The 136,809-nt window shown below is 43.8% G+C and overlaps 6 protein-coding genes and 3 pseudogenes across 10 annotated transcripts; 4 read left to right on the forward strand and 5 right to left on the reverse strand.

Moving 5' to 3' along the window:
• Positions 1-5,584: 5,584 nt before the first annotated feature.
• ATP5PB (ATP synthase peripheral stalk-membrane subunit b) lies at positions 5,585-18,994 on the reverse strand. Of its 2 annotated transcripts, XM_081025025.1 has the most exons (8): positions 18,751-18,891; positions 18,459-18,495; positions 17,509-17,697; positions 14,412-14,557; positions 12,188-12,351; positions 11,595-11,720; positions 7,012-7,191; positions 5,585-5,993 (listed from the first exon to the last, which is right to left on the reverse strand). In XM_081025025.1, the coding sequence occupies exons 1-8, from the start codon at positions 18,788-18,790 to the stop codon at positions 5,916-5,918; spliced, it is 960 nt and encodes a 319-aa protein (XP_080881151.1). In that variant the 5' UTR covers positions 18,791-18,891; the 3' UTR covers positions 5,585-5,915. The 2 variants fall into 2 exon arrangements, with proteins under 2 accessions (XP_080881151.1, XP_080881152.1); XM_081025026.1 differs by lacking the exon at positions 17,509-17,697 and having other exon boundaries at positions 18,751-18,994.
• Positions 18,984-27,285, forward strand: WDR77 (WD repeat domain 77). The gene is made up of 10 exons (XM_081025024.1): positions 18,984-19,268; positions 19,489-19,674; positions 20,690-20,831; positions 21,101-21,150; positions 23,355-23,425; positions 23,565-23,619; positions 24,093-24,164; positions 24,862-24,970; positions 25,500-25,568; positions 26,160-27,285. Exons 1-10 carry the CDS (start codon positions 19,154-19,156, stop codon positions 26,317-26,319), a joined length of 1,029 nt encoding a protein of 342 aa, XP_080881150.1. The 5' UTR covers positions 18,984-19,153; the 3' UTR covers positions 26,320-27,285.
• A 778-nt stretch (positions 27,286-28,063) lies between these two features.
• On the forward strand, positions 28,064-43,827 carry OVGP1 (oviductal glycoprotein 1; the record flags this gene model as incomplete). Its single annotated transcript, XM_081025264.1, is given in 18 exon segments — positions 28,064-28,118; positions 34,150-34,196; positions 34,200-34,219; positions 34,221-34,371; positions 35,902-36,050; positions 37,198-37,217; positions 37,220-37,342; positions 37,498-37,526; positions 37,859-37,983; positions 39,190-39,298; positions 39,397-39,417; positions 39,421-39,582; positions 41,602-41,718; positions 42,012-42,066; positions 42,069-42,137; positions 43,110-43,390; positions 43,710-43,798; positions 43,800-43,827. Coding segments are annotated over 18 exon segments (1,650 nt in total).
• Positions 43,828-47,974: 4,147 nt separating this feature from the next.
• Positions 47,975-56,000, forward strand: LOC308487445 (pepsin B; the record flags this gene model as incomplete). Its single annotated transcript, XM_081025684.1, has 9 exons — positions 47,975-48,030; positions 48,519-48,675; positions 49,846-49,963; positions 50,475-50,593; positions 51,504-51,703; positions 53,192-53,314; positions 54,508-54,655; positions 55,529-55,627; positions 55,848-56,000. The coding sequence occupies 9 exons, from the start codon at positions 47,975-47,977 to the stop codon at positions 55,998-56,000; spliced, it is 1,173 nt and encodes a 390-aa protein (XP_080881810.1).
• A 1,589-nt stretch (positions 56,001-57,589) lies between these two features.
• On the forward strand, positions 57,590-64,616 carry LOC308487258 (acidic mammalian chitinase-like; annotated as a pseudogene). Its single transcript has 5 exons — positions 57,590-57,620; positions 59,234-59,286; positions 63,358-63,483; positions 64,132-64,245; positions 64,405-64,616. The product of its transcript is annotated as an acidic mammalian chitinase-like (transcript).
• Positions 63,723-71,059, reverse strand: CIMAP3 (ciliary microtubule associated protein 3). Its single transcript, XM_081080347.1, has 6 exons — positions 70,995-71,059; positions 70,602-70,744; positions 69,878-69,979; positions 69,009-69,139; positions 66,353-66,470; positions 63,723-65,315 (listed from the first exon to the last, which is right to left on the reverse strand). Exons 1-6 carry the CDS (start codon positions 71,011-71,013, stop codon positions 65,247-65,249), a joined length of 582 nt encoding a protein of 193 aa, XP_080936473.1. The 5' UTR covers positions 71,014-71,059; the 3' UTR covers positions 63,723-65,246.
• A 6,657-nt stretch (positions 71,060-77,716) lies between these two features.
• On the reverse strand, positions 77,717-80,841 carry LOC308487259 (acidic mammalian chitinase-like; annotated as a pseudogene). The gene is made up of 6 exons: positions 80,720-80,841; positions 80,434-80,557; positions 79,958-80,143; positions 79,012-79,131; positions 78,755-78,895; positions 77,717-78,023 (listed from the first exon to the last, which is right to left on the reverse strand). The product of its transcript is annotated as an acidic mammalian chitinase-like (transcript).
• A 14,516-nt stretch (positions 80,842-95,357) lies between these two features.
• On the reverse strand, positions 95,358-98,917 carry CHIA (chitinase acidic; the record flags this gene model as incomplete). The annotated part of the gene is made up of 8 exons (XM_081025271.1): positions 98,861-98,917; positions 98,598-98,763; positions 98,257-98,381; positions 97,970-98,093; positions 97,129-97,314; positions 96,497-96,616; positions 96,238-96,379; positions 95,358-95,599 (listed from the first exon to the last, which is right to left on the reverse strand). The coding sequence occupies exons 2-8, from the start codon at positions 98,751-98,753 to the stop codon at positions 95,358-95,360; spliced, it is 1,095 nt and encodes a 364-aa protein (XP_080881397.1). The 5' UTR covers positions 98,754-98,763; positions 98,861-98,917.
• An 8,925-nt stretch (positions 98,918-107,842) lies between these two features.
• On the reverse strand, positions 107,843-118,903 carry LOC308487260 (acidic mammalian chitinase-like; annotated as a pseudogene). The gene is made up of 11 exons: positions 118,879-118,903; positions 117,251-117,274; positions 116,954-117,152; positions 115,092-115,148; positions 114,449-114,593; positions 113,454-113,578; positions 112,855-112,978; positions 111,620-111,804; positions 110,702-110,818; positions 109,671-109,812; positions 107,843-108,067 (listed from the first exon to the last, which is right to left on the reverse strand). The product of its transcript is annotated as an acidic mammalian chitinase-like (transcript).
• Positions 118,904-136,809: the final 17,906 nt, after the last annotated feature.

The following is a 136,809-nucleotide window of genomic DNA, read 5'->3' on the forward strand; positions in this document are numbered from 1 at the left end:
TTCTGAAGATGCGTGTGATGGCCTTTTCCTTCTTTCAAACTGGTCAAAGAGGCTGTTACCACACAAAGAAATGGTAAATGGCAGCAATTACATGAACTATGAAGGAGCAGGAACCCTCCCCGCTCCCCCGCCTATGACACAGGGAACCAAGAAAGGCTTCCTGGTGGAAAACAAGCCAAAAGTTGATGTGTGAGTTGGACCAGTAGACCTAGAACACAGGGGTGGGTGGGGTGGGGAAACAATCAGAGGTAACAGGACCTTAAAATTCAAAAGACTGTGCCAGAAAGGAAGGTAGGAAGTGCAAACAAACAAACTAACAAAAAGCGTAGTGTGGCAATAGCTGAAAGAGCAAGGAAGTGGGTGAGAGTGACGCTGGCATGTTGGGGAGCTATGGATGGAGCATGGTGGGGATGAAACTGAAGAAGCAGGAAGGGGCTAGTTCCCCCTGAGCTTTTGTCTTTATTATAAGTGGGTTTATCTATATAAAGGTATTGAAACAAGGTGACATGATCAGACTTGCATTCTGGAAGAATCACTAAAACTGGGGGGAGAGAGGACACATTGGAAGGCAGGGGAACAGACAGGAAAAGGCTGATTGAGAGCCTGTTGCAGTGACCCAGGAGAGGGATTAAACAGTAACGTGGACCAGCCTGCAAAAGCATTTGAGACATTCAGGAGAGTGGTAGCAAAAACAAGGGAGGATAAAAAGTCAAAGACTGTGATCAAAGACATCACCAAAGGGCAGAAGGCAGAAGAGGAGCCAGAGAAGGAAACAGCAGTAGCTCAAGATTTAGAGTGAGGATTGACAGGATTGATGAGTTATTCAGACACTTACTGAGCACCTACTATGTCCCAAACACACTGCTACGCTCTGCGGTACAGAAGTGTAATGAAATGTTATAGATGGTACACTGGGCATCTGCACAGGAAGGAGTGGGACCCAAAACGGAAAGGGCTCAGGTTACACAATAAGAACGGAGAGTGAGTGTCATGAAAAGCATCATGGAGGAGATGATGATTGAGTGGTCTTGAAAGATGAGTCACATTTTCTAGGCAGATAGAGGAAGGAGGGGTATTCTAGGCAGAGGGACTGCATGAGCAAAGGCATGCTTTGTCATGTTCAGGAAAATGCTAACATTTCAGCATTGCTGGTACTCTGGGGCATGAGGGTGGGGTGGGGATGGGGAATGGAAGAGGAAAAAAAAAAGCTGGAGAGAAAGGCAAGGCCAGATGATGGTGGACCCTGAACAAACTCCACCTCAGGGGCAGTGGAGAGACTGCTAAAGAGGAGTAACCCATCACATTTGGGGTTGGGCAACAGTGTAGGAAGAACTGGGGAGGGGCCAGCAAGCGGGTGGGGGGTCCTTTAGTGTTGCCGAGTTCCAGACAAGAAACAGGCAATGATCTGAGGCAATGGCCATGGGGAAGGAGAGGAGGGCAGATGGGTGATGGATCCCAACTTCCTCTATTTGTTGGACAGATTCGTTTCCTTTCAGCCGACAGCCCCAGCTTCTTACTGGCTGTCCGCTGGAGCCTATCTATCCGCAGGCCATAAAAGTCACCTTCATTTTTGTCCTTCTCTTTACAGCCATACTTCTGAACAAAATGCTCCCAGTAAGAGAAGCAACAGCCCTGCTGTTGTTGAGTCAACGGGCACATCTTGTCCTTAATCTTTACTTGACCTCTTAGCATCAGTTTCCAACTCAGACTTTCCTCCTTTGTCTGCCTGGTCTCTACCTAATCTGAGACAGCCTTCTCTTCTCACTCTATACTATTTCCCTAGGAAAGGAAAGCTGTTCACTGTTTTACTATCTCTATACTACTGACGCCTTAATTTATGTTTCTAGCCATAACTTTTATCAGAACTTAAGCTCATTTCCTACATGTCACCACACGGCCATCTAATTCACTCATTTTCACATACTCAATATTCAATACGTACTCATATTCAAAAATAAAACAATACAGTACCTTCTCTCTTGAAACTTGCTTCTTTTCATCTATTCTCTCAATTAACAGTACCACCACAGCCAGAAACCTAGCAGACAATTTACACACTTCTCAACCTCGTACTCCACTCTCTTCCTGTCTAATAAGCAAGCCCTGACAATTCAGACTCTAAAATCTACGTCAAATCTGCTTCTCTTTCTCATTATCACCATTCTCTCAAGCCCCCACCAGCTCCCACCTAGACTAATCTGATTGCTTCCTAACTGCTTTTGCCACCCATTCTTACTGTCTTCCAAGGATCAGAGTTGTAAAAAATAAAACACACACTCACAACAAAACATAGACAAATATGCAACAGAGATGTATGTGGCTTGCAGAGTCTAAACTATTACTATCTGGCCCTTTAGAGAAACAGTTTGGGGACTACTACTTTAATACATTACCCATACCTTCCTCCACTTAAACTCTTTTTACTGGCTTCCCATTCTTTTAAAGAACATAAAATTCTCTAATATGGCCAGAAAGGTCATAAACCTGCATGCTCTGGGCAATCTACTTCTCCAGCATTATCCTCTGCCATCTCCCTTCCTTTTCTATGCTACAGTGGTGTTTTTCAAGGTGCCATGCGCTTTTTCATCTCAGGGTCTTTGTACAAGCTGTTCCCTGTTTTACCGTCTCCCCACACTTCTGATATCAATTTAAATATAATTTGTTCCAGAAGGCCTTTCATGATCTCCTAAATTCACTTATTATACCGGGGATGCCAAAAAAACATACACATTTTAAGAGATGTTATCTATGTATTACTTTTTGAAGTTGAATTCAATTACGGTAGCAATGTGTAGTCTGACGTTCGCTCAAAAGATGGTGTTCATTAAATGAATGCTAGTGTCATTGTATTACAATTTTAATAGTTTTTTCCTTTCTTAAAATATACATTTTTTTGGCACCCTCAGTATGTGCCCCTATCGTTCTAGTCTTAACATTAGGAACAAACATTGTTCAATGTCTAGATTGCTAGGCTGTGAGTTCTCTGGACAGATACTGTATTGTGTTACTAACCCTAGGTTTGAGCAATGACTGACACATAGTGTGCTTTTTATGATTGTTGAATGAGCTTCCTGTTTCCCCACTGAAAAATTTTGTTCTTTCGAAGTCCATCTTTACCTTTCTAGTTTCAATGGGAGAAGTGTCCCTTTAGGTGGAGGCTAATTCTTCCATTTGTCACCTGAATATCTTTCTCCAGCTCAAGGATTTTACTACGTCTATCTTCTTTCACTGTTATCTTTTTGTTAGCTTCGTTTTATTGGCTTTTACTTCACTGCTATTATTTGTTCAAGCCTCTCATCTTAAAACAAACTTCCCTTGAGTCAACCTTTGGCTCCCCCCAGTTTACTATCGAGTATCTACTGGGGTGAGGAGTGTTCTGGAAATTAGTCTGCATACTCCCTTTCAGTCCTTGAACACTACTCAAATCTATCTTCTGTTCCTGCCATTCAACCAAAATTACGCGAGAAAGGGCCACCAAATCCCTCCAAGCTACAAGAATGAACTCTCATGGGTACTTTCAGTCCTCTTTATCTCCCTAAAACCAGCTCTTCCGACAGGAAACGCCACTCTCTTGATTTCATGACACTTCTCTCTCCAGGTTTTCCTCCTCCGACTGGCCAGTCCCGCTTTTGTAAAATCCTTTCTGTCATTCCTCCAACACCGATGTCCTTTCATGGCTCTATACTTAGCTCTCCTTTTTCCAGAAACACAGTTCCTCCAATATTCTAAATCATGGTGAATGGCACCTCCCTTTTTTCTCTCAAGCAAGAAACCTGTGACTCAACTTAATGCATCCCTTGTTCCATATTCTCCGCACCCGTCCTACTATTGCCTTTAGTATTTCTCATTCCTTCTTTTCCATCCACACCGCCAAGGCCTTGAGGCCTTCAATGCCCTTTAGCCAACATCCTCTCTCCAAACCACCCTCTATTGTTGCTAGTGATTTTTCTGAAACAAGCCTCGCATCATTCCTCTGCTTAAGGCCTTTTTCATTGGCGTCCTTGTCCTCAGAACAAAATCTAACGTCTAAGCATAGCATTTAGGGACCCTAACATTATGTAACTCCTTGTGATTTCTTTCACTCTTAATTAACTTCTTGAGAGTATAAAAACGTGACTTTCCTACATTGGCTTCTCTACAATCAGAAACGCTGCTCCTCCTGCTGGCCTCTAAACCCCGCCACTCTTTGGATTAACTGCCTTTCAAATACCAGCTCAGCCGACTTCTTTTCTGACCTGTGGCCTTTCTGCTCTCTCCATATTTTACTGGATGCTTTCACTGACTTCTTGGGAGTAGGATTAAGTTACTCGTTCAGCTTAACATTTGATAGGATAACTGTGGTTTGTAATATTGTCAACTTGGTTAGGTTGAACTACACTTTCCAGAATTCTCTTCCCTGATGTTCTAGTCAGAGTGAGCCACAAGAGATTCTTGAGGGCCGATGTGAAGCAGCAACTATTTTGTGCATGTTGTTGGGATGTTGGCTCCCGGGCTGTGGCTGGGCCTGCAACTTCCCAGCCTTTCTCTGGATAGGCCTTCAGCTTCTCTGAATCTTTGGTGTAGGTGTGTGTGATAAAGGGCCTGGAGTTTTGCAGGACAATCAAGGTCAGAGGTAATAAAAACTGACATGGATTTGTTTGTGCTTGTGATTTCCTCATTCCTACCCTCTCGCACTTTACACCCATTTTCCCTTAACTGCCTGTTCTGTGGACTTCCCACTCTTGTATCAGAAACAAAGATAACAGCCTTAGACTGCTTCATCAGCTCCCACAATAGCATGAAGTCTAATCCCTTATATATAAACATGTATCTATTAATAGCAGTTGTTCCTGACTGAATGCTGCTAGTTATTCGTCCTATTGTCAAAGCTCACCTTTGTCATCCGAAGTCTGTATTGTATCATACATGCTTACGGCCTTTCCAGCAGATTTTTAACTCTTTGAGGTAGGGACTTTTATCTCCATATGATCAGCGCAGGATGGTGCTTAGTATGAACTAGGTGTTTACAACTGTTAAATGAATAATGTGGGGACACCCGTTGTCCCTATCAAAATCTCTGTTAAGTAACAAGAAGATGCCAATCTGATGTCTATAGATGAATACATAGCCATCAATAAATATTTACCCAAATGATTGTTACCTTAAGTTAAAATCCTAGGAAATCAATGAAAATAGCAATTACCCATGATACATACTTTCAAATATTTCCTACCATGTAAGTCGTCCACTTGTATACAGGTAAATAAATCCTTAAAGTATGGCAGAATTAAATGTAGACAAACCTATGGGCGGGCAGAATTTTCCCATTTATCTGCTCGTTTCTTAAGACTGATTTTACGGTACGTTGAGTCCATATTTTCTATAGACATACTACTAAAATGATGATCAAGTCAATGATAATTTGATATACAATAATATTTCCTTATTTTAATACTAAAAAGCTTTAAATTTCCCATAATCAGTTAGCCAGAAATAGCTTACCACTAATAGTCTCATAAACAAGGTTATCAGTTCAATGACATCTTTAATTTTTACCCACATGACAAAGGTTGAAATATTTGAGAAAACTATGCAATTTGAAAAATCTTGTTTCAATGGTCAGTTTATTGCAAGATGGTAAAATTACAAATTTAAACCATAACTTGGTAGTCTTTAGTCAGGTACCAATTTATTAAGAGCAAACTGTTTATTCAAAAGTGATTATGGAACATCTCAAAATACAGAGCAAGAAGGACAAGAAATATCTCACTGGCCAATAGATTGTTTTAATTCTTTCAGTATGTGAAACTCAAGCATTTCATTTTTAAGTAGGATAAAGTGTAACTTCAGTAGGCCGCAACACAGAAAGACTTTGTCACATGGTTTCCATTTAGTCAGTCAACTGTTTCTAGCTGTCTCAATCGGCATAGCTGCATTCACAGAACTGGCTGTGCTTGGACCTTCTTTGCAAGCAGCTTTAGATCTGCAATGCACTTGGCAATTGTCTCCTTTTCCTGGGATAAGGAAAGGGAAATCTGGTTAGATCTTTCCAAATCACAGACGGGTATAAACACCATAATTCTAAAGGATCCATCCTACAAGACCTTGAAGTTCCTACACAACCTCAAGATGAGTTACTAGCTTAATATGATAGTAATTATTTAACTATTTAACAAGGGGAGATGCAATTTATTTTAAGCAAATCCAGGGAATTAGTTAAAATCCCCTGGCTCATAGCTTTTCTGAGTGAAACCTACAGAGTTCAAAGCCAGATACTCCTGTAACCATGTACCATCAATGTTAGCTTGTACAGCTAACAGCTGCTTGAAAAATACCAACCTAACAAACATCATAATACAGAAACGTTAAGAATGAAAAGAATTTTTAAACTTTTTTGTATTTTCCAAGTTTCTTAAATAAGCATATTTTTATGTAAAAGATAGTTTATTAAAAATAATTTATTAAGTTTATAATTTATTTATAAACTTATTAAGTAAAATAATTTATTAATTTATCCGGATAAGAAAAAAAATGACATAAATAAATAGAAAACATTAATCTTTTAAAAAGGAAATAAAGTTTAGGTAAATAATAGAAAACATTTCTTTTCTGTTCAAGACCAATAAATCAGGCAGCTGGGAAAAAGAAATGGAATGAAAATCACAGAATTAGGAATGGAACGGGCTCAAATATAGCCTTGTCCAGTCTCTATGTTTTACAGAGAAATTAAGTATGTTGGTTAACGTTTCTCCCAAATGATGGAACTGAAACACAAGTCTGCCACAACCAGTGTTTTGAACAATCTTTCCACTCTTTTAACCTATGAGGTCAGAGACCCTTAACCAAACTTTGAGGAGGAAGGCCACCATGGCAGTAATGCAACCTTTTCTAGGTTATCTAGAAAAATGAACCAGGGCCACCCCACTGCCTCTAGCTAAGGAATCGTTGCCTATTCATATTCTAACTGAGCCATCCATCAGCAGATGCTTGCCAGACACCCAGCCAGCTCCAGAAGCTTTCAACATCCCGTACCTGCTGTGCAGAGATGCTCTGTACCACGTGCTTCTCCACCCAGTTTATCATGTGCTCTTGTTCCTTTCGACGCATCATATTCTGCACAGCGATCTGATAGTCCAGGCGATTCTTTACCTCCCTGTATACTCTATGCAGCCGTTCCCGGTAAGTAACCTCCAAGGCCATAGCAATGTTATTCTGAAGCACAATTAAGAATGATGAAAAGTATTTGCATAGTTGAAGGATCACTTCCACTCTGAGGATTCTACCAGTTAGAATACCCCACCTTTCTTGCATTTTATGCAAAATTCTTTTTAAATATATACAGCAGCAAGTCTCCTCCGGCCCCACCCCCCATAGGCCACCAACTTCCTGTTTCTTGTATTCCCTCCCAGAAATATTTGATAAACAAAATATAGGTATATTGCACACATACATCACTAATTATGCCATGTAGACCCACCTCAATTTTAAGTTACATTGGATTCTACAATATTGGTGTCCCATAATCCATAATTTATTTAACTAAGCTCTATTAATAAATTAGGTTGCTTCCAATTATTTCAGCTATAAATAATACTGTATATATTGTATGTCTTTGCACTTACATGTGAATATTTGCTGGGTCAAATAATAGCTAACATCTGCTGAGTACCTACTGTGTTCTAAATACTATGTGTCCATTCAATTAGGTCTCGTATCACACCATGGGATAGTTACTATTATTACATCCGTTTTACAGTGAAGAAACTGAGGCAGAAGCTAAGGAACTTGTCCAAGGTTAAAGAGCTAATCTTGTGAAGCCAAGCTCTGAATACAAGAACTTCAGGTTACAAATCCCATGTTCTTAAAGATCCATTTTAAATTATGATTAACGTTTCCAAAATCCTCAGAAAAGCTGTACATTTCATTCTCCTACCAGCAACACAAATGTGATACTTTGAACACTGATCTTTTGTTTACAAAACTTTTTAATTCCCACTATTCTGATAAGCAGGAAAAAAAATCACTTTGTCATTTTCTATGGAGAAAATTTACATATTTAGAAGCCACTTACATTTACTTATGTCTTTATGAATTGTCCATATCCTATGCCTAGTTTTCTATTGGAATGTTGAGCTCTCTTAAGATAACTAACCTTTGTTGTCACATAGAATGCATGTATTCCTCCCAGCTTGTCATTTAACTTTGTTTCTGATATTTTTACATGTAAAATTTTTAAATTTTTATGAGATAAATCCAACAACTTTTCCTCCTGTAGTTTCCACATTTTTATTATTGAGATGTATAATTAACATACATTGTATTAATTGCAGGTATAAAACACAATGATTTGATATTTGTATATACTGTGAAATAATTACCACAATGAGTCTAGTTAACATCTGTCACCTATACAAGTTTCTGGATGTTGTTGTCTTTATTAGAAAGGTCTTGTCAACTCCAAAGGTATTGTATTTCTTTTCACGTTCTTTTTTTCTATTTTTTATGGTTTCAGTTCTTACTTAAGATCTTTAATTAATTTGAAATTTATTTTAGTATGAGGTAGAAGGTAGGAAACAAACGTTATACTATCTACAAAAGTACGTTTGTCTTTCCTCTGCTAAGATGAAAATGCCATCTGTCTCAATTGCCTTCCACGTTTAGGTCTCTCTTTAGACCTCTGCAGCTGTTGTGTCAATCTGACTTTCTATTCACACACTGTACCACACTACTTAAAGTTCCTTACAGTTTTATGGGTTTTAGTATTTGATAGGACTGTTCCTCATGACTTCATTTTTTCAGAATACTCCTGGATATTCTTTTTTACTTTTTCTATTAATAAGCAGTTTGGCCAATAATCACCACCCCCATCTCTTAGTATTTTCTTCCCAGGAATGTTGTTACATTTAGAGATTAAAGGAGGGAGAATCGGTATCTTTATAATGTGTAGTCTTCCATTCTATGAACAGCGTTCTTAGAACCTTATACCTCACAAATATTTTACAAAGTAAAAAAATTATACATTTCTAGTTAAGTTTATTTCTAGGCATCTTTTCCTAAAAGGTGCATCTTCTTCCAGTACATTTTCTAACTATTTGTAACAGAAAGCTACTGATTTTGATTTTGTTTATTTGATATTAATTTTATACCTAAACACCTTGCTGAATTTGCTTATTGTTTTAAGTTATGTTGACTCTCTTAGGTTTTCTAGGTATATAACCAGGTAATCTATAAAAGTAAGAGTAAGTTTGTCCTTTCTAAATTTTAATACCTCTTATTTCTTCCTCTTCTCTAATAACATCAGCTACTACATCCAGTTCACCATCATCTTAATGGTGACAGGGACATTGTCATCTTCTAATTCTGCAATGAGATTCCTTACAGGTCTGTTAATACAAAGGCTTGAGATATTAATCTCAAGTAGGCCCTTAATACTTCTAAGTACATTTCTTTAGTTCACTCACTCCTGCTCTTCATTTTCCTCCAATCTCTAATATATCCTTGACTATTTTCACTCAGCAAATGACCTTCCTCCCTTTCACTGAGAAAAGGAAGCAATAAAAGAATTTCTGCAAACTTCCACCAGCACACAAATCAATCTGCCTGAACCGTTGGCCTTCCTTTCTGTATCTACGGCTGAACTGTCTACGCTTTTGACGGCAACTCCTGCCCTTTTGAGTTCTATTCTAAGCCCTCTGGCCTATGAAGGACGTCACGCCAGCACATTTCTTGCATTCATTGCTCTCTCTACTAACTTCTATCAGATGCTAACATACTCTTCATTTTTTAAAAAAAACTCTCTCAATTCCTACATCCTCCCATCCTAGCTACTAATTTCTTTGCCCACCATTACAATAAAACTCCTAGACAATTTTGACAGTTGTCTGTACTGACTCCAATGTTTCTTTCCATTTTTTTCTTCAACCTACTCCAATTACTTCACGAAAACAGCCCTCACGAAGGTCACCAAGAACCTCCATGTTGCTAAATCCAATGGCAAATTCTTAGGCCCTTTACTCCTTGAACGTGAATAGGGCAACTACAAATCGAAATAGTCCTTGTTTTCACCTGTTTTTGACCTCATGTTCCAGACCTGCGGCTTTAAGTGCCACCTGTCAGCTCAGGACTCCCAAATCTCCTTACTGGAATTCTCCCCCATCAATTCCAGACGCATATATTCAATGGTCTGCCCAACTAATCTACCTCGCTAACTCACAGGCGTTTCAAACCAATGCACACAAGACCAAAGGCTATTTGCAACAAGGCAATCAGAGTGACCTTTCAAAAGGGAGGTGAGATCCTATCACTCCTCTAAAGGCTTCAATGACTCTCATTCAGAATACAAGTCCAAGTTTTTGCAGAAGCCTGTAAAACTTCACATGATCTAGCCCCTGGCCGTTCTCTGCCTTGCTTGCTTTTATTCTTCACCTCACCCATTCCACTTGGACTAAACTGGCCTCCTTATTTTTCCTTCACTATACCAAGCAAGCTTCCAGGTTTAGGGCCCTTGCAATTGTTCTTCCTTCTGCCTAGAATACTATTTCCCCAGAAATCCACACAGTTTACCCCATTACTTCTTCAGGTCTCTGTTCAAATATCACTTTAGCGGCCTTTCTAGACTGTTCAATAAAAACAGTAACTCCCTCCTAAAATCTCTTTTCCTTTCACACCAGTTTATGTTACATAGAGCACTTATTATCACGTCTGCTCAATTTTTTTTTTCTGTCCATCTCGCAAACCTTGGCTAGCGGACTCCATGAAGATGGACTTTGTTTTGTTCTCTCTGTATTCCCAGTAACTGCCTTGACCGGTGTCCACACAGGAAGAATTTAATAAATATCTATTAAATACATGTTTCATAAATAAATAAAAACTTAAACAACTATCATTTGATTCTTTTGAAAGAGCTACATCTTCAAAAGCCAGATTTTGTTTGTGTGTACGCATTATATATGAGGCAGAAAGCACTCTCTGGTTGTAACCTAAATATGCATGGAAACAAGTTTCAAAATTTTCTGAGGTTTTCAAACATTCATGGGCTTAAGAATCTTTAGAGATCTTGTTTTTAAAATACAGATTCTTGGGTAGCTCCCAGCAGAGGTTCTGACTGATTCCACAGTCTTGCAATGGGGCCTAAAACCTATACCAGATGACCATGCGCATGTGGTCCCGAGACCACACTACGAAATACTGGCTCAGAGCCTTACTACTTCAGATACCGACTTGACCTTAGCATCTCAGTTTTCACTTAGAGGTGCTTCTATAACATGAAATTGCAATACAGGACATCTCATTTTAAATACCAGGCATAACATACTGAGCTCCAAGTGAATAACAACAAAATACTCGAACATATTCCTAAAGATGTTTGTGTGGATCCAAAATGTGCTCTTTTATTCTTTCTAATTTTAGAGTACTAATTCTAATTATTTATCCACTTGATAGATAGGTCTTAAATGTCTAAGTAGCTGTAACTGCCAACCACCACTCAAATCTTCTCGTCTAAATAAAATATGCTCAACCTATTCAACTATTCCTTATATAAGAAATTCTAAATTTTTGTTTTAAATGCACACAAGTGAGTAACTTCATTCTCTTTAGAAAGTTCTGACACCTACCCTCTGGACATCAAAAAGGTAATGGCGCTTTTGAACCAGTGCCTGCTGTGACTTCTCCAGATTAATTGCATCCTGGATGTATTTCATGGAAGCTTGCTTCGCCTCTTCTAGTTGGGCAATTTTTTGCTGCAATTATGATATTTATAACAAAGGTCAGTGAAAGCACCAAGGGTAATAAAAGCAAATTCATTTGATTCTTCCTCAAAGTTATATCCCTCATTTACAAAAACGACCACATACACACAAATAGGGAGACACGAAGAATTGTCAATAACAACTACGTAATATATTGTTGAATGAACGAAACTATAGAAAAGCTGGAGAAAGTTTGGTAAATTTTAAAAAATTGATCTCAACTTGTGATTTCAAATTAGTAGCGAACAATAACACCTATATAATGCATTTCTAATTAGTTTCTAATTATATATATACTAATACTATATATATAAATCATATATACTAATAGTATATATATAAATCATATATATTAAATATACATGTGAATATATCTACATTCATACCAAAAACATCACTTGATGGGCTTGATGCTGCGGCTACAGTCTAAAATGAGAAATAAAATTTATGGCTCTTACCTCAGTGAGTTTATCAGCAAATTCCCCAATAGAGGCACCATATTTTTTAACTACATAGACAAGCAACCCTATTGTTGATACGGCAGAGATGGTCTCTGGTGTAACCACATATATTTCTTTGGATAGAAAATATAGGATAAGCCCAGTTCCGAGCACATAGGGTCCTAAAAGAAGAAAAAGTTACTTTATGGTGGATATGATAGATCTAAAAAGGAAAGATAGAAAGATACTTCTACATTTGATTAGCTGATGGCAAAGTTAAGTAATGATTTAAAATAATTAGATTCAAAGACAGAAGCAGTATGGTAGAATTGCAAGAACAAGAATCTGGACTCAAGGAATTTGACTCTGCAACTTACAAGAAACTGATCAATATAAATAATCTCTGAGCGTAGTTTTCTTGTCTGTAAAATGGGACCAGTACCTTTTTCACAGGGTTGATGAAATAGAGAAATAATTAGAAATAGAGAAATAATAGAGAAATAGAGAAATAAACTTTCAGAAGTAATTTGTGCAGCAAAATATACAATTTATTGAATGTGAACATTGGACAGGATAACATTTATCTACTCTTGCCTATTTTTATTGAACAGGAACCTGACACTGATCATAAGCCAAAAAACCCCAACAAACAAAAAACTATAATATGTGTGTGTGTGTCTGTGTGTGTATGGAAGAATTAAATATCAGGACTCTCAATCCCTGTAGCATCTAATTCTAATGCTTCAAATATGGCTATCTTTTTTTTTAACCAGCACGAGCTCTGAAATGACACTAACCACAATGTACATTTCTTTAGGATTTTCCTCTGTGTCTCACAAGATGCTAAGCAGGGACAAAACAGGACTTTAGGGCAGCATTTTACAGTATTTCTGAGCAACATTAGTACCAAATGATGCTAGGATGTATTACGAGAGTAAAAGGATTATACAGCTGACTATTGAACAATGCAGTAGGAGAGTGGGAATGTTAGGGGTAACAACTCCCCTCCACATAGTCAAAAATCACATACAACTTTTAAATCCCCCTAAACTTCACCAACAGCCTACTGTTGACGGAAGTCTTACTGATAACATAAACAGCTGATGAACACATATTTTGTATGTTATATATTATACTATATTCTTACAATAAAGTGAGAAAAGAATATCATAAGGAAAATACATTTATAGTATCTATTGAAAAAAATCCGCATATAAGTGGACCCACACAGTCCACAGTCCAAACACATTTTTCAAGGGTGAACTGTAGTCTCAAATATATTTTACCCAGTTTCCCATACAAAGTTGCAACAGTTTTTTTTATTTGCCTTCAATATATAAATTTTAAATGTGAATTTGCAAAAAGGCCTATCATATATAACATTTTAATCATCTACGAAGATCTGGAGACACTAATGGTTATTGCAATTTCAGTTAGGGAAATGCTATTTTAGGCGACTCCCTGGAGGGTTAAAAAAACAATCTTTGGTTTCCAATGTTCCACAGTCATAGCAATATTTGGGTATAGCAAGAAAGGCAGTATGTATAATAGAAAGAACATTGAACTTAATTGGAGAACCTGATTCAAGTATAATTCAGTCACTAAAGAGAGAATGAATCTTGGCAAATCTTGGTTTTCTAGTTTTTCTGGGCAATAAAAATGTCTTCATAGGACTGTTAAGGATTAAACAACATTAAATGCAAGCATACTGCAGTATAAAAATGCAAGGTTTCAGAACAGTTTATGACCTTTTCAAAGGGGAAAAACATAAATATGACAATTTCTGTTTTCATGCTTATATATACAACTTAATAATCTCTATTGCTTTACCTGGCTCTATTTTCATCCACAGCTCTTTCCCTTACCTGACTGTATATAATGAAGTTACTCATTTCTTTATTGTCTATCCTACAAAAGAACGTATGTTCCATGATGGCAGGCACCTTAGTTAACCACTGTATGCCTAGAACAGTGCCTGGCACAGAGTAAGCATTCAGTAAATTTGATATATTAACAAATGGAGACAACGCTATAAAATCAAGTTAAAATCTCTAACAAATTTACTCCAAAGCCAAGTTAGAGTAACAAAATTGTTATATTTAATCACTTCCACAATTCATTTTTAAAAATAGCTGACTTGATTTTTGTGGTGAATGTGGAAGAGGTAAGAGGCCACTAAAATCCTAGGGTAACATAAACTATACCACCCAAACATATGATCAAACGCTGGGCAAATGCTCACCTGTTACACCGGTTTTAGGATAAAGGAACTGAAAGAATTCCTCAGGGATCAGCCCATGACGAACTTTCCCCCCATATTCAGGAAGCGGTGGTACAGGGGCCTGACTTGGCTGCCCAGTGTGAAAGATCCTTGTTGCCTGCAATACCCTACAGGTAGCAATGACACAAGTTCAAAGCCTATTCTTTAAAGAGAACACAATGTACGAACAATTAGTAGAAACAATGAATAGGGATGAGGATTGAGGCAGTTTCTCACAGTCATAATAGAAAGAGAACAGACCAGGAACAGGACGGTTAGGGACCAATAATTAGCTGTGTGACAAGGACAATGACTTACTTAAACCCACGTGTCACCTTCTACTCAATACTAGAATCCCTTCTAAGTCTCATCAGTCATCTATCTAGCACCTTCTATGTTTATTAGCACTGAAATACATAAGTACGTAGACTCTGCAGCCAGACTACTTGGGTTCAAATCCTAAACCTGCCACTTGACTTTGAGCAAGTGACAAGCTTTTGTAATTTCCAATTTCTCTAAATAAAGTGGGAAGACAGGATATGACCATATAGGATTGTTGTGAGAATTAACTGAGTTATTAACACATGGAAAGTTTAGAATGGTGTTTGGCATATGGTAAAGTTCTATGGAAGTGGCTAGCTAATACATGTCCACTGGGTGGTGAGCTCCTTGATGGCAGGAAATGTGACCTTTGTGAATATTCTCTGTGACGGGGTTCTAACTAACCACTATGTGAAACGTTTTTTCAGTGTGGGATAGCTCTATGTTCATCTTTGAATTGAATTGCTACGTATGTCCTTGAAACCTCCATCCATTGATTCTAGTTTTACTTTTCTCGGTAAGAAAGACAACATTCACGTGTCTGGGTGACACATCTGTGTCCCCTCACAAGCCTGACTGTCCACAAGGAGCTCTCTGGTTGTGTTTATAAAACCGAGGTATACAAAACGTAGCACAATATTCTAAATACAGCCTGACCAAATCATTCATTCTACAAATACATGTTTTGAACTTGAACTATTGTACTATTACCATGGATTTGCAAATTATTCTTGTATTAAAGTAGCCTAAGGTTGCATTTTAGCAGTTATAGCATACTGGTGTCTCATTAAGCTTTTGATGAAATAAAATCCTCGAGGTCTTTTTCATACCTGCTGTCAAGCTTAGTCTCCTTCAAATACTCAGTATGTTTTTGTCCCCTACCTCTCCACTCTCTCTACCTCTACTCTTGCAATGTAAGAATTTATATTATTTCATTGATTTTGGTTCATTGCTTGTCTTTTAAATGTAACTTCTACCCCACCAACTTTGAAATCTGAGATTCATGCTCGAGATTCTTTCATTGAAATCAGGGTTTCTCAAACTCAGCATTACTGACATTTTAGGCCACTGACAATTCTTCGTTGTGGAAAACTATTCTGTGCACTGTGAAGTGATTACCAGAATCCCTGTGGCTTTTATATCTTAGGGGCATCAACCGTAGGTAGCAGGTAGCATCCCTTCTTATCCGGTGGTGACAACCAAAATAATCTCCAGACATTGCCAAATGTCCCATGGAGGGAAAAAAAAAAAATCACCCCAGGTTGAGAACAACTGATTTTAATCATAGCGCCAGAGAACTTGCTTTAGGCTGACACAAACCCTCTCCCCAACTTGTTGTTTTAGAGTTCAAGCTGTCATCTTCTCTGGCCTAGACTCATTAACAATCAAAACCCTCAAATACCCCTTAAATCAGCCCCCTCCCACTGCTGACAATGCTTTTAAAATGCAAATCTGACTTTAAAACCCTTCAACAGGCTCTCTCCTGCCTACAGAAAACAGACTACTTAATATAGCTTACATTTTAGCACCTGTCAAGTTTTAAATGCTCACCTTAACTTATTCTCCTGCCTTCCAGCCACATGGAACTACTCAGAGCTCTCAAAAACAAACAAGAAAAAACTAAAAAGATGCTTCCTGCTGCTCCTTCTGCCTGGTATGCCTGGAAAGTGATAACTGCCAAATCCAACCAGCCTTCAGAACATCTCAAGTAAATCCTTTATGAAGGCCTTCCAATCTTGGGCTAACATTCATTCACTCCACAAAACATTTTACTGACATTCTACTTCTGTCAGGCCCTGTGAGCACAGCAAGGAGTAGACAAAGCCTCAGCTTTCAGCAACACTCTAATGCGGGTGTGGGAAGTGTGAGTGTACAGGTCCATACACAATTTCAGGCAGCTGTAAGTTCTAGGAAGAAAAATGGAGCAAGGTAAGGGGGCAGGCAGCAACAGAGTAGAAGAAAGGCATTGTTGGTAGGAGGCCAGAAAACATTTGAGCCAATGACCTGAGGAAAAGAAAGAAGCGCAAGTACAAAATCGTGAGGCAAAAATAAGCTTGGACATTTTCAGAGGAACAACAAGAAGGTCAGTATGGCTGCAGAATAAGCTAAAAAGACAATGGAAAGAGATAAAAAAAGAGGTAGGATGGGATCAATTCATTTGGGGCCTTCTGGGTCATGTTAAGTTGGGATTTTATTTCAAGTGGGATGGGGAGCTCTGGAAGGTTTCTGGGGGTTGGGGTGAGGACGGACGGACATACTCCCTATGGCTAGTGTGAGAATGGGCTGTAATGGGACAGCCTAGGCCAAAGTTGGTGGCGGTTTATATACTCCAGTAGTTGTGGTCAGAGTCCGGATATAACCTGGTGGAAGAGCCCTTCTGATGTATTAGATACGGAACGTGAAAGAAAGAGAAACCGAGATGTTCCCTGTATCTTAGGTATGTATTTTATTTCTTGTATTATGATTATCTACTTGTCTGTATGGAATCTTTTTTCTCTAATAGTCAACTATAGCCTCCCTTGACTGCCTATACAAAAAATTACAGATAGATGAAAGCCACCTTTTCAAGCCATAGAACAGGTACCAAATTTTGTAAGATTCAGGACTAGTTTGGAACTAAAGAGAAATTCCAAAGAAAAATGATGTTCCGTGAAATATTATCAATACCAGCTGCTAATATTTACTAAGCACACATCATCTACCAGACACTGTTTTTCCAGTTTCACAGGAATCAAGTCTCTTCATTTTCATAACCCACAATGTGCTATTCTCTCCACTGGTAGGTGAGGAAACGGAGGTCACACAGCTGGTGCGCGGTGGGGCCAGGTGTATCTCTTTCTTCTCGCTTTGGAGTCCTCCCTCCAAACCACCCCTCTGCAGCTGCCTCCTCCCTGGCTTGTGTGCGCTCCACGAGGGCAGGCACTCCGTCTGACTCATCTTCCTCTCTCTGCTTACGTGGGAGGCAAACAAAGAGTTGCTGAAATCGATGCATTTCTCTGACTCTTACGATTCGGTGGTAAAAGTCAGGGTCTGGGAGACAGACCGAAAACAGCATGCTTCATCGTTTCATTTAACGAAACTCGTTAACTCGTACGCAGGATAGAAAACAGGAAGCGACAAAGGAACAAACAAAGTAAACGAACTCGCGGACAAACAACAGTAACAGTGGTTCCCGGCGGAGAAGCGGGGGGAGGGGGAAGAGGGTCCAACACATGGCGCTGGAAGGAGACTCGTCCCTGGGTGGTCAACACAGAGTGCAATACGCAGAGGCCGTCCTACAGAACTGTACGGCGGGAACTTCATGTTACGCACCAATGTCACCCCCGTAAAGCCAATCAAAAACGAAACAAAACACCGGCTCTTGGGTGTGCGCGCTAGGAGCTGGGATTCGGGCCGGGGCAGCTCCGCACCTCCGGCGAAGGTCACACGCCAGGGGGGCGGGGCTTCCAGGACCGCAACTCCAACCCCCACTGTAGCGGGGACACGTCACTCACTCGCTTCACCTTTGCCATCGGGTTACCCGACGGCGTTCCGGGCAGTCACAAAAAGCACCCGTGTTTGAACGAGGCTTCGCCCGTCCCCAAATTACCTAAATTACCAACATCACCCAAAGGAAGGTACTGTCTGGCCTAAAGCTAAGGGCGGGTCGCCGAGAAGCGAAACGCGGCACGGGAAGCACGGAGGGCAGCACCGCACCCGCTCACTCACCCGGCACCGACGAGGGCCGCGTTCCTCACACAGGGCGCTGCGAACACAAGGCACAGGTCAGCACGGTCCAGGTGAACTCGGCTCTGCCCCTTCCCCGACCACTCGGGCCATGCACCCGTCTCCGGTCCCCCGAGACCCCGGGGTCACCTTCGGAGCGGCGCTAATCGCTCCTCCCCCCAGGCCCGAGCTTCGCCGCGCCTTCCTCCACCCCCTTTCCTTCCACTCCTACCACGTCACCCTAGACACGCTCCTTTACAGTCCGATAGCCCCGACCGGGGTTTACACCTCTCACCCGCTGTGGCGACGGTGGAAAGCACCACCCGGGACAACATGGTCAGCGAGGGCCGACGCTCGGCTGTCTCTGCGTCCGGGTGACCTGGACAGGGAGTCTATTAGGGGCAGGAGCAAGATGGCCGCTCGCAAGTCTCGCGAGAAGAGAACGTGAGCCCTCGGTCCCTGCAACCCCGGCTCGAGTTCTTATTCTCGCGAGAAGAGGTACAGACGCCGGCGAACTTGTTGCCCCAGGGAACGCGGACTGGGAGCGTAGAAGCAACTCTCGCGAGATGGAGAGCGCCTGCAGCCGGCCGCTCTAGAGGGGCGGAGGCCCAGGGGAGTACCACGTGGGGGCTGCCGGAGCCGAATCTCCGACGGGCGTCCAGTTTGGCTCTATCGAGGTTGGGGCTGGAGCTGTGGAGATGCGGAAGGAAACCCCGCCTTCCCTCGTGCCCCCGGCGGCCCGCGAGTGGAACCTTCCCCCCAATGCGCCCGCCTGTATGGAGCGGCAGTTGGAGGCTGCGCGATACCGGTCGGGTGAGCCGAGATCCCGGGCCTGGGCTCCCTCGTCCCGGCTCGCGGGGTGGACCCTTCGCGAGCGCGATCCTTCCCGCCCACCCGCGCCCGCGTGCCGTGCTGACCCTGGCCTCGCGGGGCCGAGCTCAGACCCAGCCCCGGCCTGCGCGGCTCTGAGTGCGGTCGCCATGGAGACGAGCGCTCACACCCCGCGCGCGCTGACGGCCTGTACCTCCCGTAGATGGGGCGCTCCTGCTGGGGGCCTCCAGCCTGAGCGGCCGCTGCTGGGCCGGCTCCCTCTGGCTGTTCAGAGACCCTTGTGCCGCCCCCAACGAAGGCTTCTGCTCGGCTGGAGTCCAGACGGAGGCCGGAGTGGCCGCCCTCACCTGGGTGGGGGACCGAGGTATCCTAGTGGCTTCTGATTCAGGTGAGTCCCTTTCTCCTCCGCCCCACGGGGGGCACGGAGGCCATGGGGTACCGGTGGGGCCGGGTTTAATCTTTAAAGCCCCACAGGCGGTGCTCGCGGGCGCTGGAGGTTGTTGGTCCCCAAGGAGAGCTGGGTAGGGGGTAAACACCTCTTCTGAGATTCTGAATCTCTAATAAAATCCACAACAAAAGGAAGACATGGGTTGGAACCACTTTCCTTCTGTGGAACCTCCGCCATGTGCCCCAGTCCAGACCAAGGATGAGCTTGGTCTTCACGTGGTGCTGAAGCCAAGCTGTGCTTGTCTCTTTCCATTTCTTCCCATTTTCTTCTTTTTAAATGATTTCGTTCTGCTGTCTTTGTTTTAAATGTCAGGCTCAGCAATGGGGCCTGAAAAAAAGAAAAAAATCAGAATTTGGGTGTGGGCAGGCATTGCATGGAACCATAAACGTGGATACTAAAAACTGAGCTTCTCTGACAGTTGAGCTTGAACACTACACATCAAGGCAACTTTTGAGGGGTTTTCTGTACTTAGCCAGTCACTGTGCAAGACAGTGAATTAGTCAACATTTTTTTTTAAGACTCTGTAAGACATTTATTCAACTTGTTCAACAAATATTTATTATAATTGGGAAGACACAGCCTTCCACACTGGACTATGTGATGCACAGACAATTGTGGAGATTTCATCAATTTCTCCTGGGAACTTATTTTCCAATGTTTTCTTACTGGACGCAGGGTAATGGGTTTGACCAGCCGTTCCATCGGTCCCTGTCTTTTTTCCAGAAGCCTTCCCCACCTAATTGTCTGGACTGTTATTAGGAAAACAGTAATGCCAGCATAATGCCGAATGGCTTGGAAGATAGCTAAACCCACTAATGATACGGACTCTGGTTTTAGAGGAATAACTTAAACGTTGTTAGTTTAGTGACGATGGACTCCTCAGATCCTAGAAGTGAGTTCCTGTCTCGGTTTAATCCAAGCTTGTTTCCCTCACCCTCCATCCCACCCCTAACAGGTGCGGTTGAATTGTGGGAGCTGGATGAGAATGAGACACTCATCGTCAGCAAGTTCTGCAAGTATGAGCACGATGACATAGTGTCTACAGTCAGTGCCCTGAGCTCTGGCACACAAGCTGTCAGCGGTAGCAAAGACTTCTGGTGGGTTCTTGTTCTCATCGCTGCTGTCTCCAGGTCCTCCGTGGGTGTCTTCACTATCCTGTAGCCTCATCAAGTAACGTTTTGGGCTCATTAAACTAATTATGACATGTCTATAAGAGTTCCTTGGAGATATTGCAATCCATTGTCAATAGATGGTAACAGAAGCCCAGTAGGCAAAGGCACAGGACATGTCAGTGAAAGGAAGTTCTTGTATTTTTCTGTAGATAGTGTGGGTCAAAATTAAGTATCTGTTTTCTTTTGCTTCTTAGCATCAAGGTTTGGGACCTCGCTGAGCAGATGGTACTGAATTCATACCGGGGTGAGTGGCCTTTTTTTCCTTTTTAGTCCTGGCCTCAACTGTTTTGATTTTAGTCTCCCCTTCGGGCTCTTTGAACTTGGCTTTGATGTTCGGGGCAGCAGGTCCTGGCTCTCCTGCCTGATAGTTTTCTTCCCAAACTGTAGGCAGGCCCCAATGTCCAACCCTTACCCTTTTCTTAATTTCCCTACTTCTGTGGATGTCCTCACTACCTACTTGGTCACGCGAGGCTCAGACTCTCGGTCCTCTTCCACTCCTCCTGTCTCCCCCGATCAGTTGGTCACCTAGTTCTTTTGAATCTTTTTCCATTTGGTCAATGACCTTCCTTTCCATTTCTTATGCTCCCATTTACTTTTAGGTTTCACCTCACACAGAAGGTGGCACTCATCTCATCTCTCCACTTGTAATTTTTGGTCTTTCGTTGGTTTCCTGTGGCTTGCAGATTAAAACCCCATTTTCTTCTCTGCCTCCCTCCCCACAAGCAAACTGCACTCGCTAAACCAAATCACAGTAGATCCATGGCATTCTCCAAGTACAAACCCTGAGGCTTGTGAATCTTGAACTTTTGAATATTCGCTTCCATAAAAGTTCCATTTTTCTGGTGAGAACTATGCCTTTCTATTAGTGTTCCTTTTTCTGCTTATTTTCATTAACAGTGCTAGCAGCTGACCTTTTTTTGGGGGGAGCCATTTTTCGTGAAGACACCTTATCTTCATGAAGATACGGTCTAGAACATTAATGGGTGTGTGGCTAAGGTTCATTCAATGACCAAGTGCCTTCCTCTGCCAATATTAACTTCAAAGTGCATGATTCACATACATCCAATAAAAAAATCACAAACTCATACGTATCCTGGACCGTCAGGGTCAGTTGCAAATAGTTAAACAATAATGTTAAAATGCCAAGTCTACTCTACTTGCCATTTGATTCTTAAACATATGATGTGATTTCCTGGTCAGTGCTAACTCTTTGTCAGCGCTTCCCCCATTTAAGCTTTTCAATTAGTTCTTCGTGTTAATGTCTTATTCCCCCTACTGAATACCAAATCCCTTGAAAGTTGAGGAACCATGTATTCTTCAGGTCTTTTGTGTCCCCCCGCTCCCCAGGGCTTTTTTCAAGTGAGCAATGAATTCGTGTTGACTTTCCATGGATTCTAGGGCTAGGGAAGAACTGTGGAAGGTATTTGATCCCATCCTTCTGTCTCAGGGCACAGCTTCATCCAGCTGACCTCAGAAAGTCTGGTTCTGTGACTTTAGAGAAGGTGGTTTCCACAGCATATAATTAACATGTAGCAATGATCTTCACAATTTTTTAGCATGTAGACCTAAAAGAATTTTGAAATACTGCACCCTCTCCCACCTTTTTAAATTAGCTTCTATTTAAGTTTAAGTAGTTCCAAAGAAGATAATTTCTGGCCATATCACTTACTATATATTTATTTCAAGCATATGTTTGTCAGAATTTGGGATTTGCAGATTAAACCCATTTACATGTAATTTATGCAAAATGTCCACCAAATAAACCTAAGTGGCAAAACCCTTTCTACATGAAGCCAATTGGTCAAGTTAAACTTAACTTTGTGTCAGAAAAGGTTTTACTTCATTTTTAAATTCAAGTAAGCTTGTTAGATGTGTCCTTATGACAATCGTCATAGTTTTCAAAACTCTCATTATTAGACAGAAACAGAGATAAGCCGTAGAATCACACTTGTGTTTGTGGTGTGGAGGAAACAAAGCCAGCCCCCTTCACTGAATTCTACCCAGATGCTCTTTCTTTTGCCCTTTGGCTCTTACGGAGAAGCCCCTTTTGTTTTATACCTTCGGTTTTTATACTCCTGAGCACTGTGCCACGGTAAGATTTGGGATGGGGGAGAGAGATGTGTTCCTTCCAGGCAGTGGGAGAAGTGACTGTGAAAGCAGAAGTAGGAAAAGAGCACTGACAGATTATAGGCAGCCTCTTAGTTCAATTTTAGGAAAGAGAACATTCCAGAATTCCCTTAAAACTGTCAGTGTCCCAAACTCCCTTGAAAGTTTTTGTATGCTACCTGAGGCTCTAGGATGTCTCAACTATAAATTCCTTCACTGTTCTTACTCAGCCCCTAATTTCTCTTTCATCGTCTTTACTAATTAATTTTTCCCAAACTTTTTCGGTTTTCTCACTCCATCAACATTTCCTCTTAGGTTTTCTCTACTTTCTCTCCTTTACAGCTCACTCTGGGCAGGTCACCTGTGTTGCTGCCTCTCCCCATCAGGACTCTGTGTTTCTTTCCTGCAGTGAGGTGAGATTCAGTCTCTTCTTCCCTTCCCATTCCTTAACCACACTCAAACCCTCTCGGCCAGAGTCTAGTGTGAAGACCTCCTGGCCGGCAGCTGCTTCTTTGGATGCTGAAGCCTTGTTTTCTGTTTCTCTGCTTCTAGGACAGCAGAATTTTACTCTGGGACACCCGCTGCCCCAAGCCAGCATCACAGATGGGTGAGTCTGAGAGCCAGTGGCGGGCGAGCGGTACTAGGAACCTTCCTGAAATACGCTTTCCTTTGCCAGAGTCAGAGGCAGCATTGCCAGGTCCCCACTCACTGTGACATAAGTCATCCAATTACTTGCTTTCCCACCGAGGCTCTGCTCACCCCATTTTGTGCAGCGGGTACCAAGAGGAAGGATTGGGTTGTAAATCACCCTGGGTGGGTGATTTACTTTACATTTCCTGGATGGGTGAACAGAGGGACCCGAGTTGTTATCTTCACTCTTGTGCTTGAAACTTGCCTGTGACTTGTGTCCAGAAAGGGCAGGAGGCTGATGGCTACGCGTGGGTTCTGAGGGTCAAGGATGAGGCCATGATGCCTCAGCGGGGTGTGGGAAACTGAACCGAAGTGTTCCTGGGCTTTAGAGTGACTTCGTCTGAGCGGTTTCTTCCCGGAGCTGGGCTCCGACCCTCCTCTCCTTTGCAGGCTGCAGTGCCTCTGGCTACCTTCCTACCTCCCTGGCTTGGCACCCTCGGCAGAGTGAAGTCTTCGTCTTTGGTGAGGCGGCACATCCAACTGTATTGACTCGGGAAGGGGAGGGTGACGGCCGGGGCACTGACGTCGCGTGCACAGGCCCTCGGCTTCGCCTCGTTAGCACACCTGGGCACTAGGAGACGTATGCCGCTGGAGGGCTGGGGAGGTGGCGTGATCCCAAAGTGGTTCTAGTTTAACTTTGGAGAACATGATGTTTTTTTCCCCAGTAGATTGGAGTCCTGGCTCTTGTTTTCTGGGTGTGGCTACGTCCCTGGGCCACAAAGCCAGTGGATTCCTATGCAGCAGGTCCTCCAATAATGTCGTTTCATCCAGCGTTGTTTTTTGATAACGTTGATGAGATGCCATAGGAACTTAGGTCTTGCTTATATCGGCCTGTGGTAAAACTGGTTTTGTTATGTGTCATTTTGCTTAAAGTCGCGGAACCTAACGACGACGTTAAGTGAGGACTTGCTGCGTAGGGACATCTGTTCTCCTGGGGATAGTTATGGCTGTGCGTGTGGTGACATAGTTTGTGTTTAAATGAATAACCGCCTCATCCATTCATTTAATTTTCACAACCACCCAATTGCTCATTGTTCCGACTTGACAACAGAAGACACTGGTGCTCAGAGTGGTTAACTTGTCTTCGATTGCGGAACCTGCCTTCGAATCCAGGTCTGGTTGACTCTTAACCACTGTGTGTGCTCCCTCTTTTCTGCAGGAGATGAGAATGGGACGGTCTCCCTTGTGGACACCAAGAGTGCACGCTGTGCCCTCCGCTCGGCTGTGCACTCCCAGTGCGTCACTGGGCTGGTGTTCTCCCCACACAGGTACTGTTCTTTGTCACCAGGGCCTGGTAGGCATGAATGGGCACAGTGAGGGGAGAGGCTTACGTTGGCAACGCATTAGGCAATCAGGTGGTTCCTTAAAGCAGATACTGCTCGAGCTGAGGTTTCAGAACGTCAAAGATCTCTTCAGACTAGTCCTTTTTTGGGTTGTACAGTCTCTGTCCGCAAATGGCTGACACTCTGCCCAACACCCCAAATGTTTAATCCTGTGGGCTTCTAGGACTGTGTGGTTGGAAAAGTCTGTGTTTCTGGGTTGTTGCTAAAGCTCCCATAAGGGACCAGGTGGGATGGTTAGTTGCCAGGGTGATTGTCAGCCTTCGCTTTTCCTTGACCCTCATCTTTCCTTGGAACTTGTAATGTGGACTTGAGTGGTAGCCAGATCTTAACCCAACGTGGGGATCAGGGTACCTGCTGGGGGTCACTTTAGAGTGGGGGCTGGTGGCCAGCCCAGTCAGTGTTTGTCTTGGGACCTATGGTTTTACCTTTCACAGCCCTGTCCTTCCTCTCCTAGTGTCCCCCTCCTGGCCTCGGTCAGTGAAGACTGCTCACTTGCTGTGCTGGACTCTGGCCTTGCTGAGGTGTAAGTGTGAAGTGGAACCCTGGTGCTCAGGAATTGGGGAGGGGAGCAGTGGGTGGCTGGGTCCTTTCGCTCTTCAGGAAAGTGCATTGTCTCTTTCAAGGGGACTGGCTGACTGCTGACCATCTCCCTGTTCCTGGGGCTGACTCACAGCCACCTCTGTGCCTGGTTAGAGGAGAGCGTGGTGGGAGGTGGAATTGCTAAGTCTGGCATCACGACCGTCTCCCAGGAAGTCACAGTCTACACTTTTCGCATAAAGAGCCACATACATGAAATACAACCTGTTACAGGGTAAAAGGCACCAGACAGAAAGCCTGAATTGTGCCTCCTTCTTTACCATGATTTGCTGTCTCATCATCCCCTACCCTTGTTCTGGCCTCCATTTCTTCATCTTTGAAAGTGGAGCAGTGGATTGTACAATCAACGAAATCCCTGTGGATAGCTACACTGCTGTCCTGGTGACAGGGCCGTGCCTTTGGTTAAGTGTGTGCGACACCCCCTCAAAATGTGCCTTACAAGTGTTGGGTTCTCTTTCTTTCCCAAGTCCCTTTTTCCTCTTGTCTCTCACATGCTCAAACCTGTTCTTTCTTACAGGTTTAGAAGCCGAGCTCATAGAGACTTTGTGAGAGACGCTACGTGGTCCCCGCTCAGCGACTCCCTCCTGACCACCGTGGGCTGGGATCATCAGGTCATCCACCACGTGTTGCCCACAGAGCCTCTGCTGGCCCCTCGGCCTAACAGTGTTGCTGAGTAGATTGGATTTAAGACAGAAAGCAAATCCCCCATGAGCAGACACTCCTTTCACCCCTACCCTGTCAGTCTGTGGGACAACACAGAGCCTTTTGCAGTATGTCGATGGCACCATATCTGCAATTACTGGGCATGTCTCCGCTTGGGGGTGGCAGGATTCTGGGACCCTGTTGTCATAGGGAAGAAAAACTTTTTTGAAAATGGATATGTATGTATATCTGAGTGTCTGTGTGTAGAAACATAGTTTTAGGTGGTGGGGGGTGGAATAAAAAATCCATTCTCACATCGTTCCCAAGGCCTACCCAGCCCCCCAAAAAGAGTTCACAACAGGGTTTTATGCTTCCCATGTAGCTGTGCACGAGGAATTGGCTGTGTCTGGATGAGGTATGGGACATGGGTGTTCCTGGATTCTCGGACGCAGCTCATATACTCCTCATACAGATAGGAGCAACTTAATATTTTTATAGAGCTTTGTTTACCTTTATCATGGGCATTGCTTCCATCCTCAGAAATCCAGCCCAGCTCTCCTTGAGGAAGAGCCAGGACACTCACCACAGTTTTGTACATCTTGCCATTAAACTAAGTCAAATCCATTTTCTGGCTGAAAACCAGGGTGGCTGGTGCCTGTGTGATGCTCCCCTCCCCTCCGCCCACCCACGTGGAGTTGTGTATATGACAGAGGAGTGTTCTTCTGTCATAGATGCCATAGAAAAAAGTTTGGGGATGGTGGAGAGCTTAGAGGCATTTCAGTTACATCAAATACTGACACTGGCAGGGAAATGTCTTCCACTTTTTCTACCTGAAAACAGCCTGGGGCCTGATTTCCTACCTCTGGGCCCCTTTCTGTGGATATAGGACGTCTGAATGCTGTTTTTTGTGGGCTCTGAAGATTTTAAATTGCAGCATCAGAGAGAATCGGAAATACTGGCTGGTGAAATAAAAAGTTGAGGCTTTGTTGGTCTGTCTTTGGAAGTGTGTGTGTTATGTGCAGTTAGACACATTTCACTTAGGTGGGTCATCAGGGGTCAGTCTTACAGCCTATTATTACTATCATCATCATCATCATCATCATTACTACTTCCCCAGCTCCCCAGAGTGGCTAGTTGGAAGCAAAGCTAAACATTTGGTTACTCGGGTTGGTGGACTAGAATCTGTCAGTTAGAAACCATGGATCGATTATTATGTACTTTTGTGCTTTATATGTTTAAAATCACATGAAACTGGGGCAGTTTGAAGGAATATGGACAAAAGATTTGTGAGCAAAGCTTCCGTGCCTCACCCTTGCCAGGCGTGAGCTCTGTTCTCACCATTACCCTTGAGTAAAACACATGGGAATCTGTGGCCCCGTGATCTACCTGGATTGGGGTGAGGTAGGAATACAGCCTTCGCTGTTGTTTACTGTAACTTCTTGGGAGGTAATGGAGTGGGTCGGTAGAAACACGTAAGTTCTCAGAGGTAAAAGCTTCCAATCTGTGATCACCTGGAGACTAAGGCAGGGAGTGAGGTGGGAGCTGAATCTGCACAGCCCCACTCACGGACTTACGAGTGATGGAGAGAAACCTCAGTGGAAGAGAGAAGAACCCAAGGAAATGTATCTGTGTGTAATGGCATCTGAGAAGGAAAACAGTTTTTGAAGAACTGCATTATCTTACTGTTAAGAAATGTTAGTTTGGATTCAGATCTCTGTGGATGAGAAATTCACATCTATTAATGATTGTCACCAAGACATTTGCAAAGTCACCGTAGGAATGACCATCACAATTTTGGTTGAATGTGAGCAACGAAGATGGCACAACATAGAAGGTGACCTCAAAACAATCAGAAAGGTATCACGCCGAGTTCCTAGGTCCTTGACTTGGGAATAGTTTCAGTAGTGTGAACACGGACTTGCAGATAACAGGTGGGAAGGAACTCATTTTGTGTGTTTAAAATGATACAAGCAGGTATTTTGCATTTAGTTCCGCTGGTTCAAGTGTCAGAACGCCGGAGTAAGTCCATTTCACTATCTTCATTCTTGCTATGCAGTCCACTGACCTTATCCCACTGCCGATCTCCGGTCCCCAAGGCATAGGAGGCTCACCCCCAGGTAGTACTTGGGCCCACAGCAAACATGGGAGGCCTGGAGTACAGACTCAGGTGGCACCAGACACTGGGCTGATGCCCGAGGTACCTCTCCTGCACCACATGAGACTAGGGAGGCCGTTTCATAAAACATCTGTCCAGGCATTACTTGGTTCACAATCATTACAGCAGCAAAGTCGCCCAATGTCTGAGTGCACTGGGCTTCCAGCCATGTTTCCTCTGAGCAGCGTGTGAGGAAGGGCAGGCAATATTGGGGGAAGTGGGAGGGTCCCTGTAGTTTAGTTTTGAATCTTTAAGCTTCAGAGGGCTCCAAAATGTTCTTGCCACGTCTAGACCTCAAAGTAAAAGGCTCTGATCCTTAAAAGATTCTTGTTGCATTTGGACAGCATAAGTATTCTTTGTCTTTCAGCAGTTGTCTGACATAATCACTTTGTATCTACAAATTAAAATCATAGACAAAAGATTTGTTCCAAAGTATACTTACATAAGCATTTCTTTCAGTAAGACACGCTAAGTGCTTTGATGTATTCTGGGGATGCTTTAGGGCATCTAAGGAGAGCCAACATACCTGGAAGATGCTGAGGGAATTCATAACCAATCACCATTTGTAGCGAGTTTCTTACAGCCAGCCTGGGGCGCACTGAACGCACTGTTCTAATCACTTGTGCAGGAACTGAGTTTGTTTTGGAAAGGGGTAAGCGAGCTCCAGTCTCAATTTTTAGCTAATTAAAATTTCTCAAGAACATCAGCAGTCTGTCTCACAAACGTGGTTTGGGAAAAGTAAAGTGAGCAGACTTGTCTTGGACCCCAAACACATTTTCTTGAGTTCTCCATCAAAAATGGGCAATTCTGGAGTTTTTCATCTTCGTTATTCATTTTACTGTCGCAGGACTAGTACAATCCAGAGGCCGAGGGAGATGTGAGATCAGGAGAGGAGGGGGTTAACGCTTAAGTTATAGAGAGCATGACCCATGATCCTGCAATCTTCATTTTATGATTTAATGTAGCCCTCAACTTATTCGGGAAACTCCTTGTCTCATAAATGACAGTCTGCAGCTTTGATGTGGACTAGAGCATTAAAATAAAGAGTTTAATCTCCAAACAATATCCTTTAACTTTCTGGTGGGAGCCCAGCCAGTGTCATGGGTTGGAAGTTCCTTCAGTGAATATAGACGTATTTCACCTGTCCCTCCCATGTTCTGGTCAAGTATTTCACTTTGGGAGGCACCGTGCTACAAGCATTAGGAACTTCTGTTTCCAACTGAACTTTTCCACTTCAGTGTGTAACCCTTACTGGAGTCTCAAGTGGAAAGTGATGGAGCTTGTTTGGACGTAGTACTTACCTCGACTACTTTATTAAAATATTGTTTTTTCGAATTGCCTCAATTTTTAAACTTAATGTCTATGAAATAAAGGGTTTTGGGGATAATATATATTTTCTGATACACATTAAAATAATCACATATATTAAACTTGAAAAATCCTCGTGCACAACTAAAAACCATGTTTTATATCAAATATTGAAGAATACTGCTCTAGTGTATTTCCTTCATTTTAAAGATCTAAGACTTTTAAGTTTACAATAATCTGTAGTCAACACTCTTTGGGTTCTTATATCATCCAACCAATTGATTTTGTTCAAGTCAATTCATCTACATGCCTATCAGGAAAGATTTGGTCACATGCTTTGTTAAAACCAAAATACTTCAGGTCTGTGTTCAGGCCGTCCTCTAGCTGAGTGCTGTAAAATACGGAACGGGTTGCTCTGCTGTAGGGATTTCTTCAGTGAGCCAACTAGAAGACATTTGTAAATGTCTTTTCTCGTTTCGTGAGAACAGGCTAAGCACTAGGGAGGAGTATTTTTAAGTATCTGGGTGGGTGTGTAAAACTAAAAAGCATACGTATGTTTTGACAGCAGGAACTCAAGGAGAAGGATTGACAACAAACAGCAACGGGGCATGCTGGATGAGGGGCATAACCCTCATTCGGCCTCTTACTAATCATCTGCTACACACAGAGAGTCACAGTGGCCAACTCTTTGGCACGGTCATCCCTGAATGCAATAGAAGTCATTCCCAGACATTCATTGTTATATCTGGACATTCTTCTCAGCATTATCAGTCACATTTGCAGGTACAGAGAAGTTCTGTCTGAGGTCTAGCCTTGCCTACTGCAATAGAATAGGAGCCCGGTGCACATGTGCAGCTTCAAATGGATACGCAAATTTGGCTCTGTGATGGCTACAGCGTTAATAGCCAGTGCCCCTGGCAGGAGGCTTGGGAACAAGGCCAAACTTACTGGGAAATCTCAATGCTGTGGAATCTAGGGGGCAGGGGTAGGGTGAGAGGCAGCCATTCCTCGTCAAGGAAGCCTGAACAGGCAGCCAGTGAGGCCCCAGCAGCCTAGCAGGACTGAGCCAGGCCCCAGGCCCTAGGAAGCAGCTGTGGTGCCTACAGTACACAGAGCAGGGAGAGGAATCAAAGCAGCAACAAGAATTAGGGCACCTGGGCTGGGAGGAAATGGGAAACAAGTAAGAACATGGGCACTGGACTCGGAAACCACACGGCAGGGGGTAGGGGACCTAACCCACGCGCAAGTGGTTGCCAAGCCTGGTCCAGGGTTGCTCTCAGGAGGCTTAATTACGTCCCGATTCAGGTTAATACTAGCTCAACGAGTGGAGGGCGGCATTGAACATACAGGTGGGACTCAAGTGGCCCCAGTGATGGCACAGAGCAGGAACTGGATCTCAAGTCTGTTGGGCAACAAAACTCATGTTTTCCCCACTGCACCCACCCACGAGAGACAAGAGACAGACACACACTTCTCCAAGAGAGAGAAACACACACTAGCTCTTAGGGATATGATCAGTGTGTTCACTTGACTAGAAGCCCCTTGAGAGCAGAAACCGTCTTGATCACCACTGTATCTAAGGCCCAGCAGGGCCTGACACGTGCTCAAGGAATATTTTTTGAATACATACAGGAAGGCGGAGAGGAATGAGCAAATGGAAACACTGTCTCTGTTAAGTAGCTTTCCATCAGGTTTTCCCAGAGTTGCGGTGAAATATGTTCACCCTAAACCCTCGATACCATTTATTGTTTTTATTCCATGATACCCAAGGACTCTGCTGATGAGAAAAGTTGATTTTCCTGGTTTCTTCATACCAGAAGTGAAGCAAATTCAACCACTAATCATTGTTACTTCCCTGTGTCGTGTATTCTATTGACACCTGGTTAGCCCCTCTGCAGCACATGGATTAGGTGAGCAGTGTCTGTCTCTGGAAGGATGGGCATATTGAATACACTGAGAATCCTATTTCTGGTCCTCCATGATTGAGATGCAGACACTAAAATATGGGACCTGCCCAAGGTCTGAGATCTTCCGTAGCAGAAAAAGGAAACTGACAGATCATAAAAGCATCTGGCTGCACACTTATTTTGTTTATCCTTCATATTGTTATTGTATTTTTAAAATTTGGCTCTTGCGTATCCAGAATTGTATTCATTATATTCTTCTTATTTCAGTAGTTATTTGCCTTAGTAACTTTGTATTAAGTATTTCAGCAGTTGTCTGACTCAATAACTTTGTATCTACAAATTAAAATAATAGACAAAAGATGTGTTCCAAAGTACACTTGCGTAAGTGTTTCTTTTAGTAAGACATGCACTAAATGTTTCCATGTATTCTGGGGAGGCTTAGGGCATCTAAGGAAAACCACTGTTCTTACCATTGATTCATATACTGGCTCAAACACTGTTGACTTCACACAAAAATTCAGATGTTTGTCTTCTCTTGAGAAATCAAACAATTTTTCAGCATTGGGTCTATTTCACTGCACACCGACCTTTAGTGGCTACTCAGAGTGATGTTGCGTTTATACCAATCTCTGCTGTCTCCCGACCAGAGGCTTCGTGTTGGTTGACGTGTATCATTGGGCTCGAACTGTTATTCTTCAAATAAAGTGGAGAGTGAGCTATTTCACTGTGTGCACTTCACCCATTTACATTACCTGCCTGGCGAGTGTCAGCATTTGAGTTTGAGAACCCTGCGCTGCTGGGCAGCTCTTTTGGCGTCCCTCATTACAGCCACCGTTCACGGAGCCCTTATTATCTGCAAAGCGCCGACCTAACCTTTTGCCATACATTATCTTCTTTCATTCCGACAAAACCCTATGAAGTAAGTACGGGCTATTGTTTCCATTTCACAAGTGTGGAGGCTGGAGCTCCAAGAGCTAAGTAACTTGCCCATGAAATTGGTGACACCGAGATTCAAATTTTGGCCTGCCTGAGTCCAAAGCTGGGGCTTTTAAACTTTATGTTACAGTGCTTCCCTAACCAATATAACAATAGAATTACTGCTCCCACACAGTGTTTCTACCTCATACTCAGTCCACGTGGGCTGAATACCAGAAAGAGGCACTGAGCACGGCCCTGCCTTCACCACGGCCAGTGACAGTTACCCACTCCATGCCAGTGTCAGTGTCAGATGGAGCTGTGGCCTTGTTGGCTCTCAGAGTTACGGCTCTGCTGGAGAGGGAAGACAAGAGGTGCTGGGGTCACTGTCTTCCCTCGGCAGCCTATTAATCACTGTCCCTGCTTCTGTGTGTGTGTGTGTGTGTAGCTGGGCTGCCCTGGGGCTGTCCCGCGCTGTACCCGGGAAGCTCAGATAAAGCACCTCAAGCTTTAGCCTCACAGTTCTCAGGCCACGGAGACGGGGAGCTGTTGCTGTGGGTTGGTGAGTGTGGCAGGACCCAGCCCTCACAATGTCACTCAGTACAGGAGGCATCAGGTGTCCTAAAATTGTCATTTCTCAGGTGTCCGAGAAGCAGCCTGGGCCTCAGGTGGCCTGCATTAGGTAGAGGTGAAATGGGACATAGAGAAGGGACAGAGGGACCCAGGGAGGAGTGATCAGAGCAGTGGTTCTCAAACCTGGCTGCACATTAAACATTTTTATGCTGGACCCATGAAACCAGCATCTCGCGGGGAGGAGCCACGACATCCCAACTTTTAAATTCGCAGCCAGGGTTGAGAGCCACTGTCCTTGAGCTTTTGCTGGGACTTCTAGACGTTGTCCCTGAGCACAGCATGCGTGTGCACACACAAAGTGTGTATTAGAGTGAAAAGGAGCTCCCCTGGCTCAGCTTAGAGAAGAAGAGGAAACAGGTGAATGGTGTGTGTGTCTCCGTGAGCGCATCTCCGTCTGGCTATGGTGCCCAGTTGGTGGCTGCCCTCAGGACTGGAGGCTGTGCTGGGCGCGTCTCTCCGGGATGTGTGTGAAGCTGTGTGTGATTCCTACCTTTGTTTCCCGCAGGGCTGGTTCTCGTGCTGAGACACCGCAATGGTAAGGAAGCTGTGTCTTCCTCTCCAGACCCAGGGAGGCCCTCAGGCTGAGCAGTGTCCTGTGTTGAGTGTCCCCTGCACCTGCACCCCGCCCTGTGTCAAGGATCACTGATCCAATACAGTTCAGCAGAGGATTGTGTCACCTGCTGTTTTGTCACTCTTTGTGTGCTGGGATCCAGACTTGAGGATTTATTCTGACCAGGATTTCATAAGGCATTCTTTTCCTCTGGGACCTCAACAGTGAGCGAGGACCAGACTTCAGTGTAGCTTTGGGGTGTGTGTCTGTGTCTGTGTGTTGGGAGGGGGTGTCACAGTGGCCTTGCCCCTTGGGCTGTGTCCACACTGCTCTGTGGAGACTGAGCTCCAGCCCCTTCCTCGGTCTCTGCCAACTAATGTGTGCTCTCTCTTGCCAGGTGCTGCCCACAAACTGGTGTGTAATTTCACCAGCTGGGCACACAGTTGACCGAACCCTGCTTTGATCTTGCACCGACCTGGACCCATTTCTTTGCACCCACCTGATATTTGCCTTGGCCTCAATGAACAACAGTCAGATTGTCACTAAGCATCCCCAGGATGAGAAAATTCTCTACCCAGAGTTCAACAAGCTCCAAGAGAGCTGTGTTCATGTTGGACATGTGGGTCTTACTTTCAGATTTTACAGAGAATTAAGCCTTTTCTCCTGTTACTTGTCCACTTTCCTCCAATTGTTCTGGTCCTAGCCTCCTCTCAGGCAGGGCCACGGGAACTCCCTGATGGTGAATACCCCTGAGTTCATTCTTGCCCCCTTAGCTGTGGTGGTTGTTGCCTCTGCCTGACCACGTCCAACTCACCCTCCAAGCTCAGTGGGGAGGATTTCATACATTAATTCTTTCCAAGTGCTTCAGAGAGGGTCTGCACATCACAAATGCTTCACAAGTGCTGGTGTTTTTATTGTCATTTGTCACCTGCAACCCCAAGCTGTGAACCCCCCGAGGGAAGGGGCAGTATCTTTGTATACCAGTGGTTCGGTTAGTGCCTGGCACAGAGCTGGCGCTCAGGAAGTGCTTGTTCGAGCAATCCTTTCTCCAGAGCTCCTGGGTTCTCTCTCTGACCAAGGGGAGGTCTGTCACTGCGGGAATGATTATAGAGGGTCAGGGCAGAAATTGCATGTTACTAGATTATGGGCTCCCTGAGAGCAGGAGTAGCTTTCTGTCTTGCTCTCTGTTGTACCTCGAGCACCTAAAGCAGTCAATGGCACGTAGTAATTGGCTCAATAAGGATTTGTTGACTAAGAAAATGCACGAGAAGAAACATTTCAGACTGTTTTTCTTTTCCTTTTCATGGGAACATCATGGGATGGGGGAGACTTTGGCTTCCTGGGTGGTGATGCCTGTGGGGCGACTATTCTCCCCTTTTTCCTATCTTCCCCTTACGGGTGCTGTGCTCTTCTCTCTCCTTCCCTCCACTTGCCTTTCACTTCCCCTGCTGCCCACCCCGCTACTTCCCATTGTTCCCCAAATGAAGTAAGCAAAAACAATGGTGACAAGCTGCCCATTTGAGTGAGGACCCAGCTTACCGGCTCTCACTATCTTTCTCTCCCACGTCATAGGAACAGGGAACTGAAAGCAGTCCATCAGGGGGATGGAACTTTGGCACCTGGAGGGGAGACTTTGCTGTCACCTTCTTCTCTCAGGCGTGGGGGGGTGATGGCAGTTGAGAGGGGGGAGCACGCAGAATGAAAGTGAGGACAGAGTGGGGAAGCCAGCTGGGCTATGGGGAGAAAATCTCCTGCAGGCATTTCCTTGAATCCTGACCTGGTCCTGGATTTAAGGGGCCCCCTGACCTCTCCTCCATGGAAGTTCCAGCAGGTGGTAAGAAAGGGGATCGGGGGAAATGAGGGACAAAATGGGATGTTCACAGCTGTCCCCTCAACCCTTCCTAAGAAGTAGGGATTTGTCTCAGAGAAGGGTGGAGTCTTGCTTAGGACAAGAATAAACCCCACACCTCACAGGACCTAGGTTTCCTCGCTTGATAAAAGGAGCCAGTGATATTAACCTCAGGAAGGAAAGGAAGTAAAGTAAATAAAATGCTAAGACTAACGCCTTGGCACATGACACCTATTCCATCGTGGAGATGAGAACCGGCCTTCGTGGTCTCTGAGGAAGCATTTCGCCAATGTCTTGAAGGAGGCCAGGGGTAGAGGCCACACCTGCCTGGTTGCCTTGGGGAATGAGCTCCTAGAGAGCGCCACTTGGCGGCCTGCAGTGTGTGAGGACGAGCCCTACAGGACCTCCCGAACATCGGAGGGAAGCCTTGGGGTGCTGGGTGAGAACTGGCTCGTGTCCCCTCCACCCCCACCCCCACCCCCCTCCCGGGCCTCGCCTCTCCCCGTGAGCACTTTTTGAACACTCGCTGTGTGCCAGACCCTGGGCCAGTGCCTTTACACACATTTTGTCATGACTACTTAGAAGTGGCTTTTCAGAGTGGTTGCTTGCTGTCGTGCGGGGTGTCCGGTGGGGCGGCCTGCGGGGTCTCTGCTCCCGCTCCCCACATAAGAGCGCAGGACATGGTGAGGCCAAAAAGGAACACCCACGGAGCCATAGGTAGGGGAGTCATACCACTATGGTCTCACTGGAGGCTGGGTTTACACGACGTGCGACCTGCTGTCCGCTTTGCTGCCAACCGACCAACTCTCCTCGACTCTCCTTACTCTCCTTCAGTCTCCTCCTTCACTCTCCTCAGCTCCCCTCCGTAGCCGCGGCAGTTATATCAGTGGCCAATGGCTTAATGGCTACAGCTGATGGCCAACCAGCCACAGCTGAGGGCCATCCACTATCTGAGCCAGCACCTCTCCACATGAGGCCGAGAGCCTGGAAACTGCTTTCTGGGACTCTGCCCCCACACTTGCCTTCCACATTTGTAGAAAGAGAAAGCAAGAGTGAGAAGTATTAAGGAACGAGCTGTGTGTCATGCACGTGTCCCTCCAAGATCTCCCAGCTAGGAGGTGGCAGACAGATCGTGGAATTGAGGCCGGCCTAACTCTGACCTGGCTAAGTTTCCAATCGCTACACCCAGGACTAGCCCAGAATTGTTTAAAGTCCAACTCCAATAGGTTAGAAGTTTTCCAATAGTGTCTTCATGATGAAAGAGAAAACAGAAAAAAATCAAATAACCAATGAACAAAAGAGCAAAGAGACTGAACCCCTGTCAGAGCTTGAGCATCTTGTGCTAAGTTTTGCAGCCAAGGCCCAGATTAGCTCACAGAGCTTTGTGGGACGATGACCTTTGGCTGGGGTCCCCTCCCCTAATTTGGTCAGGGAAAGAATGTCAGTGCTGAGATGCGGTAGGGCCTGAGTAGTTCCCCACGAGGAAATTGCAGACAGACAATGTGCCTGGCCAGGGGGCACCCTGTTTTTGGTGGCAGAGCTGGTCTGAGCGTTCTGCAGACAGTGCCCCTTGCCTCACCCCTGCTCTCCCCACAGGTTCACCGCTACGCTGTCCACACACCCAACCGAGAGACGTTTATCAATTCGGTTACATCCCTCCTGAGGACACACAATTTCAATGTTCCGGACCTCTGCTTCTTGTACCCTGGACTAAGAGGCAGCCCCATGCATGACCGCTGGAGTTTTCTTAATTGATGTACAGCCAGTCTGGCAGCTCCAGAATCCAGAAATGATTCTGCTTTTGTCATATCTGGACTCGTGGCATGATAGGAGCGTGAGGCCAGGGGCAAGGGCAGGGCAGCTGTAACAGATGTGCTTTTACTGCCAACCCCCTAGAGGTGCCGGGCCAAAGGGCTGCTGAGCAGGTGGCCTGTGGTGGCTCCTCTTCTCTGTCGTATCCAGGTCTTGCTCCAGCCCTCCCACCTAAGCGATGCCTCCTCTGCGCAGCTGCCTGGACTCCCTCAGGCAGGCAGCCTGAATCCTGTACTGCGAGCCTGCCGGCCACGCTTCTATTAAAACACTTACCACATTGGCTCCTCTGCCATTCTCACGAGCCTGGGAGCAGGGCCTGTGCCTGACTCCCCTTTATGTGTCTAGAGCCTGGATCAAGGGGCTCCATAAGTAAAGGTTTCCTGGATGATGCTCTTTCCCTGATTCTGTTTTGTGGTTCTCTGTGTCTGCTTCTTTTACTTTCCAGGAGCGCCTGTTTACCTTCCAGAAGAAGGCCCTGCTCACCACAAGGCCAAGACTGCTGCTCCCCGCTACCGTCTCATGGAACCCTCACATCATCCAAACAGCTTATGACGTGCCCCGTCTAGGAAGGTAAGTGGGTGCTGCGTTGGAGGGGCAGGACACTGAAGGGAAGGAGGCATCTCAAGCTCAGAACCCCAGAACTGCCCAAGCGCTCTCCTTGAGCTTTCTGTGCACCGGCCCAGTGTAGGTGCGATCTGGGGCTGAGCTGAGAGAGGAGATGTAGTACCAGCCCCCACAACATCATCTTGGGTCGAGTCTTCTCCCTTGCCCACTGCTGGCTCTCACAGGAGAGCCCCGCGGGCCTGGCCTGTGCCATCCCAGAGCCCAGCTGTGGACATTCACTGTGTGGCAGAAGGCTGGCATCAGAGAGGCAGCTGAATTACCAACCACTGTCACAAAACCCAAAATAGGAAGGCCCAGTCAGGCACAGTTTTCAGAGCACATGTCTTCATGCAAAAATTATAAAGCCAGACAAAGAATAGTTCTCTAGAACTCTTTCTGGACAGGCTGCCTCAGAACTCATTTGCTCAAACCTCAACCATCAAGTATTTGCAGATGGGGAAACTGAGGCAGATGCAGAACAAAAGAGAGGATTGAGTGTTTCTGTGTGCGGCTACACCTGGGAGAGTGGTTTCTATGTGGGCAGGAAGGCGAAAGACACAGGGGGACATAGTTTGTTAATGTTGGTATTACAGCCAGGCGGCGTTGGGGGCGGGTCCCACTTCACCCAGCCTGGTGACCTTAGGCAGATTAGTTAACCCGTTGGAGTTTCGATTTCTTCAGCTTTAAGATGGAGACAGTTATGGTACTTAGATCGAAATTAAATCAGACAATCCGTGGAAACCCTTGTACCTGTGACCTGGTAATTGCTCAGTTATACGACGTCGCCAGCTCTCTGGATGAGATGGGTTTCAATGGTTCCTTGAATGGTAGAAAGAGAGAAGCTCTTTTACTGCCTCGGGACAGTGTGATCAGTACTGCTTTACTCAGGACGGGTTTTGCAGACCTCTGTTAGCACTTGTGTCCGCCCGGGTGTGTTGGTTTTCGTGTCTGACGCCTGCCTATTTCCATGGACACTCTCAGGATGGCATAGGTCCAGAGGCACAGGGGTCCCTAAGCAGCAGTCTGTTCCAGTGGCAGTATCTCAAGTGGAAGGCACAGCTTGGGCAGGTTCCACAAGCAGAAGTGTTTGGGAAGCTTGGGTGGCCACTGCACAGCTAGTTAGCTAGTGAGCACTGTGAGATCTGACTTATCTCCTTCTCCTGCCCTTTACAGACTCCTAGATTTCATCATTGTCTTGTCTCACGAATTACATGGAAGCTGGGAAAAGTTCATGGGACATAACAGCCCCCTGTGCTCTCTGCATGGAGACGCCAAATCTTCGGTAAGAGAAGGAAAGATCTCAGGCGGCCTAGACATCTGCCCCTGAGGCCGGGCCATTGGCTCTTGGTAAAAAGCAGGGATTTGTGTTCTTACCTGCAGGCATATGCCATGAATTACGGGTGAAAGCTGGGGGCACCCTCAGTGAAGTTACTCTTGGGGTTCCCCACCTATGGACGTACGTTTCACCTCCACAAAGCATCCAAGAATGGGTTGCAGGCTGAAGCTGTGGGACCTGCGTCTCCAGGGAGGTACACCAAGCAAGCTGGCCTCTTGGCTTATTGTGATGTGACAGAAATAGGGAACTCTTCCTATTAGTTAGGATTCCCCCACCTGCAGCCACGGCCAGAGCAAGGACAGGGGCAAAAGCAAGACTGAGGGCTAGAGATAGGACAGAGGTAGTTTACTGGGGCAAGGGAAATCCACTATGTGGGATATTTTCTTTTTCTTCAGGGGAAATTATCTGAGTCCTTTGTAAGGGATGAGGGTCTGGGTAGAGTTTGATTAAAGGGGGGACAAATATTTCACCCCTTAAAAGAATCTTAGATGTCATACAAATCAATCCTGACTTACTATGTGGCCCAAATAAAAATAATTAATATTTGCAATATATTTGCAATATATATAAACATTTGCAGAAATAAAAGAATAGTATAGCCTCCCCTCTCCTTCCCCCATTACCACATACCCCTCAATCATTAACCAATCCTGGCCAATCTTGTTTCATCTCTCTCTCTCTCTCTGACTTCCTCCCTCCCCACTACATACCTGATTATTTGGAAGCAATTCCAAAACATCCTCTGCTTCAGATTGTTTCTCCTCTACCCCAATTCCACTTCCTTACTCTCCATCTCAACAAAGCTTTCTACTGAGTGGAGGAATGAGACACGGACCCCAGGGAACATAAAACATAAGAGAAGACAATAAGAGGCACAGAGTGTGTGGCTGGTAGATTTTAAGCAGAGCTTTGAAGCACAGATAGAATGCTGATGGGCAGGAATGACAAGATAAGAAGGACTTCCCAGGAAGAGGACAGCAGGTACAAAGACACAAGGTGTACAGGGGTGCCTGATGGAGAGCTATGTTTGCCTTAGGTGGTCATGGAGGTGTTGGTATCTCTCCGACCTTGCTCTGTGCTGACCTGGTGGAGATGTTTTCTTGCTAATCCAGAGAGTGGAAGCATAGCTGAAATAATATTCTTGAAGAACATTATGGGTCAAAGAGGTTTTGATAGAACTTTTAAAGAACCAAATCAAACAAAATCCCAAAAAGACTTAGACACTAACTTCTGCAGCCCATCTTGAACACTCTACTTCTTTGTAGCACATGGTTCCAGGACAATGCTGGGTGCCCAGTTGATACTCAGATGCTTGATTGATTGTAAGAATATAGTTTTCTTTGAGACCGTCACATTTATGAGAGGTTGAAAAGCTAGTTTGGTAACTACCTAGATGGGGTAGTTTATGCTGATTTCTAATGAACGGAGGAGAGACTTGTTCATGAAAACTCTGGAAAAGATATAGTCTTGGTCAAGGGTCACGTATGCCACTGTTAGTAGTTTGCCATTAGCATTATTTATCAAACTCAGTTTTGGTTTCTCAAGGAAGTCACTTACTCCTTAGTCTTCTGTCTGTTTTCCATCATGGACATTAGAGGAAGGAATGTATAATAATGGGAATTTATTCAGAATAGAGAGGAGGCCATGAGTGTCTTCCCCACTCCTCCTTCGGTCTCTCTTCTTCTCACCCTCTTAAGAGGGTGTGGGGACAGAGCCAGGAGTGCAGTTTCCAGGCTCTTGGTCTCAAGTGGAAGGGTGCTGGCTCAGGTAGTAAATGGCCATCAACTGTGATTGGATGGCCATCAGCTGTGGCTAGTTGGCCGTCAGCTGTAACCAGTGAGCCATTGGCCACTAATACAACTGCTGTGGCTACGCTAGAAGAAAATGGGGGGCTAGCAAGAAGATGGTGGCTGAGCTAGCAAGAATGGATTGCAGTTAGCAAGTGAGGTTGGTTGGCAGAGAGAAGTGGACGGCAGGTTGCTGATCGTGTGGTTCCTGCTTCCTGTGTCTCCAACCCAGCTGCCAGTGAGACTATAGTGGTGTGACTCCCCTGTCTATGGCTCTGTGGGTGTCACTTTTTGGCCTCACCATGTCCTGCATTCTTATGTGTGAGCGGGACCAGAGACCCTGCATGCCGCCCCGCATGATGGAGGGATTCTTGGATTCTTTATTCCTGGACAAGGAACAGTGTATCTGCTGGTACTTCTTTCCATGGTTTTCACAGAAGTCACCTGTGATCCTCTTGGCAGATACGCTCCTTTCTCCAGAGAGTGAAGAAGTGCTGGATTGATTATCATTATGTACCATATGCCCACAACGGGGAGAAGTGGGTTGGCTATGATGATATTATCAGCTTCAGACACAAGGTGAGAACTTGGTTCTTTCTTGCTCCAGCATACAATTTCCCTCTGGCTACCGTGCGGCCCTTGTCTGTAGTGTGTGTGTGTGTGTACTGGGTGGAGGATGAAAAGGTGAGAACGATTACATTAGGTAAGTTTCAGGTACACCTGAACTAACTGGGGTTTCCTTATCCCATCTATTCCAAATCTCATTTTGAAGAGAAGAAATCTCAGTTTTTCAAGATCTCATAGCTAATAAGTCGTAGAGGCTAAATTCAAATACAGGCTATCCTCCTAACCATCCTGCATTGTTCATAAAGAGAGAGCATTTGCAGGCAGGGAGGGCCGTGGTGTGGACATTGGACCTGGATGACGTCAGGGCACTTTCTATGTCCCCGGCCCTTCCCCCCTTGTCCACGTGTTGAATAATCTCCGGGTGCAGGCTGGTAAGTAGCTGGAAACTGGGGTTGGAAATTGCATAAGCAGGCACTGGGTGGGTCCCTTGTGTTAGATCCAAAGGCTGTGATTATTCTCAGGCCAATCTGTTTTCCAACCTTGGTTTGGGTGTGTGCTCCCTTTGACGTCTCTGAGCTTTGTTTTCCGTATCTGTAAAACGGGAATAATCCTTATAGGCATGACATTATTGTAAGAACTAAATGAGATGTGGAATGAAAACTGTGCTGGCTCATAGCTAACAGTCAATATATATTAGTTTATTTCTCTGTTTGTTTGTTTTTTTCTCCTGCTTTCATGGGACAAGGGCCAGAAAAGGAAATGAGGTTTCTTTTGATAGCTCTTTGATAGTAGAGCCTGCCCTGGCAGATGGAAAACGGAACCTGGCATGCTAGAGCTGAAAGATCCTTGGAGATGGTATACAGCCCTCATTGTATGGATAAGGAGACTGCGACTCAGAAAGGTAACCCAGCCAGTCAGGTGCGGCGGGGACTCCACTCCACATCTTTACGACATGTGGTCTACGGCAGCTTCCCTGCCCTCAGTGCTGTTCCTGGAGCCTCCTACTTTGGGGGACACAGAAGGTTTCTTCCTGAGAATTCAACAAATAAAGAATTAGGACTTGGGGGCAAGATCCTGCTGAAGGTGCCGTCAAAGAAGTCAACATGAGGACTTAAGCATCGAGAAGAGACAGGTTCCTTCATGGGGTCGTTCATCAGAAATGTATCAAATCCACCGAGCCCCCATGGATACCTGGGATCATGGTCATGGGATGAAGTGGGGGAGCAGGGCTTCTGTGTGGTGACATCTGCTCTATGTCCTCAAGTGGGTGCGTTATGAAGTCCTCCAATCTTGGCTTCCGGGAGCAAGTACTTCAGTCCCGGAGAGGTTCTAGTCCTGCCAGTCATTCATGGGATGGGAAGGAAGAGGTAGGAATCTCATTCCTTTCTGATGATTTTCTCTAGAATCCAGCTCAACTCCACAATGTTGGCTCTCATCTGCTATGAATTTTTCAAGAACTAGCCCTGAACGGCTGACCGGTGACCAAGGCATTGACCATGGATTCGAGAATTTGTTCCCAGAAAGAGAGGCTGTGGCCACTGAGACCCATAGGAAGAATGAAAATAAGACCACAATTCCCAGAGGTGGGATTGGGAGCCCTGCAAGGGAAACTGTGTCTTTTGGAAAGCACACTGTAGTCCTAGAAGGAAACACTGAGACCCCTGGAGAGAAGACCATGACCCCTGTGGGTCATCAGTCTGTGACCCCTGGAGAGATGACTACGACCTCTGCGCCTCTTCAGACTGAGACCTCTGGAGGGAAGACCATGGTCCCTAGAAGGAAGGCTACAACCTCTGAAAAGATGACTTATCTCCTCTGGAAAGATGACAGTCACCCTTGATGGGAAGACTAAGACTCTAAGAGGAGAGCATCTGACTTCCCTGACACTACTTCCCTCCTCCCCCTCCCCCAATAGGTCACTTTGGTCTTTAGATGGAAGCTGAACAGGATTCTACCCTCTGGCCCTGTCGTCTAGCTCCCAGGACACATTCCTCTTTTGACAGACACCCTTTTGTTTCACTGATGGAAACCATTGTTCTGTCAACTTGATGACCCTTCCAACAAGCCCCCTCTCTCTAAAGAAAGAAAACCCAGGAATTTGCTGTGGATCAAGAAGCCTAAGCTCTGTTGGTGGCAAAAGCTGGGGAAAGCTCTTGTCTTTTCTTCCGGGTCAGCTGACAGTAGCTGCTTATACCCAGCGATTCAGAAACCATTTGGGGCAAAGCAGGCCTCTAAGCCACAGTGAGTCCATCTCTTTTCTGTTGACTAAATTAGAAACACAAGAACCCATTCAAGTTCTCTGAAGTGATTTTCTTGAAGTGACCTGTACAATCCAGTATGTATCAGCTTCTCATTTTCAAGGTCACTTTCCCCTACTGCTATTTTTGGACAGGGAGTTGTGTCTAGCCCACACTGATGTTTTCTAGTGTGGATTATGTGCTTCCTTCTCTGCCACGAAACTGCTCACTTTGCTGTTGGTCAGAGCCAGAGTCTCTTCTAGAGAAGTTTTCCTCAATCCTCAAGGGAGACTGGAGGAAGGAAGAGGAAGTTGAATCTTCCAATTATATTCCCTGCTTGGTAAAAATCTTAGTTGTTTCTGAAAAAACACCCCCACCCATTCTCACCATAAGAAGTGGTCGAGCAGAAGGCAAAACAGTATTTTCGTGTGTTACCTGCACACTTCTCCTGGATCTTCTCTGGAAACATCAATTCCCGCTTACTACACATTGCACTCGACCTGTGGAGTGTTTCCTGGGCATGACTGACGCTCATAAGTTCGTATGGACACAGGACCAATTTCTTGCCCTCCCTTCTAGGAGACAGGGATGCCCAGAGTGGGTGTCATACCCATCACTGATGTTACCTTTTCTTTTAGAAGTGCAGCCTCCAAGTCTTTAAGATCAGGGTCCGAAATTATCATGCCTGTGGGTCCAGGCACCTGTCAAAAATGATTTAAGCAGGTGAAGATGTTTCTACACATGTGTGGGTACACGGCCACAGGCCCATGTTGTCACAGCATAAATCACAAATCAGTTAAATTGCGTAACAAACCAACCCCGACGCATAGTGGCTTACAAAACAGGGTAGACAGGGAAAGGCTGAAAGGAACCCTGTGGTGTTGAGCTCGGACGCATCAGTAGAAAATCATGGTTTTAAAAGTATATACAGATAGATCAATATAAAAATTAACAGAAATACAGTATGTGTATACATAAATATATTTCCTAGCTTTGACCACTGAGAGGGCTTGAAAGCAATGACGTTTCAGAAGCAATAAGTACATTTAATGCCCGGATCTTTCTTTCTTTTTTTTTGGTTAAGGCCGACAGATGTAATTTAACATTATTAATTTTTTTTTGGTTTCAATTACAGTTGACATAAAATATTTAATGCCCAGATCTTGATTTCTAAATTTTGTTCTCCAAGAAAAGGAACTGGGGATCTTTGAAGAAATGGCTGATTCTTGTGCTGGAACGGGGAAAGTACAAGAAAAGACTAGAATAGCTGATGTTTCCAGAAAGTACGGAAATACTCAAAAGTGATGGGTCCATGTCCGAGGGAAACAAAAGCCACCTTGGAGGAGTTCCCAGTGGCCAAAATTGGGACAATTTGAGCAACAAAATAATGATAATAATGGGTTTATAACCAGTAGAACAAAGTAAATAGCATGAGTCCATATGCTATTAATGCATCATTGAATAAACAGATGGGGAGGAAGAGGCAGCTTTTCCTCACAGTGGGATGTCAGTTAATAAATGAAGAAGAAAGTGTCTAGAGTGGTAAGGGATTGACAAGAGGCCCGAGGCCAGAGGCACAGATGAGGGACAGGAGAAATCTTAGGAATTGCAGGTGAGGTGATTGACATGGGGGGAAACGGGCAGGGCGCAGGCTCAAACAGGCACGACTAATGAACAGGCACAAGGTGCCTACACGTCGGGAAGTGAGCCGGGGAGCAGATGCTATGTGCTTTTGTCACTTTCTAAAATGAATTTTGAAGCGTCCCATGAAAGAGTCCTTTCAATGTTCCGAACTGTTTTTGTAAGTTAGGAATATTGCCACCAGGGGGCAGCAGCACACAGGGTTGCATTTTTCATGTGACCAGGAAGAGAACTAAGAGTATGAGAAGCAATTAGAATATTTTCCAACAAAACATGAAATCTAATGTAAATCTCTTGGTCATTATTGTTAAAGTTGATACTTTCATGCACATTGAAGTAAAGAGAGTTTGCACACAGCAGGCTTAGAGGGGAGGCTCTGGTTAGATAGAGGTTGAGTGCAGAGAAACCAGACTTGAGGTCCCAGCTCTGCCTTTTATTAAGGGGCGTTAGATTAGCAACGATTACACGAAATTTGTGCCTGGTTCAAAGTCGGTGTTCAGTAAGTGAGAGCTATCACTATAAACATATCCTCTACCGTTCTTAAGTTTTTCTTTAAGAATTCATTTCTATGAAGAAACATTACATCATACACATGAAATTGGAAACTTCTTTGGCTTCATGCGCAGCTCAATGGCTTCAAGGGTGGATTCACGGCAAAGTTCAAGTAAGTTCTCTCGTGCCAGCTACAACTTTCCTTAGGGAATCATTTTGGTAACTGGCCTTTTTCATGAATGCTTCTAAAAATGCTACAATCTAGAAAACTAGTATTAATGATATATAGAAGGTAGTCAGTGTGTCATTTGCTGGATTTAAAAAACTTTACTGGCTCCTTACTGCTTACAGAATAAAGCCAATGCTGCTTTGCGTGATATCTAAGGTCTATCTTACAATCTGTTTATGCCCATGTAGATTCTGAGTACTGTATGCCAGTAGTTCAATCCACGGTGTGTTGTAATTAGTTAGGAGGCATGCCATTAGTAATTTGGTAGAATCATAGTTCAAATACTGCAGGTACTAAATACGTTCTGCTTTAACTTTTTTGCTGTGTTAATTGCTTTCAAGTTTCCCCCCCAAAATGTGTCATATATCCACAAAAAACAAAAAGTTGATTTTTTGACTCTTTTATGCATTTAATAACAATTTGAGCTGCTTTGTATATAAATGACATTATTTTTACGTATAAAAATTTCCTTTTGTTATTCATTCTTGAAAAACACAAACATCTAGAAAAATGTACATCTGCTTTCCTAAACTTCCTTTCTGGAAGTTTCCATCCACAGTTGGCAGATGGAAATATTCATTGGGATATATCCGACCATCACAGCAAAAGGGTTAATACAGTATTGTAGACCCAAGAGCATTCCTAGTTTAGTATTACAGTCCTTCCCATTTCATATGGTTTCTTGAGTAGAAAATAATTGTCAAAGCTGCAATTAGCATGATGAGACTTGTGCAGATCGAGTGCAGGTGCTTTGGATGTGTCTTGGCTGACAAGGAACCATGTCGAGAACTACTCTTCTGGTCTTGTTAGTCACAATGTTCTCTGAACGCATCACACAATTTCACTCCTTTGTGCCACTGATCAAGCTTTTCTTCTCTGTGATGGCTTTTCCACTTCCCTTCTTTCCTCATCTCACATCCTGCAAGATCCTCACTCAAATGTTACCTCTTCTGTGGAGCCTTTTCCATCCCAACAGAAGCTATCACTCCCTGCTTCATGAATACTGTTATTATCCCTCTCATTCATTCAACACACATTTAAATGCCTACAGTGATCACATCGCCTGGTAGTTTGATTATGTGTCAGTCATTCCAGCGGGAATGCAGACATTTGCATCTAAGGACCATTTCTTAACAACCCTTGCACTCCCAGAGCTGAGTACAGAGGTGTGCACAGAGTAGATACTCAAGGTAAGACTGATCAGAGGACGAGGGAAGAAAAGGAGAAGCAGTAGAGATAGACTGTAAGTCTCAAAAAAGCACATGCCCTTTGGAGCTAAAGAACAAATTGCTCCATTGTTCTAGTAGAAGTTGCCAGCACCCATTTTTCAGTAGACACAGGCACCAGAATCTTTTGTCCCCAGTATACTTTACATTTGTTATCACACGCTAATCTTCAGATTCCATCAGCAAAGCCATTAATTGCTTTTTTAAATTGACCACAGAGTAGATATTAAAGTCCTTGATGCTTGCCAAAGGGAAAAACAAACAGAATCCATGAATGTGTAGGGGCACAAGCTTTTACAAAGGTAGAAAAGCCCACGTGCCTAGAGAGGTGAAGGGCAGGGAGATCAGGGTATAAGAGAGGGACCCAGCCACCCTCTGCGTGTCCCAACACTTGGGTCTGCCACTGTGTCCTGAGTGTTGGTGAGCCGTTGGAAACCAGCACCATGAAGATCCTGGTCTTGGTCTTCGTTTGTCTACACCTCTCAGAGGCTGTGGAAAGGTGTGTACTGGGATTCAGCTTCACGGTGAATTCCAGCCCTAAGGCAGCACGACAAGCTTGGAGAGGCAGGCAGATTATCTCTTGGTATCATGAACTGAACATCCACTGGGGAACAAGACTTGAAATGGATGGTCTGTGTGCATCCGTGTGTGTGTACAAGGGTGAGTTGGGTGTTTTGTCGGCTAAGAAGGAAGGATGCACAATCCCTGCCTCAAGCTCACAGGAGGGACGGGGAAGAAACAGACATGTATTCTCTGGAAACAACATATAAGGACAAGAACCCAATTATGTGGTATACTGTGTTTCCATGCTGGAACTCCTAGGATGACGGCAGAGGTCAGAACTTGCTAAAATCTGGAGGATTTCCTGTAAGAGGCTCTTCTTTAGAGTACCGAAGAGGATTGAGAACTCCAGGTGACCTCATTGGAGAACTTGCTTTAATGCGGCTAAGTGAAACTCATTCTGTTCGTTTCCCCGATTTTCTGCAGACTCGTTCTGAGAAAAGGCAAGTCTATCCGCCAGGCGATGGAGGAGCAGGGCATACTGGAGGCATTCCTGAGGAACTACCCAAAGGGTGATCCAGCTGCCAAGTATCATTTCAACAATGATGCCGTGGCTTATGAACCCATCACCAACTACTTGGATGTGAGTGAAACACGGGTGGGGCTGGGTCCATAACCCTGGGCTAATAACCATTTTTAAATACTCATTTGTACCCCTCATTCACTCTGATTTTGGACGAGTGACTGAACCTAAGTCTCACCTTCCTATGGAAAATATCCGAATAAATTATGAGTTACTACCATCTAATAGGATAGTCATTCCCTTTCCTTCTTCCTTTCTTCTCATTGCTGGCCCATTTGTCTAAAACCCCATTTATATGGCTAAGAGACTCATAGTGGGAATGGTCAAGTCAATTGAGAGATCCAAAAGAAGCCCTAGCAACGAGCTCCAGGGGAAGAAAGGAAAATACACGTAAGGCCACTAGGCAAAATTTCTAATGGCTCCGGACACTATATACCTCCCCTTTTTGGAAAGATATGCAGGTGCCCAGCGTAACGATTTGAATGTTCTTGAGGCTACAATGTCTGCTCAGGGCATGTCAACATACTGGTGTCCTGTGGACTGTCATTAGTGAGATGCTACATAAAGTGTCAGAGCTGGAAGCCACTTTAGGGATCTCCTATTTCAACTCTCACATTTTATTAAATGGAGGAACTAGAGGCAGGAAAGTGACATGACTGGCCCAAGTTCCCTTAGAACTTAAACTATCCCTTAGTGAAATTTTCTTCTTGCTTTTCATGCTGCCTCTCATCCTAGACTTCCTAGACCCCTTTCCAGTATGTGGCCAGGAGGGAGGAGAATGGTGGTGGAAGTATCTAACACTGGAAGAGAAGGGAGAAGTGTGTGTGGGGGGGGAGGAGGGGGTTAGAGAGAGAGAAAGAGAGAGAGAGAGAGAGCGAGAGAGAGAGAGAGATGTGGGAGGGTGGATGGATACTTGGAGAAGAGAAAAAAGTCATTGCTTCTCCAACCTTGGGGTGTCCCCTCATAGCATGATACTGCATCTATAGAGGTATCACCTTATTGCAAAGTAGAAAACATATTTGCAAGATTAAGTCTCGGCTGGCCAAAGGCTAACAATTAGGGAGAAAACAAAAAGTAAAATATTGAGAGAAGCTAGCTCCACGTGGGGTAGAAAGATTGTGGGAGAAGCCTCTTATTCTCCTAAAGAAATGATTCTGGCAAAATGTGTCTCCAGTGGGTCAACTTCTTTCCCAAGGCTCCTTAATGAGGGTGCCAAACCTTTCTTTGCAGGCTTTCTATTTTGGGGAGATCAGCATTGGGACTCCACCCCAAAATTTCCTGGTCCTCTTTGACACCGGCTCCTCCAACCTGTGGGTACCCTCCACCTACTGCCAGAGCCAGGCCTGTGGTGAGTATAGCACTATCTCCACCCACCCCCTGGATGGGAGCAGAAGGAGGGGCAGAGTCAGCATGGAGCACAGGCTTATAATGCTAACTCCAGAGTTCTTGGTACATATTCATGTCTCATCCTCCTTAGGTTAGGAATATCTGGAAATCTTGCCCTCACTCTGCATTTCAGAAGTGCTGACAGTTCTGGAAAGAGACAGAAGAAATAGACTAAGACTTCCATTTCTTTCTGCATTGTCCCTTTACCTCAGCTCTCTCTTATGGGCAAGAATTCCTGGCACTTTTGAGGTGATCCCATTTCAGGGAATGGTGGATTCAAAGGAATTCAGGGAATGTTTATTATTCAAGGGGACACACTTTTGGGGGGCTAACACAATTTGTCTATATTACAAAGGATCTGAGACTGAGTCTTGTCTCAGACTTGGTCTGCTGATCCCAGGTCATTGAGGGTACGTGGCCTCCAAGTATTTGGGGAAGCAGTGAATGACGCTAATATTCCATTCTTTCCACAGCCAATCACAACAGGTTCAACCCCAGCCTGTCCTCCACCTTCAGAAACAATGGGCAAACCTACACACTGTCCTACGGGAGTGGCAGCCTGAGTGTGGTGTTGGGATACGACACCGTGACTGTGAGTAATGCTGTAGCTTCTGAGGGTCTGCGATTGGGCTCCCATGTTCTACAACAGTGGTGTCCAAACTTTTTTCAACATTTTTCACCAAGGGCCATATGTGGTAAAATACACAAACAGCCGGGCCACTCACTCAAGGTGAAGTACGTATTGCCTCACCTGGTTTATTTAAGTAAACTAAATATATTTTTGGAATTTGCTGCGGGCCAATTAACAATGGATCATGGGCCGCAGTTGGCCGCCGGGCCGCAGTTTGGACACCCCTGTTCTAGAGCCTTAAGCTGTGAGAGAAATCATGATTACTAATTAGGTACAACCTTCCCGGGAGCTGAGAGCTGGAAAGGACGTCAAAGGCCATCCAATTCAACCTTCCTCCCAAAACAGGAAGTTCTTCCACAGCAGTCCTGACTGAAGAAAGCTCTTCATGTTGTCTTCAAGTTATTGTGTTTTCTTGTGACTTTGCTCCCTGGTTTTACCGCTGCCCTCTGGAACCACATAGATTAAATCTGCTTCCTCTTCCACACAATTTCACTTTGGATAATTGAAGACCTGGCCTTTCACTATTTTCTTATTTCTTTACATCTACAGTCCAGTTTCTCTATTATTCTTGCACATGGATTGTTCAGTATAAAACCAATCACTGTCCTTTCACTGTCCACAGAAGTGGAGACCACAACTCCAAAGAACAGTCACCTCTGCTTCCCCAACACTCACACTCTTTTTCCCCAAAAAACACACATGATTGAGTGACACTGTTGCCCTTTCCACACCCACACCCATGATTGAACTCAGCATAAAAGAAGCCCACTTTCTTTCCCCAGGAAAGTTCTAGATTCCAGATTCTGGGCACCGAAGTCTGGGAAGGATTTGTCCACATGAATTGTTAAGTTCTTCTGTCTGCTCGTCCCAGGTCCAGAACATTGTCGTCAATAACCAGGAGTTTGGCCTGAGTGAGAATGAGCCCAACAACCCCTTCTACTATTCAGACTTTGATGGAATCCTGGGAATGGCCTACCCCAACATGGCGGTGGGGAACGCACCGACAGTCATGCAGGGAATGCTGCAGCAGGGCCAGCTCACCGAACCCATCTTCAGCTTCTACTTCTCTCGGTAAAAAGCCGTGTCCTGGGAAGAACTCAGCCAACGAGGCTCTGTGGGGGCACTTTCAACTATTCAATATCAGGCAGGGCCCAGCTTGCAAACCCTTCCAACACAATGACTATCACTTGCTATATACAACCCGTATATTTCTGAACATTTGTAATCATGTTATTTGGGGAAGTTTTTAAAAAAATTTTATTGGGGAATATTGGGGAACAGTGTGTTTCTCTAGGGCCCATCAGCTCCAAGTTGTTCTCCAATCTAGTTGTGGAGGGCGCAGCTCAGCTCCAAGTCCAGTCACTGTTTTCAAACTTTAGTTGCAGGGGGCGCAACCCACCATCCCATGTGGGAATTGAACTGGCAACCTTGTTGTTGAGAGCTCGTGCTCTAACCAACTGAGCCATCCGGACGCCCCTCTGGAAGCTCAGCGGCAGCTCGTTGTCTTCAATCTAGTTGTGGAGGGTGCAGCTCATTGGCCCATGTGGGAATCAAACCCTGTTGTGCAGAGCTCGCGTTCTAACCAACTGAGCCATCCAGCCGCACCAAGAATTTTGAATTATGGCCATAAGTAATATCATAACTTTCTTTAAAAAAAAGCAATAACCTCTCAATATTTGTTTAGTAAATCTGGAGATTATCGTGTTAGATTTGTACCACTGTAGAGCTATAGAACAAACCACATGACCATTTACTGGTGAAGAGAACAACAATGAAATGATAATTATAATAATACCTTTGGCTTTATAAAATGTTCTTGTAGCAAATACTTCAAATGACATTTCAAAAACCCTGTTATTAGCCTCATTTTGCCAGTGAGGAAATGGAAGCTCAAATAGGTTGTGAATATTGAACAATGTCACCCACGGGTAGGTGTGAAGCTAAGACTCAAACACAAATGTCTTGATCAGAAACCCAGTGCTTTTCCTACTCTACGTGGCCTTGAACTTTCACAGTAAACTTTACTCCCTGATTCTTCTTTTCTAAACACATGATCCTCAAGCTACCAGAAGTCCACAAGGCTTTCTTCTCTGACTTGTAGGCCCAGGGCAGTGAGCACAAGAGGCCTAAATCCTGTTGACATTATCTAGTTACCAACTTGACCATGACAGGATTGTCCCCATCATAGCCCACTTGAGAGCTCTGTCAGGCCCCATTCCAGGTACTCTCAGAGGGGTTCCTCCTTATTCTCACTTTGCCCCAGGGAGGGTTTCTCTATGATACTTTCATTGTTTTCAGGTGCCTGGTTTCCAATTCTGTCTTCTTCTTTACAGACATAGTCTGTGTTTCCAATGCTCTGATACTTTGGGTGTTTCTCTGAGAATTTCCTTTCCATTGTACCTTGAGCCAGGTGGAGACTGCAGAGCATCTCAAAGGACAGCACCCCCACATTCTGCGGTACCTCTGTGTCTGAGGGAGGGTGGGAAGGGGAGAGACAAGAGAGGAACGCCTCACTCATTTGTGTTATGGAAGCTCATGCTCATTTCCATTTCCTCCCAGCCAACCAACCCATCAGTATGGTGGAGAGCTCATCCTGGGAGGTGTGGACACCCAACTGTATTCCGGTCAGATCGTCTGGGCCCCTGTCACCCAGGAAATGTACTGGCAGATTGCCATTCAGGAGTAAGTAAAGAGGACCCTTCCTATGGATTACGGATATTCCTCCAGTGTGACAATATTTCCTGTTCCTGTCATGGCATGAATTTCTTAAAGAATCACCAAACCCTCAGGCTGAGATGGTCCTGGAGCTCAGTAGACTCTGGCATCTAACTTTTGACTGAACATTTTGGGGTCACTGAGTCTTGTCATGCCAGCAGATAGGTCCATTCCTAGACTCTGTGAATCCATGTCTTAATTCTTTATCCCAATTGGCATACTCTTTACCACTTCTATCATCAGTAAAAGTAATAGCTGTCATTGGTGTTTTCTATGTGCCAGATACTATGCTGAATATTTTACATATATTATGGCATATAATTTCCACAACACTCTAAAGAGGTCAGCAGTATATTTCATTCTATAGATAAAGAAATCAAGGTTCAGAGGTTAAGCAACTTATCCAAAATCACGCATTTCACAAATTTCAAAATCTGAGCATAAGCGTATCTGATCCCCAAATCTATGATGACAAATCAATTACTTCTACACTCAAAGTGCTCAAGAATCTTCATCACAAGTAAATGAAAGATAAACGCCTTTGGACCACACGAAAACTAGGCTCTGCCTATCAGTACAGCCTTCTCACTACTTCTTGATCTGAAGCATAGATTTCGCCAAGCCCTTGCTCCTTGCCATGACTTTCTTGCTTCTTTTCTGTTGATTACGTCCCCTGATGTGCCCTGGCTCTCCTTAGTTAGTCACGGCTCAGCGTACTCTGTTGTCTTTTCATTAAAATTAGCTCCTTAAAAACAGTAAGTACAATTTACCTCCTCCTTATAGCACCGTAATCCCCATAAGAGTGTTTTGCACAGGGTAGGTGCTCAAGAGGTATCTATTAATTGACTCCAAGCCCTGACTGTGTTTGGTACTATGTGCTGGGCCCCATACAGGTAGATTTAAAAAAAGAAGATACAGTTCCTGCCTTCCAAGAGCTTTCAGCCAGAACTGGAGGGATTGCCAGGCCAAGACCGGGGCTATTACTCCAATAATCAAAAAGGCACAGAAGCATTACATGGGCACATGTGTCATGGGGTGGTGACCTGGCTTCCTGGAAGAGGCAGCATGGCCGAGCTGCTGGGTTGGAGGGATGAGGGGTGGACATGTATCATGTTTGCAGCAGACGTACCTGACTCTCTTTGTACTGGTGTCGCCCTCAGGTTTGCCATTGGTAACCAGGCCACTGGCTGGTGCTCCCAGGGCTGCCAGGCCATCGTGGATACAGGGACCTTCCTGCTGGCTGTTCCCCAGCAGTACATGGGCTCTTTCCTGCAGGCAACAGGAGCCCAGCAGGCTCAGAATGGTGATGTGAGTACCCAGAAGCCAAGGGTTTCTCTGCACATCCAGGAAGCCTCCACACAGGAGCCTGAGTGTAATGAGCTCATGAGAGGGAGGAAGAAGGGCTGGGTGGGGACCTGAGCCCCTGGAGGACAGGTCAGGTGGGGACACGGCATGGATCTCAGGCATGAACCCTCAGTGCAAAGAAGGGTAAAGGCAGGGAGCAATACCAACTCCATAGGTTGTGTGAGCTGAATGGCTGGCAGGCGGAGCTGCTGGTTCTAGAAGCACATTTCAGCTTGGTCTGACCAGTGTCATTTGACTGCATGAGACAGAAGCAGGGCATAATACATTTCTCCATTCCACTGGGATTTCTTTCTTCGCTAGGAACACACATTTGGGTTTTACTCTGAGTAGCCTCCTGTCCCCACACCGGCTCCTCTTTGTACATTCATCTGTAGTTTGCTTCTCCTTGCATTTAAGAATCTGGACCCAGACTAACTCATGGTTCCTCAGGGCGGTGTGTGTGTGTACATGGACATGTGTACATAAAGGTGGATATAAGAGTGTGTGAGAGTATGCTTCTACAGCTGTGTGCCCAAGCTTTTTCTCTGTAATTTGTACTTTCTGAGGTTAGAAATTGTGTTCTGGAAGGAACCTAACTCCTTACGGCCATATCCATACAACCAAAGTCTAAGAGCGGAGATGTGTTTAAGAACACTCAAGAAGCACGAGGGCCTGTTCAGTGGTGTCCTGGGAATCAGGCTTTGCCTTCCATTGCCTGAAAGAGACTCTGTTGGAAGGTCAAGAAGAGAGTCCCACAGGAAAAGGGGGCAGGGCGTGGGCCCTTTGTCTGGGTCCTGGTCCCCTGCACTCTGCAACTCTGCGTCTTCTCTCTCCCAGTTTGTGGTCAACTGTAACTCCGTACAGAACATGCCCACCATCACCTTCATCATCAGCGGGTCTCAGTTCCCTTTGCCTCCCTCTGCCTATGTCCTCAACGTACGTATTCACTCCCAGGATCCCGGCAAATGTCATTGGCTGGGCCCGACCGCTGTTCTGTGTCCCAGCTCACATCTGGGCAGCCATGGGGAATCCCTGGGGGCAGGGCTGAGTTCAGAGATCCCCACGGGTGTCATGGAATATATGGCGGGGGAAATTCCTGTGGGGAAAGATGTCTAAAGTGCAATTGGTTGTATCCTCATGTCCTTTGTCTCTTTAGAACAATGGCTACTGCAGGCTTGGAATTGAAGCCACTTACCTGCCCTCCCCCAGTGGGCAGCCCCTTTGGATTCTGGGAGATGTCTTCCTCAAGGAATATTACTCTGTCTACGACATGGTCAACAACAGGGTGGGTTTTGCCTACTCTGCCTAATGAGAGGCAGCTGTCTCCACCATCCCTGCAGAACTGTGGGCTTGCCCTAATGTTTCTGTGGGCTGACAGCAGCATTTTCAACTATCTTGACCCCCTCTGCTCACAAGCTTTACTAATAAATCAGGAAACTACAAACGTCTTTGAAGTTCCTTCCAAAATATCTTTGTGTGTGTTCTGCTTTTAGTAGTTTATTCCAAATTGAAACTTAGCAAGGGCTATTTTAGGGGATCTGTTGATCAATGGGACAGAAGCCAGGAGAGGAGGTGTCTAAGCAGGGATCTGCAGCACAGATGGTAAGGATGTGGTGGTATCTGCCTGAGGAACTCTGGCTGGAAGTTATCACCCCTCCCAGCACTCTCTCCTCTAATGATTTTTCCTCTCTGTTCTTAGAAAAGAACACGAACCAGAGCAATCCTGACTTAAGAAAGTTAGAGAAGAAAAAAGAAACCTTAGCATTTCAAACAGGTGCTCCGAAGCCCAAAGTCTGATCACAAAACAGGTTTTTTTATGGAGGGGAACAGCATAGTTTTAATGAACTCGAATATTGGGAATTTTCACAGTCCCTTTTACTCCATTCTGGTACTTTCAGGCTGCCTCATATATTCACTTAACTAGCACATAACTCTTCTGTGATAGAAAATTGTAGGACCGGGGCGGGGGGGGGGGGGAGGCAGGAGGAGAGAGGGAGAGAGAGAGAGAGAGAGTCAGTCACAAAGATAGGAAAGAGTATTTAGAGAGAAAGAGTTGGAAGGTGATAAGGAAGTAAGAAGGGATAGAAAGTATGGAGGGTGGACTGGAAACTCAATGCTAGTGTGGGGACCCATCTCCCTACCCTGAATTGAAGTATACAATATGGAATGAGTGGCTCTGGAGAAGAGGGGAATGAAAAGTTAAGCCACCTTGACCAAAATCAACATGCCTTCCTTTTCCTCAGCAGTACTTTTTATCTGCCAAAAATAATTGGCTTCATTGCTCTAATCTCCTGTTTCCCTTTCCCTACTCTTACTTCTAAACTGGAATCCCCTACAGTGCCCTGGCCTGTGTCCCTCTGAAGCCACATAGCTGAGGGCAGTGAGTAAGGGAAAATCCAGAATTGCCAGAGGGACTTAAAAAGGAAAGTAGCTTCAAAGACTAATTGAAATTAGCCTCAGTTCAGGAACTTTTTAGGAGCATTACCTTCCTACTGAGGTCAGAATAGGAAGAGTCAACCTCATTTGGAAGATCCCATTTTTGTTTTCAAAAACGTGATGCAATTGACAGTTTTGGGTGGTGATGGTGGTGGTGGTGGGGACAACCTCCAGAGTCTCATGGGTAAATGTCAACCATTCTCTCATTAAGAGTGTCTCCAGTCAGAGAGTAAGCTGCCTACAAGACCCCATACACATAAGCGGAAGGCTCTCTTCCACTCAGTCTAGCCTCTTTCCCTCTGCTCCAGGAAGGACGGGGGTGGGCTTGTTGGCCTGAAAACGCAAGTGTGGGTGCTCTTATCTGAATGGTTAGCATAAAGTTGATCCTTTGAGAGGCAGGAAGAGGTTTCCAAGAGGAGAGTTCCTGGGCACACGTGATTCTGTTCTTTAGGTGCCAGAACCATGAGTGTGAGAGAAGCCCACTTTGACTTCAGTAAGCAGTTTCCTCATGCTTGGCTAGAATGGACTTCACGCTGTCCTTTCTTTGTGTTTCCTCATTAGTAATGAACATCTGATTATGCTCCTGGTGATTGGCGGGTGGAAATTTGGCACCCAGAATTACAAACCTCTTGTCTCTATGGAAAGTTGGACTAGGGGCTGACCTCAGGAGGATAAGCCTGGAGCTAGTTTGAAGGTGAAGGAAAAGGTGATTTAATATGTCATGAAAGACCCCAGAGGTGTATCAGTAGGAGGTTTTCCAGAACTAGGATCGGAAAACAAGCGATTTACTTATCTTAAAACAGGGACTGACGGGAGTTCAGTTTTTAATCCTAGGATCACAGGATGAGGGAAGGCAGAGAACTAGAAGATGAGAAGCAGTATGAGGGGTTACCCCAGGGAAGGACTCTGTCACATGAGCCACACATAGTATTCGCTCAATGTTTATTTGCAATGCTTTGATTTATTTCAACAAGTATTTATTGAGAGTGCGCCATATGCTAAATGCTATGATCAGTACTGAGGATGTAGATCACAGATATACATAGCTGAAGGATCTATGGAAGTGGAGATCTTAAAGAGCACAATGTCTTCTCCTCTCTCAACTAGGGCAAAGATGATGGATAGGGCGTACTGAAGGATATTAGGCATCATTGCGATGCCTCAAGGATATTAAATATTTGTTAAGTAGCATAGAGCTATGCACCTTTCAAGACACGAGGAAAAAAAAAGATAAATAAATGAGTCCCAGGAAGCATTCTGTCTGGTGGAGAGTCCAATATGTACACAGCCAACTGAATACTGCAATGGATAAGGGTCACGACGGAGTATGTAAATGTGATCAGAAAAGAATGAGAAAGAAATGTAAAGTCTGCTTGGGTGAAGGATTTAGAAGTAGGCAACATTTGAAAAGGGCTGTGAATAATAAGTAGAAGTTTGTCAGAGAAGAATGGGAAGGGCATTGTAAGAGAAGGGAACTGCATGGGCAAAGGCATAGAAATGTGAGTGTTTGGGGAAATGCTGAGCAATCCATTATCTGTAAAACCAGATCCTAAAGACAGGAAAAGAGAAAGAAGGAGGGGAGACTTATAACAAATATTCTGAGCGAAGATGTCATTTTTCTTTTACTGCTATGTTATGATACCGTTCCTCTAGGGCTTTGGGAGTTGACAAGTGGGCATGGAATGTCACTGGTAACTGGTTGCAAGAAGATCCTAAAATAACTAAGGGATGGTTCACCTACAAGCACCAAAAGGCTGGTCCAGCTTTATTGACTGCTCTCTATAGGCTCTGTAGACGTATTATTAATGCATCTGACCACCAGGAGTAGATGCTGGAGCTGAAGTTGGATTTCTAAGGACCAGCTGGATGGACTGCTGATGGTTCCTATGACATTTATTGGATCTTGGGATAAACAAAGTCCGTATGGGAGAAGGAAGGAAGGAAGGGGACAAAGATGACGGCATCTGAGTGCCAGGAAGGACCATGCCTTCTCCAGGTTCACTACCATGGTGGCTACGGCTGGCAATTGTACGATTTTCATTGACTTGGTGATTGAGTATCCCTGGCATGGGTTTCATGGTATTGTCCTCGAGTTTCAGTAACCAGGGTCCCAGGGCAGCCCACCTGAGGACAGGCAACACTTTACCATCCTCATCGAGATAAGAACCTGCAGGTGCATTCACATAGCTCAGGACCTCTGAGGGTCCCCACCCTTGACTGACTTTCGTGTCTAAAGGAAAGGGAAAAAGAAGGTAAGAGAATCAATAACTGCTGAAAATCTATGATATGCCAGACACTATTTCTAGGAACTATGCATATGGCACTCCATTTAATTTTTGTAACACCCAACTGAAGTATGTATTTTCTACCAAACTGTAGAGGATAATTACAATTAGGAAGTGGTGGAAATCTCTTAAACTTCATTTCCTATAAGACATTGCTTCCATGAGGAAGCAGGGAACAATATTCCAGACAATTAGGTCTCAAGCCTTAGCTCACTGACACTTACACATGTACCCCTAGTACACACATAGATTTCAGTACTTGCAAGATTTTTTTGCCCCAAATATTGTTACATTTTAAAATTAAAATTTGGGTCGTTTACGAGTTCTGTATTTTTTTATCACTACCCATAAACACCAATACTGTGCTATCTCTTACAAAAGGAAATGTTAGCGGCTTTTGAAGCTGAGGCCCAAGCCATGGACCTTCCATGTCTGCTAATCTTGGCAGCGCTATCTGTGGGCCAAGGAACCACTGATGCAGGTTATGAAATTGCCAAAGTCAGAGTGTGAGTCACGCAGCAATACCCAGAGGCCTGAAAAGCATGACTTGTTCTGGGCTGGGATTTATATTCGTGGGACCCTTGGAACCACAGCCAGATTAAACTCAACATAGTCTGTACATCTTTGCCTGGGGTGGGCAGAGTTCCTCTCCCCCTTGTCTTCCTCTGGGCTCTTGACTGGCAGCAGCTGCTGTATGCTAATCGCTCTTGTCTCCTGCTTCGGACCTAGAGATTGGTCTAGGTGCTCTATGTTATATGAGGCTCTCCAGTGAGCGGCATGCAGGTGGACCCAGCTACTGTGCCAAGCCTCCAGGGAGAGGAAGGGTCATCACCTACCCTGGAGGCAAGCCGCTAGTGAGAGCAGAAGAGGAGGCTGGTGTCGGCAGGCAGGAAGGGCTGGCGGTAGCAGACACGGAGAAACAGCCACAGTAAATGGAGAGTGGGCAAACACTCAGCAGAACAGAGAGAACAACAAGCAGGAGAGAAAAGGCTTGGTGATGGACAAGTACTCAGTGGATGAGAATGTGAGAGCCCTGGGCTGGATCGTAGGCTTTTCTTCCGGGAAGCAGTGAGAAAGCGTTGGTGAGCTCACAGGCATTTAGCCTCTGAGTTGGAAAAAGGAGACGGTGAGATTAGACTTGACTTGTATGTAAAAAGTTGTCCAAATCAGTCGTAAGTTACTTTTTAAATTATGAAAGCGATGTACTCAGATACTTATATTAAAAATGAGATAGCTCAGAGTTTCCTGACATGAAAAGGAACTTGCTCCTCTTTCTTCTTTCCCTCCCCAGTTCTCCAGAGGTAGCCATCCTTAAAGTGCAATGTTAGAACACGGTGCAATGTGCGTGTTTAGTCTCACTCTGATAGCCTAGTAAACTTTCTGGCAATTACCTGTTAGGTAACAAGCTAATTCTCACCTATGGTATTTGACCAATATTTCTTCTGTCTACTGTCCACTCTACCAATATAGCTTTTTCTTAACTTGCACACAAACCACTTAAAGCTCGACAGGTTAATCCACCAAAACTCCAAATAACATCTTCCCCTCTCCCACCCCCTTTTAAAGTTACCCAGTTTGTGCTAGTCACTTTACTTCCATTAAAAAAGAACCCACTAGCGGGCCAGCCTGGTGGCTCATGTGGTTAGAGCTCCGAAGGCTGCCAGTTCGATTCCCACATGGGCCAGTGGGCTCTCAACCACAAGGTTGCCAGTTCAATTCCTTGAATCCCGCAAGGGATGGTGGGCAGCGCCCCCTTCAACTAAAAGATTGAACACGAGACCTTGAGCCGAGCTGCTGCTGAGCTCCCAGATGGCTCAGTTGGTTGGAGCGCATCCTCTCAACCACAAGGTTGCCAGTTCGATTCCTCGAGTCCCGCAAGGGATGGTGGGCTGCGCCCCCTGCAACTAGCAACGGCAACTGGACCTGGAGCTGAGCTACGCCCTCCACAACTAAGACTGAAAGACAACAACTTGAAGCTGAACTAAGATTGAAAGGACAACAACTTGACTTGGGAAAAAAAAGGCCTGGAAGTACACTCTGTTCCCCAATAAAGTCCTGTTCTCCTTCCCTGATAAAAATTTTTTTTTTTAAAAAAGAACCTACTAGCTACTAAATATCTGAACTAAAAAAAATAGATAAAATAAGTTTGTGATCCTGCTACAAAGGATTCATCGCAGGCTTGGTACCATCAGGAAGAAACCTAGGGTGTTTACACACGTATGTATACAGGCTATAAAATGGCTAACCATAGCAGAAGAACTAACTTTTCTAGATATGAAGGCACTTTTGAATATAGGTCTCAGAATATATTTAATAGTACATTCTTTGGGGATCAGAAGTGCTTCATTAAATATATTCACAGACTGTAAATCACATCTTAATTTTGGAAACAGTAAATATAGAAAATGAACATCTTAGAATCAAAGAAACATAGAAATAGGTTGGTGCAAAAGTAATTGTGGTTCTTGCAATTATTCTTAACCTTTTAAACCACAATTACTTTTGCACCAACCTAATAACGGAACAACTGTCTCTGAAAGATCCCACTAATAAAGAAAATATACGTGCAACTTTGATCTTATAAATATAAAAATATTCTTCAATAGTATTTGAATAAAAAAAGTTTAAATTAAAAATTGAAGAAAAAAGTTTAAATTAAAAACACATCGATTGATTAAAATTAACATTTTTGAATTTAGCTTAACTGTAAAAATTCAGCAGGGGTTATGAAATGCATAATGAAAATTGGTATCAGAGATGGTGTGGGGAGGATTTCTGGGATCTGCCCATGTTAATACAAACTCTGCCTAATTCACCACAATGGTCTCCACAGCCACCCAACACAAAATCGTCATGTTTCATCACTGACTTCCTTTGTCAATTGGATTTGATGTCACTGACCTGAATGTGGAATATCCAGGGTCCCAGGGAATCCCACCTGAGGAAAAACAACAATTTACTACCTTGATTAATGTGGGAATGGAGTACTAGCTCTGGGTCTTCTTGTGGAGAAGCTGGTGTCTTAGTGATTTTCTGAGCATTGCATTTCCTGGGGATAGGAAAGGGTGCTGCCCTCAGTACATCTTAACTTGATGTACTGGTTAAGGCATATGGGTTTGCAAGCAACGGAAACAGACTCTCTGGCTCACTTGAGCCCAAAGAGAATGTATTGGAAAGATATGTGTATCCGAAGGAATCCAAGGGAGAAATTCTTGAATTGAGAAGGTGGAACTATTCATTATATCATTTATTCAGTAAGTATTTATTGGGTACCTACTGTGATCCAGACCCGTGCTTCACACGGGAAATAGAGCAGTGAACAATACAAACATGATCACTATTCCTGTGGGGCTTACAGTACAGTGGGGGATATGGAGAAGAAAGAGAGGGGGAGAGAGAGAGAGAAGGGAGGGAGGAAGGAAAAGAAAGAAGGAAGGAAGGAAGGAAAGCACATAATTGCAAATGGTGATAAGAGCAACGATGGCAGCAAATAGGATTTTCAGGGAAATGAATGACATTTGAGCTAAGATGTGAAGAATGAAAAGGAACCAGGCATACAAAGGATAGGAAGAAGAATTTTCTAAGGAAGTTGTAACAGCACAGCAAAGACTTGGAGGCAGGAAAGAGCTTAGCATGGCTATACAAAAATGCCAGGCTAAAGCTTTAAAAGGGAGGGTGAAGTCACAGAAGGCAAGACAGCTCCAAGACCCTCTGCCAGGAGTTCCAGGGCTTTTGCTCTAGAATTGTCGTTAAATGTGACTTGGATTCAGGGACTGTTAGTGCCTGTTCCAATTTATACCTTATCAGGACCTATCCCTATATTTCAGGGGCTATTTCCAGAAATGGGGGAATTGCTATGACTTAGAAACCAGCTCAATAAGTACTCAGTATAGGAGACAGATAATGAAAACAGCCACTAAAATCAACCCTCTTTTCTCTTTCCAGGAAATGCTAGAGGCTTTTGGAGATGAAGCTAAAGAAACCAGCATACCCCAGACTACTGATCACAGCAGCCATATCTGCTGGGAAAGGGACCATTGATAGAGGATATGAAATTGCAGAGACTGTGAAGTGAGTACAGAGGGTCTTCTGGCTCCTGCCCCCCGCCAATCCCAGAGCAGAGATTCCTAAACGTTTTGGTGGAGAGCATCCCAAGTAGTTATGTAAACATAATACTGAGAAAGTTGGTACCTTCAATTGTCAAAATGGTTTGGGGACTTAGTGCCTCTGGGATAAGGTGGTGGTCCATTTAAATTGTCACTATGGTGGGCTTTGGGGAGAAGAGGAACAAGATTCAAGACCATGGCAAATCCTTATAATAGCAATCTTCATTAGCAGTTTGTTTTGAAAAAACAAAAAAAGCCGTAAAATCAAAAAAGCTATTATTAGCGAAGTAATAGGAGAGCTACTCACCTGTGATTCCTATGGTCCTGAAGACGTTTGTTTCTGAGACACATGCTCTTGGAAACCCTATTTCCTAACCTTATGCTCTGGATTTGTCCAGTTTCTTTCCAGGAGGTAGAGGAGACACTTCCTGTCTCTCCTATGGAGGTCACAGAAGACAACCGGTTTCCTGGAGGCCCCCAGGAAACCACATTGGTGGGGCCATATGGTTATCAACTTGACCTCATGGGTTTCCTATTGAAACCATTTCTTGCTCTTAAACTGAGTATAAGAAAATGCCCTCAGGATCCTCATGGCTCAAAATTTCTGTTTCAGGCCTCTTGATTTCATCAATGTGATGACCCATGGTGGCTGGGACTCATGTACAGGACACAACAGTTCCCTGCATGTAGGATCCAAGATCAAGGCGACTTACATTATTTTAACCAGGTGAGAAAGAAAAGCTTCAAATGTAGGAAGAGGGAAGATTGAGAAGAGCCTTTGTTGTTGGGAAAGAGACTTTCTCTTTGGGGGAACAATTAGCTAGACTTTGTTAATCAAATGGGACAAACACTGGTGAGGAAATAATGTCCATATTCCTTTGTTCAGGAATATTCCATGAAGTACCGGAGAGACAGTGAGGTCTCTGCAGAGAAGCTCATCATAGGGCTCCCCTCCTATGGGAGGACCTTGCAGCTGGCTCGAGACTTCTGACACCTCAGTCTGTGCCCAGCTCCCAGGAGCAGGGTCACCTGCTCCTCATGCATGACGCTGGCTTCTGGGCTTACTATGAAGTAACCAACATGGCTAATTCAGGTTGAAAATGCACTGGGGAAAACACTTTCATTCTCCAAGGCATCTTGCTGCCCTTCTACTCTAGTGTGCCTGTACCCTGGCCTCTCATAGCTCAAAGCATAAGCAGCCTGGGAAAAGGCAGGTTGATGGCTGCGGAACACTTTTTTACTTAAAAAAAAAAAAATCAATCTGAATTTCCTTTTTGGGTTTCGAATTGTCTGGCACCATTTTTCCCACAGCCCCAAAGCCATACACCATTGTATTCCATCCAGGTCAATGGCTGCAGAAGCATTTCAATAGTCTGGCCTGGAGATGCAAATAATTTGATTTCCCTTCTAACTGGAATTGATTGTTTACTCAGATCCTGTGCTGAAGATTCAGAGACTGATGGATGAAGGATTCACAGTGTTTGTTATTCCAGTGAACACGCAACAGTAACGAACCCCCAGACCCATCTTCATATGTGTACAACAAACCAACACAGAGAGAGAGAGCACTCTGAACTGGTCTTTTTGCTCTCACATATGCTCTCACATAAGAGCCCCTCGCCCCTCCCTGGGCCCCAAGCTGGCAGACAAGAGGGTCACAGCAATGCTCTGTCCTCCCCGCTGGAGATTTTGGGGTCAGGAGGAACAAGTGAAGGTAGTCCCAGCTTCTCAACTGTAAAACAGGCTTAGGTAGGCCACACGGTTCCGAAACTTTCTAAAGTCTTTGTCGGTGGACAGCTACAATGAAAGAAAGTTGTCTCAGTCAATATTCTGACCAGAACTCGCTGTCTCTGGTCTTCCTGGCTATATAAAATAGAACTGCCTGTTCTAGCTGGAGTGGCCTCGCTAAATCCCACCCGGTAGCTGTCCAGCCTTAGTCATTCTCTCAACTTCTATATGTACATAGACTCTTTGTCATCTTACTCTGGTGTCTAGCACGGTAAGAGTTATTTTTTATTTGGTAAAAATCTCTAAGTATAGCTGGTAAACTTTTTGAAACAAAGATTATGTGTTTAATTCTTGAATGTTACCCATACGCCCTGGCATATTGATACTAATACACTAGGCATTTAATAAACATTGATGGAATTATTCAAAGTTCACCGGGGGGAAAATAGGCACCTCTAGAATTATGACAGCTACTATGGATTGAGCCCTTATTATGTTATAGGTACAGTACTAAGTGCTTTTTTATGTTATTCGATCTTTACAATCTTATCAGATGACTCTATTATTATACCTACTTTATAGATAAGCAAATTAAGGCTAAGAAAAATTAGGGGACTTGCCCAAGATCACACAGCAAGTAAATATTTGGAGCTAGTATTAACCCAGGTAGTCTATCCCCAGAATCCATACCCCTATAGAATGTTCTACAGCCCCCTCATGATCTACGACTCAGGTGATGTAACAGAAAGAGCACTGGCTTGGGAGTCACAAGATTTAGATCCAAGCTGTGCAACCTGCACAAGTCACTTAATCCATCTGAGCCTCGATTTCCTCTTCTATCCCACAGGGACAATTCTCCTGTACCTACCGCAGAAAATTAATTGAGGATTAAATAAGAAAATGTGACTTTTGTTCACTCATGCACACCTTTAAAAACATCTAACAAAATCACGTAATGATCCCCATATGCATATACACACACCATTGTGCAAATAATTTCAGGAGAACAAGACTTCCTGCAGCTCCTTTGCAGGCTCCTGGTAAGAACCCCCGACACATATAGAAGGACTTGATAGATGTGCTCTAGAGATGCCTGATCATATTACCTCAGTTTTGAGGGTTCTCTTCTGTAGACATGGAACCTGAGTCCAGTCTGGAGATCCAAATTTCATTGGCCACTTGATTTTGGGGGGTGGCTTTATTTCTGGGTTGTATGTGCCAGGGCTGGAAATAAAAATATATAACATTATATATAATGAGTTACTGACCATATACGAATGCCATCACTACGACAACTGTCCCTGCACGATGCCTAACTCCTTGGGATTGATCAGCTTTTCAATGTCAGACAAGGATAAGGTTCCTTTGCCTGTTTATGTATTTCTAATTAGGTGTTCCTGTGAAAGATATCTAGTCTTGACATCCAGCTAGGGTAAAAATTGACTGTAGTTTAAAAAATATTTCTGCAACTCAGTATTTTTAGCCGAGAGACCAGAAGATCCCGGAAGTGATGGGTGATAAGCGCAAACTACCACAGTGATGGATTAGTACTGCCCATGATTTCAAATTGGACATAACAATGCAGTGATAATTTAATCTGTCAGCAATCTAGGGACAGCAAAGCAGAACCAGTTCAATTTTCTTAATAGTGGGATTATTTTATAGTCGCCTTTGCTCAAAACACTGTGCCTTTCGTTGTAGACTCTGCTGTGGTGTACATAACGCTTATGGTATACACGGGGGTCAAGGTTCAACACTTCTACCTCAATATTGCGACCTTGAGCAAGTTACATTCACTCTCTGATCCTCGGGTTTCTCATCAGTAACACAAGGACCTTGACCCTTTGCCCTACAATTCCATCCATTCTGAAGGGCTTCCTGAAGAATTTAGAATACACCCCTTGACCTACAGGCTATGTACTTTAGCCCCGTCCCTTCTCCTCTGTCTCATCTCCTCCTTGCTCACTACACTGCAGCCATACTAACTAACCTTCTTTCTTTTTCCCTCAGACCCAATTCCTTCCCAATTTATAGCCCTGGCATTTGTTGTTCCTTCTGCCCGGGCAGCTCTGGACCCAGATCTTCTCAAGGCCGAACCAGTCTTATTCTGACTTCAGATCAAGTGTCATTTCCCCTTGATAAAGGAGGCCTCCAGTCCATCACTCCGTACCATATCATCACCCTGTTCTATTCTCTTCAGAGCACATCACTAGGTTACCACACTTTCTGGTTTGCCCATGACAATCCTAGCTTATGCTTGCTATTGTCTTAGTATAATTATTAGTAAGGTTCCCTGTCACTCTCAGAAGTGTCACGGTCCGACTCATACATTACATGGCCGCTCTCCTTATTACTATCGATATTTTCCTGTTTATTGGTGTCTCATCTGTCTAGACTCTGCAGTGCAAGCTCCAAGGAATCAGAAGCTTTGTGTGATGGGTTTAATGCAAAATCTCCGGAACCTACAAAATTGCCTGGTACGTTTATAAATATTTATTCAATGAATCACTGTGATTTACAATTCTATGATACCAGATGTCATATGACACCAGGAAGGCAAGAGGTTGAATCTTTAAAGATAAGTGGTTTATTTAGTTGGCGTGGTTTTTAAAAAATTTATTATTTTTTAATATTCAGTTTTAAAATTGAGATATAATTGACATACAGCATTGTTATTAGTTCTAGGTGTACAACATAATGACTGGATATATGTATATATTGTGAAATGACCACCAAAGTAAGTTTAATTAACAACCATCACCATGCATAATGACATATTCTTTTCTTGTGATAACAACTTTTAAGATCTTCTCGCTTAGCTTTCACGTATACAATACAGTATTATTAGGTTGGTGCAAAAGTCATTGCGGTGTAAAAGGTTAAAAAGAATTCCAAAAACCACAAAGACTTTTGCACCAACCTAATATAAACTGTAGCTACATGCTATAGATTACGTCCCCAGGATTTACTTATAACTAGAAGTTTGTACTTTTATTTATTTATTATTTATTATTCATTTCAGGTGTACAAAACAACGTAGTGATTAGACATTTACACACCTCACAAAGTGATAACCCCAATAAATCTACCACCCATCTGACACCGTACACAGCTATATATTTTAAAAATTACAGTTGATATTATATATATAGTTTATATGTATACTATACATATATAGTTTATATTAGTAGCAAGTGTACAGTGTACTGGCTAGGCATTTATATAATTTATGAAGTGATTCCGCCAATAATCTAATACCCATCTGACACTATACATAGTTTTGATAACATTGTTGACTATATTTCCCATACTGTATTTCACATCCCCGTGACTATTTTGTACTTCCTAATCCCTTCCCCTTTCTCACCCAGGCCCCACAACCCCCCTCCCATCTAGCAACCATCAGTTTGTTCTCTGTATCTGAATCTATTTCTGTTTTGTTTGTTCATTTATGCTATTCTTTAGATTCCACATGCAAGTGAGATCATATGGTATTTGTCTCTCTCTGTTTGACTTACTTCACTTAGCATAATGCCCTCTTGGGCCATCCATGTTGTTGCAAATGGTAAGATTTCATTCCTGTTATGGAAGAGTAATACTCCATTGTATATATGTACCACCATTTCTTTATGCAATTGTCTATTGATGGGCATTTCCATATCTTGGCTATTGTGTAGCTGGCATGGTTTTGATGTAACCCCTTCTTTGTATTTCCTGTCCTATTGCTCTTTATTCAAGTGCACCAGAAAAGAGGAGACATACCCAGGATAATACGTGTCCTTTGAGTATGTCCTAAATCGAGGTAGCAAGGCATTAAATGGAGCAAAATTTTGTTTGTGTTTTTGCTCCCGAGGATTTGCCTTCTGGTACATGCCTGGGTAAGGTGTCATCTCCTGTTTCCAAGAAAAAGATCAATGTGTTAGAGGGTGACATATGCATACACATATAAAGCCTTATAAGAAGACAAAAACTAGGATGAGGAGGCTCTTCCTGCTCATGTATCAGCTATGGTTGAACCACCTCAAGCTATAGAAATAGGCCTACTGTAGGTAGAAACCAAGATAAAAATGTAGTTCAGCTACTTAAAGGTACATCATGCTTAAGTTGCAGAAATCAACTTAGGCTGGGGAGAGACACAAGGTAACTTGTTGCGGTTACTACCCCTACCATCCCACTCAGATTTTTGTTTTGTTTTTTTGAGTCAGTACCCCTCTTCTTGAGCAAAAGTGTCAGGAAAATTAGGATTCTATACTTAAGACTTGTAGACTTGAAATCCAATCACACAAAAAGGTGGAAACGTTGAATGTGTTTTTTAACTAACAAGATAAGAACGATGCATATAAAAAAGCTTCCAGTATTTTAACGTCGGGTGTCTCAGCACTGAAGCTGTCTTGGACTCTTGCTTCCGAGAATTGTTTTCCACTCTCCCAGGACACTCACACACACACATGCAATGCTAACACCCACGTTTTTCAGATAGATTTACTAGCTTTTGCCTAGACGTCTATTTTTCTTGAGTTTCAGCTCACATAGTTTAGGTAACCTCCACTCTGTGCCCTTTGCTCTCCAATACAAATACATGCAACAACATGGATCACACTAAAATTTAAGCACATGCAGCTATTTCTGACCTTGCTGATTGGCTTAAACCTCGTGGATGTTCTGGCTCCTAAAGTATATCCTTTTTTACTGGTCGGGATCTTAGAGAGGTTGTATACCAAGTCATACATATTCTTTGGGTAGTATAAAAAAAAGAGAGAGAAAAACAGAGAATGTTATAGTCATCAAAACAGACAGAACTTAGAATGTTCTTATTTGAATCTTCTCTGCAAACGTTGCTCTCTTTCTTGACTCCTCTGGGTCAAGACCATACAAACAACTGCCTAAGTAACACAGGTAATTTTGTAAATGTGCCTGGATAGGTAGAGTAAGTGACATTTGTACTCCTTCCAATGAATCCAGTCCTCTGAACCCCACAGAGCTGAACTTGCTCTAATCCAAGTGTCAGTCTGATCACATCATTTCATAAACTAATGTACCAGCATATGGACTAATGGCAGGGTAATTGGCATTGGTTCACAGGTCTTTCTTTGGAGGTAGGAATGGAGTAGGACTATACTGGGTACTATAGGAAACAAAGACTTGAATTTGGGAGGGGGGGGCGGGATCGATAGGAGAGAGCAATGGTCCTATGATTTCTGACGTTGACCCTGACAGGTGATTGCAGAGGACAAGGACACCTTCTCCTGTTGGGACCTTGCAGATCATAAATTCCATAGTTTTTCTTCCAAAAAACTTGGGTATCTTTAGACAGATGGGGAACTGAGAACCACCTAAGGGAAGGTGAATACTCACATTTTCTGTTATGTAACATCCAGGCCCTCTGTGGGGTTCTCCCCTAAGAGGGACATACTTGTTCCCCAAAAAGTTTGGAGGATGGAAGTGAGGGAAGATCTTCTTCCGTTGACATGTTCCAAAGGAGTAGGTAAGCAGTGTCTCTGAAGATCAAGAAAAGATCAAGAAACTCCACATGAGGGAAGTTCCCCCCCCCCCACAACTGAGCGTCTTGGGGGAGGGTGGGGTGTGCGGAGGCAGAGCAGAGAACAGGGGCCAACCGAGTTCTTAAGAACCAGACCGAACTCCCCGAAGGGGAGCGAACTGCATTTCCCCCTCTTCGCCTTTCCCAGCCTCCCCAGCCTTCCTCTTGCTCTCCACTCTTGACCCCTCTACTACCGCAGCCCTCCTCACCCGCTTTGTTGAAGCACATCGCGCGCGCTGCCCGGGTTCGCGTCTGTGTACTGCGTTGCCCAGGGAACAGGGGCGAGCCGGACTAGCTCCGCCCGCGGTACTCCCCAGGGGGCGTGGCTCCGAGCGCGCCTGCGCAGCGAGTGGGGTCTCCCGAGGAGCCAAAGTTGGGGCGGGAACCCGCAACCCCCCGGGCCAGAATCCCACAAAAGTGTGGACTCTGCAGCTGGGCTGGGGGTAGTTGGGTTTGCTGGACCCCTGTCTGTAGGAGTGAAAGGGTGGGCCGAAGGGCTTTGGAGAGGGACACTGGGGCTCGCAATGCTTGGAAATTCCGGATACTAGGACCAGAGAAGTAGAAAAATGCAGCCGTTGCAGTGATGGCGAATGGGAGTGGGCTTTTAGGGCAACGGCCAGAACAGGGGAATTGGGGTCCCTTAGAGCCCAGATAGTTGTTAGGCGCCTCTTAGACCCGTGCTTCCTTTTGCTCAAGCTCTTCCCATCAGGTTGTCCCCTTGTCCCCCTAAACGGGACATGTGGCTTTAAAAGGGCTGGGAGCCAAGAGTGGAGCGGTAAGAGTGCAGCAGAATCACAAAAGTGCTGAATAGTTGTAAAATCTTGGGCAGTCACTTAAATGTCTAAATCCTAGTTTCCTCGTCTCTAAATTGGGAAAAATATTTCCTCTTTATAGGGTTGTTGAGAGGATTAAGAAAGCAGGATTAAAGCAATTCAGTGCCTCGTACTTGGTAGGTGACCATGCAAGAGGTCACTAGTACTGAAGACAATGTCCAGCCAGCTCAGGAGCACTCCCTAACCCAAGAAGACCATGCACAAAGAAACCTATGCAGGTGACTGCTTAATAAAGAACAATACTTAGACAAAGTTTTATATTGTGACCACTTTTGATGAAGACCTTAAGAATTCAGCAGTTCCCATTGTACACTCGTGCATTTCTAACCATAGTTATAACATCAATAGGATACCTGATCTTTATGGCTATTATCTGTTACAGCTTTGAGACAGTTACCTGATTTTCTCATTTGACTACTATGAGACCACTATAATGATTATTATTCCAGGAAATCACCTGCTCAGTTGCAGTGATCTAATTGACTGGAGTCAAGTAAATTCAATTTTTGGTATAATGCTCTAAATAGACTTTTTGCCTCATTTTAAAATTCACTGGATTAAATAATAATAAATCAGTTCGGCAAAGGGGATAAAGCTGATAACTGTATTCCAGAAATCAAATGACAAGATGGAGAATTTTTGAAGCAATGAAAAAGGATCAAAAATTGCAGAAATAAAAAGTGTTATCACTGAAAGTAAGAACTCAATGGATGGGTTTAACTGCAGATTATAAAAGCAGGATAAAAAAAATGAGTGAAATAGAAGATGAATCAGAAGAATGTACCCAGATTGAAGCTTGGAGAGGTCAAAGGACAGAAAAGACGTGTAAGAGACAGATGAGAAACTACGAAAAGGTCTAACACACAGGCATTGGGAATTCCAAGGGGAATAGAGAGAGAGAATGTAGCAGATACCGGAGTTGAACAGATACTGGTTGAGAATATCCAGAATTCGTGAAAAACAATTTAACCCAGAGATTAACAAATGCTACAAATACAAAGAAAACTTCACTTAGTCATATTATAGTAAAACTGATGAGAATCTAAAGGAAAAAATCATGAAATCAGCAAGATTAAAAAAAAGTATATTACTTTTAAAGAAGCTACTTTTAGCCCAATGGTTGACTTTTCAACAGAAACAATAGAAGCCATGTGACAATAAAATGGTATCTTTAAGTGCTAAAGAAATAAGAGTAAACGGATGAAATACATAAGACTAGCAAAAAAAAGTGAATATATGTATAGCAAGACAATCATGGATATGAGAGGCAGAGAAAAACTGAGGAATTATTCTGGATTGAAAGATATTGGTGGAACCTGACAATCTAATGCAACACGTAGTGCTGGATAGCATCCTGGATGAGATAGGAAAACTGTTTAGACAGAAGGCAAATTTGAATCAGGTCTGTGAACTTAATGGTAGGGTTGTATCAACGCTGATTTTCAGATTGGTAGAGTTGTATGGTCATAATGGAGGAGAGAATCTGTGGGATTACAGAATTACACTAGAGTTTTTAGGGAGGTTGGGGCGTGGTGTCAGAAAGGGTCCAAGTAGAAGTCAGAATGGTGATAGCTTTGTAAAGGAGGGTGAAAGGAATAACTGAGAAGGGACATGAGGAGAGATTTTGAAATGACAGTGATGTTCCATTTCTTGAACTGCATACTGACTGCTTACACCTGTGAGTTCACCTTGCATATTTCATTAATCTGTTCAGTTATTATGTGGGACCTTTTTGGTATATGTGATAGATCAATATCACAAAACAGTTTATATTGTAAAATCTGGCTACCCTAGAGGAAACACATTAACATTATTTGTTTACTTCTTTTCAAGAACATAGTCACACCCCTTTCCCTTTTTTAAATTCCGTGGTTTCTAATTTGTTGAGTATTATTCCTATTTTAACTAAGCTATTACCTTTTTCTGTTATCAGAAACTGGTAAGTCTGGTGTGTTATTAATTCTTCTAACACTAATTCTGGTGTCTACTTATAATTCTGCTCTTTTATTTTCCTACACTGCTTGTATGGAACAACATTTAACCTTCTCTCTTAATTCTAGACTTATTCATTTTTCATCATATGGTGCAAGAGCTGAATTCATTGTCTTGTAAAGCAGTCATATCTGAATATATATATATACATATATATCTATATATATACAGACACACACATATATACATATACATGTATATATATAATTTTACTAGGAATTATTTTTTCTCTTTTACATTAACATTATGGCATTATATTGTTTGTAAAATTGTGTGTGTGGTAGGTTATGTTATCCATGAATATAATTTTAGGATAATAAAGGCATGTTACAAAATAATTTATTATTCAAAGCAGGACTTGGGTCTGAATAGGATTGAGAACCCACTATCCAGGGTCTGCAGGAGGATGGCTGTGTCTTGAGAAGAGAGACAGAGGAGAGGGAAACAGAATTTCTAAATCCCACTTTCCAGTCTTTCTTAAATACCAATCTTTCTCATCTAGAAAAATGAGCACAGGCTTTGAAGCCATTCAGAACTGGCTCCTAATAGGTACTCGTCAGCGGTATACTAGCTACATGACCTTGTGAAAGTTACTTAATCTACTTAAGCCTTGGTTCATCTATGAAATTGCTCTAATCATTTCTTGCCTCTTAAGGCTGCCGTGAGAATTTAGGAGATAACAGGGGACGAATCTTGCATACCAAGTGACTAACCTATAATTGACATTTAACAAATGTTAATACACTCTAATCTATCACTTCCACGCCCAGGGTTCCAACTAACTCCAAGGGTCCCTTTGTGCAAATAAAAACAAGGTGCCCTTTCATCTGGGAGGGTGCCACCTGTTGTGAAGTCTCATGGCTTGGTGAGAGGAGCCCTTCCCCCATCTCCGCCTGGATCAGGGCTCTTATATAATTCTGGGCACACCCCACTTCTTTCCAATTTGACCCCAATACAGAAGACATGAGTTTTCATACACGCACTAGAGTCCAAGAACACAATTACCATTAGCAAAGTCACAGAGGAATGTTTGAGACATCCATGGTGTGATTCCATTGCTCTTTGTGTGCCCAGGTAGAGGTAGATCAGGTGATAGAGGCCTTGAAGATCTCCAAGGATTTCTGGACCAGAGCTCTGTCTCAGACGGGGTGTCAGAGATCCCACTTTTCTCATATCCTATCTGCATGACTCAGCACTCTCATAAGTGAACTTTAACCAAGAAAATGACGCCCCTAACTTAAATTGGCTGTTAAACAACAGCCCGCTCCCTTTAAATCATTGTGACATGGCTTTCTAGGAGGCAACATTGTGGTGTAAAGAGGGACAGAATGGCCCAAATTTGACAATCAGCTCTGCTCATTATTAATTATATGGTCTTGGGCAAGTTTTCCTCCCACGATCTCAATTTCCTCACCTGTAACAAGAGGAGAATATTCACCACCCAGGAGATAACCTATGTAAGGTAGTACCTAGTCCCATGCTTGGAATACTCCACTTGTTAGTTCCTATCTCCCTTCCTGCCTTCATTGATTTATTCATTCAACAAGGACTTATTAAACTCTTGTAATATGTCAGGCACTGCTCTAGGCAATGGGAATATAGCAGTGAACAGAAATCCTCATCCTTGTAGAGGTGAATTCTCAAGGGAGAAGCAGACAATAAAAAAGGTAAATACGTAAACATGTATGGTATATCAGGTATTGATAGGTGCTGAGACAAAACATAGAAGGCATAGAGGGAGGGAAAAGGAGAAAGGGGATCTCAATTTTAGGTTGCATGGCCAAGAATGGCCTCATCAAGAAGGTGGCTTTGAGGAAAAGTTCTGAAGGAAGGGAGATTAAAAGTCAAATGAAAATCTGGGGAGAGTGTTCTGGCTTGTGCAAAGACCCTGAGGCAGTAGCATGGCTGGACTGTTAGAGAAACAGCAAAGAGGCCAACATATTGAGGTGGAGGAAGTGAGAAGAGTTGTGGGAAGTGAGGGAAAAGGGGTCATAGGGGCTGACTCACTGCCATCCTCTTCTCACACACAGTAGGTACACAGCAAACATTCATTTGAATGATGAATTCAGATGTAAATGTAGCAGGACTTGGAGGGACACCATTTTCTAGGCTGCAGTACTTTCTGCATTTTCAAAATGGTGAAAGAATTAATCTGTGGGAAAAGAGTGGCATTAGAAAAGTTATTAGTCTGGAAACCACTTTGATCTAGCCACTGGCTACTATATTGTTCAAAGATGCTTTTCCTTAGTCAACAGCCTCTTTCATCTTCTTCACCAAGTCCAGTGCCTACAATCTCACGTTCCCTCTTCAGTTCTATTTGTCTTAGTTGCGACCTGAATAAGAAACTCCTTCCCAAAAGACTTCCCCAAATTCCTATGTTCTATTTTACTCCAGACTTTATCACTCTTTAGCTAGAAATGTAATTACGCTTGTAACAATGCCCGATTTTACTGACTCGCCCTCACCTGCTCTAATACCTATGTCTTCGATTGCCAAGGCATGTCATGGTAAGTGCTCAGACGTCAATATATCAGCTCTCATCACCATGAGTGCTATTTTTCTGTGATCCTATTCCAGCCCCCTCTCATCAATATTGGATTTAAATTACATCACCACCCTCCATCCCTGCTATGACCTTCCAATGGCTTCGCAGCTCACTTATAATAAAATCCAAACTACCACTGTGTCTTTAGGACCTAGAACATTAGCTGGCACATAATAAATACTCAGTAAGCGTTGTGAGTTCATGAATGGTCATTGCCCAGAAAGTTGCATGTACCTCATCACTAGCAGCAGTACTGCCATCTCCCACGAGGGCACTGGGGTCTCTGTCAAGGGAGGCATAGAACATAGTCATTAGGACTGGGAGCTCTGGAGCCAGCCTGCCTGGCTGTAGGTCTGGCTCTGCAACATATTAGCTGTGTGATCTTGGGCAGGTTACCTAATTCCTCTGTGCCTCCATTACCTGGAATTAATATCATCTTCCTCACAAGGTCACTGGGAGAAGTAAATAAGAAAACACATGTAAAACACTTAGAGTTTGACACATAGTAATCAGGCCAGGAAAAAAATAAGACCCATTACATTCTCACTGTATTGTTAGGATTCTTTCAGTTGCCAATAACGGAAACACCTTTGAGGCAGCTTAAGCAGCAAAGAGTAGTTTATTTTATAGTTACAGGGGAGTTTCACAGAGCCCACAGGCAGGAATGCATCTGGGGCTTCAGGAAGGAGCTACAGTCGAGTTGGAAAGCCATCGGTAAGTGTTCTCCCTCTGTGGCCTCATGGCTTTTCTCTGTAGCTCCCCTTTAGTCTTCCTCTTCTGCAATCAGGGCAACTTGCTGGTCTGTCTCTCACTACAGCTCCTAAGCTTACATATTACAGGCCCCACCACCTCAGGAACTGACAGCCAGTCCTCGTTCCTGGTTGCAGATTCTAAGAGGTGATAATCTGCTTGGTCTCGTGGAGTCTGATGTCCACTCCAGTCAACCAGCCACACCGGGAGGACACGATGCAGTCCAAGCACAGCAGCTGGTGACCACCACTATGGGAGCAAGGAGTGGGGCAATCTCCTGAGAAAGGGACACCGCGGGCCCATGGGCTGGGCAGACACCCCAGAAGGAGTCCACTACACAGGTCTTCCCGAAGCTGCCAATCCAGGAGGTGCTGGGACTTCAGCAGGAGAGAATGCCCTGGCCTTCTGCTCCTTCAGTGAGCCAAGCAGGTCTGTGCTCCGAAATCTCACGAATCACTTTGGCTTCTTCCCCAGGACAGTCACCAGACTACAGGCCTAGCTTCTTCGCGTCCACGTCCCATACCAGCACGAAACCTTCAGACATTTCCTCCTGACCGCCTTCAACCTTCATGCCAATCAATGCAGGCAGACAGAGGACTGTGCTGATATCTCTACCACTTCCTCACAAACCCTGTCCACCAATCCACCCCATACACAGCCTGTATTTTCACACCTACAAAGGTTTCCACCCAAATCACTTCACACCAAGGATAATCAGGTTTTGGATGATGGGTTTTATTGCAGAACCCTAGGTAGGAGCTAAACACAGGACACTGTTCAGAACCCTGGGGAATGGAAACGCAGGTCAGGTTTACCGCCCTTTGCAGCAGTCACAGCTGGTGTCAAAGACAAGCGGGCCGGGCAGTTCTACTGGTACGTGATTCCATTCAGGCAGTGCCAGAAGGCGTTTCTGTTGTTTGCCACAGGACACAGGCCATTGGCTTTGCTGGAACAGAACCCACTGCCCTCAGAGCTGCCTGCAGAGGAGCTGCTCCCAGACCGGGTCCCACTTCCACTTCCGCTTCCCCTCCCGCTCCCACTCCCGCTACTGGGAGGAGGAGTTATTGGTACAATGGGCTAAGCAGGGGCAGTACAGCCGGAAACAATAGGAGAGCAGACTAGTGACCTGGCAGATGCTTCCAGCTTTGCCTAGAGGTGAAAAGACTAGTAGACCTGGAGCGATATCTGGAGGTGGGGTACAGTTAGCTCTGGATCCAAAACTGAGAAAATCACATGGTAATTCCACACTCAGGAATAAGGAAAAGCTGCAATTTCAAGCCAGCCCGGTTTTTAATTTTAAAAGTTCTCTCTTCCCTTACGATGTCAAAACCATTAAAAAGAAATTTACTGAGCACCCAGATGTGCAAAACACTTTTCTAGGATCTGAGTATACGTGGTGAGCAAACAAGCTCTAAGAGAAAATCTGGGAAACTTTTCAGGGAGTTGGTACTTCCCCTGAATTACAGATTGGAAATATGTGAGCACTACTGAGGGTTTCTTGTGGAGGGGGAGCCAGGTGGGCTGAAAGAGAGGTTTAATAAACGGTTCATAGAGAAGTAAATGATTATGTTGTAAGGTTAGCCTAATTTCTTGAGGCATTTAAGACTTAGCAGACCTGGAAATCCCACCCATATAGACCAGCTTGCTTTCTCATCTGAGCATAAAATTTCTGACATGGAAGTTCAAGGACAGGGGAAGATTGCAGCAGCTCTTTCTCAGCTGGGTAAGAGCAGGGAGGTGAAATGGAACTAGGCTCCATGGGCTATGGAGATGGGCGTATGGGAGAGCTGTCTATTGAGTTGGAGAAGGAGCATTTGTAGACTCTGGGTATCCTTCTGCTGTCACTCACTTGCGCTCTGCAGGCCCAGGGCCTTCTTCAGGGTGGTGGTCAGGGGAAATTTGCCCTGGTTGCAGAAAGTGCCCGTGAAGTCATCCAAATCGATGGCCCAAACAATGGCACCTCCAAAGTTGTTCTCTTGAGCCAGTCAGCCTGTAGGAATTAGAGAAAAGGCCAATGAAGTTCAGACATCAAGGTCAACTTGGGCCTCCAGGGCTACAAACGGGAACAAAGTCATGGGCAACAACAGTCCATAGAACACAATCTACCTTGACTTTGAAGCTCCTGGTGTCATCATAGCCAAGCCACTCATTGCCTTTGTAAGCATAGGGAACCTCCTCAGAAGCCTCCCACACTTCAATAGCTCCATTCTTCAGGAAGGTACAGATCTAAGAGGAGATAAGAAGAGGTCGAGTGGTAGGCACAGCGGTAAGCAGTCATAAAAGGCATGGAAAGGGCAAGTTGAGAAGGGATGCGTGGAAGTTACTTGAGAAGGAAGACCTAGAGCTCTATCAGCAAAGTTATCAATTCATTTAGGATTCTGATTCTTTGTCACATTTGGGTCATTTATTTTGAATATGGAGAGAAGCTCTTAAATGAAAGAACGCCTGGGCAGGCAGTTAGAAGTGTCTATACATTGATATAATCTCATTGATGATATCTTTTTTTCTTCATTGCTCTGTATTTGGAATCCAGCGTGAGGGTCCAACTAAAGTACAATGTGATGAAATAAGTCAGACAGAAAAAGTCGAGAACCATGTGATTTCACTGATAATGGTATATAAAACTGAAAACAACAAAGAAACAAGACAAACAAGTGAAAAACAAAACTCATACACACAGACAGTAGTTTAGTGGTTACCAGAGTGTAAGGGGGCAGGGTGTAGTAGATGAGGGTAAAAGGGGTCAAATATATGGTAATGGAAAGAGAACTGACACTGGATGGTAAACACACAATGTGATATATATAGGTGATGTATTACAGAATTGAATGTAACTTTACAAACAATTGTCACCCCAATAAATGTTAGTTAAAAAAAAAGTACAACGTGAGTGTTCATCTTGCCTCCCCTGCAAATAGCCATCAGCATCCACTTTCAGCCTTAACTACTTGTCAAACGAGCCAAGAAATGTGGAATCTTGTTCATATTGTCAAACCCGTGGCTGGAGAGAAAGCCACTTTTCTCCTGCTCTCTAAGACCTCCAGGAGCATACCTCATAGTAGGCCCAGAACCCAGACTGCCTGCTATAGGGCCCAGCAGGGCCAGGGCCAGTGGTAGGAGCACCGATTCCATGGTTGGAGGGGTTGCTCAAGATGAAGGTGTGTCCGTAGGCTGGGAATCCAACGATGAGCTTCTCAGCTGGGGCCCCATTGTCCTTCCAGTAGTTCATGGCGTAATTCTGCAATGGCAGACGGTTACCTACAGGCCTCACCAGGCTGGCGATCCAGAGCTTAGTTCCTTTAGACCCCTGTTCTAGCAGGTAAATTGTTTGATGTTATGACAGATGGATTTGTTAGAATTAAAAAAAATTTTTTGGTGATATTATAGTTAAGGAGATTTGATCAGTCACTTAAGAGGACAGTTATCCAAGTGAGACATTTGCAGAATTTATGTTTGTTTTGTCCCTGAATCTCCACGTGATTTGCGACATCAGCTCTGGTCTGCATCTGCATCTATTCCCGGACTCACCACATTGAGGTAGGCGTTGCTGCCAGTGTCAGTTGGGTATTTGTAGAGGGGGCTGTTCTCTCCAGTGTAGCCCTCCCAGGAGCCGTGGAGGTCATAGGTCATGACATGGATGTAGTCCAGGTACCTGAGACGGGGTAAAGGAGTTCAAAACATCTGTGATGGTCATTTCCCACACCTGTGCAGGCAAAGCCTCCTAAACAAGGTCCTCGAACAGCAAGCAGACGAAGGATGAGTGTCTCTGACACAAGCGACACACAGAGGAATTGTGGGACAAGTCATCACTCACTGGGACAGCTGGGGGATCTCATAGCCAGCCTGGATGTTGGAGATGCCAGCAGCTACTGCGGCGGTGACCATCAGCCTGGGCTTGTTGGTCTGCTTGGCCTCCTGCTCAAAAGCTGCACGCATTTCCTGTAGAATAATCAAGTACACTAGGGCATCTATGAATCTGACTACAGCTCCTTAAATAATAACACATACATGTTTGCATAATGTTTTTCTTTTTCAAAGTGCTTTTACGTGTTTTATCTACTTTGGTCTCTCAACAGCCCTATAACATAGATAGAATCAAAGATATTAATCAATTTTATAGCTACTATAATATCTATAGAAATTAGACATTTTCACCAAAGTTCCACAGCAAGTTAGCAGCCAGGTCATGACCCAAACCGGGTCCCACATGGACCAGTCAGAGCTTCACTTATTTCCCTACATTCTGAAGTTATTGTTACTGTGGTAACCTACACCCAACTTTGGGCAGTATAGAAATTCGTTTCCCTTTGTCCAATAGGTGAACTACTTTATAGGCCTGACATCCTATCAAATGAAATGCTGAACTGGCCAGTGAGGAGGGTGGAAACAGCCCTGTTCCCATTCAGTACTAGAGGTTCATCCACCTGTATTTTGTGTGACTCTAATCTCATTTGGAATACTGGATTCAGTTCTTATCATTGCGTCATTAGGGTGTGCTAGAGTGGGTTCCAATGAAGAGTGGCTTTGAAAATGGTCATGTGGGTACTGGCTGAAGGAACTAGGATATTTCATTGAAGAAGAGAAATTATAGGCAGGAAATTTTAGCTGTTGTGAAATATCAAACCAATATATTGCAAACGGTGCAGTTTCATTCTGTTACTTCAGTGGGCAGAGCTAGAACCAATGACTAGAAGTTATAAATTATGATGGGAAGCATGTTGCCTCTAAGAATAGAGACGTTCTTTTTGACTACTGGAGCTGTTCAATAATTAAATCGATTGACTTTTCGATTCATGGGTTATTAACATCGAAACTATCGGGAGGCTCATCAGATCTGATATATGGGATGGTATAGAAAAATCTCTGTCTTGGAAGAGGGTAAATCTATAACCAACCTTAGTCCTTGGCTTTTCTCACTCCCTTCGCTTTTCTTTGGTGATCTCTAATCGTCTACCCCTGCTGATGACTTCAATACAATATATCAAGGCAATTTCTTTGTCCTGAACTCCAGATTGCTGTTCGTCCAATGTCTATGGAGCATTCCTTTAGGATGTCCTTACACTCACCGTGTTCAAAGACAAATTAATCAGTTCTTCTTCTTACTCTAAATCTACTCTTCTTCCTGGTTTTACCATCTTAGTTAATAACACCACAACCAAGCCAGTCCTCCAAGTCAGAAAACTAGAAATCCTCTCTCTTTCACTTTCAACTGGTCTCCAGATCCTGTTAATATTTCCCTGCTAATATCCCTTGTATAATCCCCTTTCTGTCCTCACTGTTAGAGCCTTTGTCGGGGCCACCAGCATCTCTTGCTTGATTGACTGCAATCGTTTCCTAACTCTATCCCTACCTCCCTACCTCCTTCTAATTCATGGTGAAAGCCAGAGTGAATCTTTCTAAAAGACAAGGTTTGTCATATCTCGATCCTACTTAAACATCCTTTCAAGCTGTCCCATGGCCTTGAGGGCCAAGTCCAATTCCTTAACATAATGTACAAATCGCACACAACTGATTCTTGTCACGTACGCAGCTTCACAATCCATCACCCACTTGCTCACACATATCTACACACCTTCATTGGTGCAGCTCCCATCATCATCTAATTGGTTAACACCAGTGTTCCTCCAGACTGAGCTCGAGCATCATTTTCTCTAGGAAGTGCTTCCAGATCCTGCCCCAGAACAGAATTAGGAACCCTCTCTCTGGGCTGCTTTTGCATTCTGCAGACTCCTAATAAAAACCTTCTCTATAAAAATTCTTTGTGTTGCTATCATTCATACATTTACTCAGGGTTCTTTTGGGAAATCTAAATTATGGGACTGGGCTTATCTTTTTAAAGGAATGTATTGACTATACACACACACACACACACACACACAAAATAAAAACGTAATTACCTCATATTCTAGTCCATCAGATGAAATGGTAAATGTTGTTTGAGCATAGTTACTTTCTTAGCCTCCATGTGGCTTAGAATTACATACATTTTCTGGAATAGTGGTTCTCAAACATCGGTTTATGCAAGAATTAAGTTCAAAGGTAAGAGTGGGAGGATATTATTAAAATGCCAGATTTATAGCCCCTCTCCCAGAGATTCTGATTCAGTTGGTTTGGGTTAGGTTTTGGCACCTTTATCAAGTGCCAAATGTGATTTTGATGCATGTCGTCAATGGACCACATTTCAAGAAACACCACTCTAAAGGGGTTTATTTCCTCTTGGGTATCATAACTTAAATTCTAGTAGCTGCATTTTCGATAATGTCATTCCTGATGGTAGCAATGACCTGTAGTCTTACCCTAGATATAACAAAACTGAACAAATCAGAAATTAGAAGATACCAGGGTGTTTTGTTTGTTTTGTTTATATATAAAATAGAACTCTATTTAAAATACAGCAAACTCATCTTTCTTAGGCTCAACGATGTCTAATCTTCAGTATCCTCTGCGTCCTGTCTCCTATGCAAGTAGCTAAGATGGCTTGCAGTTTCCTGGGTCATAAAAAAGATATTCACAAAGAAAGGAAGAAACAGAAGTAATATTTTTTGAATACCTGCTAGAGCAGGCTATGTGCTCTGTTATTCACACTCTTACTACTTAAAATGTGGCTCCTAGACCAGAAGTCTCAGCAACATCTGAGAGCTTATTAGAAACGCAGAGTTTTTGTCCCCACCTCAGACTTTCTGAATCTGAACTGCATTTTAGGAAGACCCTAGATGATGATCTGTCTGCACATTAATGTTGGGAAAGTAATGACCCAGGGAAGACCAAATGAATTATCTCTCCCTTCTCTTGCTTGTTTTTCAGGCCATTGAAAGTTTGTTAGTGGTCAAATCATTCCATTTGATGGAGATGATCTCGTTGTTCCGCATCCCAGCAAAGGCATACATCAGGTGAGTACAGAGTCAGGGGTCGGTGTCATCAGGCTTGAAACGCCCTAGGCCTGGCTGGTACTGGGCCCAGTTGGTGAAGTAGCTTATCAGCTGGTAGGCAGAACCTGTGGGGAGTAAGGAGTAAGGACAATGGCCTGATTTAGGTGCCACTGACATGTGCCATGAGTTTTGGTCCTGCCTCTGTTTCCCTCCCTTCGCTTCAGGTCCTGATCTCTGTGTGACACTCTTGCAAATTGATGGGTTCAAAGATTCTAACTTGGGAACTAGTCACTTACTTGGGGTTGGTTATTGTTAACTTTGACAGGTTCACCTTGCGATCTTGTATAAGCCCAGGAACTACTGAAGAAAGGATACCCAGCCGTCCTTTGAAGCCCAATGAATAACTGTGTAACTCTGAGATGGTCATGCAAAAGGAGATAGATAGCAGTGACAGCCAATCCAAATCAGTAGATTCTCCTAACATCAAACCCATCTGTCTATGAATTAGCTAGTAGCTCTCTTTCCCTAGTATGGCTTATCTCTTGATATACATATTTTTTAAAGTATTATTGGAATATTTAAAATCACACATATTTAGCAGACAATTGTATTATGAATAATTTATAGAAATTTGAGGTTTATGGCAGGAAACGATTGTGTCAAAGATAAAACATAGAGTTCATGACTTACCTAGCTGAGCATTCAGCAGAAAGGTCTGACCTAGAGAGAAAGAAAACATGTACTCTGAACTTGTCCATATCCTGTGGAATCTAATTCTGAGGACTTGGGTGCCATCTTATGTGTCACAGGTTGTTACAGCCCAAGTGGCACTTAGGAGTTACACCAAAGAGTAGGCTTCTCAGTGAAGTCACTAGGAGATATACCTTTCCCTTCTCTCAGTCAAAAATGGCCATGGCTTTCTCTTCTTCCACCTTTCATGTGAAAAATAAATGCAGAATTTAAAGTCTGCTGTCAATAGAAGATCGACTGACTGAAATTACCCCAAATCCACTCTACTCAATGACCACACATCCATATTTGTTTCACCTCCCTGAACTGAGATGAGTACAAACCTTCCACAGATAAAGCATACTTTAAAGCAGTGAATTCAATATCTTCTGGTGCCTTGAATTTTTTATTTTTCTTGAACTACATTTTAGGGAATTCTTACAATGGAAGAGAAGAAATATGAACTATGAGGCTATATTCCAGACACCTCTCCCTGGCTTCTATCAGAGCACTTGTGATCTTATTGTTTTATAAATTGAGCTAGAAGTTTTATTTGGAAAATGTTCTGGAAGTTATTAAAAAGAACTGTAAATCTAAAGCAACTTATAAACAGTGGATACCAGCTCTAGGCAATTTACTGAATCAACCTCTTTGCATGACTCACAGTGACATTTTTGTGATACATCAGCAACTTAGTAGAACAGTGGGGATAAAAGAGAAATAATTCTGAAAAAGTAGAACAAAGGTAGCTTGTATTATTCTGTCTCAATTCCTATTGATTTTCATCCCTAGAAAAGCTAGACCAAGGACACAAGCATGTACATAAAAATAATAGCAATTAAAATGAGGTGGTACAGGAAGATGAGAAGATGAATGGAGACAAAGGAACAGCCTAACAAATGATGAGAGAGAAAGACAACAAGCCTTCCTTTTAGGAGCATGTCCATGGCGTAAATGAAGGTGGAAATGTTACCAGAGTCAATTGAGATGAAGAGAACAACAGGTAGACTGGTAGGTACATGTCAGGAAAAAGCGTTGACGTATAATATGAAGACTGCTTCATGGCTGCCAGATCCAGAGGGAAAAAGAAATCCAGTAGGAGTAAGGCTGGCTCTATCTCTGATTACAAACCCACCTGTGAGGAGAATAAACTTTGCCATGGTTGCCATCGGTACTGGTCTAGCAGAGCCCAGAGTTGCTCTGTATGCCATCTGAGCTCCTGGTTATCACAAGGCCTTCCAAGTGGAGAGCATTTCAGCCAGATGTGTACGTAGCTAATCAATAATTCAACAGATCTCCTGCCCTATAAACACCATTCGGTAGACCTCCAACCTACACTTCCCTATCTGCACCGCCTTCTCTGCTTAATAAAGACAGAACTATGACAATGCCTCCTCACAGGGTGGTGGAGACCAGCACCATGGAAAAAGCACCAGCCTAATAGCCTTTTTGGCAGTTCCCAGAGCTGATAAGCCTCTGCTTCCACATTGTGCTTAGGTTTTTATGTTGTGGACATTTCGTGCCTGACATCAAAGCATGTCTTTATTAGAAAGTAAATAAAAGCCCTTGGAAGTTATTAGCTGTTCTTAAATCCTTTTCTTCATTATTTATGTGTAATTTTTGGTACAATCAGTGCCTATGGAACTTTTCCTCTTCAGGTGCTACTTTTTGAACATCCTATCCACACCTGTTCTTCAGAATGATTTAAGTCATGGTTATTTAATAATTTTATATAAGAATGTATGGTTCCCAAAATGTCCCCTCCAAAGGTCACCAAGATCTCTCTAGTGTTTCATCGTTCCAAATGACATCCAGATGTTAAAAAATATTTTGTGTTGCTGATGGATAGAGATGATGGTGATGATATTGAAGAGTATCTTTTAATAGAAATACTTGCAACCTGACCATTTCTAGAATTTTATGTTTAAAATTAATCCAGCCCACCTTCCAAACATTATCCACTACCGTTGTCCTATAACAAATTTCTGCTTCAGCCGAAATGGTCTAGTCACTAAACATGTTTTGTACGCCTTTGCTCACACACTCTCTTTACCCTTTGCCTGTAATGTCTTCCCTTTCCCCTCACTGCCTACCCCAATCTTACAATTCTTCAAAGCCCGGCTCAGATTCTCTCTTTGAAGCTCAATGATCTCTTCTTCCTCTGAAATACCTTATATACTCTAGTACATACTGTCTGTACTGCTTATATGGGACTGTCGTGCGGGGTGTCTGGCGGGGCGGCTTGCGGGGTCTCTGCTCCCGCTCCCCACATAAGAACGCAGGACATGGTGAGGCCAAAAAGGAACACCCACGGAGCTATAGGTAGGGAAGTCATACCACTATGGTCTCACTGGAGGCTGGGTTTACACGACGTGCGACCTGCTGTGCGCTTTGCTGCCAACCGACCAACTCTCCTCGACTCTCCTTACTCTCCTTCAGTCTCCTCCTTCACTCTCCTCGGCTCCCCTCCGTAGCCGCGGCAGTTATATCAGTGGCCAATGGCTTAATGGCTACAGCTGATGGCCAACCAGCCACAGCTGACGGCCATCCACTATCTGAGCCAGCACCTCTCCACATGAGGCCGAGAGCCTGGAAACTGCTTTCTGGGGCTCTGTCCCCACAGGGACTGTCTTGTGACAATACCTGAAATGTAGTTGGTGGGCATGTGGCTGTCCATCATGGGACGTTGACACTTTAGTGGACTTATTGTGAATCCAGACTAATTTTCCTATTTATCACATTTAGAAACGAAATTGTACCCATTCACCCAATGATAATTAGGTCCTGAGTGTTTGGTTCCTCCTTACAAGACCAGAAAAAGTCTGGTAGAAGTGCTTCTGGGAAGGATTTCAGTTGTGGAAGTTATAATATCAACACACACTACAAGCACCTACCATGTGTCAGAGATTGTTATTGGTGTTTATATCACTAAGGATTTATTTTTGCAAGTGACTAAAATCAACTCTCACAAGCACAAATCAGTATATTGGAAAAAGATGACGAGGCTCACAGAATCAAAGATAAGAATATAGCACCTGCCTCTGGAACGATAGAAGTCATTTCTTGGGGGAGAGGAGTGAGAGGAGGGCTGAGGATGAATAAACTCCAATTTCATTTTTCATGCATGCATCATTCCACACAAGAATCAAAGCCCAAGGAGAAATAATCCGGTTATATAGCTTTGAACTTGCATCAGACCCTTGGTAAAGGAAAGGACAGAGCTCTTGGATTTCCATTTTCATCAGGACTGGTCACAAAATGAAATTCTGAAAGAATGGAGAGTGAATAACGAGTGACTGAAAAACAATGAATGTTCATCACAGGGCTCCACGTCACCATTTTATTTAACCGATGTAAAAGGATTATCACTATCAGCCCAATTTTGTAGATGAGAAAATTGATCAAACAAATCTTAAGCACCAGATCCAGGATTCCGTGCCGAGATTCGCTGCCTCCAGAATGGAAATCTCCTACTATTTACACTGCACTACTTCCTTATATTAATTAAGTCGGCTAATTGGTGGTCTAGGTTGAACTGGGATGGAGTTTTCCTGAGGTCCTCAGGAGAATATGGTTGGGACAAAGAGCCAAAATTGTGTCAAATCAAGGTTAAGTCAAGAATTTGCAAAAGCAAGCAGCAAGGCCAATAGTTCCAGGTTTGTCCTATTTGGTGCTATCAGATCTAGCTGCTGTATAAATTTACTGAGATATTTTCTATTGAATTTGGCACCCCAGTCCTATATAAATGACCTGCAGATAAAGCATCGCTTCTTAAGAGCTCCAGGTGAGTTCCCATCAAAGTTGCCTGACATGTGAGCATTTGAGTACTGGAAAGAATTACCATCATCATAAGATTTGCAGACTAAATCAAGGTTTGAAAGTGTTGGCATTATGTATCCTTTCATGTTGTTAAATTTTTTTCAGTAAGCCTGTATTATTTTTAGTGTCTCCTAATTTTATGGTACAATATGCCACACACATTTTAGGTATACCTTTAATAAAAAATATTAAATGAAAACCCCTGTCCTCACACCCAGCTTAAATAAGATAATACTATATTTGTATATTACCCTACATGTCCTTCCCCATTTAGATGCTTCTCATTACCCGGATTTTGTGCTAATCATTTTCTTGCTTTATTTTTAATTTTATCACATATGTCTGTATCCCTAAATTCATTAATTTTCTAATAGTTTATTACAATTAGTTTATTATATTAGTTTTAATGTATTCATTTGTTTTGGCTTTGTATAAGTGAATAATACCATAGGCATTCTTCTGTTTCTTGCTTTTTAGCCCAGCATTAAGTTTCTGAGATTTATCCAAGTTGTCACAAGTAGCAACTGTTCACTCATTTTCACAGCTGTATGGTATTCTGTTATATGAATACGCTGCGATTCACTTATCCTTTCTGCATAGAACAGCGTGTGGTTTATTTCCAGTTGTTTGCCCTCCATGTTGCTATTAGCATTCTTGTCCACGTCTCTTGGTTCACATTTGCAAATTTCTCCAGGGTTTATACCCAAGAAAGGGATTACTCCAGGGTTTATACCCAAGAAAACAGCATGTGCATCTTAAAATTTACTAGTTAGCTGGAATTTTTTTTCCATAGTTGTTGTATCAGTTTGTACTACCAACAACAATACATGAGCATTCCTACTACTACATACCTTTGTCAAAACTTGGTATCATCAGGCTTCAAAATTTGTGTCATCGTGGTAGGTAGTTTTAGGTTATATCTCTCAGATTATACAGACTAGAAAAATATCATGTCTAGTCAAAGTCAACCAGTCATTGGTTGCTCTCCTTACCGATGGGCTTAATCATTATATGGAATTGAACAGGCCCCTAGTGGTAGATACAGTACAAAGGTCAAGAAATAACTGGCTACATTAGCCTCACATCAGCCTCAGTGACCCTGGAGCCAGTACTGTCTCCTGCATGGCCTACTAGGTCTAGGACATAGCATCCTTCACTGACAGTCAGTTACACTACACTGGCCAGTACTGGGTAGTATAACTCCATAGAATATTCTAGAAGGAAGGTGACATTAGGCGACACCAATGACTTTCCCTGACTGAACCTGATTCTGCAGGTGCAGATTCATGGTATCAGTATCAGGTAGACGATTCAATATTATGAAGATTAGCAGAGTCCATCACCTATGAGAGTTGCAGCTAAGATCTTGGGGCAACTTGAGTGATAATTATCCCGATCTAACGCAAGACACTGAGAATGCATCGCCACCCACCCCGTAGGGTAGATCCTTCCTACCCTAGGAAGAGGCTGTTTCTCCTTGCAGAAATATCTATGGCATTTTGCCCATACCTGGAGCCATTACTTGGGTGGGAATCCTGCAGCAACATTTCCCATTGTCATGGTCATGGCAACGCTTGGAGCATGTTATTTGCACCAGCACCAGGATAAGAATGGCTTGCGTAGTACTACACCAGCAGGGTCAAGTAGTTGAGACAGACATCGTATGGCCCACAAAGCCTAAAATATTTACTAACTGGCCCTTTAAAAAGTTTGCCCACCCTGCCCTAAACAACCTGTTCTCTCCTGACCACTTCTCCTATGACTTCCCCCACAATTTCGCTGCCCTTGCTTCCTTTTCTCCAAACAGACTGGCCTCCTTTCTGTTGTTCCTTTAATACATCAGAAATTCTCCTTCCTTTGGGCCTTTGCACTGATCTTCCTCTCTGCTGGCAACACTGTCCCCAGATCACTATAAGATAGCACTGTCCCCATCTTCATTTCCTTTATATATTTGCTCATGTAATTTGTGAGCCTCCTACAAAATAAAAACACGGGACCCCATGTTCAAAAATTATTAAGAATTCCCAGATGTCAATAATAGAGCATTAAACTAAGTGGATAGGTCATGTGCCTAAGAAACTGGCCCTGATCATATATCACCTCGTCAATGGTCTACATTTCAAACTGCCACCCCTTCACCAGCAGCCTCCAGCCTCCCTACTCTCCTGTAAGTTTTGTAACACTTTTTAACATTCAACATACTACATGGTTTATGTATTATTATATTTATTATTTAATATGTCTCCCCCTGCTAAAATGTAAGCTCTATGCGGATGGGGATTTTTGTCTGTTTCCTTCACTACTGTATTCCAAATATGAGGGTGCCAAAAAAAAATGTGTACAAGTGGACACTTTGGTCAGCGTTGCTCAAGCAGTAGTTCGCCATAATCAGAAGTGTCTGGACGCTGATGGGAACCACTTTGAGCATCTGTTTTAATTGCAGAAGTCTAACGTGACTTGTGTTCATCTTTTGTTATTGGTATACATTGAGTATTACAATTTTAATACAGTTTTACTTTCTTAAAATGTATATACTTTGTTTTGGCACCTTCTGTATATAAAATAGTGCCTGGATTATAGTAGGTGCTCAATGAGTAATAATAATAAATTGTATTGAAAAATTATATGAAATCCAGCAATTTTTCCATTGTCATGATGGTTTACATTTCTTATTTTAAACTCAGATAAAATGAAATATACAATTTTTGTTAAAAAGAGCATTTCTACTATGATTTACAAAATTATTTCTGTCTGGTTATTTATTTTTTCTTTTATATTTATAACGGCTAATTGTTACATAGTATTAAGTAGTAAGAAATATAGCTGATGAAATTAACCCTCTGGAACTGCTGTTTTTATTTTGTAACTATGTAGTGTCTTTGATTCCTTAATTATGTGCGTGTATTACTTTTTATTAAATTTATTGGGGTGACATTGGTTATCCCAATAAATTTAATAAAAATTATTTAAATTATATAGGTTTAAAGTGTACAATTCTATATACATCATTTATATATTACTACATTGTACGTTCACCACCCAGAGTCAGTTCTCCTTCCATCACCATATATTTGACCCCTTTACCTTCCTCTACTACCCCCTTACCCTCTGGTAACCACTAAACTGTTGTCTGTGTCTATGGGCTTTGTTTGTTTGTTTATCTTGTTTGTTTGTTGCTTTCAGTTTTATATCCCACATATGACTGAAGTCATATGGTTCTCGATTTTTTCTGTCTGACTTATTTCACTTAATAATTTCCATGGATAATCTCCAGATCCATCCACGTTGTCACAAATGGCAGTGTTTCATCTTTTCTTATGGCTGAGTATTTTTCTGTGGTGTATATGTACCACATCTTCTTTAACCAATCATCTATCGAAGGACACTTTGGTTGTTTCCATGTCTTGGCCACAGTGAATAACACTGCAATGAATATAGGGGTACATGTATCTTTACAGATAAATGTCTTCAGATTTCTTTTTTTGGTAAATATCCAGAAGAGAGATTGCTGGATTGTATGGTAATTCTATTCTTAATTTTTCGAGGAACCTCCATACTGTTTTCCATAGTGGCTGTACCAATTTACATTCCCACCAGCAGTGTTTCAAGGTTCCTTTTCCTCCACAACCTCTCCAACACTTGTTATTACTTGTCTTGTTGATAATAATCATTCTAACACGTATGAGGTGGTATCTCATTGTGGTTTTGATTTACATTTCCCTAATAGCTAGTGATATTGAGCATTTTTCAGTATCTGTTGGCCATTTGTATGTCTTCTTGGGAGAAGTACGTGTTCAGATCCTCTGCCCCCCCCCTTTTTTTTTCAATGAAAGAAGGACTTTTATTTTTTTATTTTTTTATTTTTTATTTTTTATTAGTTTCAAGTGCACAAGACAAAGTAATACTTAGATGTTTATCATTTATATCCCTTACACTGTGTGAACACCCGTCCCCCATCCACTATCCCTCTGACATCGCACAGAGCCATTACATTTCCACTGTCTCTATTCCTAATGCTGTACTCCGCTTCTTGTAAGTATATACATACATATATACATAAATATATGTATATGTAGAATTATAGTTCTCTGCCCCTTTTTTAATTGAATTGTTTTTTGGTTGTTGAATTGTATGAGTTCTTTCTTTTGGATATTAGCCTTTTATCAGAAGTATTGTTTGCAAATATCTTCTATTTGGTTGGTTGCCTTTTTGTTTTGTTGATGGTTTCGTTTGCTGTGCAGAAGCTTTTTAGTCTGATATAGTCCTATTCATTTATTTTAGCTTTTACTTCCCTTGCCTTTGGAGTCAAATTCATAAAATCCTCTCTGAACCCAAAGTCCATAAGGTTAGTACCTATGCTTTCTTCCATGCCGTTTATTGTTTCAGGTCTTACGTTTAGGACTTTGATCCATTTTGAGTTACTTTTAGTATATGGTGACAGCACTCTAGTTTTATTCTTTTCACGTGGCTTTCCAATTTTCCCAGAACCATTTGTTGAAGAGGCTTTTTTTTTCTCCATTGTATGTTTTTGGTTCTGTACATGTATTATTTTAACCAAAACTAAAATTTAAATTTGAAAAGAGATAAAGGTTGAGAATTTAAAAAAAGATATGAGTCTTCAGATTGAAAGTGAGCATTCAGTATCATCTAGAAGGGAAAAAAAAATACTGAAACATAAAACTAAAAATAAAGTAAAATAATGGAATTGTGAAATTTCAAGTGTGAAGAGAAATGGTAAAAGTTGCCAAAGAAGGGGGCGGGCGGTAACAATGCTTAAACTGAGATAGGCATCAATCAATCTGTTTCTTATGTTCAAAACCACGAACATAAAGCTAACTAGAGAAAGCAGATCATTCCTGATTATTGGAGGTGTGATTTGGGTGGTAAACATGGGCAAAATTAGAAAAGTAGCTCATCGTCTACAATTCTGTTTAATTGATTTTATTCCAGTCTGGTATGCTCATTTGAGCAAAACTTTTTAAGTGCTAAGGAATCTGTCTTGTCAGATCTGTGTTCTGGGAAGAGTTTGTACTATCTAGACTGAGAATTTTCTTGCATTCTGCTAGATTAAGAAAGTGTGCTTTTTATCTGAACTATACCTACTGACTCCATTTCTTTTATTTCTATAGTTAACGTTTGTCATTTGTGGCCATCCAATGTCTTTGCACATGCTCCCTACATTTTAATAATTTCTTCTTTATGAATCCTGCTTTCCCAAGTAGAAGTCAGCAAACTCCCATTTTCTCTTGCTCACAGCCGAAGAGCAGGCCAGTGATTCAGACTCTGCTAAGATGTATGAGTCTTGGATTTCAAATTAAGCAACATGAGAGGTGGCCCATACGGAGAATCCACCTTCTAGGAAGTGCACTGGTGGATGTGACTTGTTCTAGGGCAGCAGTGGCGAGCTGATGGCACTCTGATGCCTACTACAGAGTGTCATTGGTTGTAGGCAGTGGACTCTGTGATGTTTCAACTAGAGCCACTCCAACAGTAAAGACAGGTACTGTTTCCAGCTCCCTTGCCCTTCCAGTTAACCTGAGAGCTAACCAATATCTTTTGAAAAGTTCCATTGTTGTTTAAATTAGTCAGAGTATAACTTGCTGTTAAAAACTAAGAACCTGGGCCATATATGAGAAGTCCACAGCTAACATCATTCTCAATGGTGAAAAGCTGAACGTTTTCCCTCTAAGATCAGGAATAAGGCAAGGATGCCTTCTTTTTTCACTTCTATTCAACATAGTTCCTGAAGTCCTAGCTAGAGAAATTAAGCACAAAAGAGTAAAGTTCTGCACAGGGAAAACAATAAAAGAAGAACATCAAGTAAATGAAAAAGTAACCTGTGGAATGGGAGGAAATATTTGCATGCCACATGTTGAATAAGGGTTAATATCCAAAATATATAAAGAACTCATAACAAAAACAAGAAATCTGATTTAAAAATATGGACAGAGGAACTGAATAGACATTTTTCCAAAGAAAACACCCAAATGGCCAACAAATGCAAGGAAAAATGCTCAACATCACTATTCCTCAGGGAAATGAAAATCAGAAGCACAATGAGATATCAGCTCACACCTGTTAGAATGGCTGCCTTCAAGAAAACAAAAGAGGACAAGTGTTGGCGAGGATGTGGAGAAAAGGGAACCCTTGTGAATTGTTGGTGCGATTGCAAATTGGTGTAGCCCGTGTGGAAAACAGTGTGGAGACTCCTCAAAAAAAAAATAAATAAATAAAACTACTATATGATCCAGCAATCCCACTGCTGGGTATATATGCAAAGAAAATGAAAACACTATGTCGAAGAGATATATATATACATTGCTGCAGTGAACCCCCGTGTTCACTGCAGCAATATTTATACTATCCAAGACATGGAAACAATCTAAGTGTCCATTGATGGATGACTACAACCTTCAATTGTTTTAAGCTATTTAAGTCCATACTTTAAGTTTATTTTGAATAATAAAGCTTAATTTCTTTGGGTTTAGCTCAAGAAATTGACATATTACCTCCAAACTTTTACATACAAGTAAGCCAGGTCACTCACTTTATATTGCCTTTCTATAATACCCCAATTCCTCTGTCTCACCATTTCTCCTAATCCTTCCAAATCCTACTCAAACCCACTTCCTGTCTTATTTTCACATATAGAGTACCTCCAATTCTTTACTATCACACTCCTTGAACATTTAGAAATGTTCTTCAAAGGAATGTACATAGATATGTTTGTTTATGGGGCTTTATTATGTGAGTCTTACATCCTTGTCTCCTATCATCCTCATCTGAATATAAATTTTGAGAAGGGAAGGACCAGACATCTTTCTTGAATTCCTCTGCTCCTGCCACCCAGCACCCAGGAAGAGCTGTGTGTGCTGTGGTGGGCTGGTGGAGCAACTCATATCATCGGGGGACTGGGATTAATTACATCCAAGATCCTTCAGTAAAGAAGCAGAAGCCATTGCACAATAATGCTCAACTCTTTATTATACAAGAATTTCTGAGCTGGAATGAATGAGATGGTATCTGGCAAAGATATCACCAGTTGCAACAGGAGCAGGACTCATCAAAGACCAGGCCAGTCTGGCAATGCTGAATGAAGGTCTGTCCATTCACACAGTTATAGAAGGCATTTTTGTCAGTGGGGACAGGGTACAGGCCATTGGCCTTGTTGGCACAGAATCCGCTGCCACTGGAGCTGCCCCCTGAGCTGCCGCTGCCACTACTTGTACTGGGAGCCTCGGTGATGGGAACAATGGGCTGGTCTGGGGCTTTGCAACCTAAAAAAAAAAACAACCAGACCCTGAGCTCCCTGCTTTTAGTCAGTTGTGCCTGATGTCCGAGAACTAATGTCCTGGTTTTTGTTCTTAGCTCCTCCTTCCATATCTCTGCATATTTCAGTCTCCTGCTCTGGTATGCCCTCTCTCCCCTCTCTTCTTTGCTTATCAGCTCTCTCTTCATCATTCAAGGCAAAGTTCATCTTTCTTCCTTCCCAGATCACCCTGACGTTTTGAGACCCGTCTGTCATGAACTCACAAGAAAGTTTCTTATCTTTTCTTTCCGGTACTTAACCATACAACATCTTCTGAGTTGTTATCTAACTGCAATTGCATCAATACTATCTAGGTTGTCAGCTTCTATAGAGTAAAGATTGTGAGTTATGTACTTAGGATCCCCTGTGATACCTATTTGGTGCTGAACACCTAATAGATTCTCAAACACTTGCTTGTGAAATGAATAATGGATAAGAAAATGGTGAAGAACCATGTTTGTTCTCATCACCATTATTGAATCATTCCCAAATATGAAAAGAGCAGTAGTCATGAAATCACTTGTAAAATGTCTCCCTGACTTTCAAGGAGCCTTTGGAATTTCCCTCAAGTTTGAGGCTCAGGGTCCCTTCTTATCCCCAACTCACTTGCGCTCTGCAGGCCCAGGGCCTTCTTCAGGGTGGTGGTCAGGGGAAATTTGCCCTGGTTGCAGAAAGTGCCCGTGAAGTCATCCAAATCGATGGCCCAAACCATGGCACCTCCAAAGTTGTTCTTCTTGAGCCAGTCAGCCTGTAGGAATTAGAGAAAAGGCCAATGAAGTTCAGACATCAAGACCAACTTGGGGCTCCAAGGACTATAAACGGGAACAAAGTCATGGGCAACAACAGTCCATAGAATACAATCTACCTTGACTTTGAAGCTCCTGGTGTTATCATAGCCAAGCCACTCATTGCCTTTGTAAGCATAGGGAACCTCCTCAAAAGCCTCCCACACTTCAGTAGCTCCATTCTTCAGGAAGGTACAGATCTAAGAGGAGATAAGAAGAGGTTGAGTGGTAGGCACAGCAGTAAGCAGTCGTAAAAGGCATGGAAAGGGCAAGTTGAGAAGGGATGCATGGAAGTTACTTGAGAAGGAAGGCCTAGAGCTCTATCAGCAAATTTGTCGATTCATTTAGGATTCTGATTCCTGGTCACATTTGGCTCATTTATTTTGAATGTGGGGAGAAGCTTTTAAATGAAAGAACGCCTGGGCAGGCAGTTAGAAGTGTCTATACATTGATATAATCTCATTGATGATATCCTTTTTTCTTCATCTCTCTGTATTTGGAATCCAGCCTAAATGGGCCCTAGTGAGTGTCCAACTAAAGTACAATGTGAGTGTTCATCTTGCCTCCCCTGCAAATAGCCATCAGCATCCACTTTCAGCCTCAACTACTTGTCAAACGAGCCAAGAAATGTGGAATCTTGTTCATACTGTCAAACCCGTGGCTGGAGAGAAAGCCACTTTTCTCCTGCTCTCTAAGACCTCCAGGAGCATACCTCATAGTAGGCCCAGAACCCAGACTGCCTGCTATAGGGCCCAGCAGGGCCAGGGCCAGTGGTAGGAGCACCGATTCCATGGTTGGAGGGGTTGCTCAAGATGAAGGTGTGTCCGTAGGCTGGGAATCCAACGATGAGCTTCTCAGCTGGGGCCCCATTGTCCTTCCAGTAGTTCATGGCGTAATCCTGCAATGGCAGAGGGTTAGCTACAGGCCTCACCAGGCTGGCGGCCTAGTAATTAGTTATTAGCTAAGCATCTATGGCATGGTTGTGCCTGCTATATGAAGTATTCGCAATGTATTTTAGAGCATCACTGACATACATCTCTTGTAGTGCTATGTCCCTATCTCAACTAACTTCTTTTAGTGCATGCCAATATGTGGACTTTAGACATACGTTTCCCATCAAATGCCTATGAGAGAAGGATTATGTTTTTTCTTAATGATTTTTCTGGTATGGTCCATTGGTGAATGGTTGAAATTCTGTAAGGCATGCATGTACAAAGATTAGAATAGGAGAAAATACACGAGGCAAAAGAGGAAAAAGAAGAGGGGAAAGGTGGGAGAAGCATTTTATAATTTATTGAAATATGAGTAATGACATTTCATTTTCTTTTATTAAAGAAAGATTGATTATTAATCTTCTTTCCTATCGGATAAGATTATTAGTTTAGTGTCAATTAATTGGGGAATTTTTTGTAACTGGGACCGAGTGAATAATTATAGTAGCCTGCTTTTCCACTTGAGAAAATTCCTAAATTTATAATGGCTTTTGTCCCTGAATCTCCACGTGATTTGCGACATCAGCTCTGGTCTGCATCTGCATCTATTCCCGGACTCACCACATTGAGGTAGGCGTTGCTGCCAGTGTCAGTTGGGTATTTGTAGAGGGGGCTGTTCTCTCCAGTGTAGCCCTCCCAGGAGCCGTGGAGGTCATAGGTCATGACATGGATGTAGTCCAGGTACCTGAGATGGGGTAAAGGAGTTCAAAACATCTGTGATGGTCATTTCCCATACCTGTGCAGGCAAAGCCTCCTAAACAAGGTCCTCGAACAGCAAGCAGACGAAGGATGAGTGTCTCTGACAACAAGCGACACACAGAGGAATTGTGGGACAAGTCATCACTCACTGGGACAGCTGGGGGATCTCATAGCCAGCCTGAATGTTGGAGATGCCAGCAGCTACTGCGGCGGTGACCATCAGCCTGGGCTTGTTGGTCTGCTTGGCCTCCTGCTCAAAAGCTGCACGCATTTCCTGTACAAGAGTAGGAGGAAGTCTATGAATACTATCTCTAAGTTGACTTCCATGACTACTCTTTGAATACAATTAAATTAATCTCCATTTTTCATTCTTCATCATTCTCATCAAAGTATGGTTGTAGGGAGCTAGGTTTTCTGTACAGCCTCTGTCCTCATTCCTACGAGATCGGTTGTATGCTTTCTAGTCAAAGTGATTCGGAACACAGCTCACCTGTACCAGGACGGTGAAGAGATGCTTGTCTTGAGGAGGGCTGCCACGAGAGCCAGGGTACTCCCAATCAAAGTCCAGCCCGTCAAACTCATACTGGCGCAGGAATCTGATGACGGAGGCGATGAAAGTCTGGCGGTTCTCAGGAGAGGAAACCATGGCAGTGAACCTGTGGGAGACCCAAAGAAGGCAGGTGAAGGAATGCCTTGGTGGTCCCAACACCGTATAGTAAAATCCATGGAGGAAGTCATCTCAAAAAAACGTACGGAGCAGTTCCAAAGTTCCAGCCGCCAATAGCCAGGAGAGTTTTCAGTTGACTGTTTCTGAGGGAAAAGAAGCAACGTATTGTGTCAGAACCAATGGACAGAAAAATAAATCACTTCAACATGAGCTATTATAGTGATTGAGAAACCAGAAGTCTCATGTATCCTCTCACAGTGGTTTTCTTCATTCTCATCCTTATTTTCTAAACTGTGGTAGTAGTTGGAGTAAAGTTGGGAGTTTCAAAGTGTTCTAATTTCTCCTTTTGGAGTGGAGCCTCAGACTAAGGACACTGAGTGCTTCGTCAGTGCCAGCTTTGGGTTGCTTCCAAGGGGAACGTTATTCTCATCTGATTCCACAGTACTTGGACGTTTCTAAATTTCCCTTGGCAACTGAACTGGACTTCAATTGATAAGCACCTCTTGTGAGCCAGCCATTCCCCTTAAGGTAGGGTCATCACTGTCCTGGATGTAATAGGAAAGCTCAGAATTTATTTGAGCTTTGTTGGCCTGTATGGAATTCCAGCCTGGAGGCTACCATGGAAGGTTTTGTTTCAACTAGTCTTGAAAGTTAAAAGATTTTAAACGTCAGTCCTTTCATCATTTACTTGTTTTTTAGGCCATTGAAAGCTTGGTAGAGAGTCAAATCATTCCATTCAATGGTGGTGATCTCGTTGTTCCTCATCCCAGCAAAGGCGTAGATCAGGTGAGTACAGAGGCAGGGGTCAATGTCATCAGGCTTGAAACGCCCTAGGCCTGGCCGGTACTGGGCCCAGTTGGTGAAGTAGCATATCAGCTGGTAGGCAGAACCTGTTACCCAGAGGAAGAGGTTGAGAAACTATTACAGAGAAAGTTCTTGATTACTTGGGAAACCACAGATTTTCAAATAACTTTCCTGTTCAAGTCTCAAAGGGAAGGGAAGATCCTCATGAGACCCTCCTTGTGTATTACAGCAAACCCATAATTAACTGGCAATCCAGGACTGAAGTTACTTCTTAGAGGTAGCTCTGTCCCTCAAAGGAGAATGAAACAACCTCAGGAATCAGTACATTTTGCTGAAGAGAAACGTTAAAGCTGGTAAACTCTAATTTAAATGTATTCTAGCCTCTTCTACACGTTAATACCAGCAATTCGAATGCTTACTCAGCACTCATTATGTACCAAGCACTGTTCTGAGTAATTTATTTAAATTCATTCATGAATCCTCAGCAAAACCCTCTAAGGTAAGTATTATTATTATTATTCCTATTTTACTCATTTGGAAACTAAGACACAGAGAGGATGGTGTTATAGTCTATTTAGCACTCGTACCTGTCTCCTGAGTAATAATTTCATTCAGAGGGAAAGCAATCATGCACTAGGAGGTGAGAGTTCTGGCTTCAGGTTTAGATTCTGCATGAACTCCTTATATTCCCTGGGACAAGTTGTATAACTCATTTCTACCTTAATTAAGTGGTCTGTGCCGTGTAACGCCTTTCCTGTCCACCTCTCAGAGAAGAATTATTTTAAAGACTCCATAAGGTGACACATTTGAAAATGCTTTCCCAGAGCAGATGCCTTGCCATGTTATTTTTTTATTGTTAACATTTATTTTCAAGACCCCTGTCTAGTTGGTTTCAGCTTTGGGATTTTTAGGCCAGTGATCCCAATCCTTTAACTTGGTTAGGGAAGTTCAAACTCTCTTTAAAAAAAAACCCATAATATTCTTTGTTTGAAGGACAGAAGGGCATGCTGAGTTTCCAAATTGTGAAGAAAGAAAACAGGATCATTATGGTGGTCCGTCCCACGAAGAATACATACCTAGCTCAGCTGTCAGCACAAGGAACAGACCTGAAAGCAACAGAGAGATTAATGAGCTGAAGGAACATATCTGTGAACAGAGTAGCCTTTGTACGCTAGTGCTTCGTTTGCAGAAGGAAAATTTGCCCTTTTTTATTCTTTGAGTCCTTTTTAACACTCTCTGTAGACTCCCAACTTACCGAGGCTGATAAAGCCTCAGGATTTCTCCTAGAAGCCCACTCCCCTCTACTCCCATTCATAAGACCACGGAAGTGTCCTGAGCCACGAGGTTTGATGAAGGGAGGCAGACTGCAGGGCAGTGGAAGACTTATCACCAGGGAAGGAACTGTGTCTTTGTGCTTTTGCCAAAAGCAGTCATCTCAGGCGATTTGGTTTAAATTTGCAGAAAAAGGGAAGTTTTAAAGGGACAGTAAAAGAAGAGAGAGAGAGAGAGAGAGAGAGAGAGAGAGAGAGAGAGAGAGAGAGAGAGAGAGACTCACAGGCACCGAGTGGTGGTGTTTCCTTACCAGTGAGGAGGGTGAACCTGGTCATCTTGCCTCAGTGGTAAAGAATCCCTAATCCAACCTGCCTTTTATACCCACTTCCTCCCCTCCCATGACTTATCAGGTTCTCCGTTATCGTGGTTGCTTCTAAAGTCAATGTTGATATTGGTAGTAATCGAAAACCTCAAACACATTTAAGAACTTTAAACACATTTATTGACTGGGAAACCATACTATCTTGATTTCACTTTACAAGACGGAAAGACTGGGCTCCAGCCCAGACACGATACTAACAAGTTCCATAATGGAATAGCTTATATGATTCAAAATGGTTTATGTGCAGTGTGCTGTACTCTCTGTTTGGATAGCAACTAATTGGCTATTTCATACTCATGGATTTGTAGCAAATGATTCCTCTCATGGTCCTTTCCAGAAACAGATTAACATGTTCTCACTCTGTCTCTCTCCTTCCCCTGTGCCTTCTCACCTGGTACTAGAATATCTAACAAACCCTTTTTAATGGAATAAATATCCAGCTTCTCAAATTTCCTATGTACATTTATTTTGCTAGAATTTACTTGTCTGAGAACTAGTCTGCAGTCTAAAAATTTTCCTTTCTTGCCTCCCTTTTCACAATTGTTATTCTTCCCAAAGGGGAATATAGAATACAAAACATGTGAGTAATAAAGGATTGTAGATTTAGCTCTTTCTGTTCAATGGCAGCCAATTGGCTGATGTAGAGAGGCAGATAGATCTCTGTGAGACCCTGATGGGCAAAATCAGGTGATGAGGGTGCTTGCACGTGAACCTATGACACCATCGAGAACAATGAAGCACAAATTCAGGACACGGAGGGAATCTCACCTAGCCAGTAGCATCTGGTTTTTGTGCGTAAATAGATGGAGAATGGCCACACTCACTCATACTATAACGTCCGGAAAAAATCCATCCTGAACATACTGCTTTGCCTGCCAGGTGGCATTATTGAACCTTCCTTCTACTAGCTCATCTAGAAATACAACTTCCACAAAATGATCTGTCCAAGTGTTTCCCTCACCTGCATCCCTATACTGTCAAATGTTACAAACCACACCACCAACCCAAGAAGGTTGAACACAAACCCTCCTGCCCTGCAGGGTGGCCTCCTGCACAAGCCCCATGGCTATGGGGGGTCTCAATAAAGGTTCCCTTTAGTTAGTCGACTGGAGCAGTAAAAATAAAAATTAAAAATTAAAAACGAAAAATATATTTAAACCGAAATATACCGCTGTCGTGCAGGGCGTCCGGCGGGGTCTCTGCTCCCACTCCCCACATAAGAACGTAGGACATGGTGAGGCCAAAAAGGAACACCCACGGAGTCATAAATAGGGGAGTCAAACCAATATATTCTTGCCAGCGGCATCCACCTCTTTGCAATCCGCTCTTGCTAGCCCCATTTTCTTCTGCTAGCGTAGCCACAGCCGTTATATTAGTGGCCAATGGCTTACGGGTTACAACTGACGGCCAACTAGCCACAGCTGATGGCCATCTGATCACAGTTGATGGCCATTTACTACCCGAGCCAGCACCTTTCTATGTGAGGCCGAGAGCCTGGAAACTGCTTTTTGGGGCTTTGTCCCCACAACCACTAATTACATTAAACATAAATGGGCTAAACACTCTAGGTTGCCAATCTATTTCCTTGTTTCAAAAATGCGTAAGTATATGCTGAGAGTGTTGCCATAGGAATTAGCATATGGGAAACCAGATAGGAGGGATTTTTTTAAAAAGCAGTCTTCCAGTAAAAGGTGAGTCACAAGTTGGAAGCAAGAAAGGGAAGAGTTGCAGTTCCTTCTCCTATAACTTTATAATCTTTATAATATTGTACTTACAGTGAATACCATGGGAATGCACCTGTATCAAACTATTCATTAATGTCCATTCCCTTATTTAATAATGACCTAATGAATGCCACCTGTGTCAGGGACTATGTGAGCGCTGGGCTATACGAGTAAGCGAGACATAGAGCTCACCATCATTGGTGCAGACATAAATAAATGGGAAATTGTGATGTGGTGAATGAAGTGCTGCAGGACAAGATAGTCTGGAGGAACTACTAGAGACAAATAAAAAAGAGTCCCGCTTGAGGAATGGGCAGTTATGCATCTGGATTTAGGGATTCCAAGGAAAATGGTCAGCGGTAGGTGGAAAAAATGCTTTTTGGAGAAGATTGCTTTTAGAATATCCAGCCTGGGCTGGGAATGAAAGGTGGTCTTACAGTATGATTGGGCCAAAGGGTAGCTCAGAGTGTGGGGTAAGGTCACGGACACGGGAGCCATCCTGCCAGCTTTGAAATGCATTTCCGAGCTGCATGTCCTTAGGCCAGTCTCTCAGCCTCTCTGTGCCAGTTTCCTCTATGTCAAGTGGGAATAACCACAATGACTACCTCAGGGGGTCCTTCTGAAGATTCAACCAGTTGATGCTTATAGAGGGAGGGCCTGTTCATAGAGCGATCTAAGAGTCCTGGTTATATAAATAAAGCAGCAGGAAGGGACTTGGAGCGAGGACGGGGGGATGCCAAGGGTGACTTCCTCTGAGGCATACTCAGGGCAATGAGATAAGGAGCCATTAGGGGTGTGGACTCACAAAATGAAGACAGCAACCCAGACACATGTACAAATGGCTAAAGTGCAAGCCACGGGGATCACAGGGGAGTCTTGGGAAACCCTGCACCAGAGACACAAATGACTGTGAAATATGTGCAAAATATGTCAAATCCACAAGAAATTAAGTCCAAGTTTTCATTTAGTAGCTAGCTTACAAAATGGCTGGGTCAGCACTTTCTGCAAATCTGGGGACTTCTTTCCTGCTGACTTATGAGAACATTCAGTATGGGATGGAACATTCAGTATGGAACATCTGGGCAACAATTCTGAGTCCCTTCACGTAATTCATCATCCAAACCCAGGCACATTTGAGAGTGGAAGGGGCCTAAGGATTATGTAATTTTCAAAATAATTTATTTTTGATGGATGTTTTGTTGTACAAATGAACTTATCGAAAAGTTCTATTAAAACTGTTTTCAAAAATATATTTTTATAAAAATAAAAATATATAACTGCATAGTAAATCGAAATTTTAAATTCTCAGTAATTATTCTTGCTACATAGTCACAAACCTTAGCTTCTTAACCGTACATCTGGCATTTTTCAATATGGTTTTATTATTTTTAATTTTTTCTTTAATATTGCCTGAAATCTTCAAAGTTGCTTTCCATGGTTAATTATTTCAAAAATGATGATACCTTTTGGGTTAGTTTGCTAGGGCTGCCATCACAAAGTACCATAGACTGGGTGGGTGGCTTAAACAACAGAAATTTGTTTCTTCACAGTTCTGGAGGCTACAAATCTGAGTCCAAGGTTTCTGCTGGCTGAGTTTCTCCTGAGGCCTCTCTCCTTGGTTGGCAGATGGCTGTCTTCTCCAAGTGTCTTCACATGGTCTTCTCTGCGTGTGTTGACTGTGTCCTAATCTCAGCTTGTAAACACACCAATCATATTGGATCAGGGCTCACCTGAATGATGTCATTTTACCTCAGCTATCTTTTTCCTGGCCCTGTCTCCAAATACAGTCACATTCTGAGGTACTGGGGGTTAACACTTCAACATATGAATTTTTGAGGGACACAATTCAGCCCATGACACTGTCTATTGATTTTATTTTGTAGGCCAGAACACTTTTAATTGAGAAAAACTCTTGCTACAGATGTTCAGAGGGAATTCTGCTAAATGGGGACTATTTTCAATTCTAATTTTTTTCTATCAAAGTGCTTAAATATTTTCACTCAAATATTTTCACAGATGATATCTTTTTGCCTCTATACAAAGAAACTTTCTTCAACAAATATCTTTATAAGAAAAAAAACTCATCAAGTAAGTTATCTCTATCTATGACTCCTTTGAATGTTTCCCCAAATTTAGATGCTGCAAAATTATAGGCCTTTTCAGTTTCTTTCTAATCTAATATAGCAATAAATGTATTAAATGTAAAAATACAGCTAAAAAATAGTAGCATGATCAAAAGATTCTTCCCACAAATTGAAATATTTCATAATGCAATTTTAGGATTTCAAAATTATGTTATATAACATTTGAGCACTTCTCATTTAATTTGTTCAGTGCCTCTTTCAGTCTGTTTCCAAATTCTTTTTAAAAACAATATTAACTTATTAAAATTTCAAAAGTTTAAGTGTTGTAGAGCTTTATTCACTGAATACTTTGACAAAATATTTATAACTTATTTCGAATAAATTGCAACCAAAATGTAGAAGACTTGTGTAAAAAAGAAAGTTTCAATACCATTGCGGAGCACTTTGGATTAATTAATAAGTAATTCTTCAATGGTCCAAAACTTTCTAAAATCCAATAGACAGCAAAGAGAAAACATATACTGCCACGTTGATGTATATTTTCTTGTATTTAGCATCAGCATTGTCAAAAAAAGTTATAGATCAGTTATTCTATGTATATAAAAATGTTTGAAAATTTTACTTTTGTTTTGAAGGCTAGAATGTCAGTTTTCTTTTGACACGTTAATGAGTGATTTGTGGCCTACAACCAATTTCCAGGACATTTATGCTCTGTAGGTTATTTACTTTAGAAAGCATATTGTTTTTACATAATGTGGTACTCCATTAATATTTGAAGTAATTATTATCACCACAAAAGTAATTTTCAATGTTGCGCTTCTTAACTGCATTTACAACAGCAGTGACAATAATGTTAGATGTTTCATCTTGACAAAATGAACCACAAAAAGCTTTACTTTGCTTTTATGAACTGAGTGAAAAAAATTCAGCCGTTATTAGAATTAACTTATCTGATTTTCTATTTGAAGCATTTGGTGACATTGATATAAATTTGGTATACTTAGAAGCTTGTGGATTTGTTCTGCAAATAGTTTCACTTTTATACATGAACACACACACACACACACACACACAACACAGAATAGAAAAAGACAAATGAATTTAGCACATCCCTCATTAGATTTATCTACATGAAAATTCATGCTTCCTTAAGTGATATAAAAAAACACATTTGACAACTACCTTTGTTAAATCATCATTTTTAGGTAAAATCTTTTTAAAATCATTAGTTCTTTTGAAGTAGATGCTGATGCTTGTTCAGCAGATTTGTGTCTTCTGGTTTTCATTCAATATCAGACAGTCCCATGGTGGATAGTAAATGTCAACTAATATCTATTGCAAGTTTTACATTCATCTCAACTTTCTTGGAAAATAGAAATTCAGTACCTAATTTTTCATTATCTAGGAACTTTTATTTCTTTAGCTCATTGCTGACAAAAGTATTTACTTGCAAAATAAAAGGTGCTGTCAAACAATAAAATAAATAAGTGGTTGTAGATTGATGCCACACAATTAATGCCCACAATTAATTAATACCAAACCCTCTGTAGCAAAAGCATTCAGGCTACTCTCTACAAGTTCAATGGTAGCATTGCTCAGCTTCTATTTTCCTGTCCGTATTCCACATATTCCTAACCTATAATTTCTCACATTTTCCTGTAACCCCAACACTGGTGGCCTGATGACTCTGTGCATGTCACAGGCCATGCTGAAGGCCATGGCATAAGTTGTTGGTCCACCAAGGAGAAGCAATGTAAATGCCTCCCCCACCAGTCCCAGAGACCAGAGGAGACAGCTGTTCCTGGTCACTTGCCTCTGAGCACACGTCAGTTTATCAGCGAGCACCCTGCAAGTGGTCATTGTAAGAAGCTATTATTTAAGCTTTGTCAGAAAAGGGCCAGGAAAAGAGAGATAGGTTAACGAACGTTCAGATTTAACCATGTGTCCAGTGGTTTTGCTGATTGTTTGTGCTTGTTCTGTCAAAAGAGCATAATCCACAGAACTGGCTCTCTCCCCAGTGAGCTGGTTAGTGTAGAAGCACACTCTTTCCTTCTTCCTCAGCTTCTTCAGCTTGGTAACTGAAGAAGAGCAGAAGCCATGCTGTCTTGGAGAAGGCAGGAGTGAGACCTTCCACCCCTGCTGCAATGTGCCTTTTCTTTACATTTTCTTGGTGACTTCCTTAAGGGAACTGAAGGGTACATTTGGATGTGGTGTGGCAACAAAGATGATAATGAACTCATTTTTTTTTAAGTGAGCTAATTTTGAAATCAGCGCTGATGATCTTTGTTCCTGACTCACAGATGTGGAAGTGGAATGTGAAGACTAGCCCGCAGGCAGCCATCATGCTATATTCAAACAAGCACAGCTTGCTTGGGGCTGTTTAGCCATGGAGCGGGGAGATGAGTAAACTTAGTGAAGGAAGAGTTCCTGAGTGGCTGCTACAGTAAATAAGTGTCCTGGGTCCAGCCCTTTGCTGGACCCTTCTCTAAGTCCCTTTGGAGGCATATTTGTGGAAAAGAACAAGAACTTGATTTCTCTTGTCCCTTCAAAGCCTTCCATTTCCTCTCCCCTCCTGCCACAGGAGGGCCCAGAGAACCAGAACTTCCCACAGAGAGGTCCCAGCCACTGCCCCTTCCTCTCTCCCAGGCCCAACCTCTGGGAAGCAGGAAGGTGGGGCCTCTCTTTTACATGCAGGGCAGTGTCAGGGATTTATAAATCAAAATAGACAACTTGGTATTCTGAGCAAAACTTCCATTTAATCATCCTTCTGTCCTTCGACCCAACAAGGACAGAATGGATGGCTTAAGCCCAGTTACAGCAAGAGCAGCTGGTGTCAAAGACCAGGCCTGTCTGACAAGCCTCCTCGTAAGTGTGCGCCCCCACGCAGTTATAGAAGACTCACTTGCTGGTGGGGCTAGGGTACAGACCACTGGGCTTCCCGGCACAGAATCCACTATCTCCAGCACTGCCACCCCCAGGAGCCGCTGTGACGATGGGAGCCAAGGGTAGAGGCGGGCACTTTACAATCTGCAGAGAGTAAGAAAAGGGTCTGGAGTGGACTCCTTTCCCAGGACAAATATCATGTCTGTAGGGTCACTGGGGTTTCCTCTCAGCCGATGGCACATCCTACCTGAATTAGTGGTTAAACACTCTGGGCCTGAACAGTGATACCCAAGTTCACAGCCCAGCTCTGCCACCAGCTATGTGACCATGAACAAGTCATTATCTTCTCTGAGCCTCAATTTCCTCCCTGTAATGATGGGAAGGGAGGGATGGTAGAATTCTAATGATGGAATTCTAACTATCTCTTAGAATTATTATGCAAAGCATTTTGCAATGTGCTTGGTATGGAACATAGTGAGTGCACAATTATTCATTTTTATTCCATTTTATCTTTAAGGGGAAAAATAATGTTTATCACCTAAATGCTTGCCCAAATACTATGCTCCATCATCTCATCCACCCCAAATCCTACAACGTGGAGGAATTTTAAAGATTATGTTATTCACCTTCCAAAGACAAGAACTGAGATTCAAAACCAGTTCTGTCTGAATTCAAAGCATGTGTTATGCCTACTACACTAATAGCTTCTTTTTTAAACCATGTTATTGCAGTGTGATTGACATACATAAAGCTGTACATATTTGGTGTTACAACTTGAAGAGTTTGGAGACCAGTATATACTGCACGATCATGACAGTCAGTGACATGAACACACCCATCACCTCCCAAAGGCTTCTCCCGCCCTCTTCATTTACTGTTATTATTTTTTATGATAACACGTACCCTCCCAGCAAATGTTCAAGTGGGCAATACAGTTTTGTTACGTATAGACTCTATTCTATCCAGATCTCTAGGACTTTATTCATCTTGTGTAACTGAAAATTACACCCTTTGACCAATACCTCCCTATTCTCCCTCCCTAGTTTTTATTTTTAAATAGATGAAGAACATCTGTCTCCAAGAGTGCCTGTGAGGAGAACACGAAATCTAAAGAACCAGCTTGCCTGACAGGGAGGAAAGGGCCAATGGTCGGCATTAACTTTCCCCCAGGCTTCCGGCTCCTCTTGCTTTCTGGATGAGCTTTGAGGCTTGGGGCTGGGGCAGAATTGTATGTTGAGACCAATGGCAACTCTGCTTCTTGCTTGGGGGCAGTTGCAAGCTGGACCCCTTCAGGGTTCTCCTTCCCTCAGCCTTTTCCTCATCTCCTAACTTTTAAGTCTCTCCCCTGCTTTGTCTTCCCTGCTCCACAAAGTCCATAAAGGCTGGAGCTGGGCAGGTGGGAACAGGGAACAGGTGTTTGTGGTCCCTTCCCTACCCAGGTCCCAGGGTATCCAGGTACCGTACTGGGGCTCCCTCAGCATCTCTACAGATGAGAGACATCAGTTATGGTGATAGGTCCTTTCTCTGTCCCTAGGGCAGTCACCCACAAGCTGCCCCTAGAAGGCAACCTAGGTCTTTCTTTCTGGGTTCCAAACTCTGACTCCAGCTGAAAATGCTAGGATGAGGGAAAGATCTGAAGGAGGCCTTCCTTGAGGCCAGGCTAGGAGAAGCTCTGGGCAGTCTTCTCCCTCCTTAACCGTATGGAGTGTGGAATCTCCTGGCCGGTAGGTGGCACATCACCACTTACTGGGAGTGGAAACACCGAGCGCAGACTTGCGGGCATTCATGAGAGGGTATTTGCCTTCTCCACAGAAAGTGCCCGTGAAGTCGTCCAAGTCAATGGCCCAGAACATAGCCCCTCCAAAGCTGTTCTTCAGCAGCCACTCGGCCTGTGGGAGACAGTCGGGGGGACCGTGGGGTGTCCTTGCACGAGTGGAGGGAGCGCCTCCAGCAGCATGGCAGGAAGGACAGTGATCATGGAGGGGAGGGAATGGGGGCGTGGCTTTCCTGCAGCGACTTTGGGAGACTCATGGACACAGCTGTATACAAGGAAAGATTTTAGGGCTGCCAAGTCAGGGAGAATGAGTCTTGGGCCCAAGCAGCCCTTTCTCCATCCTCTGTAATCAACAACCACTTCTAAGAAGGTTTGTCTGAGGTGGAGCTTGGATAGGTTGTAGTGTCATAAGAGATATATAGGGCCCTTCACATAGCAAGTGTCTGGGCAAAGAGATAGGGCTCCAGATAGGGAGGTATAGGGCTCAAGAGTCCTGAGGTTGATAAGCAGTAACCACCCAGACCTGAGCAAGTAAGGCCAGTGGGCAAAAGCCTAATCACCCAGAGGATCTCTCGCCTCCTGATTTTGTTTCAGCCTGTATATATTTGCCATAAGCAGGAAAGGGGCAAAGGAGAGGAAGAAACTCTGATTTACACCTTCGTCCTTGGAATAGGAAAGAATGCCTGCCTCCAAGAGCTGGAGCAGGACTGGAGCAGAGCAGGGGAGGGGGCCAAAAGGGAGTCTCCAGGAGTGGGGGATGGAAGGTGCAGAGCTGAGGGAAGAAAGGAAGGTGACTGCAGGTGCATGGGAGTAGAGGGCCTGCTCCAACTGCTGGGCCTGCAGCTTGGCCACTGGCTCACCCTGAGACCTAAGGCCTCCCTGAGCCTTACCTTACCTTGCCTCACCTCTCTTAGGGTCTTCTGGGATTGTAATTCAAATGCACTTAGAGGTCACATTCCCTATCTCTTCCAAATGTGCAGAAGGAAGGGTGTGGAGGGTCTTACCTTGAGGGTGAAGCTCTTGGGGTTGGCATACCCTATCCACCGGTTCCCCTTATAGGCATAGGGCACCTCCTGGGGAGCATTTCATACCTCGGTGGCTCCTTGAAGGAAGGAGCAGACCTGGGGTAGGTGCAGGAGTACAGTCACGACTCAGATGATGCCTGCTCTGCTCAGCCTCTCCTCCCTGCTTTCTTTTCCGGGATGCACTTCCCACCTCATCCCTTTTTGCTGTAAATAAGAGCGCATGGTTCCAGTTTCACCCCAGCTCCCCTCTTTCACTTCCAGTCCAGTTACACAGTGGAGAGGGCACTGGTTGAATAGGTGAGGCATGAATTCCTTTCCTGTGTCTGCCAGTACCCATATTTGAGACAATGGACAGAAAAGCTTCTTTGTGTTTGAGCCCTCGTTTCCCTATGAAACGAATTTGCCTGTTCCTCTTATTTGAAAATCTTTTTGCCACAAAAGAGCCAACAAGGGGATGATGGAGCATAACGGTTCAGGCCAGAGATTCTGGAGCTCATCAACTTAGAGTGAAGCCTAGCTCTGCCACTTCCTAGTTCTGCAACTTGGAGCAAATTTCTTACCTTCTCTGTGCTTCAATGTCCTCTTGTGTAAGAGGATAAAACCAGCATCTCATTTAAAAATCACTTAGAACAGAACGTGGCTGTCCATTTGTACTCAGTAAATATCAATTACTAGTAGTACTACAGATGCCCATGCACTTTAAAAGGTTAAATTTAAGATGTTTTATCAGTCATTCACTCTACCCTTCCCTCCCTACCACATACACTCAGAGCAGTCAACCATGGGGTACCCTATACTAGAAATCAGAGTATGTTTTCTCTCTCTATAGAAATATCTTCAATCCTTTAGAACAAAGAGAGTGGATCTGTCAGGTAGACCAGGCCCTCTAGACGTTACCTCAAAGTAGGCAAGAGTCCCAGCTTCCTGAGTATAGGGCCCAGCAGTCCCAGGGCCAGAGGTGGGGCATGCAGGCCACGGTTGGCAGGGTTAGTGAGAGTGAAGGTACGGGCATAAGCCCCAAATCCCACTGTCAGCTTCTCAGCAAGGGCACCTTGGTTCTTCCAGTAGTTCATCGCATAATCCTGGAGGCAAGGTAAGGAAGCTATTATTAAGAAGCAGGTGAGGGGCGGCCGGTTAGCTCAGTTGGTTAGAGTGAGGTGCTCTTAGCAACAAGGTTACTGGTTCAATCCCCACATGGGCCACTGTGAGCTGCACCCTACACAACTACATTGAAACAATGATGTGACTTGGAGATGATGAGTCCTGGAAAAACACACTTAAATAAATAAAAGTTAAAAAAAGAAGAAGAAGCAGGTGAGCATATGCTCAGAGGCTTGTGGAATAGCCTACATTTTCTACCCAATTCCCTGGCTACTTCAAATATAGCATGCAGTCAAGTCAACCACATAGGAAGGAAAGGGATATCTTCCCTTCTAGAACTGGGGGTTAGAAGTACCTCAGTCGAGAGGTACATTAGTTAGGTACTCAAGTTGGCTCAGTGTCAACTAGGAATGAAATATTCTCTTATCCTCCTTCCTGTCATACTGGACTGGGCATCTGGGGTATAACTGGGGTTAAGTCATTCATCTTTTAGTCTCCAACAGGCATAATCCAGCGGCTCAGAACTGTTCAAGCATGGGGTGTGTACCTAGGACACTTTCCCACGCCCATTTTCAAATTCCTGATTGAAATCACATCTAGCCATCTGAAATCACATCTAACCTACGAGTCATTACATAGATTCGTTATTACACCTGTTGATGGCTTACAAGTTAGGAAGATAAACCGCCTGGCATCAGAAGAGGGTGAAAGGAAGGTGAGAAAGAGTGGGAGCAAGATGGGTCATGAAATGTGCTCCTAGCATCAATGGAAATGATATTTTAAAAATTTGCCTAGTGTTTGGGATTATCCCCAAACCATTATTCTGTCTTCTTCGGTGTGAAAGATAAATGGGTACAACTAATCATAGGGACAGGAAAGTAGGGAACACGAGCTGGGTTCAGAAAGATTGTCGACTTCATCCTGTCCATCGAGCCTCTTTGCATTCTGCTCAGTCCTTGGCCAGAGATCCCATGACATGCTTCAAACATATCTGGTAGGACTGGCGGTCCCGAATCCACATCGTCACTCACCACATTAAAGAATCTGTAGTCTCCCTGGTCATCGGGTCCTGCAAACAGGGGGCTATTCTCTTCTGTGAAGCCCTCCCAGGCGCCCCTTAGGTCATAGGTCATCACATTGATGAGGTCCATGTACCTTGGGTGATTGGGTGCAAGAGAAGAGAAATGATCCAAGGGAAATCACACTCCATCACACTCCCCTTCAAGCTCCTAGTCCCTACCAAATGTTGTTTGTAATTATGCCATAAGGGAATATGTTTTATTATTCTTTACTCCATTCTTCCTCACTTTTATCTCAAGAACATCTGATATATAGAAAGCACACAATCCATGATCAATATCTGGCTGCATTCAGACTTTCAGGACTTGTGGAAGTTTGAAACTCAGCTTAACCTTCTCCAGCTAGCCTTTTATCATTGAGAGTCTTGGGGATAGACTTAGAAACAGGACTCATGCTGGCTTCCCATGTCTCTTCCTCAGGAGTTAGGGTCACTTATTCCTTTGGGATACAGCCCTCTTGGTCCAGGGTACATGAGCATTGGCCAATCTATAGGGCAGGTATAGGATTGGTTAGCTCTGAACCTGGGCTCTTGGGCTTGGGGTTTACTTACTTAGACATCTCGGGGATCTGGTAGGCAGTCTCAATGGTATCTTTGCCGGCTGACACAGCAGCGGAAATCAGCAACCTGGGCTTGTTGCTTTGGGTGGCTTCTTGCTCAACAGCATCATACATTTCCTGTGGAATGGAGGACACTGGACTCAGGCTAGAGGGCCCAATGAGCATGTCACAGTTCTCAGGAGGAAAGCTATAAAATATTCAGTTTAGAATCATTTGGTCTGAAAACTGTTATTGGTCTCTGAAGACAACAGTGAGTTGTCTCCTGAAAACTTGTAAGTGGGGGAAATTTGATGACTTTCTGAGAGTTAAATTTAAAGCGAACAAATGATGTCCAGAGCAGAAAAATTAAAGAGAAGAAAGTTTATATAGAGACAAAAATGGCTCCTACCTCTGCAAACTGTATATGATTGAATCAAACAACAAGAAAAATCAGTCATGGAAGAAGAGGAAATAAGAGTATCAAAGCAAACATTGGTGCTAAACAAAGCTGTGACCAGGAAAGAGGGCACTTCCACCCAATAGTTTTATGTCTGGTCCTGGTGGCAGGAATACCCCTTTCCTGGAGGAATCTGCATCCAACTATCAGAGCACAGCGCCACTGACCATCTTAGTCTGTAACTAGCTCACCTTGGCCTACGTGAGGCCCACCAAGGACATGCTTGTGGACTATCTATCTGACTTCCCACCGCTGGGTCTAGAGATAGGACATAAATGTGTCCCCTTGGCTGTTACAGTTCTCGCTATACGTCTATTAACTTTCATTATGCTGCCCTACACCAGTTTCTCTACCTTGGCCACATGAGTTTCTCCTGAAAGGAAAATCTGATCTTGTACTAATGAAATCAGGTTTTGAGCAGGTTAGGCTGAGATCCCACCCTCAGCTGGGGTATTCAACCTCTCTCAGAAACCCTTGCCAGGTGGAGACCTTCTCCCCAAACAGTTGTAGGTCAGATCCTACATTCTTTGGACATGGGGAGGATGAGTCACCTTCAACAGGACAGTGAAGAGCTGCTGAGTATCCGGATACTCCCAATCAATGTCCAGTCCATCGAAGTTGTACTTCCTCAGAAACTGTATGGCCGACTAGATGAAGGTCTGGCGGTTCTCAGCAGTGGCCACCATTTTGGAGAATCTGAAGTCAACAAGACATTATTGTTTTAGTGGCAGCGATGGGCTTTGACATGGGATTGACTCAAGTACAGAATTCTTCCATGGGACACTTTGGGGTGGTGGGTAGACACTGGAAGAAACAATAGTGGCCTCAGCTCCTGGATCTTCTGTCTTCTCACCTACCCCCCTGACTATTTGTCTGGATACATATTCAGCTATTCAGTCATTCATTCAGTATTTAGTAGTGCTGGGGTACAGTGGTGAATAGAGCAGAGTTTTTGCCTTGGAGAATCTCGTAGAGAAGAAGGCATAGATAAGTAAACAGAAGTTAAAATACAGTGTGGTGAGAACTATGGTGGAAGAAGGACAGACTGCAGGGAGAGCTCTGGCCAGCTTTCTGGTATGTCTAAACTGAGACCTGAGGCCAGAGGCCACCCACTTCAGAGAAATTTAGAGCCCCTGGAGTTTGGAAGAGACTGAATAATCTGGGAGTGATTCAGCCATAAATACAAGGTCTTACCCCTGGGTTCCAAAGTTCCAGCCACCAACAGACAGCAGGGTTTTCAGTTCTGTATTGTTGGAGATGGAAAGATACCAACGTGAAAGCAATTCCACCGGCAAGGAGATGTCATCTGCTGGTCAGTCTTTCCATCCTCACATCCCAACCTGAGCAGCCCGAGATGCCCCATCACCAGTCTAGGACTTCCTGTTGGGAGCACAGCTCTCTGTCGGAGAAGGTACTTTCGCCATGGTACCTCCGGGGCACAGGAGAAATATTCATTGAACAGGTTGTTCTCACTCCCAACTTTGCCAGTGTACCAGGGCTAATGGATCCTGGTACAGCAGGGAGCTTCAGGGGAAGAAAGCAGGGCATGCTGGGAAGGATGGAAGACCCTAAAAAAAAGTCCCTAGTACAGATGGTAGGTGGACTGCAGCTTCTTGGATACGCAAGGCCAGAGAGATGTAAGTCTGAGTCTCTTCAAGGAAAGGGCAGTGGAAGTGTCTACAATTCCCTGAGTGCCTACCAAATGCCAGGTACTTCACATGCATGGCTCCTGTCATCCTTACAGTCCCACAAGGCAGGAACTATTAGCCTCATTTGACCTTTAAATGATATTCAGAGAAGCTAAACAATTTGTTAAAGATTACCCAGCCAGTAAAGTGGCAGAGCCAAGATTCAAACCCAACTCCTCTCTCTATCCCATGGTGTCTCCCAGCAGGCACCCCCAAACCTACCCATTAGGTTCCTAACTGGACCTGAGTGCCAATTAATCTATCTGATAATCTGATCAGGCATCCCTGGGTTCTGTCACTTACTAGTTCTGGGGAAAGCTTTTAACTACTGTTTTTCAGTTTCTTCAATTTTAAAATGCTGTTTAAAACTTTAATATACTTACTTCATAGTGTTTGTTGTCAAGGTTACATAAATGATAAATGAAAAGCACCTAGAACAATGCCTGGCATAGTGGTCACCTAATAAATATGCTAAGCATTTACCGTATTTTGCCGTGTATAATGTGCACTTTTTGGCCCAAATTTGTGGGGGATAAGGAAGCACATTATACATGGGTAGTGCTAATTCTGTATCTACATAAATGTTTTTATTCCTTTTTTTATCCTTATGAGTTAAAAGTGTAACTCTAGAAATCAATAACGATATCCGTATGCAAAATAATACCCCGGAATATGATAATCAGTTTTGTTGAACTTAGATGAACTTGAAACGATGAAGAGTTCTTGGCCTTCTATGATGCGTAAATATCATAAATTTGTTACCGGTACATAAAATTTCTTGTACTTTGTATCTGTTCTTGTGTTTGGCAATTATTTGCTACATAAATTTCTTGTACCATAATATGTTAAAAAATAAATGCTGACATTCCTTCATAATACAAAAAACAAGTACCTAAATGTAAACAAATAAAAATTTGAATTAAAACGAAAGATTTTTTTCCCCCTGAAAGTTTGGTCCAAAAACGTGGGTGTGCATTATACATGGGAGTGCATTATACACGACAAAATACGGTCATTGGTACAAGACCCGTTTTAGGTGTTTTGGATAGCTGGCTCAGGTTGGCATGGGGTGTACTGCACCATGACTACCTCCAGGGGGCAGTATTCACAACGACTCCCTGGGCCACAGAATACAATGCTGAGGATCTGGTGAGAAAATAATACCACCACCACCACCACCACCACCACCACCACCGGAAATGAAATGACAGCAACCTGCCTTTCCTGGGGAGAACGATGCTGACAGCTCTGCCGGTGAGGCACGAGAGTGATTGTGGACAGGACTCAATGACTAGCCATTCTCTTGAATTTCTGAAAGGCCCATGTGGAAACCTCCAACCCAGCTCAGAGCCCAAGTCCAGAACGCACTAGTTCTTGAAGCCATTGAGGCCGGCATAGAGGACCTCATCATTCCACTCAATGGTTTTGATCTGGTTGTTGGCCATGCCAGCGAAGGCGTCGATGTGTGTGCACAGACAAGGGTCCACATTCTCGGGCATGTAGCTGGCAATCCCAGGGTGGTGCTGGCTCTAGTTGGTGAAGTAACACAAAATTTTGGCTGCTGTGCCTGGAATGGCAGGGAAGTAAGAAATGGTCCCTGACCTGACAAATGTCCCCTGACCCCAGGGTACCCTGGCACTCTCCCCATTCATGTGGGACACTTACCCACCTGCAGCAGAAGGGCCAGCCCTAAAGAAGAAAAGAGACCTTGGTGAGAAGGTTGGAAGGCTCATCGTTTCCTGGCTGGGAAGGAACAGACCTGGGGAGCACTGGCCAGTAAGTGAAGATAGTCGGAGGTCCGATGTCCCCTCTGCCCTATAAATTCTTTCCCAACATGAATCCCTGCATGAGGCTTTTGGAGAAGGTGGCTAACGTTTGTATTCAGCAAGCTTGGACACTCAGATGGTAGCACACGGCTCAAGAAACAGGGGAACTTATTATTCTTTCAACAAGCTCATATTAACCGCTGGGTGCTGGAGATTAAAAGAATAAAACTAGACAAGGTCCCTGGCCTCCGAGAGCTCACAGTCTGATGGGAAGTCTAACCTGTGAGTACAAAGGTGTGATGCAATGTGGTAAGTGATAAAATTGAGCCACACAAAGAGCATTATGGAAAACAAGTCCTGGATGACTTCGCAAGACAGGTGACATTTGAACTGACTGGGCCTCTCTTTTCTCCTTCTAGGTCCTTTAGTATTTGAGCATACTGAATGCTCATTGCTTATTGGTCTGCCCATTAGACTGTAAGCTCCTTGAGGGCAAGGGCTCTGCTGAGGCCCCACTACCCAGTACAGTACCTGGCAAACAGTCAACTCCCTATCAACATATGTTGAATGAGTGGCCCCTAAAGAGAATCCAAATTGGTGGGGAAGGAAGGACAGAGGAGACACTGGAGGTGGAGAAGGGGGTTTTCAGGCAGAAGGCCCCCTTCTAGAAGAGTGCGTCCACACTGAGACCTAGAACTCACCTTTTCTAGAGCTAACTTCATTCTATTATGCTTTTCAACTCAAACGATGCTTCTAAATTGTATTCCCTTTCAAGCCACCCAACCACATGCAGGATGAGTTGTTGTGCCCTGTCCATGGATCACTCTTACTGGGCTGCTGCCCAGAGTTTAGGCATCGTCTCTGGGAAGGAGTTGGCACTGGAGGAATGGCATTATCTCCTTAAGGTCTGTTGTGCCTCCTCACAGATAAAATCTGCCTCATCCATTTTTTACCGACTCTGTTTCCCCGAAAATAAGACCAGGTCTTATATTAATTTTTGCTCCAAAAGACGCATTAAGGGCTTATGTTCAGGGGACGTCATCCTGAAAAGTCATGCTAGGGCTTATTTTCCGGTTAGGTTTTATTTTCAGGGAAACACTGTACTACTTGCTTTTGTGAGCTGATTAGTCATTGGTCAGATCTATGCATTGATCTGCTCTGTAGCTGGCAGCGAGGAGGAATCACGGAACGTTAAAATGGGAGGGCTAACCCAAGTCTTCCATCATCCTCCACGGGGAAATGGCCCTGTTTCTGTTCACAGGAGTTATCCATTTCCCTCCCATCGGAAACCCACAGATGCTCAGTGGGCCCTCCTTCCCTCCCTCCCTGTCTTTCTTTCCTTCCTTCCTTCCTTCTTTTTTTTCCTTTCTTCCCTCCCTGTTTTGTTAAGAACCCAAGGAGGCTACAAGAGAGAAAGGGGACAATGCAGGCAGCCTTGGAGCACAAAGAGTAGGAGAAGCAGCAGAGTGAATGGAGAAGGAAACACAGCTGCTCTGAAAGCTGTATGGGCTGCCAGGGAAGACTCACCGGCAAGAACCAACCATTTGCCCATTTTGAGGGAAGTCCTAAATGCAAGTTCTAGACCTAAATGGGCACCCAACATCTTTTTATAAGGAGTACTGCTGGCCCTCCCACTCTACACCTGGCTCCCTTCGGCAGGCAAGGTGGGAACTCAGGAATAAAAGGGTAAGCACATGGCTCCCATTTAGCCTCTGAATCTTATCTCTGTTTTCCTTCTTGGGTAATCAACCCAGGATACAATGGTGACTCCATGAGAATAGCCTTAAAAAGCTGTTGACTGAAGGTACATTTAGGAAAATAGCATATCTGGCACAAGCAGGAGGCTGGCCTAGGGTTCAAAGTCATGATAGGTCAGAGTAGGCTGGCGTGTCAAAAGAGACCAGCTGGAACCTTGGGGAGGAGTGCCGACAAGGGGAGTCAGGCCGCCACTTGACTGGGTTTTATCCCTGGCCAGGCAGTGGCGGCTAGCCCTACCCAGACTTCAACTCCTTGGTTCTACTGTATCAACAGATGTCAGGGAGTGTGTGGGAACAGAGCCAGGAGTGCAGTTTCCAGGCTCTCGGCCTCACGTGGAAAGGCGCTGGCTCAGGTAGTAAATGGCCATCAACTATGATCGGATGGCCATCAGCTGTGGCTAGTTGGCTGCCAGCGGTAACCAGTGAGCCATTGGCCACTAATATAACTTCCGTGGCTACCCTAACAGTAAATGGGGGCTAGCAAGAAGATGGTGGCTGAGCTAGCAAGAGCAGATTACAGTTAGCATGGTGGATTGCAGCTAGCAAGTGAGGTGGGTTGGTTGACAGAGAAGCAGACAGCAGGTTGCAGGTCGTGTGGCTCCTGTTTCCTGTGTCTCCAACCCAGCCTCCAGCGAGACTATAGTGGTATGGCTCCCCTATCTATGCCTCTGTGTGTGTTCCTTTTTGGCCTCACCATGTCCTGCGTTCTTATGTGGGGAGCGGGACCAGAGACCCCGCATGACACCCCGCATGACAGACTGGCTAGAAGTTTGTGAGGTTTCACCGAGTTTGGAGTGAGAAAGCATCCAAGATTGCTTCTGTGTAACTGAAGATGGCCTTGTTCAGAGGATGGAGGAAATGCATGGTGGGGCAGACATTTCTCATTAGGCTTTGACTCAGAAGAGAGAAGCAGCAAGTCCTAGGACAAGGCCCCAAGGACCCATATAAATCAGAAAAAAGACAGCAGCAAAAATGCCTGTGGATCGAGGCTTGAAATCACAATGTTTTAGGACCTGCCTCCCTCCACTCCACTCCCAGCTTTACTACTCATACACTTACAGGAAAGGGATACACCTCCAGGAAGCCCACCATGATGCCACATCACAGGTGTCCAGACCACATCTGAGTATCACTCAGCCCCAGAAGGCAATGAGGGGAGCACTGCTAGCATACCATGAGAGGAAGTGTGGTAATACGTCCCATTTAGAGGTCTACCAGCTGAGTTCTCAAGATCCCCTGAAAGATTCTGATCAGACCCTTGGGAACTTTGGATCCAGACCCATGAAGGGCAATCAGGGTTCACAAAGAAGGCAGGAATGTCCCATAGCCATCAGTACATGTTAGGAAAGACTGATGGTGCTCCCAGGGCTATTATCTATAGTGTCCCCTGATCCTTCCTAGGCCTTCATCTCAGTTGGCCTCTGTCTGAACCATTGACTGCCAAGAACTTGAGGCATTAGCTAACTAGAATTGGACCTATCTTGAAAATAGTAATAACAGCTAACATTTATTCACTACATACAAGTGCCAGGTGCTAAACATGAGGCCCTCACATCTTTCATCTTCTCCTGGCTGTTTGCAAAGTAAATGGTTCTCTCCTCACAGCAGGTATGAGAGACGGCTCCATAGAGTTCAGGGCTTGGAGCCCAAGACATGGGCCTTTGAAGGACTTATAGGCTCCAAGCAAGGCCAAGGTTAATTGTTGGGTAGCTATTCATGACAATCAAAGTAACAAAAACATAAAAAGTGTTCATAATGTGTCAGGCACTAGCCTAAATGCTTTGCAAATATTAACTTACCCCTCATATCTCTGGGACATACGCACTCTTATTATCCCCATTTCACAGATGAGAACACTGGAGCACAGAGAAGGTAAGTAATTTGTCCAAGGTCACACAGCTAGTAAATTAGTGACAAAGCCAGGGTGTGAACAAAGGCAGTCTGACTCCAGACTGTGTTCTTAATTATTTGGTAATTCTGCTTCTTGAGAACATGATGACCAGAGAAAGCAAAGTATTGACCCAGAGTTATAAAACCAAAGAGACACCCCCAACCAATGTCTACCTTATGGTAAGAAGATCTGAGCATTGGGGCAGCGGTTAGGGGGCCTTGGGGACAAGTTCCCCCACTCTCCATCATTGCTTGTCACCCCTGTTCTTTGGGATGTACATATTGTGTTTTCTCAGTCATAAGGGAATATTCCAAGTAGTTTGGACACAAATCCCCTAGTATTCCCACTCTCACTCCCCTTCGGGTCAAGTAGCCATCTGTCCTGCTGGGTGGCAGGTGGTGTCTCAGCTCCCGCTCCCCACATAAGAACGCAGGACATGGTGAGGCCAAAAAGGAACACCCATGAAGCCATAGGTAGGGGAGTCATACCAGTGTAGTCTCGCTGGTGGCTGGGTTGGAGACACAGGAAGCAGGAGCCACACTATCTGCTACCTGGTGTCCACTTCTCTCTGCCAACCAACCTCACTTGCTAGCTGCAATCCGCCGTGCTAACTACAATCTGCTCTTGCTAGCTCACCATCTTTTGCCAGCCCCCATTTTCTGCTAGGGTAGCCACGGCAGTTATATTAGTGGCCAATGGCTCACTGGTTACAGCTGCCGGCCAACTAGCCACAGCTGATGGCCATCCGATCACAGTTGATGGCCATTTACTACCTGAGCTAGCACCTTTCTATGTGAGGCCGAGAGCCTGGAAACTGCACTCCTGGCTCTGTCCCCACACCATGTTTAAGCCTCATGTTTCCTCTGCAGAAATTCCGGTGCTATCAGACATATGAACTTAAACATATGAACTTAAACTCCCTGAGCCCATTAGTTCATCTGCAAATGGCTCTTCCATTGACCTCCTTCAACAGCCCTGAGGATTAAATATTTGCATAAAAGTGTTGTTCAAAGATTAGGATAAAAATCATTCTTCTAGAAAAAAAGGATTAGAAGAAATGTGAAAGAATGGAGAAAACACAATTAATCCTGAAATTAGGATGTCTGAACCTGGAAACATCCTTTGACCTGACCAGCGTTGGTCCCCGCCTTGGCACCACACTTTACAGGAGGAATTGCAAACTTTTCTGTCAAGGGCCACATAGTAATATTTGGAGTTTTGCAGTAATATTTGGACTATCTCTGTCTTCTCAATTCTGCCATTAGAGAGAGAAAGCAGCCATGGACAAGATGTAAATAAATGGGACGTGGCTGTGTTCCAATAGAATTGCATTTACAAAAACAGGTCATGGGCCATAGTTTGCTGCCCCTGCTTTTGGTGGTTCCACTCAGGTTGTCCTCCAGCCGTACCCCTCGCCATGTGGTGAGGAGACGGCAGAACCAGGGCACATCCACCTGGAGCCTACATCCCTCCTGTCCTACACCATGACCCAGACACCAGGACTCGTGCCTGAATTGCCCGTGCCCACTTTCAGGAACCGTGCAGGCCTTTGCCTGCCCATTCTTATTGGACTGTCCATCTTTTTAGGAATTCTCTCTGTATTATATAAATATCTTGGGGCGGCCAGATGGCTCAGTTGGTTAGAGCGCGAGCTCAGTACAACAGGGTTGCCGGTTTGATTCCTACATGGGCCAGTGAGCCGTGCCCTCCACGACTAGATTGAAGACAACGAGCTGCTGCTGACCTTCCAGAGGGGCGAACGGATGGCTCAGTTGGTTAGAGCGTGAGCTCTTAACAAAAAAGGTTGCCGTTTCAATTCCCACATGGTGGTGGGCTGTGCCCCCTGCAAGTAAAGATTGAAAACGGCGACTGGACTTGGAGCTGAGCTGCGCCCTCCACAACTAGATTGAAGGACAATGACTTGGAGCTGATGGGCCCTGGAGAAACACACTGTTCCCCAATTAAAAAAAAAAAAATTACTATAAATGTATCTTTTCTCTCTCATATTTGTTTTATTTCTTTTCTCTTTTTAAATTTTGTTTATATTGTCTTTGTGTGATTAAAAAAATATTTTTGTGGAATCCAAGCTGCCCATCTTCATTTATAGCTTTTGTACCTAACCCCGGGAAAGAGGACATAAGGGAGAGCTCGGTAAGATGTAGAATGAAGGAGCAGAGCATTAAATTGAAACAGCACAGCACTACCGATGGCGTGGAGGACAGTGGTGAATGGAATGACCCCAGGGCCCTGGTAGGGGTTAGGCCAACTTCCTCCAGGAAGCGAGCTTTGAGATAGGATTAGAAAGAGGGTCTGGGCATTGCCCGGGGGGCAGAGAAGGGTCAGAAACATACACTGCAGGCAGGCCTCACTGAAGTCTCAGAGGGGGGAACCTGAGGCAGACACGGGCAACAGGGGTGACTGGTGGGACTTTAGGGGCCTCGTAGGAACTGAGAATCGTCAGGTGGGGGGGAGTGTGAGGACGTCCATTTCTTGGTGTAAGGTCAGATTTCAAAGCCAGCCTTGGACCACCTTGGTTTACAGGGACCTAGGAAGGCAAGATCTAGCTGTTCCAAACCCCAAGAAGGACCTGAATCCCAAAAGATGGAAAAAACTATACTAACCCAAGGTTTGGTCTGAAATACATATGCTTTAAGGATTTGCTTGAGAAGGAAATTCAGAACCCATTTCTGCCACAGAAGGAAATGAAAGTGAAGGAGGCTTTTATTAGTCACTGAGGAAATTGAGGCACTGTCACTGGTCCAGATGGAATCCTGGGTGCAGGCCCCTGCAGTGCTTCTGGACCAACCCGAGCCTGGACCTGGGGAGCGAGCCTCTGCGGCAGGAGGCCCGTGGACGTAGCACCCTCTGTTGGTAGGCGGCCCAACACCCCGTGGGCGCTGGGCTTGTGTCCTGGGAAGGTGACGTCTCTCTACTTGGGATATTGTCTCAGAAAAGTTGGGAGGACGAGGAGGGAGAGGGGATGAGTCCACGACCTGGCTCACTGTGGAAATAAGTATGCACCGAAAAAGAAGAGGAAGCAGAGAGAGAACACTAGGGAAGGCAGAAGGGGAAAATGCAGAAAAAGGAGGAAGAAAAAAAGATTCTGCTCTAAATGTGGAGAGATGGATTTTCCTTGTTTGCCTCAACAGGCACACATTGCTGAAGTTTGGCACCTCCCCACCTTGCTTTCTGGGGCATGGTTCAGGACTCAGCTTGGCATAACGGAAAAGGGCTTTTGTGAGAGTGCCTCTGGGTGGGGGAAAAGAGAGGCTCTTTCTGCATATGTCAGCCTGGGAACATAGGGGACACGAGCTAAAAGAGAGGCTCATCCACAGGAAAGGAACAGGGGAGGAAGGGTAAACCAGGCCCAGTGTCCATCAGGGGGAGAGAGGAGAGAGATCAGATTCAAGAGAGGTTTTGCTCCCTGGTGAGAGGAGTGGGTCTCTAAGGCACCCAGAGAACCTAGACAGAAAGACCCAGCCCCCAAAAAGAACTAGGGAGGAAGAAAACAAACTGAAGGAGACATCCAAGTACCCACCTTGTCTAAGAACCCCCTTTTGTATGAGAAGTTAGTATCAAACCTGAACTAAAAATCTCTCATATGTTTTTTGGAACTTTGTGGGTGAGACTGGACTATAGTCAAGTCGTTCAGTAATGGACTCTAATCCTTCTCCTTTCCACTAAGTGGAATGTGAGGTCAAGACTGCTTCTTGCTTCCCATCAGATCTTCAACACTTGTTCTTCAAACAAAATAAGATCTCGGCAAGTCATTGTTAAATAAATGAGTGTAAGAATAAAAGAATAAGTCAGTTAGCTGTGTACTTCCAGCCAGTGCCTGTACACAGTAGGTCCATCCTTGGTAGTTTGCCGTTGATAAATGGATGAATGAATGAGGGAGGGACCTCTTGGGAGCCCTGATTTGGTGGCTGCAAGGCTCTCCATAAGCTGAAAGATGTTGCCTAAAGGCTTGCCTGGGTTGAACCACCTGTGGGAACTTTTGTTCACATACAGGATGTGGGCTCAGAGCTTCTCACCTTCCTATTTTCGAGAGTGGGGGTTGGGCGCTGAAAGTGCCTGTGATTTGCTAATAGGGTGTGTGCAGGGGCTGCCGAATCTGCAGAATTGAGAGTTGGGGGAGGAAGGAAGAAACGGAGGTTGGAAGCAGCAGCCGGAGATGAAAAGGAAGCCGTTGTCAGGGGCTCCAGCTGTAGAATAGGGGGCCAGGATCCTGGAAGGGGCTTGAGATTATCATATATCATCTGCCCGGGAACCTGCCCCAACTCTGCATAGACAGAGGCCAGGGAAGGTGTTTACAGAACGGGGATGACAAGATTACCTTCTCCATGGGATTGTTTGTGGGGATTAAATGGGATCATGGATGTGAAGCACTTAGCAGAGAGCCTGCATCAGAATGGACACTCAAGAAATATCTAATTATTTTTTCCAATACTTTCTAGATATTTGTTTCAATTTTATGTCACATTGGTAAAGAAGGAGATGGAGAGTTGGGAGGAGCCAAAACCTATGGTATCGGGACAATCTTCCTGTGCCATCATCACCTACTACCTGACCTTAAAGCCCTGGCTTCAGGGAACGGGGACTCCATGTGCTGCCAAAGCCCTACGGTGGTTCCCTCAGTCACAGGTTAGGTTCTCTGGAGACAGAAGTGGCCTCAGAGCTTGGGCATGAGTCGTCTATCAGAAATCATCACCTGTGAAAGGTTTCTCAGGGAGAGAAGCTGAGTCACCACGCAGCCCCCACCAAGCTTCAGCCAACCTGGCAGGAGCTCAAGCACACGTGGTGTCCATCAGAATTGTCTTGCTTCACACTAAAATGCCTGGGCCTGTACTTCCACCTCGTTTAGTCCCCAGATGGGGGCTACCGTGGGAAGGACGTGACCTTAGGGGAGGAAGGTAGACCCGTGAAAAGCAGCAGCAGGAGGCTGGCTGCCCACGCACTCTATATATGCCCACGCACTCGACATTCTAGGGCAGTCCCTAGAATGAGTGCTCCAGGAGAAAAGGGGCCTTTTGTGACCCTCAGCACTTCATGACCTGATACGCAGAGGAAGGTGTGTATTACTTTAATTACTTTTTGATGAGTCCCATTTGCTTAAGTGTGGCTGTTCACAACATAATGTCTCAGACATAGTCTCATCTTGTTGCATGTTGGTGTGAGGGGCCTTTGGAGCAAATCTGAAGCAGGTATCAAAGTGGGGAGAATCAGAAAGCTCATCCCATTGGCTCGTGAGGCAGTGGGTCTCAGTCCTTCTCAATGGTCTGATACATGTGGGCCTGAAAGGCCTCTCCCAGCTAGTGTGAAAAAGAATGTGGGGAGGTGTTAAGAGGGGGGCTGGCTGAAGAAATCCTTATTCTTGAGTTTTAGGAGGCAGGGACTAAAGGACAGGGAGGGCTCAGGTGAGCTAAGCTGGGGGGAAAATGATATGGCTTGAGCATAAAGAACAGCCTGAGAATGCAAAACATCTGGACACCTAGTTCCAATGATAGCTTTGTCTTAGGCAAAGAATTTCCCCACTCTGAGTTTCAGTTCCTCTACCACATGCCAATGTACTCACACTCAACTTCATACCCTAGTAACTAGATGGGGGCTGAAATGCACTGCATATTTAAGAAGCATTTGTGGTCACCACCAGAGAACCAAAAGCTTAACAAACAATAGAGCTTGTATGGGGCTGGGAGACATTTGATGTAAGACTGGCCAGAGTAGAAAGTCTTAGTTGAGCAACTGGGAAATTAAATTGGGACCTCAGAATTTCAATTCTTAGTAAAGGGTACAATGACCTGAAAGACTCTAGACTCTAGACCTTCCCTAACAAAGCTTCCAAATGCTCCAGTCAGTCTGCAAGAAAATTAACTTCCTGCCAACAAAATCTAAACATTTGACAACATAGCAGTTACAATGTTCAGCACCCAATAAAAAATTACTAGATATGCCAAAAAAAAAAAAAAAAAGCAGGAAATGTGACTCATTACCAGGACAAAAATGTATCAATAGAAACAGAATAGAAATGGCAGAGATTAATATACAAGGGCCTTAAAAGCAACTATTATAAGTATGTGCAAGGATTTAAAGGGAAACATGAGTATGATGAAGAGAGAAATAGAAACCATGAAAAACAATGGAAACTCGAGAGCTGAAAAATGCAATATTCAAAATGAAAAATTCACTGCATGGGCATAGAAGTAGATTAGATCCTGATGAAGAAAATATCAGTAAACTTGAAGGCAGAGTAATAGAAATTATCTAAACCCCAAAACAGGCACTAAATCATGCAGCTGCCCTGCAGATCATTTTAAAAGCATTGACTTCTACTCTGAGTAACATGGATCCCATTGGAGGGTGTTGATGAAAGAAGTGATATCAACCGACTTATATTTTAATAGGATCCCTCTGGCTGCTGTGTTGATTGTAGACTGAGGAGGGGAAGGGTAGCCACAGGTGACTTGTAAGAGAATACTACAATATTCTGAGTGAGAGAGATGATGGTGGTGTAAATCAGGTGTGTAGCAGAAGGAACGATTAGAAGTATTTGAAATCTAGGATGTATTTTGATAATAAAGCAAATAGGATTTTTTCATGTACTGGATTTGGAATCAAGAGTGATGTCAAGGGGACGGCCACTTAGCTCAGTTGGTTAGAACGTGGTGCCCTTAACAGCAAGGTTGCCAGTTTGATCCCCGCAGGGGCCACTGTGAGCTGTGCCCTCCACAACTAGATTGAAACAATTACTTGACTTGGATCTGATGGGTCCTGGAAAAACACACCTAAAATAAATAAAAGTTTTTTAAAAAAAGAGTGATGTCAAGATGTATATACTGAGTCATTAACCGTTTCTTGAGAAAAAGAACTACGAGTATGTATCAGGCCTGCATTTAGGTATATAGAAAACACAATGACATAAACAAACTGAGGCTTATTTGTTTCACCTCACTGGTTAGACCAAGGCTGGTCAGCTACTCAAGGTTACCATCAGTAGCCCAGGCTCTTGCTAGCTTTCTATTAAACCACACTTTAACAGAGTGTATCTTTGTCTTTTTTCTTATGTCTCATGGTCTCAAGAAGGGTGCTGTACTTCAGGCATGTCAGTATTCCAGGAAAGAAGAAATGACAAAAAGATAAAAGGGGGCCTGTCAATTGAGTTTGTCCCTTTTTACCCAAAAAAGCAAAAGCTTTCCTGGAAACCACATCAGACAATCTTCTCCTCATATCTCATTGGGTCATGTAGCCAACCTAAAGAGAATGAGAGTATTATGTGTGCTCTAGGGGGATTTCAATTCATTCCTTATGGCCAGAGTAAGGGGTTTTCTCTCCCCCAAGTCAAAGGATTTCTACAGGTGGCTTGACAAATTGAGATCCTATTAGCAGAGTAGAAGGGATATGCCGCCTGAAGAATGTCAGGTTGGTAATGGACACTTTGTACTATTGGTTACTTTACTTTTTGCACTTTTGTTACAACACCCCTCCCCCTCAAGTATTTGGCCGGTATATATATATATACTAAATAATACTGCTGCCATGTTGGCATGACGGCATAATGATTTTGGAAGGCTTCATAAATAAGCTGCTTGAAAGAAAGACATAGGAGGGCCATGAAGGAGAAAGGGGTTGGTTGCAAGGGCATAGTTGATTTCAGATTGTTAAAAAGTGGCCTGTGACTGAAGCAATGCACTGGGTAGTGGTGAAGTGTAGAAGATGGTACGCCTGTTGGGCTGTCTCATTCATTTTAAGTTATCTTGAGAAACAAAGGAAGTGCACAGGGAGAGCCAATATAGCTGTGAGAGAAAAAAATGCATGTCATATAAAAGATGGAGGCAGAATTCCTTTTGGAGAAGAACATTTTTTTGTTGCTGTTAGCAAAACACTCAACTCTGAAAAGTTAGGTCCCAGGGTCAGGTTTAGAGAGCAAAATAATGGAACAAGGAAAACTAAACTGCTTTGCAAAATAAAGTAAGAAGATTTTGAGTTTTGGCTGGACTTACAAGAGGAGAGGTAAAGGGATCCTGGAACCTGGGAAGGAAAGAGGAAACTTTTAAATGGATGGGACAGAAAGTTATGCCGCCTTCACAGCCGTGGCCATTATACCATTTACCCGTTTTATAGGGAGGCAGTCATGCAGCTTTCAAATGGCAGAGCCAGGATTTAAATGCAGGAATCCAAAAGCCTGATGCTCTTTCTGGCTGCAGGCACCCCCAATCAGCATGAGGAGTTTAAGTCTGAGCTGGAAGCTGGTTCTTTGGTCATTCACCTTCCTGTGCACATCTATGGAAAAACTCTGAGTCGAAGGCCCAAAGGCCACCTTGGTTATGAGCTGTGGTAACAGGTGCTCTGGCAGGAAGCCCCATAATGACCTTGGGGAACAGGCAGTTTCCTCTGGTTAGTGCTGTGGGTGATGATTCCACCCTCTTCCCCAGAACAAGCTGGTAAACAAGCTTAGCCCCACCTCCCACCCCCAGGTCTCTTGCAACCAAGCCTCTGTTGCTCATGCAATGCAAACTTTTCAGTTTTCTAATAAGCAGGGGACTAGTATCTGGGCCCCTGAAGAATAAAGTACTGTTACCAATTTGTATTTGGTTTCCTTTGTATGTCACAAAAAGAAAAAAAAAACATAAAGAAAGCAAAAGCAAGCAGTTTTTCATTGCACAGCCCCATTCACGCTGGGAATCCGATACTCATGGTTTCTCACATATTTACTAGTTGATTGGGGCTCAGACCTCAGACCCTTCATGCAGACCCATGTGCTAGCACCTGCTCCCATCTGCTTCCTCTCAGAGGCCAGGACTTAGTGAGCTCCGTTACACCTCCCACTAACGACCATGGTAATCATAATACCTCGGAGGCTACAACTGTTCAAAGCATTTTCATAACTAAAATCTCCGCTGGTCTTCACAAGAACCCTGTAAGTTATTCTGGGCGTGAAAACTCCTCAGAGGGCCGAGACTGGACCTCCTTGGAGCCAAGTTCAAGTTTGTGTGGTTCGATCCACAGCACCAAGTGGACATTCAGGGGACATTCAGGATATGACAGCTGCATGAAGACATGTTGGAGTAAAATGTCAAGTGAGCAGAGAGGTGGAGAATGACGAAGTAGGCTGCGGCCCTTTCAGACTCTTAGAAAAGCCTGATAAGGGCGTCCACCGAGGCTGAGACTGGCCCTTATCTTTGAGTCAGCGTGTAATTCCCAGAATGCAAACTCCCTAGGGCACTGAGTTTGAGTGGTTCTGGGAAGCAGGCTCCTGTTTGGGAACGGTGTCGATCTGGTTCGTATAATAGACACGTGGGCACCTATCTGGGTGTGCGTATGTGGACAAACACACGCCTATGTACATCCATCTCTTTAAATCTGACCAAGACATAAGACAGAATGATATTCTCTGCAGGAACCAAAGGGAAGAAGAGACCAGTCTGAGACCCGAGTGGGCTGCCATGGTTGTGAGGGTGTTCCATTCCTGTCCCCAGTCTCTCTACCCAACAGCTTTTTTTCTCCTCTCCAGGTCCCTGAGCACTGCGACCTTCCCCCTTTCTTCACTTGCTTGTCTTTCAAAACCTTTCATCATTTCCTTAGCTTCCCCCCATGATGGCTGTGGTCCCTCAGCAGACAGCTCTTCTGCCTAACACGATTGCTCAGCATAGCTTCTTCCTGGGCTGGGCAGGGGCGAGGGGAGAGGAAGGAAATCGTGGGGGCACAGGGGCTATTTTTTCTTGGGCTCGGTTAGTAGGGTGAACATGGAGAACTGGGGGGGCCGATGTCATTAATCAGTCAACGAACACGTATGTCCTGACGTCTGTGTTCTAGGACTATGTTAAGGAAGAGCCAACATAGCTGTCTCTGCTCCTTAAGGGACAAGAAAGGGAGAAAAACAGAAGACAGGTGCCCATCAGCTCCCTTCTCTGGGCTGAAGTCAGGGACTTGGACAGAGCCGTCTCTTGGGTTCTGGTCCTGACAGCCACTAACTAGCTGTACGACAATGAGGCTTCACCTCTCAGCCAGGGAGGCCAGGGGCTGGCCGAGCCTGAGTTCTTTTATTTTTATTTTTTATTTTTCCATTAGAGTTGACATGCAATATTCTATCTGTCTCAGGTGTGCAACATAGTGCTTAGACACAGAACTTACGAAATGCTCACCCCCATAAGTCTAGTGCCCATGTGACACCATGCCTAGTTATTACAATATTATTGACTACATTTCCTGTGCTGGATTTTACATCCCCATGACTGTTTTCAGAACTGGCAATTTGCACATCTTAATCCCTTCCCCCTTTCCACCCCTCCAGCCCCCTCCCATCTGGTCTCAGTTCTTTGCTGAGACTTTACCCGCAGAGGTGCCAGCACTTGACAGGGGCAGCCCGGGGCATAGAAATGCCTCCGATACTGTCCCTTCTGACTTGACCTTCTATAATTCTAGGTTCTTTCTGTCAGTAAATGGCTAGAACATGGTGGTTAATAAGACAAGTGAGGTTTTGTCTTATTAACCAGAGGAACAAAGAAGGTGGGGAATAAAGAGATTTCACTGGAGGCAATAAAGAGATTTCATTGCAATTTGGGCAAGGAGAAGAGAATTTCAATTCCAATTAGTCACTTAAAATTCACGGGGAAGACATTTCAGTAAAAGTGTTATATGAGGTGATTGTTTGAAAAATCAAAAAGGTGATAGATGTACCATTTTGTAAGAAATGGCATATCACTGAGAAGATTTTATTACTATTAGGAGAGTTCGGCATGTTAATTTGTGGCTCATCTAGAATAATCTTGGAATTAATGTACAACCTTCATTTCCCCATCCAGAATCTCAGACAAAACACTGATTCTGAAATGTCAGTTACCACAGTCTTGGGACTGAGGTGGTTTTTAAGTTTCCCTTGGTTGGATAATAAGAATATGTAGCTCTAGGGGCCGGCCCGGTGGCGCAGGCGGTTAGAGCTCCATGCTCCTAACTCTGAAGGCTGCCGGTTCGATTCCCACATGGGCCAGTGGGCTCTCAACAACCAAAAAAACAAAAAACAAAACAAAACAAAGAAAAAAAAAACTTAAAAAAAAAAAAAAGAATATGTAGCTCTAGAAAATTGTACAAATAAGTAGGGAGACAAGAAAGAAATTAATACAGTATCAATACTTTTGATAAATTATGTTCATTTGGGTAAAGAAATTCGTCTTTGTGATGTTGCTATGGTTATGCTCTGCACATTTAGCGGGTTGATATGTTTGATATACCAGACTTGTTTACATCTTAGGAAGATTGTGCTTATTAGACTTGTGAGTCTTCCCTGCCAGAATTTTGAAGCATTGGAGAAAAATCATGCATTTAAAATTTCTGATTGTAGGTAGAAAGTCTAACGATCTTTGATGAATGACAAAACCCTTCATGATCTTCGGGCCCCCCTCTTTCCCTCTACAATGGTGAAACACTTTCCCAGCATTACCGAACTATGTGTCTGCTAGATGTCTGGGGAGTTATTTACATCTTTGAGGACTCCAGTAGCTGTGACAACTATGATGATGAGCCTCTATCCCATCTAAGAAACAACAAAACCACATACACTTGGGGGAATTTCTCCGTGTGGAAGGTAGGGCATTTGGGGAGCAGTGAGCAGATGGGCCTGACTATAATCTCATAGGATATCTGTCTGAGGACATCACAGAAGGCTCTGGGCCACTTGTCAGCTCCGCAGAAGATGCCATAGCAACTGCTGGTAGGCTCCTCAGCAGTCCCCCAAGAATCCGGAGATAAGGCTCCCATCTGAGTGAGGTTTTTTTTGTTTGTTTTTTGTTTTTTGTTTTGTTTTTGCGGTTGCCAGTTGCAGGGGGCGCAGCCCACCATCCTTTGCGGTGATGAATGAGTGACGTCCATAACAGCCTGTCCTCAGCAGCCCTGCTCAGCTCCTGTAGACTCATGCCCATGTCTTCTTTGATGGCATCAATCCATCTCATATTTCATCTTCCTTTTTCCTGCTGCCTTGTATTTTTCCCAGCATTACTGTCTTTTCCAAAGAACCCTGGCTTCTCAGGATGTGCCTGAAGAAGGTCACTTCAGTTTTGTCTCTCTCTCTCTCTTTTTTTTTTTTTTTTTTTATAAGGAAGGCACAGCTCACAGTAGCCTATGTGAGGATTGAACTGGCAACCTTGACGTTATTAGCACCATGCTCTAAGCAACTGAGCTAATTGGCCACCTCAGTTTTGTCACTTTTGTAGCTTATAAACAACAGAAATTTATTTATCACAGTTCTGGAGACTGGAAGTCTGAGGTCAGGATACCAGCATGATTGGGTAAGGGCCTGCTTCTTGGTTCATGGTCGGTGCCTTCTCTCTGTGTCTTCTACATGGCAGAAGGGGCCTGAAGGTTCCTTTTATCTGCTTTGTGACTTTGGGCAAGTTTCTTAACATCTCTTAGTCTATAAAGTGGGGACAGTAATACCTATTCAAAGGATTATTGGTAATGCTGATTTGAAATAATGTTTCCAAAATGCTTAGCATCCTGCCTGGACAATACAGAGCTTAATCCATGAGAGCTATCTGTTCCTGTTCAGTGAATGGCCAGGAGAACAGGGAAATTCCTAAGTGTCATCTAGGCGTTAGGACGGTAGTTCAGCTCAACTGTGACATGTTGACCATGTGCTAATGTGGTAGTCATAGTGCTAGGGATTTATTTATATCAGTCCAACAAATATTAGTAAGCAGGCGCTTGTAAGGAAATTGGTTATGCCTGTTGGTTCCAAAGCCCTGAAAAAGACACTTTCAAATTCTATTTGTTCTTTTTCTTCTGAATCTATTCTGTATTGAGAAAGGTGGTTTTTTGTTTTTTTTTTTAAGTAAGTGGATGTTGCTAAGTGAAAGAAGCCAGTCTGAAAAGTCTACATACTGTCTGATTCGGCATAAGGATCGCTCAGTGGTTGACAGGAATTACAAGGGAGGGAGGGAGGAATTCGTAGGGTGGTGCACAGGAGATTTTCAGGGCAGCGAAACCATTCCATACGACACTGGAATGGTCAGTACGTGTCATTACACATTTGCCAAAGCCCACAGAATGACGGGACAAAGAGCGAACCCTAATGGAAACCATGGACCTTAGTTAGTACTAGTGTTTCAATATTAGCTAATCAATTGTAACCAATGTACCACAGAAATGCAAGGTATTAATAATGGAGGAACTGGGTGTGAAGGGGAGGGGATATAGAGGGAGTCTCTACTCTCCATTCAGTGTTTCTGTAAACCTAAAATTGCTCTAAAAATTAGCCTATTCATTTTTTAAAAAGGAAGTAGAATTTTCACAATTCATTTTATCTCCCAGTCCTACCTTCTGGAATTTATTAATAGATTAAAATCTGTGGGCTGGAATGCATGTTTCTCGTTCATGTTCCTGGACTGCCTTGTGTTTCTTTTAATCCTAGCACCTCTACATTATCTTTCCCACAAGAATGTGGGAAACTCTGTGAAGACAGGAACCAGGCCTTATTCATCCTGGTGAGACCACTTCAGTCTTCTGTTCAGACCTCCCAAGGGCTTCTCATTCCAAGCACTTTCCATATGCTAACTCATGTAATCCTTAGAGCAACCCTAGGAGGTAGGTACCATTCTTATCCCCCATCAAATGGGAGAAAACCGAATCACAGAGAGGTTAAGAAACTCATCCAATGTAACAAAGCTGGTAACTTGCAGAGCTGGGAAGTTACCAACCCAGGTAGTCTGACTCCAGAGTCCGCAGGGAAAAATACGAGAAAAGCCCCAATTCTCTTAAATTGCAGGTCACACACAGTTTGGGGTGGAGAAATCATTTTAGGGTACCTCACTCTGTATTTTTAAAAATGCAATAATAGAATGGAAGAAAAAGAAGAAATGCCTTACACGTAGTAGGGGTGGTATTGCCTTATAAAACTTTTGTGGGTTTTGTATATTATGTGTGTGTATTTGTGTTGGATGCCATGTAAAATGTGTTTAGAAAGCCCACTGCCATAATTCAGAAGCAGAGTTATTATCTCAGGTAACAAGAAGGGTAGAGCGGAGGCCGCTCCAGGCTCCCACCAGCAGTACTTGGCTCCCTTCCCCCTTACTCTGGGAGTGTGTCGCCCTATCCTGTGGAGCGTGCTGGCTTTATGTCAGCAGTTCCTGTCATCACATCCAAACCCAGTGATGTCCAGAGGTGGAAAAGCACTATCTCTTCTGGGGAAACCAATACCAAAAGTCTCCAGCAGATCTCCCCTTGACCAGAATAGACATCTCCTGACCTCTCGCTGGTCAGAGCAGTGTCACATGTCCTCTGTAAATCCATCTCTAGAAAGGAGGTTGGGACTACCATGATCAGATTCTATCTATCTGATACACCTGATTAAAGACTGCCAGCAAAGATAAAAGGCAGAATGTGTCTTAAGCAACCTAAATGTGTGCCCTGAGTAGAACCAAGAAGAGCAAAAATGTTTCAAATAATTTTCTGTCTCCTTCGAGATGGAAGTTTAGGGCAGATTACTTATCTATTCATTCATTCCTTTATCCACTCAAATATTCACTGATTACTGATTACCTAGGGTATACCTGGCACTGTGGTAGGCATAGGGACACAGAGGTGAGCAAAAGAGATATGATATGATCCATGCCTCCTGGGGATGACTCTAGAAAAAGAGAGGGTAGTTGAACAATTCATCTCAGAGATACATGTAACTACAAACCATTATAAGTGCTTTAAGGAAATGGTGTGATTTGAGGTTGTAACAGGAAGATCTGATTTAAATGGGGGCGGGGAAGGGTGTCAAGGTTTGGTCAAGGTTATCCAAATATAGACCAAATTCTAGACCTTTGTCTAGAAGAGAAATTTGAGAAGTTTGACTCCAAGAGCTCCTTCTTAATGTAAAAGGTCATCTTTGTTTCCAATATTCAAATTCTTTTTCCTAATCCTGGCCACCACTGCTTATTCCTGGCCGATGTATGGGATATTGTTCAAGTCTTTTCTCACAGATCAGAAGCCAATACTGCAAGATGGCTTGAAGGAGAGGTAGCTGAGCTTTGTTCACCTCAAGCTATGAAGAGGAAGTATACAGGACTATTGATAGTGTCATTCCACCCTGGAAGGCCCATTCTTTGGAGGTTTGTTTTGGTCTTGTTGTTGTTGGTCTGGTGTTTTTGTGCCTAAGGACAAGATCACATCTTGTGAAAGGAGTTCTCCGCTGACTATAATAAACATTGCCACTGTCAAAGGTCATTTCCATCACAGTCAGGTCAGCTGGTCCCTGCAACATGGGGCAGGCAGGCGAGGAGAGGATGTCTCTGCAGACCCCAAGAACAGTGAGACTTCATGTTTACATTCTGTCTTCTGTAATATCCTTCTCTTATCACAAAGCCTTCAGCCAAGTCATACCAAACCTTATTTCTCTACCTTAGTTATTCTGTATAGAATTAGAGATAGGGTCAGTGTCCAGGTTGGGCAAAATGGCACAGGGGAGAGCTGTTGCAGTCTGTCTTGGAACAAGTGGGCACAACTGCAGAAGGAAGAAGTGACAGGTGGATCCCTATGATGGACTCTGATGACAAGCAACTGCCAGAATTGGCCTGTGGAGCGTCTTCATGACTTCTTAGAAGAACCTGGAAACAGGAGCCTGGTCATAGTACTTCTGCTATTCAAAGAGATGCAGTTGAGAATGCAGTGATCGGAGCATTAAAGGGATGAGTGAAGTTTGGACCTTTGGATTCCAAATCAATTCTTTCTACTGCTCACCACCACCCTGCAAGGTGATTTAATGATCTTAGGAGAGGAAGGCTTAGGAGAGGAAGGCTCAGGAAATGCCTCAAGTAATCTGCAGCGTAGGGC

This window comes from Rhinolophus hipposideros, assembly GCF_964194185.1.
Source record: "Rhinolophus hipposideros genome assembly, chromosome: 19".
NCBI lineage: Eukaryota > Metazoa > Chordata > Mammalia > Chiroptera > Rhinolophidae > Rhinolophus > Rhinolophus hipposideros.

Excerpts from the sequence above, each read along its gene's own strand:
- ATP5PB (XM_081025025.1), bottom strand. The coding sequence starts at position 18,790 with ATGTTGTCCCGGGTGGTGCTTTCCACCGTCGCCACAGCGG. Across the intron at positions 14,558-17,508 it reads AGTGGAGAGAATAGCACATT|GGTATTGCAGGCAACAAGGA; the intron begins GTGGGTTATGAA and ends TGCTACCTGTAG. Across the intron at positions 5,994-7,011 it reads AGAGCATCTCTGCACAGCAG|GAAAAGGAGACAATTGCCAA; the intron begins GTACGGGATGTT and ends TCCTTATCCCAG.
- CIMAP3 (XM_081080347.1), bottom strand. Across the intron at positions 69,980-70,601 it reads GATGTTACATAACAGAAAAT|AATATGTATGACTTGGTATA; the intron begins GTGAGTATTCAC and ends TACTACCCAAAG. Across the intron at positions 66,471-69,008 it reads AAGGACACGTATTATCCTGG|CCCTGGCACATACAACCCAG; the intron begins GTATGTCTCCTC and ends TTTTATTTCCAG.
- WDR77 (XM_081025024.1), top strand. The coding sequence starts at position 19,154 with ATGCGGAAGGAAACCCCGCCTTCCCTCGTGCCCCCGGCGGCCCGCGAG. Across the intron at positions 19,675-20,689 it reads CCTAGTGGCTTCTGATTCAG|GTGCGGTTGAATTGTGGGAG; the intron begins GTGAGTCCCTTT and ends CACCCCTAACAG. Across the intron at positions 24,165-24,861 it reads GAGTGAAGTCTTCGTCTTTG|GAGATGAGAATGGGACGGTC; the intron begins GTGAGGCGGCAC and ends TCTTTTCTGCAG.